The 144,179-nt window shown below is 38.4% G+C and overlaps 1 protein-coding gene across 1 annotated transcript; it reads right to left on the reverse strand.

The window, feature by feature from the left end:
- Positions 1-7,187: 7,187 nt before the first annotated feature.
- Positions 7,188-113,160, reverse strand: HIBADH (3-hydroxyisobutyrate dehydrogenase). The gene is made up of 8 exons (XM_082633037.1): positions 112,955-113,160; positions 103,198-103,358; positions 92,711-92,820; positions 90,133-90,254; positions 22,364-22,497; positions 20,484-20,560; positions 12,993-13,149; positions 7,188-8,367 (listed from the first exon to the last, which is right to left on the reverse strand). The coding sequence occupies exons 1-8, from the start codon at positions 113,043-113,045 to the stop codon at positions 8,209-8,211; spliced, it is 1,011 nt and encodes a 336-aa protein (XP_082489163.1). The 5' UTR covers positions 113,046-113,160; the 3' UTR covers positions 7,188-8,208.
- Between the last annotated feature and the right edge of the window lie 31,019 nt (positions 113,161-144,179).

The raw sequence follows: 144,179 nt of genomic DNA on the forward strand, positions 1-144,179 counted from the left end.
TCTACTCAGAGGGGCTGAGAAGCTCCATCTGGAGGTGAGTTAACCCTTTCAGGGCACAAAGCTATCTCTTCTTAGCGTCAGGAGGAGTAATCCACCTCCAAAAGGGCCAGACTGTACATTTTTATAAGGAGAACTGGCGACAATTATGCCCAATTTCCTATGATTTAAAGGGAAAATCATGAAGGATTTTTAAAATTTTCTGATTTGACGATGTCAGTGAGAAGTTTTCTACTGTAGGATAGCGTTTGGTCCTGAAACAATATTTGTTCTAACCTACAATAATCCCAACTCTCAAGCATTTTAGGCATTTATCATTTTTAATGACTATAGCAAATGCCAAATTTTGTCCTTTTGAAGATAAAATGCTACACTCAAAAAGTCACGGGATTTGCATATACAGCCAAGGCTGAGAAACACACCCCAAACCTGCCCTTTGATTTTATGAGTCTGGCTGTGAGGAAGGTTTCCATAGTCTCTCCCTCTGCCAATGTCATTATTTTACAGAGAGGCCTGCCAAAACGCAGCTCGGAGCTAAGCGTGTGTGTCAGGTTTATTCAAGTGGCTCATTCTAGATGAGCTCTCTTGCCATCTCTTTACCAGGCATGACGGACTATCATTAATAAAAATGTATTGATCTCTGAATCTATTCCCAGCTATATATATAAAAAAAAAACTCTAATACATGAAATGGCTATATGAGCAATAAATAATCCCTAACCAGACAGAGTCCAAAAACTGTCAGAAGCACATGCCTCACATTTTCCTAAACCCTTAACTAAGAGGTATAAGAATTTTAAGCTAAAACAAACCTCGGAGATCAGTGCAATGCCCTCATTTTAAACAGAAGGAAACTGACCCATGATATTAGACAGGTGAGTGCTGACCCAGGGCTAGAACGCAGATCTCCTGTCTCCCAGCCAGGGGCAACTCTAGGAACCAGGACACTTGAAGTCACTCCCTACAGGCTGCTTGCAAAGCGCCTCAGCTTTACTGTATTTTCCTATTAACATTCTGAGAGAGTCAAATTCTAGTCTGAATGAAGAAGTCTTCATCCCTTTTAGGTATTCTTGAATTATTAAATGATGAATACAATTAAATAGTAAAAGGTCATCTTCAATCTCTCTGCCACCAATGAGAGACGATTCCCCGTGCACATCGGCGCGATGGACGTGCTGGTTTATGGGCCTGACACCTTGCACGGAACGTTACAAATCCCTATGATGTCCTTAAGCTCCCTCTTCAATTGAACTGAAAGATGGCTAAAAACCCTACTCAGGCAGATGACTCCCCATTGGCTGGCCATCTGAGAATGCTCAAGGGGGCAGTTACTGCAGCTGAGGCTGGTGGTAACCTGTGTGCTTTTCCTGAGCAGCAGCAGGCTTCTGACAGTAGCCTGGGTAGGATTTATGCACCTGGATAACACCGCCCCCCATTCTCTGCCCACGTTTGCCTTTCTCTCCCACCCCACCCCCACCCCCCCATAGGAAGCAGACAGATCGCACACATTTCTGAGTGCTTAGAAAACAAGTCAAGATCAAAATCCCTGCAATGAGAAGAATGGCCAAAGAGTAGACCCAAACCATTTGGGGTTCACTTAAATACGGACCCAGCTGTGCCTGAGCATATGCTCCATCAACATGGTGTCAGATCACTAGGATAGCAAAAGAGTCTCTCAAACACCTAACTATTCACAGAACCCCTTGAATAAATCAAACTTGTGTTATTATGAAATTTACCTCATGCCTCAAGGCCTAGGCAGCACGGTATAAAAGATCCCATTCGGAACTGCTGTGCTCCTTAAAGGGGAATATGTGTGCTTTATCTGCATTCAAGTTGACGTTTAAAGTACATAAAAACATGAGAGTAAAGCTTGCTATCAAAAATGCATATTTTGACCCCATAAGTTTCTTCAGTCAAACAGCATAAGCTAACCTTTTGACTAAGAAACCTTTGTAAAAGATCCACATTCTGCAAGACTGCTGTGTGTAGCAAACTGCATCATTTATAACCCAAAGGAAAATAAACTTGATCTGCTAAGGAAGAATCTTTCAGGGAAAAGTTCATGCAGTTTGTAGTTGACCTAACACAAAGGCAATGCCGCCGCTTCCGCTCACTTGGTCATTTATTGAGCTCTTATTCAATGCCAGGTGCTGTCCTCACCAGGGGGACTCAAAGCTGAATAAGACACATTCTATGCCCTCAAAGAGCTCACAGTCTGTTGTAGAAGACAGATGAACATAATGCAAACATAATGTAAGAAGTCCTATGATGCAGGCTGTATCAACAAAGAGCTATGGAAACATAGGGGAAGTGACTCAGCCTGAGGTGGCCAAAGAAGGCCTTTCAGATGATATGGTGCCTGAGCCAGTCAGTCAGGAGTGGAGAAGGGCATTTCAGGTGAAGGAAGCAGCACGTGCAAAGGTCCTGAGGTGTGAGAAACATGGCATGCTTGGGAAATGGCAAGTGCTGTGATTCACAACCTGTTGCCCACAGGGTACCATAGAGGAAGCAAAGGGCAACAGCGTTGGTGAAGTAAAATAAGAGCCAGAGCATGAAATTGAGGGGTTCACACTGCACCCGAGACTAAACAGTTTGATGCAGGTGAATTTCAGCCTTCCACTTCCCATGCAGCGGGGTGAAAAATGAATTGTGGAAGAACCAGATTGGTGCCCAAGAAGCAGCTGCGAATCTACAGAGGCAGAAAGATTAGTGGTTGCCTGTAGCTTCGAGGTTGGGGGAGGGAGAGAATGCGAGTGACTAAATGAGACTTTTCAGGGAGGAGGTGGCAGTGATGGAAAACTGGATTGTGGTGATGACTGAAAGTCACTAAATCATACATTTAAAATGAGCAAATTTTACTGTATGTAAAATTATACCTCAGCGAAGCTCTTAGGAAAAAAAAGAGAAGCAACAACAAAGCGACAGAAGTATTCTAGACAGGAATCCATGAGGGTGTGAAGTAGGCACCAGAGATTTAGAATTCGCTTTGGAGAGTGGGTGGAGGAGAGAGCGGAGTCAGGGATGGCTCCTGGGAACCTGGATGGGACAGGGACCAGGAGGAAAAGCAGGTCTGCTGGGGAGGATGCAGAGCTTGGGTTCTGATACACTGAGTTTAAGATACTTGTAGAATATACACCTGAGCAAGGTTTCTCAAACCCCGTTATTGACATTTGGGGCAGGATTATTCTGATTGAGGGGGCCTGTCGTGTGCACTGTAGGATGTTTAGCTGCATCCCTGGCTTCTACCCACTAGATGCCAGTAGAATCCCCTCCCCCAATGTCTCCAGACATTGCTGTATGTCACCCAGGGCAAAACCTGGTTGAGAACCACTTATCAATAGAGAAGGATCTTAACTCATGACTTTTCCTTAGTTTTTCTTTTTCAAAGTTATTTCACACACCACAGAACTCACCATTTAAAGTGTACAATTCGGGCCTCCCTGGTGGCGCAGTGGTTGAGAGTCCGCCTGCCGATGCAGGGGATACGGGTTCGTGTCCCGGTCTGGGAGGATCCCATATGCCGCAGAGCGGCTGGGCCCGTGAGCCATGGCCGCTGAGCCTGCGCATCCGGAGCCTGTGCTCCGCAACGGGAGAGGCCACAACGGTGAGAGGCCCGCGTACGGAAAAAAAAAAAAAAAAAAAAAAAGTGTACAATTCCATGGTTTTCAACACATTCGCTAAGTTGTGCAACCATCACTACTAATTCCAGAACATTTTCATCACCCCAGAAACCCCATACCTAGTAGCAGTCGCTTCACATTTCCCCCTCTCCCCTAGTCCCTGGAAACCACTAATCTACTTTGTCCCTGCAGATTCACCTTTTCCCAACAGTTCATATAGAATCACAGTGTGTGGCTTTTTGTGACTGGCTTCTTTCACTTGGCATCTGTTTTCACAGTTGATCCATGTTGTAGCGTGTATCAGTACTTCAATAAATGTATTTCTTTATCTATTTATTTATTTATTTTTGGCTGCGTTGGGCCTTTGTTGCTGCATGCGGGCTTCTTCTAGTTGTGGCGAGCGGGGGCTACTCTTTGTTGCAGTGCACGGGCTTCTCATTGCGGTGGCTTCTCTTGTTGAGGAGCACGGGCTCTAGGCGCAGGCTTCAGTAGTTGTGGCACGCGGGCTCAGTAGTTGTGGCTTGTGGGCTCTAAAGCGCAGGCTCAGTAGTTGTGGTGCATGGGCTTAGCTGCTCCGCGGCATGTGGGATCTTCCCAGACCAGGGCTCAAACCTGTGTCCCCTGCACTGGCAGGCGGATTCTTAACCACTGTGCCACCAGGGAAGTCCCTTCATTCCTTTTTATGGCCTACCTTCCATTGTATGGATATACCACGGTTTGTTTATGCAATCGTCAGTTGAGGGATGTTTGGATTGGTTTCCACTTTTTGGCTATTTTGAATAATGTTGCTATGAACATTCATGTACAAGTTTTTGTGCAGATGTATATTTTCATTTTTCTTGAGCACTTTCTAGGAGCAGAACTGCTGGATCATATGGTAACTCCATGTTTAACCTTTCGACGAACTGCCAAACTATTTTCCAAAGTGGGTGCACCGTTTTACATTCCTGGCAGCAATGTTACGAGGGTTCCACTTTCTCCACATGCTTGCCAACATCTGTGATTGTCTTTGACTCATGTTTTGTTTCAAGTTTCCAAAAGAGCACTTAATATTAGGCTACACTGTTCATAACTTTATAGATGAGAAAACTAATGGTCAGGAGGGTGACTTACAGGGGTAAGGCTTAGAGGTCAGTAAAGTACTTTCCAGCACTAAAATTTATTATTCTCTGTTGAAAAACTGTATAATTAATTACAATACTACTCTATCCTTCATATAAGATGCTGGCAGCTTGACACATGGTGTCTGTGCTGGGTTTTAGTTTTTAAAGCTCCATCCATGCTTCTACCCTTCCTCTCTCAACTACTCAAAGATACCACTTAGCAAGTATCCTCTTTTGTGCATCATTACTTTTTCCCTCTATGTGATCATTCCACCTCCATCAGCATAACCCCATAACATCTCCCATCCTAAAAATATAATTAAACTTCCCTTGACCCCATGTTCCCTACCAGTATCTATCCCATTTGTCTGTTTTCTTTTTACAGCAAAACTTGAAATTTGTCTCTATTCACTTCTTCCAGTTTCTTTCCTCTCATTCCCAATCTCGTTTCTAACACTCCACCAAAGCACCTGTCAGAGTCAACTTCTATTTCACCAAATCCAAATGACTAATTCTCAGCCCTTACATTACTCAACTTATCAGTAGCTTTTGATACAAATTTGCATTCCCTCCTTAAAGCGTGTCTTCATTTGGCTTCTAGGACACTGTTCCTAGAACTGGTTTTTACCTACCTTACTGGTCACTGAGTCTCATCTGCTGGTTCTGCCTCATGTTCCCAACCATTAAAAGCTAGAGTAACACAGGGCTTGGTCCTTGGACCTGTTTTTCTCTACTCACATGTCTATTAGGCACCTCAAATAAACTCCTGATTTTTTTCTCCTACACCTCCCCCGATCCTCCCTCAATTCTTCTTCTACAATCTTGCTCTCACAGAAGATGGTCTTTCTTCCACCTTCTCCACCAACCTTGGAGTCATCCTTGACTCCTCCTTTTCTCTCTCTCCCCATCCATCAGTTAGTGGCTCTATCTTGTACGTTCAGAATCTGACGACTTCTTGCCTCCCATCTTTATCATTCTGGTCCCAGCCACCATCACGTCTCACCTAGATTATTATAACTGCCTCCTACCTGGCCTCCTTGCTTCCACCCTTGCCCCAGGCTCTATTCTCCACACCACAGCCAGAGCGATCCCTCTAAAAGTAGCTCAGAGCACATCAATCCTCTGAACAAAATCTCCCATGGGCTGGCTATGATATTACGGTGTTTGCAAAATGGCCCCCCTACTGCCCCTGTGTCCACACTCTTACGTAGTCCGTGTCCCATGCTAACTCTGGGCTTGGCTAGGTGACTTTGACCAATGGGACAATACAGCCATAAAGCAAGCAGAGGCTTAAAAAGCACTTGTTCATTTGGTCTTGTCCTATGTTGCTGCTGGGAACCTTCTGCCACCAGGTCAGCAAACTTGGGTTAGCTTCCTGAAGGATGAGTGACCATGTGGACAGAAGCCCCAACCATTCCAGCTGTCCCTGCTGAGTGAGGCCAAACTAGACCCTTCAGCTCCAAATGAGTTAGCCCAGTCAGATGAATAACAGAGCGCACCTTGAGAATCTTGAAAAATAATAAACGTTTGTTATGTTAAACCACCAAACTTGGGGGGTGGCAGTGTATCAGTTAGCTTTTGCTTTTGGTAACTGACACACTGCCTGTTTCACTCAGAATAAAAGCCAACGTCCTAACATGGCCTCCAAGGTCCTACACGATCTGGCCTCCCTCATGTTATGACACTTCACTTACAGCCTCGTTAGTCCTCCTATCTGCTGTTATCCTACCTCAGTGCCTTTGTACTTTCTGTTCCCTATGCCTACAATGATCTTTCCCCAGATACCTACATGGCTTGTTCCCTCATTTCCTTCCTATCTCTGCTCAAATGCCACCTTACAAAGATACCTTCCCTCGCCACCCAAATAAAATACCCCAGGACGCCCCATCCATCCCCCTTACCCTGCTTTATTTCTCCTTTTAGTCCTGATTATCACCTGACATACACATTAAACATTTATTTCTTGTCTGTCACACCTCCTCACATACACACATACGAGACACCAGAATTTATGGTCTACAAGGGCAAGATTTTATCTGTTTTGCTTATCGCTGCAGCCCCAGCACTTATACTAATGCCTGGAATTTTTGATCACCAGGAAAATGAGGGACATAGCAGTCCTTCTGCTAAATCTGGTACCTAGGCCTAATCGCCTGAAGTATTTCTAGGGGCTGTGGTGGGGAAAGTGGCAACTATGCTCCCTACTGGGACATATTTCATTTATTGCAGGCCAAATTACTACAGCACCCACAACCCAGAAAACACTCAAACAAATTCCTGTTAAGGATGCAGGCAGAGCAGTAGGCTGAGGGCTGTGGCCGCCGGTCAGTTCACACTCGGTTCCTCTTGACCTCCCCTCCCTTCCCTTTCTTCTCATCCTTTCCCCATTAGTCTGCAACACCAGTTTGTCAGATCATTTGACTGTGCACCAAATGGTTAGGAAGACACAAAAACTCCAAGAAAGTATTATCAGCATAGAAATTTATTTGAATTCAAAATAATATGGTTATATTTAGGATAATATAATAATTATCTAAAGCACATATCATCGTAGGCTCTGGAACAGTCCTAAAGATGTCATTCTTTTGAAGTCAAAAAATATGTAGTAAGAATGTACAAGGAAGCAAAAATATAAAAAATAAGTTTGCTGAGTATTGGGAGTTGTTACAAGAGGGGCACACCAAGGTAATGTAACAGAGTCCAAATTACGCAGCATGCAGCAAGGAGTTCTCTTGCTTTATCAAGTCCTGGAAAATAAACCGGTAACTTCAGAATGCAAAAATACCACCATTGGGTTAACAGGACAAACTTTCTGAGGGACACAGGGAGTAATTCACTATACTTCCCCTTTCTCTAACTCCTTTCCTCACACCGATTTCTTTTCTTTCCTCCAGGAGAGGTTTTATCCTGTGGAAAAAAATTTGGTTTTATTTGTAAAGTGGAGTAAATAATATCCTGATTGAAGTAGGCTAATGATGCTCAGGAATCAAACTTTTGAAAAAGGTCAATCAGCTAGCTAGCAGAGACCATCACTGGCTTGCAGGAAAAAAAAAAATCAGATAATACGTGTTTGCTAAATAGATAAAAAGAATAAGCAGGACTTCCCTGGTTGCGCAGTGGTTGAGAGTCCGCCTGCTGATGCAGGGAACACGGGTTCGTGCCCCAGTCCGGGAAGATCCCACATGCCACGGAGCGGCTGGGCCCGTGAGCCATGGCCGCTGAGCCTGTGCGTCCGGAGCCTGTGCTCCGCAACGGGAGAGGCCACAACAGTGAGAGGCCCGCGTACAGCAAAAAAAAAAAAAAAAAACTAAAAAAAGAATAAGCAGTTAAAAATGGGTGAAAAATCCCAGGGTTTACTGTGAACTAGACAAACAAAAGCAGACAGGTGACCTTTGATTAAGCCCATTTACTTGTGGAGTGAGCTATAATAAGAGGCTCCAAGACAGAGTTTGGTTCCCAACAGTGTCCACAGCCAAAGGGCAAACTCAGAACGTCTCCTCCTCTCGTAGAAACTGGAACACGGATGAGAAGTCTTTTTTGGAGTAGCCCTTCGCACACATCACCCTGTAGATCTGATGGGCCTGACTGCCCAGAAGGATTGGGCTCTTCGTGCTGGTAGCAGAGTCTTGTGCTAATCCCAGATCCTAAGTCAAACAAGGGCGGAGGGAATACATTGAGGTTGGTAGTTAAGGCTCACTTCAGAACCGTGGCTCCTAATGCTTGGGTTTCAAAGAAGAAAAAATGAAGCCTGAAAAAATAAGGTACTTACAAGCACGATGTTAAGTTATATATATATATATATATTTTATACGTCCTTTCTTATAGCTGTAAAACTGCTCCAGAGAGAAACCTTGATTTCTGAGTGGCCTCTCCACTCCTCCACCCTCCACAAAACCTATCTGTTTTGTTTTGACTTCGGCCAGGTGTTCCTTTCCAGGTGAGATCACACAGGGGAATGCTTTTTCAAATCTACAGAAGCCTGTAAGCCTAAGACAAGCCCCATTATGAAATTGAGCATGATGAAATTATCAGTGATGAAAATATCCATTCAATCTCTTAGTCAACACATATTTAACAACTGCTGTGTGCTGGGCACTGGTGATGTGCAGTCATGATAATAAAACCAAGTCACTGTTCTCAGGAACTTACTATCCAGCGTGGAAGATAGACAGTAAAACAAATACTAAACTTCCAGACAATGACAAGTGCTCTGAAGAAAAATAAAGCAGGGTAAGGGGTCAGAAAGTCATACATAGCAAGGGGTGGGGTGGAAGGAAGAGAGTTCTGATTGATGAGATGTTTAGGGAAGACCTCCCGAGGCAAAGACACTTGACCTAAGATCTGAATGTGAGGGGGCAGAGAGTTTCAGGCAGGTGGAAGAGCAAGGGAAAGGCCCCCTGGCGGTGGGGGGCATGGCTTGGATGCTCAAGAAACAGTAAGAAGGCCAATGAGGCTGAACTAGAATAAGCAAGGGGCTGGGGAGGGAAATGAGACTGGGGATGGGCAGAGGTGCAACATGGAAGCTTTATGATGTCTGGAGAGGAAGCTGGATTTTCTTTCAAGTGCAACAGACAATCAGCTTCATAACAACACTTTAACATCTCTGAGAGCTAATGTTTCATTCAGAGAGTTTTGGAAAACTTATGGTTGTTTCAAAATAGACAAAAGTTAACGTTATAAATCTTTTATAGTTAAACTGTAGTTAATGGTATCCTCTACTCTAAGAATGGAATCTTGTCCAACCTTGAAACATCTGGGGGTAGATGGAAGACAAGGAAGGCATGGTTAACTGAAACAATATTCCCCACATTTCATTTTATTTGTGATTAGATAAGTGCTGAAAACAAGTGGCAAAACCAAGACTTCCTTCTTACCATTACCATCTTCATTTCCTCCATCAATGGAAAAGCCAACAAGCAATGAAAGAGGAAGACAAGAAGCAAGATGAGGACTATTTGTATTCTTTGAGGAACACCCTTGATAACGGAGTAGTTATTGATACCATCCACTCAAAGGAGGAAATGATTCAAGGGAAAAATAAGCAAAGTTTAAAGAACGGATTAGATCTCTAGCCTCCTGGATATCTGCGATGCTACAGGTGTTCACAGTATTTTGTGCTTACTTGTATAATTGTCACATGTAAACCCACAGATTTGGAAAATCTACTAACCTTAAAGTCTTCTATAGCTTCCACTACAAAGCAAGTTTAACTATTACCCACACACTTCACAAATGTGGACAGCTACATTATTGCTTACACCCAGACAAGCAGATAAGCCTCTTTTGTCAACATCATTTTGCTGCACATCTGCAAGATGCATTTATTTTAAAATGACAGAAAATCTACATAGAAAGACTGCCTATAATTTTTAACCTAGTAGTATAACTAGAATATGAGAACTTAGAGTAAACACAACGTATCGAGGAGAAGACAACGCTATTGAGAAGAAGAGGCTATTAGAGGTGTTCAAAGGGGCAAGTAAATATCCCAAATAAGAGCTAATGAAACCAAAAAGGGGAAGCTAAAATAGCTTTGGTGGCTGCTACCTTAAAGGGTGGACATTCTAAAAAGAGAAAGGTGATTTAGTCTGTAAAATCCTAAGTGGCTTGTCAATCCTGAAATGTTAGAAAAGAAGGTATCCTTTGAAGCTTGTAACATATAATTTAAAATAAACAAACACCTCACTTCACTAATCAAATAAAAATATTTATGAATTCATGAGCTCAGTGGGTGGTTCAGGAAAAAAATATAAAACAATTGCAAAAGGTTTCAACAAGTTAATGGAGGACCAAATGGTTACGTATTACAAGGACACAGGTACACTGGGTGAGTAATAAGAGTGGTCATAATTTTCCATCATTTGTGCCTTAGTGGCCATCAGAAACAGACTTCTAAGTTGTGGGGTTTAGAAGAAAGATCTAGTTTTTGTATTGATTATGTTCTGATTATATACACACAATATATTAGCATTTTATGATGTTAAGACCTAGAAATAGGGCTTCCCTGGTGGCACAGTGGTTGGGAGTCCGCCTGCCGAAGCAGGGGACACGGGTTCGTGCCCCGGTCCGGGAGGATCCCACATGCCGCGGAGCGGCTGAGCCCGTGAGCCATGGCCGCTGAGCCTGCGCGTCTGGAGCCTGTGCTCCGCAACGGGAGAAGCCACAACAGTGAGAGGCCCACATACCGCAAAAAAAAGAAAAAAAAAAAGACCTAGAAATAAATGTACAAGCCTCTACTTCAAGGACACATTAACATCATCTCCCCCAACACAATGAGATCTAATGGCAGTTGAGCAAAATATCTCCTAGTAAGTAAAGGCCTGATCTGCCCAAGCAGGTGTGATTGCTTTAATCAATGTAGCACTGATGGGGACTTCTTTAATCTCTATCAAATTCTCTACACAAGTCTAATTAGTTATGGTGTGTTTTGCTAACAGCTATCTGAGGTGATGAAAGCATTTTTTAAGTTCCTTTCTAAATGCTTTCATTTTAAGCAAAATTCAGAAATCTTGCTCTTTATAAGGGAAATAACAACTTATAAAGAGCAAAAGAGAACAGGAATGTCCGTATGTTTTACTACTGTACTGTCTTATGCTATCTTTTATAATCAAGAAAATAATTTTAAAGGACCTCAACAGGCGCAGATTCTTCCTGGGCAGGGACACTGGAGAAAATGATGGAAGTAAAGGTGTGACGTAGAGGAGAGTCCCCAGATAAAGCCAGCACTGCTTACAGGTTACTTGTTAGCTGCTTCCTCTGTTGGAGCCATTAGCAGTATTTTAGGAACCAAATAAGCTAACAGGTCACAACCCACTTCATACATGTACATAAAGCAAACTGGGCATAAATGCGATTCTTTCACTCTTCTGTGTGCCCTAATAAACGACCCTGCAGCTTTGTGAAAACAATCCACTTAAGGAGCTACTTTCTGTTTCCAACAAGAGCAACACAGCACAACTACAAAAGCCTGCGTGGAGGATATGCAAACCTAAATACAAGGTACAGATTAGCATAAAAACAAATATTTTCTTAAATGAAACACGAGGAGAAATAAAACTACAAAATAAGAAACATAGTTTCAAACATTGCTTGATCCAATAAATATTTAAAGTGGGCCAACAATGCGCCAGGGGTCCAGCTGGAGGGGCAAGGAAGAATGAGGCAGGCTGAGGGAAGAGCAGGCGTGGAGGGCTGCCAGGGAGAGGGAACAAGAGGCCAAACGAGTTCGGTGTGGCTGAAGCAAAGGAGGAGGGTGGGAAGGCAGAAATGAGCTGGTGAGGAGAGCAAAGGCCTTTAAGACAATGTGCAGAGATGGACTTTAATCTACAAGTAACTGGAAACCACGAGAGAGACTTAACAGGAGAGATGACATAATCAGGGTTTTGCATTTTAGGAAGTCCACTCTTTACCACAGAAAATGAACTGGAGAAGAAGATGAGAATGAAAGGCAAGGAGACCAGTTAAGGGCAGATGTGGTAGAATCTAAACAAGGTTCAGCCAAGGTACTGGTAGTGGTAGAGAGGGCAAGTGGGTGAATTCAAGGCACAGCCGAGAAGTAGAATGGATGAAACATCATGGGAAATGAAGGAGAGTAAGCTGAATACGGTATACAACTGTACATATTACTACTTTTGTCAAAAAGTAAATGGCAGGGGTGTGGGGAGTGGGGTAGGGAATAAGTTCTACACAAAAATCTACAAGTCTGTTTGTCTAAAAAGTATTTTCTAATGTTGAGATCACAAATGAGAGGAGGCCAACAATTTGCATTTCAAATGACTTTATACATAAATATATATATATATATTCTTAAAGTAGGAAGATGTATTTAGAAACCTAGCATCATGCGAAAGGTCCTCTCCTTTTGTGATATGTATATCCAATATCATTATATTAATAACCGTCGGAAAATACTTATTACTGCTTCCATTCTAAGGGCTTGGTAAATTAATGTAAATTTATGATGAAGAACAACATTTTACCGGCTCACATTACAAACAAACCCAAGCACAAAAGAAAAATCTCATCTGAAAGGCCAGGATTAAAAATGAACATGATAAAAGGTTTTTATCCAAGCTAAGTTTTAAATAATTTCCAGTGGCTGGGTCACTATTTTAGTAACCTTGCCTTCTAGGATAGACGTATGCTTTGTTACGAGAGAAGTGGGGGTGGGGTGAGGTGGGGAGAGAGAGAAGGGAGGGAAGAAGAACGAGACCACTAAACATCCCCCCCCAACCCCCACTCTCTTGGGTAGTCTCTGCCTTTACCATACCTTAGCCATGAGTGTTGTTCCGAATCCACCCTGATAGTTATTAGCCGAGGGAACTCCATCCATCACCCCAGGTACAGGATTATAGGTGTCACTTGACCAACATCGTCCTGAGCTCATATTTAGGATTTTAGCCAAGAGTTTTGGGTCAAGCCCTAACCTGTCAAAGAAAAGAAGTGTTAAATGTCAAAATGTACAAGTCACGTGTGACTTATTTACGTGTGAGGATGCTCCATCTTCTCTCTCCATTTATGATATGTCTTCAAATATCTAAGCAGACTGATGAGAGTGAAGAATCCAATCTTAAATTATAGGGTATTAAAAGCTAGTGATTAAACATTTCTGAGCCAGGACATTCTGCACTGAGAGAAAACCTTCTGCACTACCCTGCTTTTAAGAAATAACATACGACTGCATAAAAGTATTGTTGGTTTATCACACACATGGGTTTTCTAGTCTTTTGGACATTATTGCATTTATGTGTCACATAAGAACCTTAAGCCAAGATGATCATCTAAATTCTACAGTCTTTACTCACAAGTGATGTATTTCAGAAAGAAATATTGACAGTTAAATTATGTATCATGGGAGTCCATGTGGATGCATTTATATGTATGTTTATTCCTTTAGCTCTTATGAGAGAATAAATGCAAGAGATGAGCCACGAGCAGTAAAATGAGCTTAAGGGAAGTTACCATTATAAAAGAAGACATTTCTTGCTGTAAACTTTTCCTTATTTATTAAATCTTCATTAGACATTCTTGCTTATGAAGCAAGTCTGCACAGAGTTGTGACATATGCTATCTATTCAGAGACATGCATTATAGTTCTGGGTCAACTGCTGATAAGGTTACTGATCCTGATAAAACAAAGCTTGCCCAAGCGGAAACATCATTTGTTCTATCACTGAGCTGATGGCATAAACGGCTGTTCAATGCGGACCCAGAAAAAAAGTAGAATTAAAATGCTCTATTACTTTATTCCAAGTATCTTAGTGCAGCCTGGGAAGCACAGTTTTGCTACGTATCTTTGAATCCAGTTTCAAATAAAACTTTCTGCCTTTTCTTAAAACCAATCCCTTCCAGAATAATAATAAAAAAAAGATTAAACAGAGACACATGTAAATATTAAACGAACTGTGCATTTTGGGGTGCTGCTTATTACTTGTGTGTTCAAAATTGTCTATTTCCAGATCAGAATAGAATGACGAGTAAAACCTTTTTCCAATGCTCGAGCAGGGTCTAGGGCCAATAGCCACAATATGTACGGACTTACCACATAATACAACTGTTATGTAATCAGGCTTTCAAGGAGCAGCTGTGGTTCAAGGAATACTATATGGCATGCCATGAAGATGAACTCACATGGTGGCCTGTGTTATAATGAGCAGTTTTTACTAAGATTATAACTGATAAAGATTCCATCTAAATCAGCTGTCATACATTCTGTTCAATTGTACACTGCTGGAAAGAAACCTGATGGTTTCATTCATTCTTTTATAAAGATCCAAGTTTGTTACATGTATAATTTGCTACTGATGCTTCCTTTCCCCTTTCAAATATAATTAGGCTATCAGGATGCTATGGTAACAGATGACTTAGGAAAAGATAAAGCCAATGCACTTAGGGAAAAACTGTGAAAAGTAAAATCACAAATGAACAACTAGTTAATTTGCTATAACTGCAAATATATTGTCTAAGCACAAATATGCAAGAATATATGTCTAATGTGCTCTATGAGCAGGGGATATTTTTAAAGACCCCAAAACACTGTCTTTACCTTCCATTTGGAATATAATTCAGGCTTCCTAATTTAGATTTTTAAAAATGGCTCATTACATTCAAAGCAGCAGAGATACTCCCCCTCCTTATAACCTACCAGGTTAGACTCAACAGTGCCTCACAACACTCTTTATTGCTAAAGAAATTCATACTCTGTCTATAATACTCACCAAAATGGGAGCAAAGCTTATTATCCTTTGTAAAACGCTACATTTCATTTTTCTTGAACGTTCAAGGAAAAATACTGGCGCTGATTTATGGAACCCTTTTTGGTGAACATATTACTATTTAGAAGCATCCTGACGGGCACACACAAAAATGAGGTGGCAGTTGTTATGTGCTCACTTTTCAAATCTGATGCTTCCCCACCATGCTGATTCTCTTTAGGAGATGGCTACTCCCTCTCCAGTCCCCCACAACCCCCCAACAGCAAAGTGTATCATTAAAAAGAGCAAGTTAGAAGTGTTTTGCATTTCATCTTTCTGAGGATTCTTTCACTGGCATATATATAACTGACAGTTAAAATTAGACATGATATTAAAATCAGTTACTGAAGTCCTCTGTCTTCCACTGTGCCCAAGGCTTGTAATGGTCTGAAACCAGCTAGAATACACAGTAATTGTCATTCAGGGAGTCTATCCTAGAACGTCATGCTTCACTGGAGAAGACTGAGTTTCATTTGAAATCAACAAATTAATCCAAGACAGGTATCTGAAAGGGCAAGTTTAATAGGAAGCAGCTACTGGGCTCTCAACCATGATAAAATGTTATTGCTGTTTCCCTGTAAATTGGCTGGGAACATATGATACTTTCTGCATAAGAGCCCCATTGCTGTTCAGGAGATATACAGCTCAAGCCGTCAAAAGGATGACAGTCTGTCAGTCCCCATAATAACTTGCCACTGGATGTGGTTCGAGAGTGTGCGCATGCATGCATGTGGCTTTACAATTGCTGGAATGTTCTCTGATATAAACAGAATGAATTCATTGCTCTGACCGCATATATAACGCAACTCAAATAAACGTCACTGTGTCAAATCTACTCACCTTTAAAACGCAAGAATTTTAAATGAACTTTTGGGAGAAGTAAAAATGATGCATAAACTATAAGAAAAATTAAAGAGAAGCCAAGTGTTTGCCTTCACTGTAACCAAGGCTTTTAAGGGCCAAAAAAGTTTGTTCACCTTATAGTCTCTCTAAGTATCTATACTGTCTGGTTTTATGTAAGAACAAAGCAAACAATGTCCCTAAACTGAGATGTTTGTATCACAGAACCAATCTGGAAATGAAACATCTAAGACTATGTCAACTTAAATCAATCATTCCGTTATTCACCAATGTTTACGCAGACCTGTCATCTAAGAAGAGGCTGTGCCTGCCCTCCAGGAGTGGGCCAGTTAAGACACCTGCCCAGTAACGTTTACCTGAGGCAGGGGAAGGGCCCCCCGACCCCCACCTCATTCGTCTGACAAATCTTCATTGAGTGCCTGTTACATGCCAGGGATGTTCTTAAGATACAGTGGTGAGGGACTTCCCTGGTGGCGCAGTGGTTAAGAATCCGCCTGCCAATGCAGGGGACATGGGTTCGAGACCTGGTCCGGGAAGATCCCACATGCCACGGAGCAACTAAGCCTATGCACCACAACTACTGAGCCTGCGCTCTAGAGCCCGCGAGCCACAACTACTGAGCCCGCGTGCCACAACTACTAAAGCCCGCACACCCAGAGCCTGTGCTCTGCAACATGAGAAGCCACCACAGTGAGAAGCCTGAACACCTCAATGAAGAGTAGCTCCCATTCTCCGCAACTAGAGAAAGCCCGCGTGCAGCAACGAAGACCCAATGCGGCCAAAAATAAATAAATAAATAAATTAATTTAAAAAAAAAAAAGATACAGTGGTGAGCAGACAAAGCTCATAGAGCCTGCATTCTAGTTGGGAAGACAGACAATAAACAAACAAATAAATATATAATGCTAGACAGTGAGAAGTGTTATGAAGAAAAAAACATTAACGTACAATTCAATTCAAATACAAACCACCACCACCATCACGTCAATAACTACCATGTATTGAGCACCTACTATGTATCGGGCACTGTTTTAAAAGATTTACATGGATGACTTAATTTACTCTTCACAACAGATACTACTGCTACTGTGGATAGATACTATTATTTTTGTCATTTTACAGATGAGAAAAGCTTAAGTCTGTGACAGAGCTGGGATGTGGTCATCAACAGACACCCACACTCACTGCCCTGAGTCTCACTGGGTCATATGGGTAGTCACTTAATCAGCCAACATGATGGCATCCTATCAGTTTAATAAGAAATTTGGCCAAACCTTTATTATAAACCTTTTGCCATATGTTATATCTATCAGGGTATACAACTAAGAGGTTTCAGTCATCACCTAAATGAAATGGCAACACCTCCTTAGGGAAGTAACCAGGAAGCTAAAATTATGCTTGTGGGAAAGTTCTCATCTTGAACGGCCTTCCAGAAGTTTGACTGTTTTAAGCTTCTTTTGGTGGAAGGAGACAATATGGCTGTTGCTAGAGGGGCCTGGGCCCTGTTGGCAATGCAAATAACTTGTTATACCACCCATATTGAAAAAAAAAAAAAGCAAACCAAACAAAAAACATAATTTCCAGCAGAATAAAAATGAAAACAAAAAAACAAAACTCACATTACCAATGTTATTCTTATGTGGTGCACGGGAATAAGACCTCTCTAACGCAAGTAAGGCCCTTTCAGTACCATAAAACTAGGTTCTGAGTCCTAAATAGATCCCAATTAGAAGGCAGAAAGCTCTAGTAAAAAAGAATTTCCAAATATGTTGTATACCAATATTTTTTATGCTTTACTTTTTTACAGCATTTAAAAATCTCACTAACATCCATAAACACTCATTGTAAAAGATCATAGGGTCAACAGGAGTTTAAAACTATAAGGTTTTTTTTTTTTTTTCTTTTTGCGGTATGCGGGCCTCTCACTGTTGTGGCCTCTCCCGTTGCGGAGCACAGGCTCCGGACGCGCAGGCCCAGCGGCCATGGCTCACGGGCCCAGCCGCTCCGCGGCATATGGGATCCTCCCAGACCGGGGCACGAACCCGTATCCCCTGCATCGGCAGGCGGACTCTCAACCACTGCGCCACCAGGGAGGCCCTAAAACTATAAGGTTTTATTCTTCTATTTAAAAAAGGGAAACGTCAGTGTTCAAGAAAAGACACTGACTTATGAGAATGAAATTAATCAGAAACGATCACTTCATAGGAATAGGTAACTCAATTTGTAAATGTTGACATTAATTCTCTAAAAAAATTTTTACTTCAGAGTGAACAGAATATAAATGTGGCTGAACCACTTTGATGCTATACTACTTTGTGGGAATTTACTACTTGGGAATTTATGCTTGCTGATGCCAATTTTCTCTTTCACCTTGCAATGCTCAATAAATCGTGGCCGCTCTCTATACTCTATTAGAGAACATTCCTGTCATTTTAAACCATGTCTGTAAACCATGGAGAAAAGACAATAGCAGAAGCAATCATTTTTAGGACTTTCAAACCACTGAGAATCTCTGTAAGATAAACCGATAAAATCCTAATGTCATGAAAATAAGCAATTCATTAGTACAATGTAGTGCACCATAAACTTACAAATTATTGTAACAGTTAAGTAAAAACAATGAGTTCCTGCTTTGTGTTCAGACATATGTGTGTGTGTGTGTGTGTGTGTAAATATTTCATTTACACACATATACATCAGTAACAGTAATAGAGTTTTGGAAAAATTAAACATTGAAAGTTTCATATTTCTAAATATTGTTTTTGTAATAGTGGATCAAGGCCAACAATAAGGGAAAATCTATTTATTGCTTCTGCTCTTAATATTGCTGTTTGGAATTTTATCACTTTCTTTTCTCTTTGATAATAAACTTGCTCTAGTAGCCAGTGTATACATTTCATTGTATACATTTTATTCATTTGATTCAACTGATTTTCATACTATTCTTTATTAGCTGGCTTTTGGAGTTAGACTTCCATAAGCACTTATTGTACAAAAACTTCATTTTAGAATGATCATCTAATAAGACTTTTGCTAGGAAAATTATTTGAGGAATGCTAGAGGATGCCTAAGGAACATTCTAGATCCAGTGACGTTTAAAGTAAGAAGCAGAATATAAAATAAACTGGCAAAAAGAGAGGGAAATTTCAGTATAGTATAACCTAGGCTTTTACTTTTTTTATTATATACTCATTTATATCCAGAAAAAAATGAAAATAAAATTCTAAAGATGCAAATGCATACTAATGCTCTAATCCTACTGTCAACACCAATTAATTTTGTATGCAATTTTGGTTCCAGAAATTTACATTTTCCTCCTCCATAAAATTAATCTAGAGGATGAACATAAAAACAAGTTACTAGTAACTTGTTTTTCAATTATGATAAGTGACCCATAGCCTAAACTGGCTACAATACAGACATAACACTCTGAACAGCTTCTTATATACCACCAGTTTTATTAAGGCTTTGTACAAATATGCCTTACCATCTTACAGACATTCAATTTTAAAATGTAAATGGTACAGGATATTGATAAACCAATTAGCGCTGATGCAAAGCAAATTCCTCTTTTGTCTCAATTACAACATGACAACTTAATAGGTCAAGACAGTTTAACATCTGAGACAAGGGCAATTCAATAAAACAACAGCATCTTGATATGGTAATTAAGAGGAAATGTGAATCCATTACTGTGTTTTAAAAAATATCTCAAACACTTTGGCTCTTTTTATTGCTTTCATCAAAAGCTATGGTATGAAACACTACTCTGATTTGTGATATATTTGGCAAGCAGTTTGGGGACGTGTGAAGAAAACACCTCAGTAAAAGCATCTTTCTCATTAAGCATTTTCTAAAGTAAGAAATGTATATTTATTATATTCATGAAATGCAAAACACCCAAAAAATTAATTAGGTGATTAATCATATGTAGCATTCCTAACCCAAAAGATTAAAGGCTAAAATTAAGACATTAACCTTAAGCATTCTAAAGGATGATCACCATTGTAGGAAAAACTGAATTCCTGAATCACTTTCAGCAAAGTATGAATGCCATTTTATTTCAATGAAAAGATATGTACTTAATGTAAAGTAACAAAACCCTAGGGAAGTTAAAATGAAAAGAGTTATGATGCATACGAGTTGCAGCTTCATGAATGCCATCCAGTTTATCCTGAGAATAAACAACCAAGAACCCTTTTAGTGTAGATTTTGGGGACTATATTTAAAATAGATACATAAAACCAGTCACATGGTAGCATAACACCTGAATTCACTATACATTAAAACTGTATTTTATACAAATTTGTCCTACACTACCAGAGATTGTTTAAATTTTATAGTAAAAGTGTCTCTTGCATTTCAACATAATAGAAGAAATGGAGCTCCCATATAAAAAGGATAATGTAACTTCAAATATAAAGCACAATACATTTTATGGCTTACGGCAGAGAGCATTCATGCTCTCCAGGGTCCTATTGGTCGTCCAATAAGCAAAGTCTATTAAAGTTCAATAATGAAATACTTTCAAAATGTTCCTGGATCAACGGATTTACCTCTCATGAACATTTGTTTTCAACATCAGAAAATCAAAACGGAAAGCTCATAAAAACTGTTAGTATATGAAAATGTACTATTCAACAAACCTGATTCCCAGATTCATAGCTTCAGCAGTTCCAATCATACTAATAGCTAACAGCAAGTTGTTGCAGATCTTCGCAGCCTGAAAATAAATTGAGTACATATTAAATATCTTTATTTTCAAGCTATAACTCACAGGAAGATTTCTTCACCCTATTCCACATTTCTAAAAGTAAGAGCATTCAACTGTTGATTCTTTCAAAGGAGGAAAGGCACTTGGTGCTGCAAGCCTCCCTCTGAGCCTAACACTAGATCCCAGAGCAGACTGGGAGGGGGTCCTCTTCCCCTAGGGAAGAGCTCTGCAGTGTGGCGACTGAGCTACTCCTATGGGCGCAAGCACAACAGGGAATACTGATTGATGTGGCACAACTGCTCCTTCAGGAATGAGGCTGACATTCTAACTGGGGAAACAGGAGTAACACACCAAATGAAAAGGCAATGAACAAGGAAACACAACTAAGTGGTAAACTGTATGGTAGAAACTGTAAGACAGACAGAGTGGGAGTTCAGAGAAACCAGATCACTGAGGGCAGGTGCAGAGAGGAAGCAGAACCTGAAACCATCTCTCAGAAGGCCAGGCAGGATTTAAATAGGCAAGAGAGGGAAAGAAGGAGAGCAGGGAAAAAAATAAATACACGGGCCTCCCTGGTGGCGCAGTGGTTGAGAGTCCGCCTGCCGATGCGGGGGATACGGGTTCGTGCCCCGGTCTGGGAGGATCCCATATGCCGCGGAGCGGCTGGGCCCGTGAGCCATGGCCGCTGAGCCTGTGCATCCGGAGCCTGTGCTCCGCAACGGGAGAGGCCACAACAGTGAGAGGCCCGCGTACAGCAAAAAAATAAAAAAAATAAAAATAAATAAATAAATAAATACACAAGGGCATGAGATATTCCTGAGAACAGTAAGAAAATGGACTCATGTGCAGTGGTTTTAAGGAATGAGGAGAACTTGGATAGTTAAGACTGGGTCAAGAGCTACGGAAGCTAGTGTCCAAACTTGACGTGGTACGAAATAGGGATCTATGCAAAGTGTCAGAACTGGGAAACCTATGATGATACAAGCATCTTGATGGAGTTGGTTTTGGTTACAATGTTGGCAAAGTGGTAAACCTGGTATCCAGAGATCTACTAGGCCCTGTGAGCAGGAAACAAGGTGTGAGATAATGAAAGATTGAACCAGGTAATGTGTGGAATGAACAAGATAGCCAACAATGAGAGCCACTGAAGCAAAAATCAACAGAACCTGGAGACTGACTGGACAAGGGAATGGAGACAACAGATATATCTAAGATCATACCGAAGTCCTGAATAAGATAAAGCTGGTACCACTGACCAGGACAAAGCATGAAGAGGAGCCAGTGATAGTGTGTGTGTTGGGTGGGAGGGGGACAACCAGTCTGATTTCAGAGTTCATTGTAGTCATTCACCTCTACCTGATTAGAGAATCGATATAACACATTTCTTAATGAAAATGGTCTGGTTTTTTAAGAAAAAGATTAAAGTGCATAGGTTGCTTCTACCCGACAGTACTACAGAGCTGTGGCGAGCAATTACAAAATTAGAGGGAAGATAACAGCAAATCAGATAACACGAGCACTTCATACAGAAGCCGTTTTAAGGATAATTTCTGTGGTCACTGGGATAAATATGTCAAAGTCTGAAAGGATGGAACTTTTGATGTCTTTTTAAATTATTGGTTTATCTCTGCTTACTTCCAACAGGAATGATGGAAAACTAACTCATTCCAAATTAATTTAAGAAAATCTGAGCAAACAAAGAATCCACAGATTGAACAGAGTAAGGAGGAATCAAATTGTGGTCAGGAAAGAAAAATGAACATTAGCTGATTCTACATCATCAAGTCAGTGTCACTGCTGTGCAAACGTTACCTGCCCAGTCCCGACGGCTCCACAATGCACCACATTGGAGCCCATGCACCCCAGAAGCTCTTGGGCAGCAGCAAATTCTTCTTCGACTCCGCCCACCATAAACGTGAGGTTCCCAGACCGAGCAGCTCCCACACCTGAATAGTTTGGGGGGTAAAGGGATAGAAGAAGAGGGATACATTTCTTCAAGTGTTTAAGTATAGTATAAAATTAGAGAAAATCCTCAAACCAAATGAAAACACCTTGCCTCCAAGTTATATTTACGTCAGGCATAAGCCTCTCTTGGAATATTTTAATTGTCAAGTAACATGCAGGTTACTTATAAGCCAAAGGGGACATACAGATTCAGTCAAACTCTGCATTCATCTCAAATATTTTGGCACGATCATGGAGTACCATGGGGATTTAAAATGTGAATTTTATTATTCCCGTGCATCTCTTAGTCTCCTGAGAAACCTATTCAGTAATAGAAAGTATATAAAAAAGATGACCTGTGCCCTGACCAGCATGGGAGCAGCCAGAGGGGTCAGCTGCCTGAGTCTGGATCTGGGGTCTCTGGCTCACTCACTCGCTCTCCGTACACTATGTACAGATGAGATCTACAAAGAGAGGGACTTGTCTCTTTCTCCCATAAACAAGTAGGCATTTCAGATGGAAAGACTCTTTGTAGGTAAAGAAAGATTCTTTGCAGGTAAAGATTCTTTAAGGTAGGGCTTCTCTGGTGGTGCAGTGGTTGAGAGTCCGCCTGCCGAGGCAGGGGACACGGGTTCGTGCCCCAGTCTGGGAAGATCCCACATGCTGCGGAGCAGCTAGGCCCGTGAGCCATGGCTGCTGAGCCTGCGCGTCCGGAGCCTGTGCTCCGCAACGGGAGAGGCCACAACAGTGAGAGGCCCATGTACCGCAAAAAAAAAAAAAATTCTTTAAGGTAAAGAAAACAGTTGCTTAGCTAGACTGATTATTCTGATGTGCACTTTCTAATACTATTTGATTTTTCTTTTCCCTCCTGCTATACAGGCACGCATAGCTTGAAGATTTTGTGGGGTCAGTTCCAGACCACCCCTATAAGGTGAATATTGCAATAAGGTGAGAGTCACATGAATACTGTAGTCTATTACATGGGCAATAGCATTATGTCTATAAAAACAATGTACACACCTTAATTTAAAAATTCTTTACTGCTAAAAATGCTAAGCATCATCTGACACCTCAAGGTTACCACAATATTTGTCTTTTTAAAATAAATTATTGAAGTATAGTTGATTTACAATGTCATGTTAATTTCCGCTGTATAGCAAAGTGATTCAGTTATACATATATACATTCCTTTAAAAATTCTTTTCCATTATGGTTTATCACAGGATATTGAATATAGTTCCCTGTGCTATACAGTAGGACCTTGCTGTTTATCCATTCTATATACAGTATAATGGAAAAACCCAATATTTGTGAAGAGCAATAAAATGAGGTATGCCTGTACACCTTTTGGGCAATTCATTCTTAGTGATATGTCAGGAAGAAGAAATAAATTTTAACATTGGTTTGGCCACTCCAAGGTTTGATGTATGTTCACTAATGGAAATGATTGGAGAAGCAACTTCTACTTCAGCACAGAAAATATGGCTGAGACTTGTCTTAAAAAGGAAGTGGGGGGGGGAACTTCACTCATCTAAGTTTTTATTAACTATAAAATAAAACCGAGAGCATTATTACTACTTTTAGCATTAGAGAAATCTTCATTCATAATTTTCAAGTTAGATTTTGTTGTTCACAACCAGGAAAGTGTGTGGAAGAGCTATATTAGTACAATTTTTGCCTTTACAACTTATTTATAGTACAGCTAGGAATAAAGAAACCATAATTGGGGCTTCCCTGGTGGCGCAGTGATTGAGAATCTGCCTGCCAATGCAAGGGACACGGGTTCGAGGCCTGGTCTGGGAAGATCCCACATGCCGCGGAGCAACTGGGCCCGTGAGCCACAACTACTGAGCCTGCACGTCTGGAGCCTGTGCTCCGCAACAAGAGAGGCTGCGATAGTGAGAGGCCCGCGCACCGCGATGAAGAGCGGCCCCCGCTTGCTGCAACTAGGGAAAGCCCTCACGCAGAAACGAAGACCCAACACAGCCAAAAATAAATAAATAAATTTATATATAAACAAAAGAAACCATAATTGTACTATGTATCAAACCTGGCCATTCGAATATAGACAGCTGCAAGTAATGGCCTACTTTTGAATTTAACTTATTCAATGAAATACACAGTTTTTAATACATAAAAAGCCAAATGAGGAGATCCTTATTTCATTCAAATTGTGAATATTTTGCTACTGCCAAACCAAGTAGCCTTTCTATTTTACAGTTCATGCTATTTTTAACTAATTATTGAGAGGAAAAGAAGTCAGCATTATGTTAGCCAGACAGTGTTGGCAGAGGAAGTGTTCACATGTTATGAAAGCCTGAGATGCTTATATATGGTTAAATTACATTATTTCACAATATTTTCAGACACTGTGGAACTGATTATGTACAAAAACCCAATTATAAGAAATGCTTTTAATTAACTCATCTGTGTCATTTGAACATTCTGATAATGTTGAAGTTTAAGTGACTGTCATTTCATTAGTTTCTAATTTACTTCACCAAGATGGTGGGATCATTAATGTTTTACAATTATTTTTGCTCAATTTCTATGCCCATTTTAATTCGAACCACATAACCAACCTTATTCTAAATCCTGTTGCTCTGACCTGGAGAAATTATGTAGACGATATAAGTCAAAGCTTACAAACAAATCCAGCACTATCCATCATAGGTCAATAGCTTTGTATCTAGATTACAGGCTGCTAAATAGCTTCAGAGAGTCATTTATTAAAGGAAAATTAATGCTGACAATGGTTCTCAGCTGGTTAATCTTTTGACAGGTGTACTTTCTCACGTGTTCAAACATGTACTTCAAAAAGAAGAAATAAGTTACTTAAGAGAAGACCACAAAAGAAAGAATAATTCATCTTTTAATTTACAAGTCTGTGGTATTTCCACTCCTTCCTCCTCTCATTATGGTGGGGTTATTATTTCCAACTTTATCATAATCTACATTCAAATGTAAGTGTCTGACTAAACTGGGTAATTCTGAAGTTTTGGCATTCCCTGGGACCAAATTCTAACTTTCCATGCATATTCAACCACATGACACTATCAAGGCTAGTCCCATTGCAAAGGCAAAATTAAGAACTAAGTTATCCCAAAATAAATGCAACCATTTTGAGCTTTGAAATAACATATAGAAAGCTAGAACTCTAAAGCTGTGTAAGACATCTCATGGATTTCAGAAGACATTGTATATAAATATTTTGATGTCTATGAATAAGAAACCATAAATTACATTGCTGCGCCATTTTAATTCAGGTCCACTCCCCAAAATAGGAAAATATAGAATATATAATTAGGCAGCTGAAAGAATATTGGGAGAAGTATTTATTTTACCTTATATTTTAGTAATTGTACATACAAAACCAAAATATGCCCTGTGCTTAATTTTATTACAGCATTTATACACCTTATTAAATTAAAATCTTTGACTTTCTTACCCAATTCCTCTGTGACACCATAAAGCACTCACAAGGTGAACACTGGGTCATGTTTATGTCAGCATTCCCTTATCTGTCACAGTGCGTGATACATTCAATAAATAGTTGTTCAGTAAATTAATTTATGAGCATGGAACAAACAGTAAATGATCTAGAGATGAAATATCTGGTTTGGGGATGTGCTGGCTATGTTATTTGTTATTATAAACAAATTATATTATAAACAAATTACATAAGTTCTCTAAGTTTCAGTGTATAAAATAGGAAAAGCATTAATAACTTCTTCATAGAGTAGCTGTGAATATATGATGCTATAAAATATAAAATGCTATTTAAATGTAAGGCATTACTACTTTATAATCTGAATCTGCAAAGTGGGAGTTTTATCCTCACCTATATAATGCCTTGAGTCCTTTCCTATTTGGTTACCTAAGCCACTGTCTTTTCCAGGAAAATTTTAGCCTCTCTGGCTAAACATTGGCTGGCTTGAGCCAATCCTATAAATAATGGAAGCAGGTTGGTCCAGATTAAGAAATACGGGACTGGGCTTCCCTGGTGGCGCAGTGGTTGAGAGTCCGCCTGCCGATGCAGGGGACACGGGTTCGTGCCCCAGTCCGGGAAGATCCCACATGCCGCGGAGCGGCTGGGCCCGTGAGCCATGGCCGCTGAGCCTGTGCGTCCGGAGCCTGTGCTCCGCAACGGGAGAGGCCACAACAGTGAGAGGCCCGCGTACCGCAAAAAAAAAAAAAAAAAAAAAAAAAGCAATACGGGACTTCCCTGGTGGCGCAGTGGTTAAGAATCCACCTGCCAATGAAGGGGACATGGGTTCTAGCCCTGGTCTGGAAGGATCCCACATGCCGCGGAGCAACTAAGCCCATGCACCACAACTACTGAGCCTGTGCTCTAGAGCCCGCGAGCCACACCTACTGAGCTTGCATGCCATAACTACTGAAGCTCGCGTGCCTAGAGTCCATGCTCCGAAACAAGAGAAGCCACTGTAATGAGAAGCCCGTGCACCGCAACAAAGAGTAGCCCCCATCAACACAACTAGAGGAAGCCTGAGCGCAGCAGTGAAGACCCAATGCAGCCAAAAATAAATAAATAAATCTTAAAAAAAAGAGAAATACTAAAGTGGTCCATAGCCAGTGGTATTAAGATTACAGTGAAGACCTCTTGTAAAACCTCTCAAAAGCATCATAGCGTGGGAAAATGACAAGAATGCTGCATTTGTTTGGTTTTATTCATTCAGCAAAATTAATCTACTAAGAATCAAGCCCATGGTAAGCCCTAGGGTTATAGATGAATAACATATGTCCCTGATCCTTAAGTTACACATTTGTGATCCAGCCTCTTCTCTCCTTAGCCATCACTACCACCTGGGCTGAGCCATCACCATCTCTCACCTGAATTACTGCAATAGCCTCCTACCTGATCTCCCTTTAGCTCTTGCCTCCAAAGTCTGTTCTCCATACAGCAGCCAGAGGGATCCTTTTAAAATACAGCTGACCCTTGAACAATGCAGGGGTGAGGGGCACTGACCCCCCACACAGGTGAAAATCTGAGTCTATTTATGGTCAGCCCTCTGCAGCTGCAGATTCAACCAACCATGGATCGTGTAGTACAGTAATATTTACTACTGAAAAAAATCTGCATATAAGTACATCTCCTGCTGTTCAAGGGGTCAACTGTATAAATCTAGTTCATGTTCCTTCCCCACTCTCCAGACTCCAAAGTGTCCCATCGCTCTCATATAAAATCCAAAAGTCCTACAAAGCGGTACATGATGTGGCCCTTGGCTACCTCTCCTATCTCATTTCATACCATTCTCTTCATTGCTCTCTGCTTTCCAGCCATCCTGGCCTCCTTGCTGTTCCTGAAACAGGTCAAGTAACTTCCCATCTCAAAGCCTTGCACTTGCTATTCCTTCTGCCTGGAATGTTCTTTTCCTAGATATTTATGACTTGTTTCCTTTATTTCATTCAGGTTTCTTCTCAAAATTCACCTCTTTAGAGAGGCCGTCCCTGACCCCTCAACCTAACAATCTAAAATGGCATCCTGCCACTCTCTATCCCCTTTCCCGGATTTAATTTTATTCACAGCATTGATTACCACCTGTTTATATTAACACCTCTATTTGTTTCTGATCTGTATTCCCTACATGAAAATTAGCTCCATGAGAGCAGCGACTCTGGCTTATTCACCCCATATTCCCAGTGTCCGGTACATAAGAGATGCTCAGTAAATGCAGTATGCATTCCAAGAGAGAAGAGGAAGCAATGGTGAAGGGAAGAGCAAGGTAATGAGTGACTGCAGTACGTGCGAGAGCTGCTCTCCTAGAGACACGAACAAAGCATTTGTCGTTCTAGCAAGTTTTTTCACCTATAAAGTGAGATGATCAGACAAGATTATCACTGAGTTCATTTTAAGCTTTTGAAATTCTGTAATTTGGGATTCTCAAGTTCACATACATACACTTTCCCACATCATATTAATACACAAAACTGCAGCATGTTTCATTTTATACAAATAATATATTAAATGTTCCAGATTAGAGAAAAGAGATAGAAAATGAATTTTCTCATGTAACGACGGTAATTAAATCTGACAAGCCTAAAGACTTGTGGTTGCCTTTAATGCTTTATCTAACACTTTCCTGTGATGATGTCTTCCGTGTTTCTCTCCCAAGACCCTAGAATCAGAAAAACTGAACTCATTTGTACAGACAGATGAAAAGGAAAATGCCCAAACCATTCAAAATGGGTGGCAGACTACCCTGCTTTTCAAGTGACAGACATCTATCACTTCTCTTGGTAGCAGTTTGATTTCAGTCAACCTTACAGTAGAGAAGCACTTTAAATCTAATCCAAGTCTCTAAGTCTCTCCTCCCCTTTCTAGAAAAGGTATCACAGGGAGCCTCCATTATCTAAACTACCTTCCTTCTTTCTTTCCTGCCACTCCTACTAATAGTTGACATAAAAAATGTGACCACTCGAAATCCATTCCTCAGTGGTTCTCAACCCTGAGAATGACAAAGAAACAGCCCTTGCCCTCAAGGAGCTCGACAACTAGTGTTTGTGGTGGTGGCAGTGTGTGGGTGTGTGGGTATGGAGATGGGAAAAGAGATAAGGAAAACACACAAATATGATGCACAATAAAAGACTGTTGGGCTTCCCTGGTGGCGCAGTGGTTGGGAGTCTGCCTGCCGATATGTGGGACACGGGTTCGTGCCCCGGTCCGGGAGGATCCCATATGCCGCGGAGCGGCTGTGCCCGTGAGCCATGGCCGCTGGGCCTGCGCGTCCGGAGCCTGTGCTCCGCAACGGGAGAGGCCACAACAGTGAGAGGCCCGCGTACCGCAAATAAATAAATAAATAAATAAAGGTATTATGAATCCACTTGTAAATTGTGTTCAGAGCAGTTTCAAATAACATGAACTGAGCAAATAATTTTGGCTGTTTATACAGACACTGAGTTCTGCCTGTTATCTAAATGTACATAATACCCTACCCCTCTTTACAACAGATTTCAGTTTGCTTACTAGAACAAAACAATCAGAAAACTGAAAATCAGAATTAAGAACAAATACCAAAATGAAACCATAAGATTTCACAATGAATTTCGAATACAGATCTCAGTTTTTTGGCAAACCCTATTTGGGAGAGAAATAAAGCAGTCTCAAGGAAAACGTAACTTATCCTTGAACTAAATTACATGCTTAAAATATTATTTGGAACTTTATGCAGGCGACAGTAAATGAAGTAATGGACAATGTTCTTCATATTTTTACATCAAAAGCAGTGATAATTTTTTCAAGTTAAACTGAGCTAAAACTCAGTTCCCACTTTACATCATTTTCTGGCTAATCTTAGCCTTGTACCTGTAATATAAGTCAATATTAATAACCTCATTCTAATATTTATGTTTATCCTAATCTTTGGCATTTTTATTTGACAGAAGAACCAAAACAAGCTTAAGTCTTAAGTTATGCATTAACATGAATGTAACCAGCGGCTGAAGACATTATTCATTATTCTTCACCATTTCTATATAGTCTCACAGTTTCTATTTTTTCCATTAAGTAAAAGTTATTTTTTCTGAACTACTTAAATGTTTATGTTTCGGCAAAAAAGAGAACTACGTAACTCACTGTATCTTCCCCCCTCTTCTTGAGTTGCAGGAAGCAATAACTTTCTCTTCTTTCTCCTTAAATGGTTTCTGATAATTTCATTTTTAATATTCTTCTCAATGAACTCCAACCACTACTCTGGTTTCCTCATCTACCCCCTGCAACAAAACCCACTAGGCAATGCATACTGGAAACCATTTACAGTGGCTGTCATGTGCAATGACTTTTCATGCATCCATGCCTTTCCTGGGCTGTTCCCTCGCAAGAAATTCCCTTCCCTTTCTTCTTTGCCTAACTCCTGCTTATCTTTCAAGACTCAACTCAGGTCAACTCTGAGAAGCAGTGCATGACCATGACCCCCTTCTTCTATTATAACATTCCTAGTGATACCTCTAATAAAGCACTGATACTAATCAATGATTTTTCTGGTGTCTTGATAAGATCCTTATAGGCATGAGCTGTTTGAATCTTAGCATCCAGCATGTGTCTGATAAACATTCATTGTCTTTTTAGGAGGTAGGCAGAGAAGAAATCAATGATCAATAAAATGACCAAGAATAGTAAGACAATGTTTTCTAGCTTATCAAAAAAGCTCAACTTTGGAGCAGCATGATTCTCCACATGTGATAATGGCATTTTCACTCATTGCTGAATAAACATGCATGAGCATAAGTGCACATGTATGGAGACATTATCATGAAGACTTAAAAAATGAACTTGTGATCTGAGTTAAGTGACCTGGAGTGAAGGTCACACCACTTGGACCAGTTACAACATCTCTCAATCTTGGTTGCTCCATCTGAAAATGGTGATATAAAAACACTTGCCATCCTTAATTTGAAGCTCAAATGAAAGAATACATTGGAAAGACATTTTACACCGTTATTACCCTGGTGTTATAAAAAACTTAAATATAACAAAAAGTAGATCTACTCAGCTTGAACACGTCGAAGACTTTAGCCTAGCAGTAGCAAAGAACTGAAATATGGAATTTAGCCTTACTGAGAAGCTGAACCAAGGGTTTTGATAGAAAAACTATGATGCAAGTGCAGGTAACTTAGAATAACCATTTATAAGTCACAAATAAGGAGATCATTTTCGATCCTATGACTCTTGAAAGAAGTCTTCAAATCCAGAGAAGGAAGAGATGGAAATCTAAAAAGTACAGTCGAGTTAGATTTGTCTTTAATACTGTAAAAATCCTGCCACCAAAGCACTCTCATTGATATATAGCAAAACGTAGTACATCACTTAATTTACTCAAAAGAACGTAAACGTTTTAACCAGCCTGCCATCAAAAGAGATCAAGAAGAGGGCCAATGGGACTTGGGCTGCAGCGTGAGCATCTTTAAAATGCAGTTGTTCTAATCAGTTTCTACAGATGCAGCCTCACAAGGGGCTGCTGTCACAGGGACCATTTACGACTTGTTATGGTGTCTCTATTGTTTACCAGCGACATTCGCTGAAAAAGGCGACAGCTGGGACAGAAAGCTGCTACTCAACGAACAATATAATCTCGTGAAAGTAATCAACAAATTTAAGGGTGTTAATTAACTTTACACTTTATCATGTTCAATTAGTCGTCCTTTCTAGAAAAGATTGCCGTGCACAATCAGTTTAGAGCGTGCCATGTTTGATTTGTAAGTGATCACTGTTTCTGTTTCAGAGTCCATGTCAGATGTTCTCTTGGGTTTTGGTGACACAGATGAATGGCTCTGCACATGTTAGGGGGTGATCTGGTTTAACATAAGCCAGCATAACATAACCCCTTGTTAACACTATTTCTGGCATTATCCAAGCTGGAAACGGAAAAGCAAAAACGTTCACTGCACTGTTCTGGAGCCAGATAAACAAAGTTTAGTTAGTTTTTTCCTGAAATAAACATAGACACAAATACATGGAGAAATAATCAATTTTTCATCATTATTTTTCAAAATAAGACTTTTCTTTTGGGGGCATGTTTGGGATCATTTCCTCCCAGCAAGATCTCAAAGCTCTGCTGCATCATGCACAAAGCACCACTGTATCCTCAGCCTTTACAAAGGCAGATAGCCTTTTCCATGGCAGGTGAACAAATGCTAGGGATGTGTTGTTAAGTACTAGCTGGTGTTAAATTCTAGAATGTGACTTTTAAATCCAGACGCTCTATTTTATAAGTGTGGGAAATCCGCAAGGGAGTATATTAATCTATGAATGCAATGTGTTTTTCTCTTACCTTTAATGCACCTGTTCCTACTTGCTAATAGCATAAGGAAAAGTTCATGACGCAGTGACAATATATTCAGTACTGCATTTTAATGAAAGTCACTGCAGTTCCTCTGAACTGATAAATAAAGCTTTGTATCAAAATATTTCATAAGTCATTGATGCAGTGAACAAAACCCAAATCTGAGGTTTGGCAAAAGGTGTCCATCTATAAGAAAACAGAAGCAACGGACATGCATCTATCTCTTTAAAAACAAAACAAAACAAACAAAACACCCATCTACATAGGATTTTGAAACATCTTCATAAAGCTGCAACTTGCTCTTTCAGGCTAGCTGTTTCCCACATAATACAAATTAAATGCATGCAAATAAACTACAGCTGGTCAGCTAGTTGTAGCACACACAAGGACAAAGCTGAACTTCTTCAAAATAGAAAAGTTGTTAACTCTGAAAGCTAATAATGTCCTAAGTTAAATATTAAAGAAGGAAATTATAGGCTCTATCTGAAACAGCTGAAACCACAATACACAGCAGCAGAAAACATTAGTTTTCTCCAGAAGATCTGCAGGGAGAAGGGAAGTGGTCGATAGATCCTTAAATTGGAAGCAATAGCCATTCTTCTATCCCAAGTTGGCAGCTGCTACATTTGCAGACCTGGTTCATTATTTACCCATAATGACCATCAAGCTGCAGTCAAAGTCAGATCACAACAACTGTCAGCAGCTCTTTTAATTAGCCTTGTTTGAATTCACATAAATATCACAATAGACCTGCTTATGCTGAAAGAGCAACAGAATGTTCCGCATGGAGCTGGGCTGGTTTGAGAAGGACCGACGCAGAAAAGAAGCCATCAGAGTGGGGTTTTTTAAGGGTGGGGTAAATCAGAGAATGAAATGGTTTGCTTTTATTTTGAAAATCACTTTAAAAACCAATTCTCTGACATCCACCCCAGATCAAGATGGTACATAACATTGGATTTGCTATGAAACTCTAGCCTCCTAAAAGCTACATAACTGGAGCCCAAGGAGGAAGTTAACGATGTCTTGGGAGAATGTAATTTTTAAAACTCCATCTTGCAGATAATGTATCTTTCAGCTTTAAAAAAAATCATTTTAAAAAGCCAAATAAGAAATCTGGTATTAAACAGCTTGCAGCCTTTATGTCCTTCTATTTTACTTTCTTTACAAGTTGCATAATTTGCAACATTTTTCTGTGATAGGAGTCAGATACTTCCCTGTACATTTTCTATACATTCCTTGCATTCAGCATTAACAATCACAAAGTATAGCAAAGGCTAATAAACCAAATTGAGTAATCCAATCACTGCCATATTCCACAAACCTCTGGGGTTCCCCTCGATCTCCAGTTTGCTTGAGAAGAAACACAAGCATAATGATCATCCGCCCTCTATTTTATAGAGAACTGATTGTTCACATGAGTTCTGTTATAACTTTGGGGGAAGGTAAAAGAAGTGGTGGCTGACAAAGAAGGGAGGGTAGACAATAAGGAGGAATAAGCAAAAGGCCAGGTGATAACCTGGTAGCAAATCAGAGTAAACTCAGGATAGCAAGAAACTAAAGATTATGAAGGCTGTGCTAACAAGCTACACTCAGCTAACTGGGAATTATCGTCTCCAGAACCCACTGGGGAATCCCTTGAGAATCTGGACTCTGGAATTGTGGGGCAGGCATAGTTGAAGAGGTGGCACTTCCAAAGGCAAGCCAGACTTAGTCCACTCTGCCATTCTTTCCAGCCCCTTAGTTATTCAGTACCCTTTTGCCACCATTTCTATGTTGCATGATATCATATTAAGAAAGGGTAATTATCAGATCTGCATGAGGATCAAGGACACATTACTGTTTATACAGAGTTTAGAGCTCACTTACTATTTCCTTATTGAATAGAGAAACAATCCTATAGGAAGTAATAAAAAATCATTATATTTGTGGTCAACTTCAAGTACTAAAACCTACAGAACAAAACTTTTACTGAATGCTGTGAGACCAAATATGTGGTAAAGGCAACTACTGAATGTTGACGATGTAAGTGGTATGAGAACTCTTCACCTGGTTTCATGAGAATGAATCATGGCAGAAAGGAATGTTTCTTGCCCTACGTTTTTTTCCCCTGAAAGTAAAGAATAAGCCATATACATCGTCCTATCACAGATGACAGCCTTCTCCCTCCTCACCTCTTAATACAAACTACCTCCTGACGACACTCACAGCCAGCAGCTTCATTTTGTTCAGGATGCTGAGTACAAAGTCAACTTGTCAGTTCCAAGTCTGGCTCAGGGTACTTGAACCAGGATCTATTCTGTAAGAATACCAAAGAAAACCTCGTATCTGTTAGGATGGCAACTCTAAAACAAAACAGAAATATAACAAGCAATGGCGAGAATGTGAGAAATTAGAACCCCTATGCGTTGTTGGTGGGAATGTAAAACGGTGCAGAAGTACAATGGAGTATTACTCAGCCTTAAAAAGGAAAGAAATTCTAACACGTGCTACAACATGGATGAAACTTGAGGACATTGTGCTAAGTGAAATAGGCCAGTCCCCAAAGGACAAATGCTGTATGAGGCACCCAGAGTAGTCAAATTCATACGGACAGAAAGTAGATGGGCTTTCCGGGGGAAAGGAGAAGAGGGAAATAGGGAGCTACTGTTTAATGGGTACAGAGTTCCAGTTTTGCAAGATGAAAAGAGTTCTGGAGATCGCTGATGGTTTAGTATTTGCAACCACTGTACGTTTAAATTAAATAAGTAAATTAATTAGAATACCAAAGAAAAATTTTTAATTGGTGGCATTCTGATTCTCACATACTCCAAAAGATCAGAGTATTTCAATGAGATGCTATTAACTTCAATATAATGAATTTTACAAATCATTAATGCAGTTACGTAGAGAAAATTGAAGACTAGAGTCTTATAACCTCCATTTAAAAAATACATAACAGTTAACGGGAAATAAGTAAGTGTACACAGTTGAGCCAAATGGCTCAAAACTAGGATCCTCTAATTTTCAATATTACGCTCATTCCACTAGGCCAAGTTGCCCCCCCAAAGAAAAATGCACAAATTCTGATGAGAGGTCAGCTAGGAGTTAAGGTGAAAAAGGAGACTGATCAAAGCACAAGGTCTAGGATCAAGAACTGGTTAAACTAAAAGCACAGGCTAAAGAAAGAAGCAAATGATTTTAAGTCCATGCAGATTGGTACTTAAATTTAAACCACAAACATGGGAGCAGGGGAAAATATCCCAATATGTTATACATGCCATATATACACATGCCATCATACATAAAAATAACACCTAGTGGCTTGACTTAGTTGGGGGGAAGGGCAGGCATGTGGAACATGAGAAAATATAAAACAAAGTGAAATGGCTTCAAGATTCAAGAGAAGGCAATAATCCCAAGATAATACGACTTGGAAGCAGAGTGACGGTTGTCTGATTTGCCTAATTATGAAGCCAGATTTAGGCCAATGGGTTAGGGTTATTTAATCTTCTTCTAACCCAAAGGCATGAGACATGATGGTGCCTTTGTGTGAACTGTAAAAAGGTACCCTTCAGGGCAGATGACCCAGAAAAAGGCAGCTCCTTTGGGTGACCAAATCAGAAAAAGGCTTTACCTTAAACAGACAGAAGAAGGTGAGAACACCAAGTTTGGCATGTGGAGAGTAAACTGAATTTCACCCCCAATTCAGGTCTCCTCAGCGGGGCACAACCTGCAGAGTGTAACACCTTGAGAAGGCACACCAGACCTATGTTCCAGCTCCAGTTCCGACAGGACAGTGTTATTTTGGGTAAATCAATTGCTTTGAGCCTTAGAGCCCTCTCCTATAAAATGAATCTCATCTCCAACTGTTCCAATCTGTGAAAATGACAAGTTAATCACAGGTAATCCACATACCCATTCAGCATTACTGAACTCCTACTACAATCCACAGCATTAGGCTAGGCAACTTCAAGACAGGGTTGAAGTCCCTTGGCCCCCAAATCTTCCAATCCAAAACTGTCCAATCTAACGAGCTCAGCATGTTTTGTCCCCCCAGCCCTCCTCTCACACAGACCCCAACCTGGTTCTTCCTTCTGCACGTCCTTTCTCAGTTAAGATATTACTACTATTCACGTACACTAGAAACCCCACGGCAACATTTCTCAAGGCCAGTTCCTCAGAACACTACTTCTACAGGATGTTTTTGGATGTTTACAGTGATGTGGTGGCTATGTTGTTTGTTTCTGGCCAGTAAGGTTTCCCATTCTCCTTCTGTTAACAAATCCTGCCTCTCTGGCCAAAGGGTTGCTCTCATAGACAATAAGGTACCTCATCCTCAAGAAAACAGTACCTAGTCCATGGGGCCAAGGAAATCCACCAAACCAAGAGTTCTGTCCTGAGTTGCTAAGCTAAGGTTACTGAAGGCCCAGGTGAACAGTGTCTGCAGTAAAAGATAATGAGGTTGAAAAGCAAAAGCACAGCAGAAACTAGCAGATAATAAAGACCAAAAAAAGTGTTTTAGCAGCATCAGGTGCTCAATTCTAGTCACTAACACCCTGGTTCTTGAAGCTCTTCTTTCAATTTGAGAGCTACCCAGTAATTTCCTACCCTCCTGACCCCAGTCTGTCAGACTGATTAAAGGTTCTGTGGTCAAATACATACTGGGTTAAACAAAGTTAAACAGATATCTAAGAATTTAAGGGCTTACTTTAATATGCAAATATGCACTTTGAATAGTTCCAAAAGGGGGACAAAGAATGCATCATTTCTCAAATTTATTTGAATACAAAAAAAGAGACCTCCTCAGAATTAGTTTTCTCAGGAGCGATGTCTCAGGAAATGCTACTTCAGTCATCTGACTTCTTTTTAACTGTCTATATATCCAGCTACTGATTTCTGTCGATTCTGATCTGAAATTTCTACTTTAATATTTTCTCAGTGTGCTTTCTCTCCCCTTATGTTTAATCTTTTTGTATAGCTTTTTTTCCCTTACTTTCTTTCCTTTTTTTTTTTTTTGGCCACGCAGCTCAGCTTACAGGATCTTAGTTCCCCGACGAGGGACTGAACCTGGGCCCTTGGCAGTGAGGGCACGGATTCCTAACCACTGGATGCCAGGGAATTACCTCTTTTCTTTTTTTAAAATATGTTTGGTACATGACTCTTTTTGAATTATGGTTTTCTCAGGGTATATGCCCAGTAGTGGGATTGCTGGGTCATATGGCAGTTCTATTTTCAGTTTTGTAAAGAACCTCCATACTGTTCTCCATAGTGGCTGTATCAATTTACATTCCCACCAACAGTGCAAGAGGGTTCCTTTTCTCCACACCCTCTCCAGCATTTACTGTTTGTATATTTTTTGATGATGGCCATTCTGACTGGTGTGAGATGATATCTTATTGTAGTTTTGATTTGCATTTCTCTAATGATTAATGATGTTGAGCATTCTTTCATGTGTTTGTTAGCAATCTGTATATCTTCTTTGGAGAAATGTCTATTTAGGTCTTCTGCCCATTTTTGGATTGGGTTGTTTGTTTTTTTGATATTGAGCTGCATGAGCTGCTTGTAAATTTTGGAGATTAATCCTTTGTCAATTGCTTCATTTGCAAAATGTTCATTGCAGCTCTATTTACAATAGCAAGGACATGGAAGCAACCTAAGTGTCCATCAACAGATGAATGGATAAAGAAGATGTGGCACATACATACAATGGAATATTACTCAGCCATAAAAAGAAACGAAATTGAGTTATTTGTAGTGAGGTGGATGGACCTAGAGTCTGTCATACAGAGTGAAGTAAGTCAGAAAGAGAAAAACAAATACCATATGCTAACACATATATATGGAATCTAAAAACAAAAAAAACCCCAAAAAACTGGTCATGAAGAACCTAGGGGCAAGACGGGAATAAAGACACAGACCTACTAGAGAATGGACTTGAAGATACGGGGCGGGGGAAGGGTAAGGTGGGACAAAGTGAGAGAGTGGCATGGACATATATACACTATCAAACATAAAATAGATAGCTAGTGGGAAGCAGCCACATAGCACAGGGAGATCAGCTCGCTGCTCTGTGACCACCTAGAGGGGTGGGATAGGGAGGGTGGGAGGGAGGGAGATGCAAGAGGGAAGAGATATGGGGACATATGTATATGTATAACTGATTCACTTTGTTATAAAGCAGAAACTAACACACCATTGTAAAGCAATTATACTCCAATAAAGATGTTAAAAGAAGAAAAAAAAGATGTTTCGGTATGTCTCTTATAGGGGGTAGATAGCTGAATTCTTAAATTACAATCTCATGAGAAATGAATTTAATTTGCTTATATTTATTGTAATTAGATTTATTTCTAACACATTTTTTTGTATTCACTTTCATTTTTCCTTACATTTTTTTTTCCTCTTCTCTCCCCTTCTGTTGGATTGGAAAAAGTTTTCTAAGATCCTTTTCTTCCCCCCTGTGGGCTCTGGAAGCTATGAATCACTTTTCTATTCTTCTGATGATAGTCCTCACAAATTTTACAGATACAAAATTAACTATAAAGTTTTCTAATAATATCTGAAGGTTTTCAGTGTTTCTATTCGCTTCTCGATTGTGAACCTCAGCCTGCTTTAAGCCAGGGGACACCACTCTACTCCCCCACCACACTCACACCTCAAATCTTAGTGTGGTCCAGTGTTAGTTTTATCTTTTTTTAACACACAAAAACAGGTTTTTTAAACAGTCAGTACTTAAAGTTTGTGATTTGATTTTTAAAATCATTTCATGTTCATGGTTGTTTCTTTTTTTAAAATTAATTTTTATTGGACTATAGTTGCTTTACAATGTTGTGTTAGTTTCTGCTGCACAGCAAAGTGAATCAGCTATACGTATACATACATCCTTATATCCCCTTTTTTTGGATTTCCTTCCCATTTAGGTCACCAGAGAGCACTGAGTAGAGTTCCCTGTATACAGCAGGTTCTTGTTAGTTATCTATTTTATAGATAGTGGTGTATACGTGTCAATCCCAATCTCCCAATTCATCCCACCCCCAACCCTTCCATCACTGGTATCCATACGTCCATTCTCTATGTCTGTGTCTCTGTTCCTTCTTTGTAAATAAGTTCATCTGTATCATTTTTCTAGATTCCACATATAAGCGATATTATACGATATTTGTTTTTCTCTTTCTGATGTACTTCATTCTGTATGACAGTCTCTAGGTCCAATACACGTCTCTGCAAATTGCAGTTTCATTCCTTTTTATGGCTGAGGGTTGTTTCTTATATTTTATGCCTTTCTCCTTAGATTCATTTTTAATTCTTACTGAAGAATATTTAAAAATAATTTCTTAGGTAAGGTTATTATTATTATTATTTTCTTTCTTTACATGTGTAGAATTCCAGTTTGCAGGCTCACAAGAATGAGAGCTTTTTGTTTAATCCCTACTCCCCACCCTCCCACCTCTCCCTCTGGCCATCTGTGCTCACTTCTCCCTGTATATTTTATAGTTGACTCTTTTGGCCTCCCAGGCCCCCAGTTTAAGACCAGTTCTTACACTGGTGGGGGTTGGAGCTCCTGCTCTGTGGGATATTAGGGACATTCCAGAACCAGGCATGGAGTCAGCAGGCAGCTTGGTTCAGTGCCTCGACTTACCATTGTAATTGTGTCTTCCCATGTCCTAGGTTCAGGACTTGCTTCTGGACTCAGAGCTTAGCTGGCTGATGGCTGGAGTGCCACTCAATGCACTATATTTCCACTCTATTTTTGGTCCATGGAGACATGTATCTTATCTTAAAGCACAACTATGTCTTACTGACTTTCTCATATATTTGATTACAATATTCTATTATTTTCATGCACTTGGAACTAGTACATCAAAACATGAAGTTATTCTACCATCTTAACAAAATACATTTTATTTTTCTCTAATTGCTCTTTTCTTTCCATTATCATCTACTATGCTGGCTATGACTCTGTTCATCTCTCACCTAGAATATCGCAAAACTTAGCTGGTCTTCCTCGGTCTGCAAACACTCCCTTGAACCCAATTCTCACCAATTCCATGAGAACCATTCATCTTATTTGTCTCCTTGAAATCTTTCAATCTCTCTAATTTACCTCAAAATTGGAGTTTTCTTAGCATGGCATGCTAGGTCCTTCAAGGTCTGGTCTCGCTCACCTTTCTAGATTAATTTCTCAGCCTCTGAACCCAACACCTGACACTCTAACCAAACCAGATGACTCTTTCTTTTCTCCACTAGAAAAGATGAACATCTTTCTTGCCTCCCACACTCATGCTGTCTCCTCTTCCTGGTATGTTGTATCCACATGCACTCCCTACTCCAGCACCCATCTCAGGTTCTGCTTAGCCAGCAAAACTCTACTTACTCCTCAAAGTTCAGCTCAAGGGCTATATCCAACCACCATCCCCTCAAGTACTCAGTAAGCCTGTCTATGCATCCTCCTCAAGTGCTTTATTCATCCCTCTGTTCTCAATCACATCACTCTGTTATACTTGTTTACCTGTTTGCTTGCCCTAGACCATGAGCTCTTTACATAATGGCCGTTTAACAAACTGACAGAAATTTTCAGCAAAGAGAGGTAGAGGAGGTCTTATAATGTAGAAAATAATGACTAAGAGAAATAATGAATAGCATTTTATTAAAAATTTTTTTTCTTGATTTGTCAATGAAAACAGAAGGTGAGGAAAGCCATGGAAATCTGTATGATACAATGTATAAAATACTATTGAGTTCTGGTCACCGTAATATCAGAAAGAAAGTCATTACATTACTTAAAAAGAATAAAAAAAGAGGGTTTGCGCTAGCACTGTTGGTGAGAATGTAAATTGATACAGCCACTATGGAGAACAGTATGGAGGTTCCTTAAAAAACTAAAAATAGAATTACCATACGACCCAGCAATCCCACTACTGGGCATATGCCCTGAGAAAACCATAATTCAAAAAAATCATGTACCACAATGTTCACTGCAGCTCTGTTTACAGTAGCCAGGACATGGAAGCAACCTAAGTGTCCATCTTTGGATGAATGGATAAAGAAGATGTGGCACATATATACAATGGACTATTACTCAGACATAAAAAGAAACGAAATTGAGTTATTCGTAGTGAGGTGGATGGACCTAGAGTCTGTCATACAGAGTGAAGTAAGTCAGAAAGAGAAAAACAAATACCGTATGCTAACATATATATATGGAATATTAAAAAAATGGTTATGAAGAACCTAGGGGCAGGACAGGAATAAAGAGAAGACGTAGAGAATGGACTTGGGGACACAGGGATGGGGAAGGGTAAACTGGGATAAAGTGAGAGAGTGGCATGGACTTATATATACTACCAAGTGTAAAACAGGTAGCTAGTGGGAAGCAGCCACACAGCACAGGGAGATCAGCTCTGTGCTTTGTGTCCACCTAGAGGGGTGGGATAGGGAGGGTGGGAAGGAGACGCAAGAGGGAGGAGATATGGGGATATATGTATATGTATAGCTGATCCACTTTGTTATAAAGCAGAAACTAACACACCATTCATTGTAAAGCAATTATACTCCAATAAAGATGTTTAAAAAAAAAAAAGGGTTTGGTGTTAAAAAACCAACAAACAAACAGAATTTAACTGAATAAATTTTAAAGAACTTATTGGATTTATCCAATGCTTCATCAATCAGACAGCAACCAATCTAAAAGACAGAAAAAGGAGTTCTAAGGAGCTATACAAAATGAAAGATTTTACAGGAGGAAGGGAGTGGGAACAAGGAACTTATACTAGACAGAACAGCACATTAGTTTTTGGAAGGTCATTTTCCTTTAGGTGATTATCAGGGGTATACTGGGCAGATTACCTAACTAGTGCTGATCAGGCAATTCCTGATGGACTGGTTTAAGATTACATTTCTGGGAGAGCTGAAACTGTAATTAAGGTAAGTCTCAGTTTGGAGATGTGGGGCTTCGCATAAGTGACTCCATTTTGGGCCTGTTGTCTTGTTTTTAACAATTGCTAATCGTAGGATTAAAAAAAATAAAGAAAAAAAATTTTACCCACTAAATTAAAAAATACACACACACACAAACACACATATATAAATATATACAACAAGAATTAAGTACACTGTTCAGGAAAATATTTTTTACCAAAGAAAAATGATAAAGAAGCCATATATCATAAAATAATCAATTGCATGATTCCCCATCAAGCTTCCAAAAACAAAAACAAACAAACAAACAAACAAAACACTGGATCATCAACTGAAAGGCAATTCAATAACTATTATATACCAGGAAGTATCCACTATGCCCAAACCTAGAGACTAGATTTAAGCAGTATTCACCAAAATAAAACAAAAATACATCCTTGCAAAACTCATGTTTATCTTCTCAAGTCAAATACATGTGTGTATGTGTTTGTATGTCTTGAAAGCTTGACTAGAGGGTGAAACCAAGAGTCACATGATCAAAGGTGTAAACTGCATTTCTTTCCTTGCCCTCTTCAGGGACTATACTAAATTAACACCAAAAATGTATTCTGAAAATAAAATTTATATTAAAGATAACCATAAATTAGAGAATATATAGTTTCAATTTAATGGAGAAAACAGTCCACTCTCCTTCCATAAGCTGCAGTATTGGAAGAAATGTCCATCAGTAAGTTAGTTCACTAATCCTAAGACTCAGTTTTCTCTTTTCTTTTTTTTTTTAATTGGAGTATAGTTGGTGTACAATGCTTTTACTTTCTGCTGTACAGCAAAGTGAATCAGTTATATATATATACATATATCCACTTTTTTACATTCTTTTCGCATACAGGTTATTACAGAGTATTAAGTAGGGTTCCCTGTGCTATACAGTAGGTTCTTATTAGTTATCTATTTTATATATAGTAGTGTGTATATGTCAACCCCAATCTCCCACTAACACTTGTCATCTTGTTTTGTTTTTTCCATAGTAGCCATTATAATGAGTGTGAAGTGGTATCTCATTGTGATTTTAATTTGCATTTCCCTAATGATTAGTGATGTTGAGCATCTTTTCATGTGCTTATAGGCCATTTGTATACCTTCTTTGGAGAAGTCCACTCAAGTCCTTTGCCCAATTTTAAATTGGGTTGTTTTCTATTATTGTTGTTGACTTAATTTTATTTTTCAAAATGTGTTTTATTTTTGTTTTGAAAATTAAAAAAGAATTTAGGAGCTCTTTCCTATACTCAGCTTGCTTCCCTATAATATACTTTCAAAATCTATTCAAAATTTGCATTTGCATTCTCCCAGAAGTCTTACTTTAGCTGCATCGCATTTGAATATATATTTTTTCCATTATTGTTGAGTACTACTCTTTTTCTCTCATATGACTTCTTTGAGTAAAGAATATGAACTCTTTAGAAATGTGCTTTTAAATTTCAAATGTATAGAAGCTTTTAATTGTAATTAAATTGCACTGTTAGACAATGCAGTCTATAAGATATAGATTCTTTGGAGTTAGAGACTTGCTTTATAGCCAACTTTATGGTCGCTTTTTAGTACTTTTTCCATATGTCTTGAGAAATACATTTCTTCTTCAATTTCCGGGTATGAGGTTCTATATACATCCTCCAGATCAAGCTTGTTAATTGTGTTACTCAAATCTATTGCATTTTTAAAAAATTGATCATCAATTGCTTAAGAGAGGTACACTGAAATCCACTATTATGGTGGACCTTTACCAATTTCTCCTTGTGGTTCTATTCTTTTTTGCTTCATAAATTTTGGACGTTATTTTATTACGTGCAGTACATAATGTTTTTAAAGTAGGTCTGCTGGAGATAAATTCTCTTAGTTTTCCTTTAGCTGAGAATGTCTCTATTTCAACTTCATTCATGAAGGATATTTTGCCATATATAGAATTCTGGTTTCAGCACTCTAAAAATGTTGTTCTACTGCCTTCTGGGCTTCATGGTTTCTCTGAAGTCATTCAAATCATTGTTCCTCTGTAATGCATCATTTTTCTCTGGCTCCTTTCAAGATAATTTTCTTTTTCTCTGATTTTCGGCAGTTTGTTTGTGATATATCTGGGCATGAATCTCTTTGAGTTTATTCTGTTTCAGGCTCACTGAGCTTACTGGATTTATAAGTTTGTCTTTTGTCAAATTGGGGGAACTTTCAGTCACTTTCTCAGTCATTTTTTTCTTCAAATATTTTTTTCTTCACCACACTCTCTCATCTCCTTTTGGAACACCAATGGCACAAACATTAGACCTTTTGATGTTATTTCACAGGATCCTGAGGCTCTGTTCATTGTTTTAAAGTCTTTTTTCTCTCTGTTGTTCAGAACAAATAATTTGTATTCGTGTCATTTCTATCTTTGATTTCACTGACTCTTACCTTTGTCATATCCACTCTGCTTTTGAACACTTAGTGATTTTTTTCAAATTTCTAGTTACTGTTTTTTTCAGTTATAAAATTTCAATTTGGTTCTTTTTTATAGCTTCTATTTCTTTACTTCTTGGAACATGGTTATGATAGCTATTTTAAAGTCACTGCTTGATACGAAATATCTGGGTAATCTCAGAGTTGGCATTTTGATTGTCTTTTCACTTGAGAATTTATCAGATTTTCCTGGTTCTTTCCATGTCAAGTAATTTTTCATCATATCACAGACATTTGGAATATTATATGCTAGGGGACTTTGGGTCCTGCTCAAATTCTATGAAGAATACTGTGTTTTGGTTTTTGACTGTCTGTTTGCTTTACCAGACAATTGGCCAGGTTAGGGTCAAGCTGCACACTGCAAACCTTTTGTGGGTTGTGGTTTCAATGTCAGTTCAGCTTTCAAAGTCTCAGTGGTGCTATTTGAACTGTACTACATATGCATTAGCAGGAGCCAGTCTGATACTTAGGAGATTGTCTACCCCATAGTTAAGTTCTTAAAGCTTCTGGTATGCTGTTTAGGGTGAGATCCATGCTGTATGGCTCTGGGATAGACCCAACAGAACAGAAAGGTAGAGATTCTTGGCAGAGAAATATAGACTATTAAAAAGGACTAAAAGGGGGGCTTCCCTGGTGGCACAGTGGTTGAGAATCCGCCTGCCAATGCGGGGGACACAGGTTCGAGCTCTGGTTGGGGAAGATCCCACATGCTGCGGAGCAACTAAGCCCATGCACCACATCTACTGAGCCTGTGCTCTAGAGCCTGCGAGCTACAACTACTGAGCCCACATGCCACAACTACTGAACCTCATGCACCTAGAGCCCGTGCTCCACAACAAGAGAAGCCACCGCAATGAGAAGCCCATGCACCGCAATGAAGAGTAGCTTCTGCTCACCGCGACTAGAGAAAGCCCGTGCACAGCAACGAAGACCCAACGCAGCAAGAAAAAAAATAAATTCCACATATAAGTGAGATCATATGGCATTTGTCTTTCTGTCTGACTTATTTCACTTATCATACTGCCCTCAAGGTCCATCCAAGTTGTCACAATGGCAAGATTTCCTTCTTTTCTTCAGCTGAATAGTATTCCACTGTATGTATGTATGTGTGTATATTTAGATAGATAGATGATAGAGAGAGAGGAGAGAGAGAGAGAGAGAGAGATCTCCACATCTACTTAATCCATTCATCCATCAATGGACACTTAGGTTATTTCCATATCTTGGTTATTGAAAATACTGTTGAAATGAACACAGGGGTACATGTATCTTTTTGAATTCGTGTTTTCATTTTCTCTGAATAAATACCCAGGAGTGGAATTGCTAAATCACACAGGAGTTCTATTTTAACATTCTGAAGAACCTCCGTACTGCTCTCCATAGTGGCTGAACCAACTCACATTCCCACCAGCAGTGCACGAGGGTCCCCTTTCTCCACACCCTCCCCAACGCTTGTTATTTCTTGTCTTTTTTACATTAGCCATACTAACAGGCATGAAGTGATGTTCTTGTGGTTTTGATTTCCATTTCCCTAATGATTAGTGATGTTCAGCATCTTTTTATTTGCCTGTTGGCCATCTGTATGTCTTCTTTGGGAAAATGTCTATTCAGATCCTCTGCCTACTTTTTAATAGGACTGTTTGGTTTTTTTGCTACTGAGGTGTGTGAGTTCTTTATATATATTGCATATTAGCCCCTTATTAGATATATAATTTATAAATATTTTCTCCCATTCAGTAGGCTGCCTTTTCATTTTGTTGATGACTTCCTTTGCTGTGCAGAAACTTTTTAGTTTGATGTAGTCCCACTTATTTATTTTTACTTTTATTGCCTTTGCTTTTGGAGTCAGATCCAAAAAATCACCAAGACCAATGTCAAGGACCTTACTGCTTGTGTTTTCTTCTAGGAATTTTATGGTTTCAGATCTTATATTCAAGTCTTTGATCCATGTTGAGTTGATTTTTGTGTATGGTGTAAGACAGTAGTCTAGTTTCATTCTTATGCATGTGGCTGTACAGTTTTCTCAACACCATTTATTGAAGAGACTGTCCTTTCCCCATTGTATATTCTTGCCTCCTTTGTCATATATTAATTGACCATGGGTTTATTTCTGGGCTCTCTATTCTGTTCCATAGATCTAAGTGTCTGTTTTTATGCCAATACCATACTGTTTCGATTACTATGGCTTTGTAATAGTTTGAAATCAGGGAGTGTGATGCCTCCAGCTTTGTTCTTCTCAAGATTGCTGTCGCTATTTGGGGTCTTCTGTGGTTCCATACAAGTTTTAAGATTATTTGTTCTACTTCTGTGGAAAATGCCGTTGGAATTTTGACTGGAATTGAACTTAATCTATAGATTGCTTTGGGTAATATGGATATTTTAACAGTATTAATTCTTGCAATCCATGAACATGGAATATTGTTCCATTTATTTGTATCTTCTTCAATTTCTTTCATTAAAGTATTATAGTTTTCAGTGTACAGGTCTTTCACCTCCTTGATTAAATTTATTCATAGGTATTTTATTCTTTTCAAAACAATTTTAAATGTGATTGTTTTCTTAATGTGCTTTAGGTGTAAAATGAACACCAGATTTTAAAGACTTAGTGTGGAAAAAAAGGATGTAAAACACTTCCATAATTTTTATATTGATTACATGTTAAAGTGATAATATTTTAGGTACACTGGGTTAAATGAAATATTATTAAATTATGTTCCCATGTTTTTAATGTGACTACTAGAAAAATTTTAATTACCTATATGGCTTGCATTATATTTCTATTGGACAGTGCTGTTCTCAGAGTTTAAACCTAAAAGTTAAAAAATTTGAAACTGTAGCACACTATAAATAGAGAATCAAGAGGAAGAACTTGTTTTATAGAAAAGATGAGCTTGACTGAGAAAATGAGTTTAATTTAAGGAGTCCAACAGATTAAAATGCAGGTCTAGAAAGTAAAAAATCTGTGATGGAAATACAGAATTAGGAAAACACTTCAGAGATGACCTACTTAAATTTTGGAAGAGTAAATAAATGCTCATAGGAAAATTTAGAGCCCACAGCTTAGGAAGAGGAGGAAGAAGCAGAAGGTAGATTTTCTCAAAGAACAGGAAGGGCTGGCATCCTGGCTGGCATTCCAAGCTGGATCTCTGAAATCACTTCCCACAGAAACATGATACTAATCGTAACTTAGGAATATTCTGTGTTGACTACATTTTAGGTAGAAAATAGGGACCTAAATATATTAGAAAATGTTTCCAAGGAAAAGTATATTCCAAATTCAAACAGGTAACACTTTACCTTTTTATAAACCCTCTGTAAGTTAGTGTCTATCATAATAAAGTACATACTTTATTCCTCTAATAATATGGAATTTACATATGTATTCAGTCACTGGAAATAATAATTGAAAAGAGCTGGAGAATACAGTTCAAGTTCAAAATGCACATATCCTCCAACTTTTTAAAATTTTGATAAAAACACAAGAAATTTGTAGCTGTTATAAGCAAAAGGTTATCTTTAACTAAACTCTCAATCTCTTTATAAATAGAGCTATGCAAATATGAGAAACATCATTTCAAAGAATAAAATACATTTTCCTCTCCCCTAGATGATTTAATAAAGAACTATTTGTACTTAATAAGAACTGTTTGTATTTTAGTACTTTTAATTTATTTGCCAAGAATCCTTGGACTCAATGGATCTGCAATGTAGTTGAGGAGAGAACACAGGTACACAAGCCATTACAATGCAAGGTGGGATAGTAAGTGTCCTATATGTTACGGTGGTTCACAGGAAGGGTGACCTCTACCTAAGGAGAGTATCACAGGAGGTGGCATCTATGTTGGGCTTAGAATTTGACAGATAGGAAACGAGGAAGAGATTAAAATCCCAGTAAAAGAAAAGTATAAACAAGAACTGGAGACTTGAGTAAATGAAATATACATTTAAGAAATAGTGAAGGGTCCAGTTTGGCTAGAAGTCAAGGCATGTAAAGAGAAGTAGTAAGAAACAAGAGTAGAAGAGTTAGCTGGCTCCAGACTCTGGAGGACCTTGAATGGCAGGCTGAGAAGACTGGGCTGGCCTGGGTGAACAATGTATCAGGTGCAGACAGAAGCAACCCTGACAACACTGAGTGGATACAGGTGGCACCTCCTACCTGTGAATGCGGAAACTCGGGTACCAAGGACCGACTGTTCTATGCCTTTTATATAAGAGACTTGGGCACAGGTGGATTTTGGTAACCTCAGGGGGTCCTGGGACCAATCCCCTGTGGATACTGAGGGCTGACTGTATAAGCACTCAGCAGTTGCCTAGGAGCAGGGATAGTAAAGGCAACAAGAAGCAGAGGAAGTCTGAGCAGCAAAGCGCTGAGGTACCTGCTTTCTGAGCAGAATGCCCAGAATTGTTTTCAAGAAAAGGAAACACGTGTGCACGTGTTCCGTTTTCTTCCCTGTGATTAGGAGGCCTCCTCTTGGGCAACCAGCCTAGTCTTTAAGGAAGAAAACAAATTTTTACCACATGAGCAGGGAAATCTGCCTTTTCCTTAATGGATTCCGAGCTGGACAGGCTGAGGAGAGACATCTGCTTGGAGCAGCGGTGGCGGTGGCGGCGGCGGCAGCAGCAACACAGCACACTTGCTCACACGCGTACAGTCTTCCCGTTGGTGGCTGGCTCAGTCCAAGTCGCCCACCCTGGGATGCCTTTAACATATGCAGTAAGAGTCACATTCTACTACTCACTGAATCAAGGCTGGAAAGCTTGAGGAGAAACAGTCACTGAGTAAATAAACCAGCTGATTCACATTAAAGTAGAAAAGAAGCCCAAAGGAGGGAAGAAAGAAACCAGGTGAGACAAAACAGAGAGCAGAGATGGGATCAAGAGAAACCAAGAATGAAGCATGAAGATTTGAGACAGGGGAAAGAGGGTGGAATGGATCAGAACCATTACATCTATGATCACATAAATGGATCTTTCATTTACAGTGGAACTTTAAGTTCAAAAGAACTTTTGGTCCATGAAAGGGGTGAAGGTGATAACAAAGTTAATTACATCTCATAATTAGTAATTAAGACTAGATAACAAAGCCTTTGGCAATACTACTCTAATGATGGAGGACCAGCATCTCAGAAATAGTATATTAGCATAAGCACATATGCAAAATACATAGAATCACTGCCACAGTTAACCTGTCATTGAATGATTAAATATGAATTCATAATTAGAAAAACCCACACTGTAATTTACTGGCTTTTCTGACTGTTCTGGTTCATTAAACGTTGATTACTAAACAGTGACCTCTAGTGGCCTGTAATTTTCTAACGCTATGTTTCTCTTTGAGTCAGCATAGATTCCAAGAACGTGTTTATTCTAAATAAGGCTGTTACTCTAAAGATGTTAATATTCCTTTTTCTTATAAAGGGAAATATTTCTTTTACCGTCCCTCCTTAAAATACATTCTGTGTGACAAATACAAAGTGCTAAGTAAGTTTTTCTGCTTCTGCCCAAGTGTCACATATTCATTAACAAATTGTTACTGAGCACCCATCTATATATGACCCTGAGCTGGGTGTTTGGGGTATTTTATTACTACTTTATTACTACTTGACTTCATTCATTCTATACTGTCCAATCAGAAACTAAATCAACGTTAATACAATAGTAATGCTACTATTCATTGCCTATACACACATGGGACATGCTGAAAACACATTTTAATTTAAAACTCAAAGAGACTAGTAACTTCAGATTCACTGCATTACTGAACTACTGAAGTTTATCTTAAAAGGTAGTTGATTAGCAGCTGTTCTTTAAAAATCTAGCCCAATTCTTAAAATTTTTCTTTAAAAAGAGGTTTTTCTAACAATGACACTTCTCAAGAAATCTACTTCCATAGTACATAAGTGAACTTTCCAAGTATCATCTCTCCCTTAAAATGAATACATCTTTTTAAAATATCCATATGCCTAAAATTTAATATTAAACCCAACTTACAAGACTGTAAACATACTTGCATTTATTAGTTGCTACCCAGGTATACTCATTCTTCAGACAAGTTTTCAGAAGGGTTCACAGTATGAAGAGAAGACTTTGGGTATGTTATTAAAAGAATTCTACAACCCTCTGTCCCCTAAGATCAGTCAAGTATTGATCCCAGTTCTCTAAAGTAGTGGCAGTGTTGCAGCTTCTTTAGAGAACATGATTAAGCCTCCAATAAATTTAAGATGTATCAATAAACAAAAGAAATACATACTTCCTCATCTACTATTTCTACAGAACACACTGGTGTGGGATACCAGTTGTTTTCCATGATGATTTAATATAGTAGCTGGATAATGAGTTGTACCTTCTGCAACAACCGAATCACCATTTAATGCTATTATCAACAGTTCATGACCCACCAGCAAGAAATGTCAACCTGATTAATCTAAACACTGCTGACCTCAATAAAAAAAAAAAAAGGAAAAATACTTACTCCCCACCGTTATTAACATCTACTGTTCCTCGGTATGAAAATACAGAAAACAAATCTTTAGACAAAAAAAGTATTTTTAGAGAATGTGGTATTTTTTTTTAAAGTTTTGCTAAGTGAAAGTTAATACGAGTTCTGAAAAGGTAGAGCTGAAAACAATAAATATAAACATTTGTTACAACGAAGGGAACTATTTTTTTGGAGATACCTGTTTTTATAAGTTCAATTTATTATTTAAAGTATTTGCTTTATTTTCTTAAACAGAGAACATCCTAAACCAGGGTTAGAGTAAGATGTCATTTTGGTTTTAAAGTTCACTGTTAAACTCTTCTTATACACAAGTTTCAAAATTAACCAGAGATAAGCTCAGAATAATCTAAAAATACAGATTTGGGAATGCCATTTGCAACCATGAGCATAAGGTATAAGAGTGCTGGTATGAAATACTCATTTTCTTGGTATTACTGTAGTATATCCGCTTGCATTTCAGCCTGTTTCTGTTTTACACAATGGGTATTTTTGATGGGATGTAAACCTGAATGACTTGCATTTCAGAAGAATTTATTTAATCCTGCTGTTTTAAGATTTCTATGAGGTAACAGAAAAGCACACACCCTACCATCAGGTTTCAGAAAGGCTCATTAGATCACAAATTGGACAGATGATTTTTGCTTAAAAAAAAAACTTTCTTCTTTACAATATGCCAGGTTTTCAGCATCTACAAAAAAACAAATTCAACTGCTGCTTCCTTGTACCTGACTGAGACTCTAAGGAAAGCATCTGAAAATAGGCAGAACAAGTCAAGATTCTCTACAATTGAATGACAACTTTTTTTTTTCAAATCAAGCCCTGTATGGTAACTAAAAAGGTTTAACCTGAAACCAATAATAAGGAAATAATCAGACAAATCCAGAATGAGAAAAATTTCCATAAGATGACTTATCTGGATTCCAAAAATGTCATCATGAAAGTTTTTTTAAAGGAAGAATATGGGAACTGTTCTAGATTAAAGAAGGCTGATGAAACATGACAATCAAATGTAATACATGAACTTTTATTAGAAAGTGGATCACAGAAAAGGAAAAGCCCAGTTATTTGGGGGAGTAATTGAGAAAATTTGAATATGGGCTATATATTAGATGACACTGAATCAATGTTAAATTTCTCGGATGTGATAGTAGTCTTGGATTTATACAGGAGAATGTCCTCGTTCTCAGGAGATTTATGCTAACGGTTTTTAGATGGGAGTGAATGCTTCAGACAAAAAGAACAAAGTATGGAGGCAAGAGTCTACAAATTGAAACGAAAAAGAGAACAAACACAACGTCATAAATCAACTATACTCCAATAAAATAAAAAAACTGAACAAATAAATAGCACTGATCCACATGTAAATGGCACCTCTGTATACTTATTATTTAGGAATGTTTCACAAATTCTACTTTTACTGTTTTTTTTTAAAAAGTCAGGAGGTGAAGGAGGAAAAATTCTGACAGAAAGACCAATGGAGGTAAATACTTGCATCTTGATTTACAAAAGATACTTTCCTAAAACATCTGAGTCAAATTTCTATAAATGGAGTAATTCTTCATTAATTTACATTATTTTATTATATTGCTGAGTTACTCGGTATCTCCATTTTTTTTTTTTCTTTTTTTGCGGTACGCGGGCCTCTCACTGTTGTGGCCTCTCCCTTTGCGGAGCACAGGCTCCGGACGCGCAGGCTCAGCGGCCATGACTCACGGGCCCAGCCGCTCCACGGCATGTGGGATCTTCCCAGACCGGGGCACGAACCCGTTTCCCCTGCATCGGCAGGTGGACTCTCAACCAATGCGCCACCAGGGAAGCCCTGTATCTCCATTTTTACAATCAGGTTTACATATGTGCTTTCTGTCCCTAGTAGCTCTGAGTCTGCCCTGGCAATAGCTTTCCAAGTAAATGACTAACCACACTAATGGTATTTGTTCTAGGCTATCTACCATGGCATACATATAGAAATTACCTGAGTTCCATTTTATGTTTGTTTTACAAATAAAAATTCAACTGCCAAAAAACAAGCTAGTATCTTTATCCTAATATTATTGGACTGACATCAGTAAGTAAACAGGGCTCAGGAACTATTTCTGTAACATAGTGCCATGCTGTTGAGTTACAGTCCATGAAAATCCATAATGCTTCTGTACTAAACCACACGCATGTACATTGCACATGTACATTTTCAAAATACACAGAAGTCCGAATAGCCACATTTCTATAAATTCGGATTTAGGGAAAAGAGATATAGAACAAATTGAAATATGTATGGCTGTTTTTCCTATGACTTTTCATGAAACAGAGGTGTCAGGAAAATAAACACTCTTCTTCTGATTTTAATCAAAGAAATTCAATCAGTTAGATTACGGCCACAATAGAATCTGCCTCCTTAACAGGAGAGAAAAAGGATGGAGCAGGCATTTGAACCCAGGCCTTCTGAGCAGCAGATTTATACAGATCTACTCATTTGTGAAACTGCCACCAATGAAATCCATTAGAAAAAGCTTGAGCACTTAGATATCAGAAAAACCTCAGCTCTCAATAACCAAAAAATATCCAAATAACTAGAATTATCTGCAAAAAAATTCTAGGAAAAAATTTCAGATAAGCATATTCGTAGGAACTCAGTAGAAAACTCTTTAAAACAATTATTTTTTGGTGAACAGATCTAAACTTCTAATTATAAAACATAGGGATTTATTAGGTATGTATGTTTTGTCCTTTTCAGAGCTTATAATTTATATCTTTTTTCTTTCTAGAAAGATCCATTCATTCACTAATTTATCCATTCAACACAAGTCTGGGTGCATAACTATTATGTGTTATGTACTGTTATAAGCACTGAACAGAACAGAACAAATCTCTGCTCTCAAGGAGCTTATATTCTAATAGAGTAGTTCTTAACTGGAACTGCAAAGAACAACTGCTAGAGATTCTGATTTAATTGGGGAGAAAGCAAGAGGGGTAGAAATCAGAGCAGAAGTACAGAGGTAAACTTTAGATAGAGCCCTCCAGGTTCATCCACTGCGACAGGAGGGAAGGCAGAATATACGCATAATACGCATGTAGGTTAGTAGATGTGGTGCTGGGATCACGTGGAAGTTCTTTCAGGACTGTCTATTTCCTCAGTGAAAGTTAAGAAGGAAGCTCACGAGCTGACGTTGGGGAAGGGTCCCAGAAGTCTGAAGAGAGAAGAGAAGGTATGAAAGAATTGTTTAGGTAATGGAAAGGGTGGATGAACTAAGGAAATGAAGAACCGCCAAGCAGCCTTAAGGGCCCACTTGAGATTAGTGATAATTACTCAATAATTTAGAAGTGAAACCAGGCCAACATGAGCATCCATTTACTCCAACCATGTTCAGCTCCTCAAGGGCAAGTGAATGGCAGAACAGTTGGATTTGGCCTGGGATGGGGTAAATTCAACAGAGGGAAAGAGGAGCAAAGGCGCTGATCGTGTAAAATCATGTATCATGGCACATAAAGTGAGTAGGAAAAGAAGTGAGACTTGAGGAGGACAGGGATAAAGAATAGGCTGTTTTACTATTCTGCTTCAGTTCTTGGTTCCACCAGGCACAGCCAGTAACTATATTGCTTGTCTTCTCAACATCTGAAACTCCCTTCTTTTAAAATTACTCAATTCTTTTTCTTTTACAAGAGGTAAATTTCTTGAATACTACTGTTCAGGAATAACCAAACATAGCCTATAATCTTAGTCTTTTTTACAGGTCAGGAGAATTTAGTATTTGCAGGTCTTTCAGTATTTAAAGACCAAGACACAGAATATCATTTTTCCATTCTCACCAAAAAAAGAGAGGGAGACATTTTTTTAAGGGAGACATTCTTTTAATCATCTCAGTGTGGAAAAGGTCTTTCCAACTATGACACAAAACCCAGAAGCCACAAAAATTTATTTTACTACAAGAAAAAATCTGCGTAGCAAAGTTAAAATGATAAACCAAAGAAAATACTTACAATTTACATCTTGAAAGCCTACTTTTCCTTATATGTGAGTCAGGTACCAAAAATGAAATGGGCAAAGACAAGGACAGTTCACAAAAAAGAAGACAAAGAGCTCTTAAACGTATGAAACAATGCTTGAGCTCTTTTGAAAGAAAAAGAAATACAAATTAAGCCTTCACCAAGACACCATTTTCTGCTTAGCAGTTTGGCAAACATAAAACAATCTGGTACCTCACTGATTGGTGAGTGTTCTGGAGAACAGCCTTCACATGCCCTGAGGGAGGTTGGGGGGAAGGGCAGTACAGGCATAGCCCCAACAGAGGGACATTTGTCAAAGTTCCTCAAGATGACAATTTTGACTTGACCTTTGGCTGAACAACTCTTCTAGGAATTCACTCTGCAGGTATCTTTTCACATTTGAATAATGCTGTTCTTACAAAGTCTTAGTGACTCTCTGTTAGCACTGTTTGGAATAGCAGAAGTGTGGAAACAAATGCCAATCAATAAGAAAAAAGATACATTATAGTACATCCATACAGAGAAATACTACACAGCTGTCAAAAGGAATGTGCAGACAAGGAACCATGGGGGGAGAGGGGGAGGGGGAAGGGGAGGGGAGGGGGAGGGGAGGGGGGAGGGGGAGAGAGGGAGAGAGGGAGGGAGGGAGGGAGGGAGGGAGGGAGAGGGTGAGGGGGAGAGAGAGAGAGAGAGAGAGAGATTCTATTATAAGAAATCTGGAAAGAAGAGACCAGTCCAAATGGGTTTGGTTTCTTGTGGTTTTTTGATAAAGGCAGATCCTCTAGATGAAATACTGTACTTGAAGCATATTTATATGAGAGAAGATAAAAGAAGTGGTGTTTGTTTTCTTCTCTTTGGATACAACTAGTATCTGAGATTAGGGGCAAAAAAGACTTACTGCTTCTGACTTAAGATGCAGGGTCTCTTTTGAACAGAACAACCACTTGACTGTTCCTCAGTTGGTAAGGAAATCTATGCTTCTTTATTCTCCTTGAAACATTATTTTGCATGCTTTGAGTCCACAATCCCATCCCTACAACTCTGTTCTACAAAACCTCTAAAAGCAAAAGGTTTTTTCTTCACTCATTTGACAGCAAAACTTTACCTGAACTGACGTGAGGTTATTTATATATTTATAGTCTTTATTTATCTCTATATATTAATGGCACATATTATGCTTAGTGTGAATATTCATATATTTCACTGCAGAAATAATTAATGTGTTTGATTACAGAGGGTGGCCCTGCCCTGCTAGGGATGTTATGTAATATATGGTTAAGTATAGAGTATTATCTTCCTAAAAACTTTAAAACAAAACTCACGGTTCCAAGAGTTTCAAGTAAAGGATTATGAACTTAAAGTGGTATTTTTTTCTTTTCCTATTTTATGACCAGGAACCCAAATTCTGGCTTGGCCATGGAGTTATATCAATAATAATTCACTTCCATTTACTGAATGATTATGATGTACCAGGCACTGTGTTTTATATGTTATTTTAATTTAATTGAACACTGGGGAATAAGTCTTTAAGACCCAGAGATCTTGAAGTCTATGAACCTTAATCCAGGTTTTCCCCGCCTCAGAATCTCCCAGAGTGAGGAGCTAGGCTAGCTGTTGCTTGTGTTCATCCGGTGGTTTTCATTTCTCTTTTATCAGAGGCAGCATATTATAGGGTTCAAAGCACAAACCTTATAGGTCTGAATTTACTCCACCTCCACAAACGACTGAAGACATGTTCTGTAACTTCTTTGTTCGACCATTTCTACATCAGTAAAATGGGGGTAACAACAGTCCTGACTTCACAGAGTTGTTGTGAGGATTAAATGTGATAATGTCTGTAAAGCATCCGGCTATTTTACAAAAAAGTACCTGGCTGAGGACTTATGTAACTGCAGCTCATTAAATACTAGTTTCCCTTACCTATTTTTACCAAAAGGCATGTGTATGATGCTATTTACTTTCTGTATTATAGCTATTAGTCCACAGGTTTTTTTTTTCCACAAAAAATAAGATGACAGTCACCTGATATGCTCTTCTTGTTTTCAAAGGACCCTTATTTTGACTTCAAAGGAAGATTTACTAGCCACTGAATGTCACCGATATGCTGCTGGCATACAGAATTTTAGAGCTGAGAGAAATGTTAGAGGGAAGTAAATACATGGGACAACTATCATATACCAGGCATTATTACCTCACTTAATTCTTTCAACAAACTTGAGAGGTAGCTATTATTGTCCTGATTCTTAAAATAAGAGGAAAAAATTTCAAGTTAGGTAACTTGGTCAGTAAAGAACAAGATGTTTTCATCAAAAGCCAGGAGGAAACAGTATCTCATGATGCAGCCTAACATTCTTACAACTTTTTTAGACTTTTTCTACCTTCTTTCAACTGCTTAATACGTGAGTGTTACAGAATACATTTGAAATAAACATTATTTATAATAATTTTTAAATGGAATATTGTATACATTGTTTTATAGCCTGCTTTTCTTACCTAACAAAATACTGTAACATTTTTTCATGTCAAACATTTAACATTTTGATTCATATTATGTAATCTCATCAATTCTCCCCTACTGGACATCTGGGTTATTTCCAAGTAATCATTATTTTAAACCAGTGATTCTTAAACTTTCTGGCCTTAAATATTATTGAGGACCCCAAAGCTTTTGCTTACGTGGATTATATCTATCAGTATTTACTACATTAGAAATTAAAATTGAGAAAATTTAAAAATATTTATTCCTTAATTCACTTAAAAATAACAATAAAGCCATTACATGTTAACTATTTTTATGAGAAATAACAAGACTTTCTAAAGCAAACGGTGAGAAGAGTAGCACCATTTTACAATTTTACAAATTTCTTTAAATCTGCCTTATTAGAAAGCAGCTGGATTTTCATACCAGATTGAATGCAGAGGCAGATATATGTTGTTTTGGTTGATGCATATAAAGAAAAGTGGGCTTCATATGGGTATGAAGTTAAAAAAGGGAGGAGTGGGCTTCCCTGGTGGCGCAGTGGTTGGGAGTCCGCCTGCCGATGCAGGGGACACGGGTTCGTGCCCCGGTCCGGGAGGATCCCACATGCTGCGGAGCGGCTGGGCCCGTGGGCCATGGCCGCTGAGCCTGCGCGTCCGGAGCCTGTGCTCCGCAACGGGAGAGGCCACAGACAGTGAGAGGCCCGCATACCGCAAAAAAAATAAAAATAAAAAAAAATAAAAAAGGGAGGAGTATCTTAAGAACCTTTTCAGATAATTGTGGACATTTTTCTTTGATAGTAAACCACAACTTTGAAAAATCATCGGCAACAAATACTTGAAGTAACAGGCTCACTTTGTTCTTTTTCTGTAAAATGTCTTATCGGTCATTCTTTTAAATAAAAATGATATTCCATGGAAAAACAGACAATTCAGCTGGCAACTCAATCACAAAAGTACTTTTCCTTAAGACAATCACAGTACCTGTCATAGCAGAAGTGTTTTATGTATGCTTTCCATTTTATCACATGGAATATTTTAAAAAAACACATGTATTCAAAGATCAAGATTTAACAAAATTAATAATTTGTATTGCTTCATCAAGGCCATTCTTATGTGAAATTGCATGCAGGTGGCAGCGAAGAACCTGATGCCGGTGCCTCGATTCATGCTGAGGGCCAGTACTTCTACCCACCATTCCTTTGGCACTGTAATATTAGTATTACCACGAAAATAATTTTGACCTCGTGGTCCCCCTTGGGGTCCACGGATGGCACAATGGGAACCAGTGTTCTGAACAACACTAAACGTGCATTCTCACAGCTAAATCTTTACATACATTCTGAATTCAGGGGGATACATTCTTAAAAGCAGAATAACTAGATAAATTACTTTACATAATTTTTTAAGCTTTTGATGCATCTAGCCAAACTGTTCTCCGAATTGGTTGAAATAATTTACATCCCCAATAGCAGTCAGTGAGGCTACATATTTCCCGTCTTAGCTAAGAACAGACTTTTCTATCTTTGCTAATTTGAAGGTTAAAATGGTAACCTTCTGGACTGCTTTTACTGCCATAAAGTCCAAGTTGCTCCAGTATGAACTGTGTTGTTTCACTAGAATTCGGTTGTACTGAAGGGAAATGAACTTGGGGCTAGTAACAGCAAATTTCTCATTTTACTGAAAAATGCTTCTAAGTAGAGTTTTCCTGCCCTTAAAAAATATTGTACTGTCTAGTTACATGATTTTTTAGAGCAGAAGTGTTATAAGATGGCAAAATTCTCAACTTAAGAACACAGATGTAAACTTCATTAATAGCAAGCACAGAGCTGGACTTCCTGCATGTTTGTTCTAATCTGAGAAGATGGGTGGTTATATAATTCTTCCACATAAATGCAGTCCACCTGGACATAGGACTGGGGTGGGGGTGGGGGTGGGGTGGCCTGAACAAACTAACTTCATACCAGTTCACTCACTTTCTCTGCAGCTTGTTCTTGAAGCATATGGTTTTTTCCTATGAGCAATAAATCCAAGATAAATCATTAAAGTATCACCAATTTCCCCCCAAACAAATATGCCCTTGTTGCCAGTATGCAAAGACAGAGGGAAAACATAAAAAGTAATATTCTCTTCCATCTCGACTGACAGTCAACACGTGCTCCCAGGAAGGTGGCCACCTTGGTTTCAAAGTTTTAAGAATACAACATAGGGCTTCCCTGGTGGCGCAGTGGTTGAGAGTCCGCCTGCCGATGCAGGGGACGCAGGTTCGTGCCCCGGTCCGGGAAGATCCCACATGCCGCGGAGCGGCTGGGCCCGTGAGCCATGGACTGAGCCTGCGCGTCCAGAGCCTGTGCTCCGCAACGGGAGAGGCCACAACAGTGAGAGGCCCTCGTACCGCAAAAAAAAAAAAAAAAAAGAATACAACATAATCCAGAATGACTGCAGTCTAGAGCAAATGTGTTTTTAAAAAAAAGCCTGTCCTCTTTGAAAAGGAGGGGAATCGCCCTGGGAGGCGTTAGCTTTGCGGCTGCGACGGTGACCACCTCTACTTCCCTGGGACAGATTTCTTCAGCTTAACAACCCTCACTGGTGACTTGTGACATTCTCCTGCCAGTCCCTGCAGGTCCCGTACCCTGACAGGCCATTATGAAAAGGCTCTCTAACAGGGCCACTGGCTGTCAGAAGCCACCAGCTGGCCTGCCACAGCCCTGCAGTCGCCAGGGTCCAGCTGCCAGTCTGGGCAGTGCTGTCCATGCTGAGCAACGTGCCGCCCAGCTGCTGCGTGGTCACGTCCATCTGGAGCTCGCTAGCTAGACAAATCTCTATGCCTGTCAGATCTCCTCAGCAAGCCTTATTATGCAAATTCAATTACTCAAGTGTGCCCTATTACTGCTGGCTAACTGCTCCTAGAACCAAGCTCACACTGACAGTCAGTTCACATTTTTTGCTCACCAGAAAGTACCTCATTTATTCTTGCTTTGCTATTCCCTTGTATCATTAAAGCTGAACAGCCAAAGTCCACAGTATTCTAACCTCTCTGCAGTGGGCTACGGTTCTCCACAAAAAGCTCAGAGGAAAATTAATTACAAAAGGAAACCTTCTAATCAGACATGAAGTGGTGTTAAAGCTATAGCCTCCCTACACTTGACGGGGATGATTTTACTACTAGAAATGTGAAATTTAAATCTTAATGACCAAAAGAAAAATCTAGTATAACAAGTTATACTGGGCCAAAAAAAAAAAAAGAATTATTAGGAGAAAAATGCTGTAGTAGTACTTTTACTAATATCCACTTTTAAATAAAAAGGAAAGAAGTGACAAGAAATTTCATCAGGTACAGTTCATGTTGATGGCTCACTGCCTTGTCTACATTCCTCCCTCCCCAGCCAGGCACCCCCCAGACATGCACACCCTCCCTCCTTTGCCTGCACCCTCACCTCCCCTTTCAATTAGGTTTCTTTCTCTTTTAACACCTCTTTTTAACCAACCAATAATTTGAAGATTATTTGGGATATAAGTATTCAAGGGCATTTAACTATTTCTAACCCTTTCAAAAAGCACCTGAGAAAATATTCCACCAGGCTAAAGCTATAGTTCAAAGAGTCTCACCCAAGTAATGTCATTATAAAATTAGACATTTTAAAGAAGTGAGAAGGTAAGAGAAAAAGATGAGTGTATCAAGTAGTTGTACTTCCAAACTAGTGGTTTCTATGTTCTGAGTAGAGCAGTTTAGGAGGCAGAGTAAATGTTTATGAATCATTCAGTGGTACAAATACCAACAGAAACGTAGCTAAAACAGATATTGCAGAGTGACAGAATGATATTTGGACCTCAGTCCCCAAGGAATGTTTCTGGTACAGGAAAGTTTAGGGTCTTTACTCTGAAAATAACAATTTACTGTTGACTGCAAAACTGAAAGAATGAAGACACTGCTGGCCATGCACAAGCCACATTTAAAACGTATTTCAGGTTTAAAGCCTAAAGACAAGGGAGGGAGGGTTACTACTGGGTTTTTTTTTTTATTTTGGGTGAGGTTTTTGCTTCATTTTCTAGCTAAGTAAGGAAATAAGGAAAGACAGTCCAAGATAAATGCAAGGCAATATTTTGGTAACTACTGATACAGATACAGTATTTTTTTTTCTTTTTTTAAAATTTTTATTGAAGTATGGTTGATTTACAATGTTGTGGTAGTTTCAGGTGTACAGCAGAATGATTCATATATATTTACAAATATATATATATATTATTTTTTAGATTCTTTTCCATCATAGGTTATTACAAGATATTGAGTTTATTTCCCTGTGCTTTACACTAGGTCCTTGTTGGTTATCTATTTTACATATAGTAGTGTGTATATTTTAATCCCAAACTCCTAATTTATCCCTCACCCACTTTACACATTTCTCTCCAGCTTGATTAAATCTTTTGTATTTTTGTAGACTACAGATACAGTATTTTTAATATCAGTTATACAGTATTTTTACATCGGTATATACACTATTTTCAATATATATAATAAAATATATAGTACTTTAAAATATATCTCAAAACTATCTTGTTATCTGATAAGATTATTTAATTCATAATTCTCTAGTTTTGCTTCTAGAAATTACTACCATTTCCTTAATTATATCTGAAGAATAAACACTCTAAAAGCATGTAATAGGGAATTCCCTGGTGGTCCAGTGGTTAGGACTCCTCGTTTTCACTGCCAAGGGCCTGGTTCAATCCCTGCTCAGGAAACTAATTCTGCAAACCATGTGGCATGGCCAAAAAATAAAATTTTAAATTAAAAAATAAAAGCCTATTATATTCTCTAATTATTTTTACTGCTTTACCTGTTCTTGATCAAATGGGGAAAGCACAGTGCCTACGATATGCTTGGCCTTAAACCCCTAAAAATGTATTGCTTAAGAATCACTTCTCAAATGCTTCATCATGATTTTAAAAATCAAGTATCTTTTATCTTTTGAGAGACAAATTTCAAGAGAAATTTACACAAGTTAAAATTGAAATGGAAAACAAATGATTTCACTGAAGTATATAAAAGTATAAATATATTATGTATGCAAATTAAAAATCATTTGTATTTCTAAGAACAAATAGCTATCCCATAGTCATGACGTTAAAAATAAACACTGTAATGGCAATGTTAGGAAATAAAGGTAATACTGAAAATGTGTATTTTTATCTAATGAAATGTTTTTATCAACATGCTATATTTCTACTTATAAATTCAAATTAATAAAAAAGGGTAAGTATATTTCTGTTACATTTAGAAATCATTAAAATGTATATACTTTGATTAGGAGAAACCTAAGATTTATTTTAGTTGTTTTAATTTTTATGGTGGTGATGGGATTCAGAACACACTATCCCAAAATAGTGTGATATTGATACACTGAATATTTTAAACTGGAGGAATATGAGAACAGCAGGTATAGGAAGGACTCTCTGACCTTCCCTTTTCCCTAAAACAGATTGTAAGACCCTCACGTGAGAGGTGCCCTCCCTATATCCAGAGGAAAGGAGCATCCTTATCTCCAAAGACAAAGAGACACAGAGGAAACGGAATGAACAGGCTTTGCTACATTTACCCCAGTTTACTATCCTTAACTCACACCCTTTTGTCCTATCATGTTTCTCTACGATTTTCCACTCTTCATCAAACTTAGTATAAAAACAATCAGGTTTAGGGCTTCCCTGGTGGCGCAGTGGTTGAGAGTCCGCCTGCCGATGCAGGGGACACGGGTTCGTGCCCCGGTCCGGGAAGATCCCACATGCCGCGGAGCGGCTGGGCCCGTGAGCCATGGCCGCTGAGCCTGCGCGTCCGGAGCCTGTGCTCCACAAGGGGAGAGGCCACAACAGTGAGAGGCCCACGTACCGCAAAAAAAAAAAAAAAAAAAAAAATCAGGTTTAAACACTTCTTCAGGTCTTCATTTCCTCATGAAGGTTCTCTATTTCACAAAACTGATATTAAAGAAATGTTTGGGACTTCCCTGGTGGTCCTGTGGTTAAGAATCCGCCTTCCAATGCAGGGGACATGGGTTCGATCCCTGACTGGGGAACCAAGATCCCACATGCCACGGGGCAACTAAGCCCGTGTGCCACAACTAGAGAGAAGCCCGCGCACTGCAACAAAGAGCCCACACACCTCAACGAAAGATCCCATGTGCCACAACTAAGACCCGACACAGCCAAAATAAATAAATAAATAAATATTTAAAAAAACAAATAAAGAAAGAAATGCTTATGTTTTTCTCTTGTTAATCTGTCTTCTGTCAGTCTCATTTACAGGGCCCCAGCCAGAAAACCTAGGAGGGTAAAAGACATTTTTTTCCTCCTCTATAAAACCATTTCCCCCAAATCTTTGTATACAAAGTAGAAAATCAGTAACTTGGATTCACCCTTAAACTACTCTGCTCAAATTCGTATTAACTAAATGAGAACTTCACCTTTTTCTCCTTAATACAGAAAGTTCCCGGCTTAGTAATGGTTCGACTTAATATTTTTCAACTTTACGATGGTGTGAAAGCAATACGCAATCAGTAGAAACCGTACTTCAAATTTTGAATTTCTATCTTCTCCCTGGCTAGCGATATGCAGTATAACACTCTCTTGTGGTGCTGGGCAGGGCCGCAAGCCACAGCTCCCAGTGAGCCACTTGATCACGAAGGTACACTAACAACCCTTCTGTACCCAAATCACAACTGTTTTTTACTTTCGGTATAGTATTCAATAAATGACATGAGATATCCAACACCTTATTATAAAATAGATGATTTTGCCAACTGTAGGCTAATGTAAGTGTTCTGGGGACATTTAAGGTAGGCAAGGCTAAGCCACGATGTTGGGTAGGTTAGTTGTATTAAATGCATTTCAACTTATAGTTTCAACTTAAAATGGTTTAACGGGATGTAAATCCATGTAGGAAAGATCTGTGAAAGATCTATAATTCCAATGTGATTTTAATGATAATAGGAGTAACTAACACTATTGAGCGCAACTATGGACCAGGCACCTTTCTCTAGAAGCAACCCTATGTGGTAGGTATTATTTATAACATCCATTTTATACATGAAGAAACCGAGGCACAGAGGTATTAAATAACTTGCTCAAGGTCATATGGCTAGTACGCAGCAGAGAAACTGACCCTAAACTTCACTACCTCCAATTTATTGTAGAAACTAAGAGAAAAATAGAAATCAACCACTTGGTGTAAGACAATCCTAAAAACATGATCTGGGGAAATACTCCTCAGCACATAAATTAAATTGAAAACAGTTATGTTCTCTGAGCCGTTTTCTCTATGGCAGAGATTCTATGGTTCACTTCTGGAAATGTGTGAACTTGAAGACCAGACATCTAGTAAGCAACCTGAACTTGAATCCTGAATCCAAATCCTATGAAATTTCCATCGCACCATGCTCCCTCTTCTCAAAGCTCTAGAAGTCCTGTTTTGTGAATCGGAGTCAGATATCTGATTTGGGATACAACATACCCAAATAAATAGTAATGTGTATCTTTCCTTCCACTCTGATTACATTAGAACATTCTGGTAAACTTGACCCTGAAGTTGGAGTTTTGGTGAGGGAAAAAAAAGGAAAGACAGAAATCTCATTATTTTATTTTCACAAGAACCACAGACCTTAAAAATGGCATTACAGAAAGGAATATGCTCACTCTGGAAATTCAATGGTTTTATTTTTATGGACCAATAAGAGTTTTCATCTCATACAATATTTCACTTAAGCCTCACAATAAATAACTTATATAGACTCAGTATTAATACTCTCACCACTTTTATATATACCCAGAAAAGCCGAGGCTCAGAGAAGTCAAGTTATTTTCCCAAAGCTACACTACAGGTGGTGGAAACAATGGAACTTAAACCTGTCTTCAGATTCCTCCTAATGTAAGTGTTCTTTTCACTACACCCAACTCGCTTTCATACAGTAATTAAATACTCTGCTGCCCCACTATAGTAAATCAGAATTTCCTTTCTATGCAAATCTGTCTGCTTTACAAAGCAAAAATACTGGTCTGCAATCATCTGAATAGTTTCTTCTTGATTCTTTCATAAGCATGAAGGTTTCCCACAGAATCAAGTCAGCAAAAAACAAGCACCATTCTTCAAAGACCTCTGGTTTGAAGATTTTAAAAGGAACATCTGCTATTACTTAACTACCACCCATCTGGTCCCTTTAGAGCTTTACCTCTATCTATACCTCAGTTGTAGAGCATTCTGAAAGTATCTGTTAATTCCTTCAGAGTCCTAGATAAGGATCTCACTTAATTCTGTAAACTAGCAATATCACTTTCCTCAAAGTCTGGACATAATACTAGCACCTGGAATTAGAAAAGTATTTTCTTCTCACATTTAGAAGGTACCACCGGAAACAGTTAAGTGAAATTATATTTCCAGCCTTTCAGTGAAGCACTCTGCTCGCATCACTGCTTGGAGAGCTCTTTCAAGGAACAGAGAAATGGTTAACAGGAGAGAACAGCTCAGGAGAAGTGCTAATACTGCAAGAGAACTGCCTTAGTTTTCCTTTTCATAAGCGACTTAAATGATAACACCAGCATATTTTGGTATCAAATGGTCTCGTCTAAGGTGAAATTTTGTTTATAAGCTTAGCTTTCATCTTTTCTGAATAGAGGCATTATCCAATTCGATTAACTGAGTAGAGTCAAAGTTATCATTTAAAAGACTCTCCACAAACCTCAAGTCTCTCCAGGCCCTGAGCCCTCTCAGCTCACTCATCCCTGAGCCCATTGCAAGTTATGACTGCGTCCAGTCAATGACGCAGGCACTCTCATTATTTAGTTTTATTACCTGCAAGCATTTATAGTTAACACAGCATAAGGCATTTACAAAGATGATATTTTCTACAAAATACAACGAAATGTGCCTTCTTGAAACTCAGTTTAACAACTTACTTGTTAACTAGGCAAAAAGACATTTTTAAAAATGAAATCATGGGGTTTCCCTGGTGGCGCAGTGGTTGAGGGTCCGCCTGCTGATGCAGGGGACACGGGTTCGTGCCCCGGTCCGGGAGGATCCCACATGCCGCGGAGTGGCTAGGCCTGTGAGCCATGGCCGCTGAGCCTGCGCTCCGCAACGGGAGAGGCCACAACAGTGAGAGGCCCACGTACCGCAAAAAAAAAAAAAAAAAAATGAAATCATGAGCTTCTAAAAACAAAATATTTTGTTATGTTAATTTCTCAGCTAGCCTTTTCTACTCCCCAGTCAACACAAATGCTTTTCTGAATGCAGTGATTCTGGAAGAACCTTCACGGTAAATGTCTTGCCAATCTGGCCCATTTCATCTCTTGCCAATTCCCCCTCCATTTACAACCAGAAATGCCCAAATCCAGAAATATCAAACTGCCATATTTCAGTAAAAACACTGTGCTATTTCAAGTTTCTGTGTCCTTGCACATGCTATATTCCCTTTGCCTGTTCTCCCCTGGCAAATTTCTATTTCGCTTTTAAAATGTAATTTAGACCTCACCTATTCCAAAAAGCCAACCATGAGATCCTCCCCGCCGAAAAGGATCAATAACTTCATTTTGCATGTTTTATGTTACATTTAGTAAAATGTGTTGTTTTATGCATATGCATCTGCCTCATCTAATACATTATGATGACTCTGAGGGCCCACTCATCTCTATTCCCAGCACCCAGCAGAGAACACAGCACATGAGGTCTCAATAAATGTTTGCCGGATGAAGAATGCTGAAGAATAAAGGAGAGAAATCTGATGAAAAGAGACTGGATTTTTAAGTCAGGAAACAAAAGAGTAAAGATGAGAAGCAATAGAAGACAAGGATAGAAACAAAACAAACCACTGGGATGAACATGGATATTTTTTATTCAAAAGCTGCACCTCCGCCTGGCTTCCCCCATCCTGAGTTATCTTGGTGAATTTCATACACTGACTTCTTGTAATGTCTAAATCTAAGATACTTTTAGGAACACAACCAAATAAACAATCAATTAGGTTACCATTTTCTCTAACTCCACAACCACAACTCTAGCTCAAACTGCAATCCCCCTGTGCCTGGCCTATTGCAATAGCCTCCCAATTAGTCTCCCGGCTTTTACCCTCACCCTGCCTCTAAAATATTTTCCACACTGTAGCTATTGTGATCCTTTAGAAATCCAAATCCGATCGTGCTGCCTCCCCGCTTAAAACTTTCAATGGCTTCCCATTCTCCTTAGCATAGAGAACAAAATAAGTAGCATGACTGAAAAGGTCTTGATAGTCCAACCTAACTCCTCTCTTCAGCAATGTCCAACACCATGCTTCCCTGCAAATGTGCCACCCTCTGCTTGGAATGTTCTTCCCCTGTGCCTAGTTAATTCATTCCCTTATCGAAGATCACAAATCAGTGGCTACTTTCTCCAACAAGAAAATCTCCCTCTGTATATACTCCTATAGCCCAATGTATCCCCACTGCACCACAGGAGTAAAAATACTGTACAGCTTTTTTTTTTTCTTTTTTTTTTTTTGTGGTACACGGGCCTCTCACTGTTGTGGCCTCTCCCGTTGCGGAGCACAGGCTCCAGATGCGCAGGCTCAGCGGCCATGGCTCACGGGCCCAGCCGCTCCGTGGCATATGGGATCCTCCCGGACCGGGGCACGAACCCATGTCTCCTGAATCGGCAGGCGGACTCTCAACCACTGCGCCACCAGGGAAGCCCCACTGTACAGCTTTTTGTGATCATATGACTAACATCTGACTCCCCTCAACTAGATGATAAATTTCGTGAGGGCAGGGACTGTGCCTATTCTGACTGTTTACTTTGCAGTACCAACGTAGTGTCTGACCCACACTAGAAACATAATAAATATCTGTTGAGGAAATGAATAACGAAAGCACACATTAAAATAAGAATAATGGGGCCTCCCTGGTGGCGCAGTGGTTGAGAGTCCGCCTGCCGATGCAGGGGATACGGGTTCGTTCCCCGGTCTGGGAGGATCCCATATGCCGCGGAGCGGCTGGGCCCGTGAGCCATGGCCGCTGGGCCTGCGCATCCGGAGCCTGTGCTCCGCAACGGGAGAGGCCACAACAGTGAGAGGCCCGCGTACCACAAAAAAAAAAAATAAATAAAATAAAATAAGAATGGAATACTTCCCTCACATAAGTTTTTCAATCTCCCTCAAACCAAAAGCTACCATTGTATTTACGATCAAATCCATAAAAGCATTCTCATTAACGTCAGAAACAGTGGCACCTGTTACCACTACTGTTATTCAAAACTGTTCTGGAAGTATTAACCACTGTAATTAGTTAAGAAAGAAATAAGAGATCTGAAATTTGGAAAAGAAACAAAATTATTATTTTAGAATTGGAAAATCCAAAAGAACCAACTGAAAAACCACTAGAAACAGTAAGAGAATTCAAAAGGGAAGTGGAATTCAAATTAATATATAGAAATCAATACTTCTTATATTTATAAACAAGTTAGAATTATACAAAAAGAAAGGGCTCCATGTTTGCCAACAACAATAACAAAGATAAAAAGACTTTGGAGGGACTTCCCTGGTGGTGCAGTGGTTAAGAATCCGCCTGCCGATGCAGGGGACACAGGTTTGATTCCCGGTCCGGGAAGATCCCACAGGCCGTGGAGCAATTAAGCCCGTGCGCCACAACTACTGAGCCTTCTCTCTGGAGCCCGTGCTCCGCAAAAAGAGAAGCCACCGCAATGAGAAGAGTAGCCCCCGCTCACCACAACTAGAGAAAGCCCGTGCACAGTGACAAAGACACAACGCAGTGAGAAAAATTTAAAAAGACTTTGGAATAAACTGCACGAGAAACATTTGGTGCACAAATAGAAAACTTTAAAATCCTAATAAGAGACATAAAAGAAGAAATCAATAATGTGTAAATCTTACTCTTCAATCGTTTTGTAACTATATCAATTTTTCATAAATTCATCCATAAACTCAGCACAATCCCAATCAAAATATTAACAGAATGTTTTGGGAGGAACATGATAAAATGCCTCTCATGTCTATTTGGAACAATAAACAGGCAAAAGTAGTCTGGAAAATTCTGAGAGGGGAAAAAAAAGACTAATGAAAGAAGACTAACCTCCTAGACAGGAAAATAAAGCAACAGAAAGTTAAAATGTCCTACCTAGGAAAGAATCAACAATAAGGTATCAACAGAAGAGTACAGAGAGCTCGGAATAGACTCAAATACATATGGGAATTTAGTGTATGAAATTAAGAGTATTTGAAATTAATAGGGAAAGATGGATTTTTCATTAAGTGAGTTAAAAAAAGTAATTTGGATCTCTACCCTCATTCCCTCCACCATAATAAATTCTAAATGAATCAAAGATTTAAATTTTTTAAAAATGAAATCATAAAATAACTAAAAGAAAAATGTGAAATTAAAAAAAATTTTTTATAATCTTGGAGAGGGTAAGGCTTTTTTAAATAGGACATAGGGAATTCCCTGGCGGTCCAGTGGTTAGGACTCCACGCTTTCACTGCCAAGGGCCCTGGTCAGGGAACTAAGATCCCACAAGCCGCGCAGTGCAGCCAAGAGAAAAGACAAAAGAAAAAGAAAAAGAACTAGGACATAAAACTCAGAAGGCATAAAAGGTAAGACTGACAAATTCAACTACATATAAATTCAAAACTTCCATATTTCAAAAAGTACTATAAACAAAATGAATAAAGAAAGGACAAACTGGCAGAAGATATTTGCAGAATATGTATCTCCCTATACATATTCACACTCATTAAAAATATAACCTAAGAGCATGTGTGTGTACACACGCATGTGTGTGTTTTCTCATTTATGTATTCCCAGGCCTGAACTAGTACTTAATATATGGTAGATGGTCAATAAATATTTGCTGAATAAATGAATGAGCATCTGACATTCATACGTATCAATTAGAAAAGATCAATGCCTAGAACAGTGCCCTGCACCCTCTAAGTACTCAACAAATAGCTGCTGAAGGAATGAATCCAATAAAAACATGCCTAAAGGACAGGAAGAAGCAATTACTGGAAAAAAGAAAAACAAATAAATGGTCAATAAACATTCTTAAAATGCTCAAACGAACTCATAATTTAAAAAAAAGAAGAAAGAAAGAAAATCAAGGCCACACTATGACATTTTTAAACAGATTAAAAAAGAAATGTAAAGATAGTGTTGACAAGAGTGTGAATAAATACTTTCCTATATTGTTGGTGGAAGTACAAACTTTGGTGGAAAAACTGGCAATGTCTAGCAAAACTGAAAAGACACATACTCTTTGACCTAGCTATTCCATTTCTTAGAATTTCTCTGATAAATTTGCATATACAGGAAAAGACCTACGTTCAAGAATATTCAGAGTAGCTTTTTTGTAATAGCAGAAGTCTGTCCACGTAATAGAGTACTTTGTAGTAATTAAAGTGTAAAATAAATCCATTACATATTAAAAGATATTAAATTACATTAAAAAAATAAGTTGCAATAAAAGAATCCCATTTTTGTTTTTTTAACAAGTGTGCATGTGCATATACATGCACTAAAATATTTTTAAAATATTAAGATGCAGTCTTCAGTTACAATATACAGAAGCTTCAAGAAGAAACGGGAGAGAGCCTTCACTTTGTTTTAAAAAACTGAGGGGTAGGGGATTAGGAGGTACAAACTATTATGTATAAAATAAACTATACGGATAAATTGTACAACACAGGAAATACAGCCAATATTTCATAATAACTGTAAATGGAGTATAACCTTCAAAAATTGTGAGTCACTGCATTGTATACCTGTAACCTATATAATACTGTACATCAACTATATAACTCAGTTAAAAAAAGAATAAGAAAAATAAACATTTTTACTTTACCTTTAAAAAATAAATAAATAACTGAAGAACAAAATAGCAAAAACTAGAAAAGAAGGCAGGAATAAAAGTACACAGAGGAAGATTTTAAAAAGAGAGTGAGAGAAGTGATAAGAGAACCTTATGGCCTTGAGTCCATCTTTATGACTCATATCCTTACTTCCAAAAAAGATTTTGAGATAGTTGATAAAATGACACAAACACATAGATCATAAGCATTAAGAGTAGGGAAAGCAGGTCTCTCACGTTCACCATTGTATTCCCAGTGCCCAGCAGCACACAGTTCAGACTAAATAAATAAATATGTGTTAAGCTAAAGCTACAAGTGAGAATGGAAACCATATGGAAGAAGGGAACATTGGGGGAAATAATGATTACTACTGGGTACCTTAGCTCTGAGTCTCCTAGCAACCTCAGTAAAAGGAAGAATGTGATGCTGCGAGTCAATCATCTTCCAACAGGTACATCACGGTGGGAAGTCCTGCCAGGATCCCCCAAACCAGACTCTTTTGCATCCTGTAACTCAGATGCAGTAACCATAGTCAAAGACCTGTGTGCACTCCAGACACCACTGAGACCACCTAGTATTCTTATTCTTTCCCCCAATACCAGCAAAAAGAGGGGCTTAAGACTGTGGACACCCTTACTATTATGCTTTGATATGTTACTCTGGACTATTGAAGCTATGAATACGTTAAGAGGTAGAACATAAAAGATAAAGGAGCTGGAGGAGGGAGTTTCAGATCAAAAACTACAATCTATTTTTAACTTCCTATATTAATGTAAGGAAGGAAGTATTAATGCAAATAACTGAAATGTGAAGATAATAAAAATTTGCAAATTGCTGCCACAGACTCAGTTCAGGCTCCAACTTTACTCCCAGATGTATCACAGCCAATCTAGAGTAAGAATCACCCAAGAAAGAAATAAACTGTCTTCATTTTTTTTGGCCGGGCCACACAGCTTGCGGGATCTTAGCTCCTGACCAGGGATCTAACTTGTGCCCTTGGCAGTGAAACTGTATTCAAATGCCAGGTAATTTGGTTAGAATCTCTTTTGTGTTTTTAGCTACAAGTTTATTTGTAAGGAGGATTCAATCAATCAAAATTTACTTCAATACAGTAGCTAGGTGGTGGACAATATCTTTCAACTCCAGTGTAGATAAACCACAGATTTGCATAAAAGCTAGAACTACACAATTATCTAAAAATACTACTAGTCTAATTAACCAGAATTAAACTAAAAAAGCTGTGGCCAAAGAGGGAAATAAATTCCTCTTAGAATATTAGAAACAAGCACCAGGAAGTCTTTTTAGCCATAAAACTAAGGATAGCTATGCTATAAAGACTTCAACACTGTGTCCCATGAATAATCTTTCTATGAACACAGAGAACTGCATAACTGCTTTGCATTCATTCTTCTTTTATAAAACAGGAACAATCCTTCATTACAGCCATCTCTCCCTGTAGGCGCTGAGAAAAAAGGTTTGACTATTTTTACCACTTATTTTACTTCAGACAAAACTGATCATCATGTCTAGCTTTTATTCCTAAACCTTCTTTTTTAAAGGCGGGGGAAAAGTCACAAGCATCAATGAGAAGTACACATTATTACTGTTGATCTGCTGATGGGCTTGTTTGCTCAAGAGTTTGAACACTCTTGATTCCATTTTCTTCAGGAAACTGAAAGAAATAGTAATCTTTCCAGATCAAACTTCCACCAAGCAGTTTTAGTACAACATTTATCATACCTAGCAAAACCACCAGAGGACAACTCCATCTGCTACAACAAAACAGAGGAAGATAAAGGTCTCCCAACACTTAATAGCACTTTCCAAAAAAAGGGCCATAAACCTAACACCACTGAAAGAGAAATGCAATCTGCACTTTGCAGACCTAGACAGGAATTGCTTCAATACTATCTTTTTCCCTCTTCCTCGCCATAAAAACTACCCACCCCTAGTTGTGATGTACAAATCTACATCCCAAGGCTCTTAGGAGATTAGGAACCCGCAAGCACCAACAAAGACAGGAAACAAGGACTTCTTTCCCACACAAGCTTTATCACCATTTCATTTCAATAATTACGTAGAGTGAACATTGAAAAGAAAAGCAAAAACTATGCCCACTTAGAAGCATAGCCAAGACAAAGTGGGTACAACTCAAACTGGACATACAACATAATCACCCCTGTCAAACAAAGGTTAGATGCAGAACACCTTAAGAGAATATGAGGTTGATCCCATCCATTTTAGATCATTACTGAGAAGGAATCATTAAGGAGCCCTTCAGAATCCAAACACCGTATCAAAGATGTGTGTTCAGATATGAGTATATATACACCAATAAGTCAACCTTTGGGGTCCAGAGGAAAAAAGTTAATGAAATGCCTTCCTTGGGTTTAATTTAAAGCACGGTTAAAAGGAAGGAAGTTTAAGAAATTTCAGTAGAAAACATAGAAAAAAACAGATGCAATTAGATATATTTTTCATCCTAAACTTTATTTTGAATCCTTTACATTTACACTTTTAATTCGTTTTTTAAAATTATGATTAAAATTAAGCAGGAGAAAGGATAATAATGCAAATAAAATTAAATAGCAACGACTCAAAAGATCAGGTTTTGTTTTTTTTTAGGGAAGGTTTTAGAAAAGTTTTTCCTCAAAAAAGGTTTGCACGAAAAAATCATACATTAAAAAAAAAATCATACATAGATGCTTGTTCCTTTCTTTGTAATTGTGTACACTGTGTACACATTGTGTACATACAAAAAAATTCAAGAACATTTAAAATTCAGACATAAGTAAAAGGAAGGTATATCACCTTCATTTTTGTTGCCAAGGGAAAAAAATTCAGAGTTTAAGTTACTAAAAGATGTGGAGGACATAACAGAGAAAAATAACCTCTTATTTCTTGGACATTAGGAAATAATGTCTTAATTGTCTTTATTTGGCCAGATAGGGGAGAAGAACCAGATGAAGATGCACATCCACAAAGATGCACATCTATCATTCTCAATGGAAAGTAAGCGGGAAATAGTAAATGGTTAGGGCGTGAAACCACAAACAGCTCATTTTCACAGTACCTTTTCCCAAAACTAATTCCCTAGTTGTGACTCTCATGTCCACATGACACATACTACAAATTAAAATAAAAGTCAACAACTCCTTATTTCGGAATTTATTTGAAGTTTATTCTGGTGTTCAACTGTACTACAAATATACTTAATAAGGGGTAGACATCAAAGTTACCATTACAAAGCTGTTTTTCTCCTATTGTTAACTTTACATATCTACATATAATTGATAATATATACAAATTCCCTAGTTCTCTCCCTTCAACAACAAAACAGAACAGGTATTGTTCTTTTAGGTTCCATATTATTCTTCACCTCATTACTACAGTTTTCCCATATCACCTCCCCTTCATGAAAACACTGTCATATGTTCACATTAGCATACTTCCTGAAATATCACAGTTCACTCTCTTAAAGTCACAACCTCCATGTTCAAAAAACACATCACCACTTAGAACTGATGCACAGATAAAAAACAAGAATTCCTCATTTTTTTTCCATGAAGAATCTCATTATCACAGGCCACTTTGGTTAGAAAAGATAACATCACTGAAGTCAGGCAAAGCTAATCTTGACCTTACCATAATCAGATGATCCACTAAAGGTCCCTTCCAATACAACCAACAACAGGAAAAGAGCAAAACCACACAAAACTTACATTTGACTAACTTCCAGTTTTCATCACTATCCAGTTGGACAATTTTCTGACCAGCAATAATCTTTATTCCCTTGGAACTTCAGCCCAGTGAAGAGCAGAGTCAAAATATCCTTAAGAAAAAATTTTTTCCAGAAATTTCTTGCCAGTATTCTCTACTCTGACTTTTCTATCCTTGCTTTTCACAGCAATCCATCTAGTATGCATTTCTGGAGACAACTGGGTAATCCTTAGAATAAGAACAAACTGAAATGAAAGAAGCTTCACATATGGCTTCCAAAATAACCTGGGAACTGGTACAAGGCTCTTCTTTAGTGTTCTGAGCTATAGTAACAAGAATGGACGTTTGTTTTTTCCCCGTTTAACTCACCAATATAAGGGGAAGAAGGGCCTACTCATCACTCTTCTTTCCAAACTACTGCCAATCATGCTTGAAGCTAGAAATCTATGAGGATGAAACCAAACATATCACACTTGAAATTCTCACTCTTAGCATATGCAAAGTAAGAGGTTTAGGCGAGGTTCAGTTTGTTTTCCAAATATATACTAGCATTTCGCACTTCAGCACACTTGATCTTTACAAAATTCAGAGAAAAACTGGCAAAGCAAAATGTCATAAACATAGTATTTTCTTATAGCTTTCAATGAAACCTATGTTTTATACTTAAGCTATGAGGAGTACGGGTTTGTTCATTTTTTTTTAAACTAATCTGAATTAGGTATAGAGTTAACTTTGGAATAAAACTATCAAAAGACACAGACAAACACACACCCGACACTACTCCTAAAGGCCTTCTATAAAAGCTGTTGGGACAGATTTCTTTTAATAATATGACTGAAGAATTGTGCATATTGAGAGGGGTTAAAAATATGACAAAATAAAAACCATTAACTCCCGATACATTATAATTCTTTCAGTAAAACACATAATGATAGTCATAATGTCAAATCAGACTAAATACTGTACTTTATTATTATCGAGCAATAAACTTTGATACACTGTTAGTCGTAAGTCTTAATGTTGAATAATATAAACATACTAAAAAAAGTATACATGAACACTGAAACTCATTATTTTTGTAAAGGCCAATTTTGGGTATTTAACAAGTTGTAAAAGTGCATTTAAATAATTTATTTTTGAAAATAAAAATTTTAAAACACAAGTTAAAAGAGTAAACATATGTGAAACTGTCCTGTGTACTCAATACATCAACTACATAGCTAAAAAGATACCCTCTGGCTCCTTTTAATCTTCCAAGGAAGTTATTTTAGAGGGTTTAAAACTTCTGGTTTTGCATTTTCTTGTCCCTTTTATTCTTGTAGTTGACTAGATTCAAGCATACAAGACCAAAATCAAAATTGGTTTAAATTACCTAAGTTGACTTTCAGTTGGTTAATGACTCCTCCTATATTTGGGGACGTGGTGGTGGGGGTGCCACTGAATGGTGATAGCAATGGACCATGAAGAAGTATTTCTGTTGATTTTGTTTTTAAATTACAAAAAAAAAAAATCAAAACATTCGTTATTCTAGCAACCAAAGAAATTCCAAACTTGAAGGTACTGCTCCTTTCATAATTTCTTAAAGTCCTCTACCTAAAATGTTTTCCTTTTTTGCTATGAATCAGGCTAATTCTTATAATAATTCCATGTTGTCATATCGTCCCTTCCTAAATGAGCCTTAACTTGCACACTAAAAAAATGAGGGCAATCTGCATTTCATGAAGTTACTATAAGGATTAAATGGTTTAAAATACACAATCACCTAGCATGACAGCCTGACACACCAAAGGTACTTAATAAATATTAGTTGCCTTCTTCTAAAAATTTCTGTATTATGAATTTTAAGGTGATTAAAGATATTCTGAATCTACTTATCGATAAGGCTATGTGCACTTTTATGTCTTCCACTCCATTAAGATTGTCAGGTTTTTTCTAAGGAAGGGGGGGAAGGGAAGCAGCAGACAAAAACTGAAACAGAGAAACAACACAGATGCTGTTGCCCTTACTTTCATTCTCCTTTTTTTTTAATAAACTTGACTTTTTATCCCTCTTGTCTATTTTTTCAAGCAATAAAATTTTTCTTTGTCTTTTTGTTAAGAAATCAAGTCTACAACTAAGCTGACATTCTGTGTCAAAAGTACACCTAAAAGTGAGCATGGTATATCTTGGTGGCTGAACATTTTATACTGTAAAGGGCCTCATGCAGTCTCTTAAAAAAAAAATCACACTGAAGATTACTGAAGACTAAGCATTCTCTCTCAGTTATGAATTATTTCACACCACTTGAAGGTTTCACTTGATTAATTTTATATGAAACATACTTTCTCCTTCTTTACTCTCATTCCCGTTGTTTTTTAAGCCACAGAATCCACTGATGACTAAACTCTTTGCATTCCAGTTCATTTCTCAACAGCCCAACACCCACCCACCCCAGGAGATGCCAGCATTGTTTGTGAGCAGTTGGAAACAATACACTTCCACTGCTGGTTAATTTACATCAGATTCAGCCAGGCCTGGGGAGCAGTGTGCGGTCTTTTCCCCCTCTTCCTCCTCCCGTTCCCCCCTCCCTTTTTTTAAATTTAAATTACTCTTTTTAATTTAAAAACTTCCGGATGTTTTATTACCTTGGCAGCTTTACTTTTTCTCTGGATAGACTAAAAAGGTAAAGCTTAAACAGTTTTTGTCAGGTTAATGTCTTTTCTTTTTTTTACACATGTATCTGACATCCAGAATCCATAGTGTATAAAACTGCGATAATGATGTTGCATTTTCCACACTAACTCATGTTTGGCACAATTTCATTGGTTTTTATGACATAAATAACAGCAGCCTCTTTTTCAGCAGCTACACATGTGCTCCTAAGCGATATAAAAGGATTTGATGCTTGCTTTTTGCTATTTTCATTCTTTATTTTAGAAAACCATAAAATATTATACATGCAAATACAGTAAGTCATTGTTTCCTTGACCAATATTTATAGAAAAGTACAAACTTCTTTAATTTTAAAAATCTAATATTAAAAATACTATGAAGTCTAAAAGCCAGCTTTTCTTTGAAAGCCACATTAACTGTCTCCTTGTCAGCAAAGTTATGGTTTAAAAAATTTTTTTTTCAGATATCTGGAAAAAAATTATGTTAAACTCTTTAATAAAATTTATAATTAAAGCCATCTCAGAGACTGAAATCCTAACTTTCCAACCAAAAAATTTCACTGAGTTAAATATTTTATCTAAAATCAAGTAAGTTAAACATGTTCCATCAACACACTTTAAAAATAAGGTATGCAAAGACTCCCCAACATATGCAAATGATACAAATAATTAAGAATCACATTTCATCCATTTAAATTTTAAAATACTTCCACCTATGAGACTCCAAAAGTATGAGTACATGATGTCAACTTTTAATATTTACTTTCTGTACTACTTTCTCTTCCCTTCTTATCCTAGCTCCCCCTAAACCCCCAGCACATACAGAAAATAGACCATTTAGGCCAGTGGTATCTGAGTACATTGCCCCTCCTCCTCTACTTAGACAGTCTTGCCTTTTATATCTATGTGGAGGTTCCCATGGCAACACTCACTTACACCAGTAGTATTTCCAACTGAAATGAGAGAAGCCCAAATCTTAATGCTTCATTACTAAATTACACACACCCTAACTAGCAAGGATTTTTTTCCTATTATTTTTAACAAAAAAGTAGATTTCTAGAGTTTCAGCAAAAAAAGTCATTTAATATTTTAGAAATAAGTAGAAAAATAGTCACTGTAGGCAATTATAAATATATATGCATATTATTACATGAGATTTGCATGTGCTTATTCTTATTACATAAAAGCTGACTCAATTATAATTATAAATGGTAAGTATAATTTTTACTAATCCAGCCTACTGTATCAAATTCTTTTTTTTTTTCCCCTTAATGTTGGCTACATAGCTCACAAAAACCCTGGTGAGAAATTCTAACAAAAAAAGCCAAGACGCAATTCATGGACAGCAGGAGGCAATTCCAGAACACAGGCACAATCTTTAAAGAAAAACCACTACAGCTTTTTGATGTTAAATAAGTAGAAATATCAGCATACAACAAAGCTAAGAAGCAGACTGTTGTATCAAGTTTAAAAGTAAAATATTCAGTGTCAAATGTCACGAGCACCTTTGTCTAGACTACTTTCAAATGTAAAATTTTCCTAATTTTTAAAACAAAGTTTTCTTTGTAGTACCAAAGGTTCGAATGTGTTTAGTTTTAGTACAACACACATTACAATCGAGTTATTCAAAATATAGGGAAGGGGAGGGTTGTGTGTGTGTGTGTGTACAAAAGCGGGAACAACAAGGTGGGAGGTCAAACATTTACTTTGAAAACATATACATTTCTTAATCAGGTTGTACACACTAAGAAGCCTCAGAGGAAGAGGTGAGTGTATAAAATGAGCAACATTTCATAAAGCTTTTTGATAAATAATCAAAGCTAATCAAAGCTAAGCATTAAACATCTCTCTGTACAGTGAACACATTTTTTAAAAGGATAAAAGTCAATAGAATGTACACTGAACCTTATTTATTCTGACAAATACTGTGGCACCTGAATACTTGTATTAAACAATGTTTTCTGTACAGTTTATTAACTTATATATGAGTTCATAAAATAGAACATTAATATGTATTTTAATGAAAAATTTTTTATTAAAATTTATAATGAGCCTTTTTTTCCTGCTTTTACATTATCACTTTCTTAAAATGAGCTGATTCAAAAGACTATAAAGACTTCCTCAAAACCAGTACAGGAAACTCCAAGAATTTACTTTCCCAAAAACAGCTTTTAAGACATGAACATGAACTGCCTAATGAATCTCATAGTTAGGCTTGTGAAAAGGACCAACTTGCACCTTTCAGAGCTCTTTCCCTCTTTTTAAAAATTCCCATACAGTGAAACCTGCTGACACTTTTTTTTTATAAGGGCTGGGGCGGGTGTCGAGGGGAGTAGGGCAGTGATTTGCTGCACTGGGGGGTTTCTGCAACATTTGTGAGGGTTTTATAGGCAGGATCCTCTCTCGAGTGCTTAGACAAGTAAAACAAAACCAAAAAAATAGCCAACTGTTAAATGCTCATATTATTTTTTTTTTAAAAAGGCAATCCTCTGCAAATGTTTCAACATTTTAATTTACTTTCATTTCAGTATTAACCACGTAAAAGCAAACACTTGCAGAGTTCAGAAATCTTTTTCAGTTCTTTGGAGAGAGACATTTAATCAACCTTGATATTAGATGTATTTTAAAGCTAACTTCAAAAGCAAAATCTAGAAAAAGTATTATGACCTCTCCTGAACAAAAAAGAATGTATTTTAAAATCCTCCCTTTATCACAAGCAGGTTTGGATGCAATGCCACCTGGTGGCACAGAAAAAAATTTTTTTAACAAGGCTTAGGTTTTTAGAAACTGAGCTGTTCTATGAAACACCAACCACCCCTTTTGACTACTCTGCCTTCCTCCTAAACAAGTTATTCATCCCGTAGTTGAACAATAACAGCTAATTTTTATTTTAAAACTTTAAAAAATTTTAAGCAATTAACTGCATGCGACAATTTCCTTAGTGTTTAAATATCATAAGGGAAGCAAAACATTTTTTTCAAAAACCTAAATTGTACGAAAGCTTTAATTTTTAAAAGGTGAAATTCTTAAGAACTGGGGGTATAGGGACGGAGTAACCAAACTGCTTTGTAAAATTACACTGTATAATTAATTCCATGGTAAGAACGTTTTTATGGTGTGTTTTGGTGACCTTTTATTACCATCAAGTTCACAATGCTGGTGGGCTGCCTTTTAATCCCTCCGCAGACAAAGGCCCTAAATAAACACAGATCCCTTCCTGGGAAAAAGTCCACTCTGGTTAAATGGTAAGGAAATGAGTAAATCATTAGTAATCTTTAAAGCCAAAGCTATAAACTCAAGTTACCTTAAGTTGAAATGAAAGTGTCCTGCAAGGGTTTCAAAGTTCTGTCACAGATAGAAATCTCCAGCTCTTGACTCCAGACTAGGCGCCAGCTGATAAACAAACAATTTAAGTCAAGAGCTGGAGAATTCCCAGCTTTTTCATTTAATGGCTTTGGCCCAGAGTATTTACTGCCTCCAGTTTTATTCTCACTTAGCTCTAAGAGGAAATTTAAACTCATCATTATCTTAAAGCCCCATATGGGTAGCAGTCAGCTCACCTGATAGAGCTCCGCTTACTCAGTAGAAGTTTGAGTCTCAACTAGAAGTGATGTCATAATGTAAACTAATTAACTAGAGTTTTAGATTGACTTTTTAACAGGCTAAATAAATTTTGTTCAATATAGTTTATATTCCCACTTGGGGTAGTAACAATTCCAAAAAATTTAATTCTGCAGTTTTAATCCAAACTACCAGCTACAATGGAGGACAGCGTAATGGCTCTCTCACTCCCCAACAGGCGCCCACCCTGCCTCCCCCTCTACCGCCATTCTCACCCTTGTCCACTAGCCCTTGAATATTATATAAAGCAACTTTTCTGCATAAAATATAGACTATTCCTATTAACTTCAAAATACCCAGTGTTGCTGGGTGTGTTTCCTAACAGAGCAGTGTGTAAGATTTAAGATGTAAATGCTCAATCATGAAAAGCTGTTGATTTTATATGAGTACTAATAAGAATATAAAAGTACAGCCCAATTAAAGCCCATGAGATACCATCAAATATTTCTAAATGCTGTTTTTAAAAGTTTGCTACTAAAGATTATAGATCTCAAAGTCAGAACTATACTGTTGCTCCTATTCCTTTCTCAAAATTATCATTTACTTTTAGAGAAAAATCTCATCTCTACTCAGGATTTTATGTCAAAGTAATTCTTTCAGCTATCTGAGTGTTTGCAGATATTTGACAATTACAATAAATCAACTATCCTTCCGCTAGCTGCTTATCTAATGAAAAATTGCTGCAAGAAAATTTTTATAGCCTAAGATAAAGGGTTAATGTGGCATTAATGCAAAGAAAAATTCTTTCCCACTTCTTAATTTTCATAAAGTTTTATAAACCTATCTTGGCTGGAAAAGCAAATTAACTATTTCAGTGTCTTCCAAGAATATTTTTCTACTCTTTAATATATGTACATAGTACATTAACAGTGTTGGCTACTTGAGAACAAGTATTACCCTTACACATAAGACTTAGTGGAAATGAAATATAATTAATGATAAAATCACTTGTATGCCTGGCCTCATATTATATTTCACTTTAAAAAAACTCCTTACGAACAATGCTATCTTAGAGACTGCAGTGGATAAACATTCTGATGACCACAACTAATAGTCAATAACTCAATGAAAAAAGATGTCAGATACAAACCTTAAAATTCTTAATACTCTTCTAAAAGAGTCCACATTTCTCCATCGCTGGAGATAATCTGAGCTAAATACAAAACAATAACAAAACCCCTCTACCTTCAGGTCAAGTTAAATTACTTATGGCAGAAGGGAGATGGCGAGTCGGCTATCATACCTTCATTGGCCATGTGGGGAGGATGGCTACTATGAAGTGTGCACATATACTTAAATTTTTCACAATTAAAACACCCCAAGTAAAACAGAACTGTATGGCAAATATATACAGAGAAGGACCTAACCTCAACTTAACATACTTTTCAACTGCTAACATTAGCAAACTTTCTTTAAGAAAACCAGACATCTAAAACACTGCAAGTAAGTCTGATAATGGTTTGATTGTGATGACAAGGCCCTTGTCAAATTCTTAATTCCACTGCATCCTCCCACTTCACCCCTAAGAGCTATCCAGGGATCACAAACAGAACACAATAAAGACATAAGGGATACTGGAACTAATTTCACACTGCTTAGGAATCAATAGATGTTAATGAAAAATAAATTATATACAATTAATAGCTTTAGAAGGTTTATTTACTAAATCTACTTCACCTTTATATAAATACTGCTAGGCAGTCCTGAACTATGTGACCAGACCCAGTTGTGTCTGGTCTGACTTACATCCTGAATGGCAATTAAAGGACATTAAAAATACCCTGGGATTACTTGAGGTAGGATGCCTGCCTTATCCACGTACTTTCCAACAGACCCATGTGAGGAGAACCCTCCACCACAGGACACAGCCTGGCAAGAGCAACTCTGGTAATGGTTACTTGACTGGAAATTGCAATGCAGTTAAAATCTGGCCTGCAGATTTGGAGATGAGGGAATCGCAAACTGCAAGAGAGTAAATTCTTAGAAATAAACTAGGTTCTTGTTAGCAATAATCATTATTACTAACAATAATTGATAGCAATAATACAAACACTGAGTGAAGTGATCACTTTGCCTTCTCTAGCCCACTCTTCTACTATTTTCTGAGGAGACAAATTATTAAAGCTGCCTCAACCATGTTATCTTGGGCAGTGAGTCAGCAGTCTTCTCTAAACATGCTAAGAACTCATTAACACCTTATATAGGGACTCTTGTCCCCGACAACTGTTGTAAGGGAGTCTCAGGCACGCCAAAGAATGTAAAAAGAGGTTTTTATGGGCACCTCTTCTTTGGGACTAATTTCAAAGAAATCCTTGGAATTTATTTACCAAACATTTCTGAACCACTTTGTGCAAACTGGAGAAAATCCCAGGCAAAATGTGTTCTCCAGAGACAGAAAGGATACTTAATGGATCAGGGTGATAAGTAAAATTATGGTTAAGTGTAAGTGGATATCATAATTAACCCATTTCTGGGTGTACTGGTACTGATGAATCTTATGTCATTTCTGAGGAAACGGATTTGTCCATTAAATCAAGTTAAAGAAAATTTTAATTACTTGAGCTACTAACGCTTTAAATACCACAAATCAGACCAAGCAGAAGCTCACTTTAATATTTTTCAAGATAGAATAATCCAAGTCTCTGAGACAGAAGTCAATGTCACAAAGTACTTTTAAATTTTATAATAAATAATAGAATTGATCATTTTAAAAGAACTAAAAAGCATCATAGTAGTACAATTCTTTAAAGGGAAGAACCCATGAAAATGAATTATCTTAATCATGTTAAATCAACTTATTCAAAACATTTAAAAAAATAAAATGTTACTGACATAAGACTAAAATCTAAGAATAAACACTGCACACAATACTACTGTGTAATCAAACAGCTTGTGAGAGCATCAAAGACCTACTGTGATAGTCCTTTCCCCTCCACACATTCTAAACTATGGAAAATTCAGCTATATGAAATTTGATAAAAGAATCTACTTTTGGACAGAAATAGCAATGTTTCAGCCCAAAGCCAAGTAAAACTGCCAAGTTATAAACCTCTCTAAGAAAATGTTTTAATGGAAATGCCAATAGACCTTTAACCATAATGGTGTTAGGTGCCAAAATATAAATAATTTTTGTTTTTGTGCTCCCTTTACCATAAATTAGGTACAGGTCAAGTGGAAAAACAGTAGGTATCCAGTTCAGTGAGCAGTAAAGGCCAAGACTTGCACACTGGATTTTAAAAACAATAATGGAGTCTATATGAGACTTTCATTGAAGAATTTAGCAAGCAAGTCTAGCTCTCTAAGAGAAAGTCCTTAATAGGTTTCATGCTTACTATTCCATATTCTAAGAATATCTCAAACAAATTACTAAAACTTAACCCAGCCAAGTAAGTAGAGTATTAAATCTGGTTTCCTGGTAGGGAACTGTTATACAAACACATACACCCAAGTTCAATTATTTAATTTTGACATTAATCCCTAACCGGAGCAATATTTTAGCAAATCTATGAGGCTTGCCAGCACAGAAAGCCTTGGGCTAACTACAAGGGCCACTTCAGAGTCTCTTCAACTCAAGGTTTCTATGCAAACCTACAGACATACTAGGCAATCAGTGAGCTTATTCTTCAATTATTCAAACACAGTTAAGTGCTGTAGTTATGCCCTTGGAGCAGACTGAACAGCATTTAGTCATTAGTCGCAAACAATAGTTTTTAATTTGCTTTATGTCTAGCATTCATTATACAAGAGAGCTAATCAAATTGGAACTAACACTGTGGTAGCAGACCCATTCCATACTAAAAAAAATGTATGCGTCCAAATTGGTGTGACTAAACAACATTTCACATTAAAGGATTACAACTTTCATAAAGATGTGATTTACACAAGACAGATAAACAGATTAGGGCATCATACTTATGAGGCCAGTGTCATGGGCTACTGGAGAGCCTGGTTAGCTTTAGTTTGATAACCACAGACAGTTAAACAAAGGCACGGTATTAGACATATGGGGAGTCAGTGTAAAGATCATTCAGTTTAACTAACTCCGAGTGAAACTATCTGCTAAATCCTAGGGATACAAAGATAAATGTTCCACAAACATACCAAGCTTGTTCATGCCTCAGAGCCCTCACAGAGCACCTCCCTCTACTGAGAACACTCTTTCCCTTGACCTGCACATTCAGATCTCTGCTTAAATGTCATCTCCCCGGAGAAGGCATCCTGTCCACTCTATGTAAAAGGGCCCTCCCCTTAGTCTCTGTCTCCTTAACTGTTTACTCTGTGTTTTTTTTTCCTTCATAGTACTTATCATTGAAGTTATTCTTGTTTACTTGTTTATTCTCTCTATTCCTACCAAATCATAAGCTCCATGAGGCAAAAGATGTTGACTATCTTTAAAGCTCTAACTCTAGTACCTAGAACATACCTAGTATATAAGTACTCAATAAATGTTTATTATATGAAATCAGCAATCAAGGTGCTGTCAGCATAATAGGATTAGAATGTATAATCAGAAAACAGTATATAATCTTGTAAGAATTATATAAATACAATTTAAGTATAAGACATTTCATTAAAGAAAAAATGAAGACCTTCATTTTTAGAGTTACTTTTAAAGTTCCAGGCTCTCCCTAATATCCAAGTAAACTTCTTTTAACTTATTAACAGAAGTACAGCAGAAAATGAAACTAAAGGTGGTAGGAGAATTATAGGAACTAACCAATTTCCTTTCTTCCTTGCTTAAAGAATATTTACTAAAGAACCATCAAATCTAATTCCAAATTCCACTGGTTCCCCCTAGGATATAATCAGGAATCATCTATAAGATTTCTAGTTGATCTTCAACGTAAATTTTCCATTTCTAGAACTAAAAATCCTCTCTAGCCCTAGCATCAGCTGTATAAATCAGATCTGGTGTTACTCTCTCTCTTTAAATATCCATAGAGGTGAATATAAGATAAAAGTCAAATTAAGTATTAATAGAGTAGAAGAAACACACAAGGTAACAGTAAGGCCCTATTTCTTAAACTGAGAGGAGAGTACACATGGGCCTGATGTATACTTATACTTGGTACCCTCATAATTTTATAAATATTTTGTATATAAATTCAATATTTAACAAAAATTGAAAAAAAAAGTGTTACTCCCTGCACTCAAAAAGCTTAAATTCTGGGCCTCCCTGGTGGCGCAGTGGTTGAGAGTCCGCCTGCCGATGCAGGGGATACGGGTTCGTGCCCCGGTCTGGGAGGATCCCATATGCCGCGGAGCGGCTGGGCCCGTGAGCCATGGCCGCTGGGCCTGCGCATCCGGAGCCTGTGCTCCGCAACGGGAGAGGCCACAACAGTGAGAGGCCCGCATACAGCAAAAAGAAAAAAAAAAAAAAAAAAAAAAAAAAAGCTTAAATTCTACAGGAGGAAGTGAATCAATGCCTATAAATATAATGTAATGTGGTCTTTGATAAAAGCATGTACAGTTAGTTTGACAGCTTCAAAACGAAGCACCAAATCAGTTGAGGCATGCCAAAGTACTTTATAAAGTAATATCTATGCTACAAAGTGTTAACTGTACAAGTATAAAAGTTACTCACATTGGTTTCAGGATGATAATTATAGCAGTTTAAGCATCACTTGCTTTTGATTTTTTAAAAAAGTCACATGGAACTTAAATAAAATTATATTATTTGTAGTAAGGATGATGTATAAAAAGCTGCAATAATGAAACCTGAGGAAAACCTTCAATATATTACTCCATGGGCTAGTGAAATGATACAGTAAAGATTCTTTTCATTGCATTCCCCAGAATAAAAGTTAGTAGAAAGCAGAGGAAGGGGCTGGACTAAAGAAATGAATCACTATCTCAAAAATCTATACAACTTCAAATTCATCTAGGTTAAAAAAAAGCTTCTCCTTAAAATGCTAACCACAGAATAAGGAGTATAAAATGTTCCTATTTTAATTTTTAGAATACTACTGTATTTGTAGGTAACAGCTCTATATAAATACACAAAAATGCATTTTTTTAAGTCTAAGATAAGGAACAAACGAGGGGTGAGGGAAAAGGGACAAACATGGGGGAAATTTTTTAAGGTTTTATTCAAATTACCTCAAATAATCCATGTTTAAGACTGACAAATATAGAACCTCTATAAAATTGTGGTCCGATCTTGGATATCTAACTTGGGTATCTATGCTTTTTCCAGGTCCCTTTTCCTTAATTTTATTTAGGTAAAATATAATGATTTTTAAACCAGCCAACTGTAACTTACAGAAAGTTTCCTCTATTTTATTTTAACTGAGAAAGTGGAGACATTTTTAATCCATCATATTAAAAATATAAAAACTATGAGAAGACAAACATAAGCTTCCATTGTATACTGGCTAATCTCATAATGATCGTGTCAACCAATAAATTATTACAAACCACCTCTACACAAAGCTTCCAGTCTATAATATAGCACAGATTCAAGTGTATTCACTATTACAAATTAACATTTTAGCATTCTAAAACTACAAAAGTAGGTTTAAAAACAGCTTGATAAGAACAAGGAGTAATTTCAAAGTTTTATCCCAAAGAAGACCATATTATTTTTAAAACTTAAAATAACACTTAAAAAATCAAGTTGGTATTCTTCATTATCAAATGATAATTTCAGGCTATACTCTTGAAGCAAAAGAAGATCAACCAACAGCAAGATCATATGTACCATGTATCAATTTTTTAATTAAATCACAGAACCACTCAAAGAAGAAAGAATTGTTCAGTTTATTAAATCCATTCTACAAAAAAAATACCAACACCAAGCTTAAAACTGCTTATTAGTATTTTATGATCAAAGATCCATACCACATTATAAATCTTTACACCCCAAATTCTACTTAACCAAGTCAATATAACAATTATAGGGGCTAAAAATTATTTATACCTGCACCTATACTCAAACGTGGTTTGGGATATAAGATACCTTTACAAGACCATTAGGTTCTTTATGAAAAAAAGAAACTGATTTAAATTATTATACATGTGTGTGTATATATATATGTTGTTGTTGTTGTTGCGGTACGCGGGCCTCTCACTGCTGTGGCCTCTCCCGTTGCGGAGCACAGGCTCCGGACGCGCAGGCTCAGCGGCCATGGCTCACGGGCCCAGCCGCTCCGCGGCATGTGGGATCTTCCCGGACCAGGGCACGAACCCGTGTCCCCTGCATCGTCAGGCGGACTCTCAACCACTGCACCACCAGGGAAGCCCTATTTTACTATTTTTTAATCCCAAAGCCAACAATCGAGTTTAACATAATAGGAATAAAATTGCTACTCCATTACCTACTGCTATATTGCTATAATTACATATGTATATATGTGTATATGTATGCAAATACATGTGTGTATGTGCATATATATTATATTCGATTACACAGTAATGTTGGAAAATTTGGAAATTATGGAAAGTCATAATACCCATAATCCTGCCATTCCAAAATACCCAGATACCTGCTACTAGTATTTTATATACTATTAAGCTTTCAGAATTTTATTAGTGGGTCTCCTCATCCTCTGATTGAGATGATGATGATTTCTAAGTATGTCAATGTGGTGAAATTTATTTATTTATAGACCTTCTAATATTAAGCCATTTGTACATACATGAGATAAACCAAACTTGGTTGTAGTGTTTGATCTCTTTCATATGTGGTTGGATTTAGTTTGTTAATATACTCTATAAAGTTTTTACTTCTATATTCATGACTGACGTAGACCTACAGTTTTTCTCTCTCATAATGTTTCCATCTGGTTTAATTATCAGAGTTATACACATCTTACAGAATGAGTTGGGGAAGCATTTCCTCTTTTTGTATTGTCTGGAAAAGTTTGTATAAAATTGAGATGGGGTACGAGCCCTGGTCCGGGGAGATCCCACGTGCCGCGGAGCAACTAAGCCCATGCGCCACATCTACTGAGCCTGCGCTCTAGAGCCCGTGAGCCACAACTACTGATCCTGCATGCCACAACTACTGAAGCCCACGTGCCTAGAGCCAGTGCTCCGCAACAAGAGAAGCCACTGCAATGAGAAGTCCACGCACTGCAATGAAGAGTAGCCCGCCACAACTAGAGAAAGCCCGCGCGCAGCAACGAAGACCTCACACAGCCAAAAATAAATAAATTAAATAAATTAATAAAAAAAAAAATTTGATACGATCTGGTCCTTGAAATTCTGGTAACACTCACCTGTAAAATCACCTGGATCTAATGTTTCCCTTATGAAATTATTTTTTCTTTTTTTGCCACTTCTTCAGTTTCTTTAATAGTTACAAGATTATTCAGGCTAATTATTTCTTGAATCTGTTCTGAAAAGTTAAAATTTTCTAGGAATCGATCTATTCCTACCCACAGTAATTTGAACCAAAAATTCATAGCTCTTCAAAGTTGTAACATCCTATTATCTGAATTTAGAAAAAAGCATTGTGTATTGAGAGTACTAAATAACATAAGTCAGTTTTGCTTTGTTTTTATTTTTAATGAGGAAATTGAGAATCTGCAATAGCTCTAAAAATAACTAGATATATCTTGGGTAGCACAAAATCATAACTGTTACTTATGACAAACAGAATAGATGTGCATATAATTTAGCTACCACTTACCACCAGAAACAGGGGCATCCATGAAAACTGCTCCCATTTTCTCAACTTCTTTGGCCAATTCTTTCGAAACCATAGGATCAATAGTACTGGAATCTATTAATAGTGAGCCTTTCTTCACTTTTCTAAGTAAATGAACAGAAATACTGTTTTAAAAAACTATAGTTTTATAATTTAAAAAATATAGTTTACAACTCTGAATAAGCATTTCATGCAACTACCTATATCAGAATCTGCTAAAATTCACCAGATATCAAGGAGGTCTTTGGTTTAATATTAAAAACATTATTGGAACTGGTTCAAAATCTCAAATTCATTTTCAGATCAATTATAGTTCAAAGTAAACTTGAACTATTTCAAAGAAACCAAAATAATCTAATAATCTATATGGTATAAATTCTGGTTTCAGGTGAAATACACACTAACCATAATATAGGTAAGCTAAGATGTAAGCAATTTAAAACACCTATTAACTTTAAAAGGGCTACTTAGTAGGATTTAAATTTTTGTTTGTAAAGTAGCTGGGTCTCTTTAAAAAGTAATTTATTTGTCTTTAACAAGCCATATTGCAAATTTCACATATCCATTTCTTTTCCACTAGGTAGAATAAACATAAGCAGTTAAAATTTAGCCATTTGCTTTAGGATGGCATATTCTTTAATAACTGCAACTTTGTAAAGACAAAATAAAACATCAAACAGGCAGAAAGGAAAATACAGGAATGGACCTATAAAATCTCACAGAGACTTTTTGTTCTTTACAGTAAATTTATATACAAACATTGGTAAAAGGGGGAAGCAGTCTTCTCATATATCATATTTTACATCAATATTTAAATGGCATTCTTAAAGTAAAACAGTTCTATATATACCTATATAGTTCCCTTACAGTCTATAATCTATGCCTATCTTCACTGGCTTGGAAACCGACCTAAATTACAATTTATTTAAAGGGCTATGGCTAACCTTGAATTCAAACGTTCCAAAATTCTTACTACAGATAAACTAACCCAGAGGACATTTAATCATAACCATGATTGGAAAGTTAGAACTGAATTAATAAAAATATTGAAGGGGAAATAGAAAATCATTGCTAAAAACTATAAAAAAGAAATTTTTTTCTACAGAAAAAAAATAGCACGCAAAATGCTTTAAACAACAATTTTAGACATATGAATTGATCTGGTCCAAATGCAATGGCTGGGTATGTTCCATAGAAAAGAAATAGCACACTCTGTTATAGATCACCTCAGTATGTGGAATTCCACTTTACATACCCTAAAAATATAAGAATTAAGTTTACCAGTCTTCTGTGATATTAATATTTTTAAGATCTTAAAGCTTTAAGCAAATGGGAAATGGTCTCAAAAATTATACATGCACAGGGTGTGGGGAAATGATCCTGACCCAGAAGAAAATAAAGACCTACCCATGAGAAGCAAATTACAGTTCAATGTAAAGCCACAATCTTTCAAAGCACTCCCTAGACAAAATTGCCCTGGTTGCTGGCCACCATATTCCTAGTAAAGGATATTAATAAACATAGGATTTTGTCTCCACAAAGTTTTTAGTAACTTTTTCTTCAGACGTAAAACAGGGCCATAATTGGAAAAGACTAGGTAATGAGACAGCTAGGTCACCTCAGGACCACTCACACACTGTGGGCCTGAGGGCTCCATCCAAAATGAGAGTCTTTCAACTTTCCCTGAAATCTAAACATTTATCTTATCAGTTTTCTGCCTAATATTCAAGTGTCTGTTGCTTCTAAGTTTGCTAGTTTTCCAAAGCAATTCAATTTCCCAAAACCTCAAATTTCATGTATTACAGCTTCATGAAATTAAACCCTTTCCTTGAGCCCTTCATGTGTCTACAAAGCCTACCAGTTTGCTCTAGCTCTCTGCTGAACTTCAACAACAAAACAAGTTAGGAACTGGAATCAGTAAGACCAGAAAACTAAACTCAACCGCTGTCATCCTAATATAACCACAAGGGTTTGGCAATAGGTAGCAATTAACCAAAAGGTTCTCAAAGCCAGGGAAGCTAGTTACTGAGTAGGAAACTCTGACCTAAATTATATATTATTTAAAGAGCTACTGCTAATCTTTAATTCTACCTTCTCAAAGTTCTTACTACAGATGAACTAACCCAAAGGACATACAATAACTTTTTATTTTATAATAAATTTTTAATAATGGTGTTCTTTCCAATGCTTCATTTTATTTTTCATAGAAATCTTTTCCTGAATTTCTATAAACCGTAAGAAAATTATGCTTGTAACATTTGTACAGTTTAAAATGCAAGCTTTAAAAATCTCTTAAACAGGTTACCAATGTAAGTTTAACGCAAGATTAAAAGGAAGAAACAGAAAGCAAAAAAAATTTATTCCCAAAAGTCACATACTTGACTTCAGTGAAAAAATAAACCCTTTACAATGAGAGAAACCACACCATTCACTTTTAAGACATAAGAAAACAGTAAAAGAAAGTTTAACAAACATAATTGTTATTTCACAGTAGTTCTAACAAATGTGAAATTCATAAACTCTCATAACAAGAACATATCTACAGTTGAGAAATACATACTTTAGAATTCCATTTGCTCCAGAATAAGCTTCTATTGCATTGATGCTGGTGGGCAACATTGTAATAATTCTGTCAGCTTTTTCAGCTACATCTGCTGGGGAAGACACTACCTTTAAAAAAAAAAATTGCAACGGCACATTATTTAAATTAAATGCAAGCAGCTTCTACAGTACAAGTAGGATCCACTTTTTATGCATGCCCATAATAGTGACAGTGAATAAAAACTAATCCTTGTTTTCAAAAGACAAAAACAAAAAAAGGGCAAAAAAAACCCTTACTGCCTAAAATAGAGTCCATTCCTTCACACATACAGATGCAATTTCTATGGAATCACATCCATTGTTTACTTTAAAAAGTGCAAAGTGAGTTGAGGGGGAAAAGGGCAAAACCCAACAGTCCTGGGAACAGACACACTTCTCATGGATTCCTCTAAGTTGGATTCTTAAACAGCATACTTTTTGGTAGATGCTCTAAGAAAAACATTCTAGTATATCAGACTTGGTAGCTGAACTACAGGATACACCAATTATTTCATGGGCAGCAAAATCCACAAGTAAATTCTCAAGCCCCCATTAGCACTATCTTCCAGCCTCTATTTTCAAGAAAAAAAAAATTTAAGCCTGTTTTATAAAAAGTCAGGACAAGGACATAAGCATGTACTGCACTGAATGTGAGTACCATCATGAAGCCCGAGAGCATGAGCTGTCAGGTCTCCTGTGGAAACCATATATACAACAACGACATACGAACAGGCATCAAGGTTCGCTCTCTCTCTCAGAAGTCAGAATTCTGACTTCTGCTTTAATGATGACCGTGAACATACTGTACAGGAAAGCTGCTCTGCCCATCCTCTGTACATATGTTTACAAGTATGGGTGTACATACGCTCACTCACATTTCCACCACCCCCTGCTCTCTCGAATATATACACCATGATACACCTGGCCAGCTGATCAGCAACCAAAGAGGCCAGAAGAGACCAGGAGATCACTTCTTGACTGAAACTCTCCATTAACAGAAAGAATCTATCACCCCAATTATCACGAAAGCTCCTTTCCAAAGCCTTTTCTCTCTTTAAAGAAAAGACAAAGAACTATCAGAAGGATAATCAAAAATTTCTCCATAGGAATATTTACATATGCATTAGAAACTGACGTCTTTTCTACTAGGAAATGTGAACTGGCACATAAGCATCTTAGGAATGGGAATGCCTCTGCTTTTCATGTGGTGGAAGTAAATGAAACATTTTCTTTCTGTCTTTGATGTACAGCTGATGAAAGAATGAGAAACCAAACACAGTGTGCAATCTAAATATTATGAGCTAGAAGCAATTACATTTCATTCTTCCATAAGAGACTATCAGCTTCTAAATCAAATTCTACAGAAATGCAGTTTTAACATAATTTCATAAGTTGTATTCTAAAATTTCAGATAATCAAGTATCCTGGCACTTTGTGTACTAAATGATAATATTAAACACCTCAGAGTCTAAAGCCAAAAACAAACAAAAAAAAAGACAGTCTCTCTCATCTAAAGGCGATACAGCATTTTAGAGTCTACAAAGTGGCATATTCAACAATATGTATATTTTGATATATAGTGGGGATTGGCCACAAATAATTATGGAAAAAAATTTTTTTCCATCAAATTACAAAGTAATACTTAAGTTAGGTGAAAACCTTTCCTACACTCAAACAAATACTGAGATTTGAAAAGAGGCAACTATTTCCTGGCAAACAATTCAAGTTTCCTCAAGAAAAAAAACAGCTCAGTAAGATGAGAAGAAAAGGAAAAGCTGTAGGAGTCATAATTCTCTACTCTTGGACTGTGTCAAGAATATGGGTTACACAGAGAGCCCCATCTGTTCATCCTATTTAAATGAAGTAATAAAGGCGTGCATAATGGTGGCATACCTTTCAGTTGCCTTTCCTTCTATCTCAGCTCCATCTCTCTTGATCTTTCAGGGACTGTAGTAAGCCAGCCCTGAGGTCTAAGAGTCAACTTCAGACTTTCTCTTAGGAATTGAGAGTCTCTTCCACTGAAGGAAATTCAATTCCATCTAGATAACTCCTTGAGACATGCCCTCAGGGGCACCAACAATTAGCTCACAGACCTAGGAATACTTCACACCTCCAAGCTTCTTGTGCTCATGAATTGGCAGTGCCAATTCATGCAACTGCCAAGTGCATGGGGTGGCCAATCAGCCCCCTGCATCCCCAGCATCTGCTTCTTGGGATGCCTGGGTTGCCAGAGTACTGCTAACCCCTCAAATATATAGGAAAGTAGTGTCAAAGCTCACAGGTCCGGAAAAAAACACACAATGACAGTGATAGCTGGAATGTCACCACTGTACTGGCCACAACTGCTCCATATGTAACAACTATATACATTTGGTACGTTATAATAACCGTCTCTAATTTGCACTACAGAAGGCATGTTTATTAGACAGACAGACACGTGTGTCCAGTTATTCAAATCATCTTGCCTTCCAAGTGATGACTTCAAGACTTTGAAATAACTGACTAGCAAAATTTGGCCATGACTCAAAAGCTGGCAGGAAAAAAACAAACCTTATTGCCAGTCTGACACTCACCACAAAAGCCTTTAGGAGCCAATCTAATTAGAGTCCCTTCAGTTACATTTGCTAATTGAATGGATAAGCAAAGACAGCATGGATGAGGGAAAGGAACACTAATTTGGGAAGCCAGAGACTGGGTTTAGTTATAGCTCAGCCACTAGATCATCTGTGCTTTTGTGCAAATCACTTAACCTCTCTGGCTTCAGTTTACGAGTCTACAAAATAAGAATAGTGATTTGGATTATCTTTAAGCGTTTCTATCTCCAAAGTAGAAAGGAAACTTAGGCAAGGGAAGTTTTCACATTTAGTAACCTTAAATTCTAGGAAGGTACGGACTCTGTGAAAAAGGGCTGATGGTATAGGAAGCATCTTCAATGACTCAGTACAAATGTAAAGCATTAGCAGGACTCTTCGACACCTCCACGTGTGTGGACGGTCGCTGATCTGGCTGACTCTGGAACATGGCTCTGCTCCGACTGTCATGGCCATCCCAGAAGAATCTCTTGATAATTCCAACTGCCTCGTTCTTACACCACTGTGAATTAAGGTGACCCTACTTTTCCATTATTTTAATTTTGATGACAGGAGATTGGTTCCCTTCACAATATCTACAGTCTTTAAGAATTTCTGCAACTAGATTCATCTCTATGCTAGTAAGCACCAATGGCAGGTGTACAATATAAAGATTAGACAACTGGACAGATTAAAGACAAAATCTGCTTTGCTGGGTGGGTGACGGGAGGAATGATGGGGGCATCAGGGCCCAGAGTAATCTGAAGTAACTGCACTTCCTTTTTACAGATCCAATGGAAGGAGACAACAGTTAACCTAGTTGTTTTACATAAAGAGAAAAATCTCGCCGTCTCTGTTAGACAAAACAGTCACATAAGCGAAGCTCAGCATTGCTTCCACATAAACCAAATGGGTAAGAGAAACTTGCAAAGAAACAAGATGAACATGACCTCGGTTAAACTTGCCACTCAGCGTATTTTAATCTTTCCAAGTAGAAAAGCATACTGTTGCTTCAAAATTGCACTACCCTTAAAACGCTGACCAGAACGGTTTTTGCCTACATCTTGAAACATGTGGTCAACAATGATGAAGCCCACTCAGCAAGAGACTTCTAAAGTTCTCATCTAACAAAACCTGAGTGGATGCCAGATTAGATCTCAATAGAATTACTTAACCAAACATGTTCAGCCTTATAACCCAGGAACAACAAGATGGTTCCCAAGTTTTTAGAGAGAAAACAAGAGAATCCAATTAAGCCTAGTTCAACCAGAAAACTCAAACAGAAATGGTGCATAAGTCCCAAGACTTCTGGCACCAATCAGAGGCATCTCCAAGGAAATTCCCAGACAATGAAAATGAAAACAAAGCACAAGTCACATGCCCTTAATGCTACCACTTAAAAAGAGAAATTGGTATCTTCTGTAAAATAAAAGGACACAGGGGACTCTGCAGAATATATTCTTAAGCAGGGATGCAGTCAAATCACTTTATCTCCTAATTTGGTTTTAATTTTTATCATCACTCCTTCATTTAAAAATATGTCTACAATTCTATTCCCAACGACTCTGGACTCAGCGACTCAGCCAACACAGTGGTGTATTTATATGTGTGGTGTTGGGGAATGAAGATTTGGGAGAAATATGGTATAGATACTAAAGCAACAACCATTAACAGTAGTAACAGTACTTTCTATGTGCCAGGTTCCCCAGGGCTAAGAGTAAGGTACTATACTACTGCCAATTCATAAGATGAGAAAATTTAAGTACAAAGAAGTTAAATAATCTGTCTACAAGTCACACAGCCAGCACATGACAGAGCTGAGATCTGAGCTCAGGCAGCCAGGTTCCTTCTGGGTTTATGCTTTCAAACCACTACATTCACAATTTATTGATTCACGATTTCTAATACCCAAACGCCTGATAATTATCATGGGTTACATTCTTAGAACAGATGCTAGAAGTTGAAATGATGCATTGTATGTTAAACCCGAGTTTCCAACAGAAATAAAGATATAATAAAGGGATACGGAGAGAGGAAACCGTAAATTTTTTATGGGAATGACCACAAGTAACATATTAAACCAATTATAAGTGCCCTAATAGAATTGGTTAACATGTAAAGGTATAAATAAGTTCATTAAATACAGTCAGGCACGTGAAGCATTTTAACATGTCCAAGTTTTTATTTCCTTCATAACCCACGTAGTATTTTTTACTACTAGGTACAGCTGGAAGGAAAACCGCCAGGGTGGTAACACCCTAAAGCACTTCACCTGGAACTGCAGGTGGACCTTGCACCTTGAGGGGAGGGAGGAGCCGGCCCGTGGAAAGCAGAGCCAAGAAGCAGACAGAAACGGATCTAATTACATCTGTGCCCAAAATTCGGCTGTGCCTGGGTTCAGGCCACTCCCCAACTCTTCACTTACATGAAACAATAAATCCCCAGTTTTTGCTTTTAAAAAAACGAAAAAGCACTTCTTCATGGAGATGTCCAAAGATCTTTAGAACTAGTTGATTGCTTTTTGATCCAGATATGTCTAGCTTGGTACTTTCTCTCCCTGCAAATTTCCCACTGAAAGCACAGTTGACATTTGAAATCAACTAGCCATGTTTTCTGCAAACTTTGAGGGAAAAAATTTCTGTTTTCTTTGGCTGCCATTTCATCGACTTCACTTGAGATAGTAACATCAGGGAAAGAAAGGGACACCTGTCCTTTAAATGTAAGAGTCAACTCAAATATACTCTGAATTTTTGAACTCTTAATCCATTCACTGCACTATTGTGCACAATGGCAAGAAGTTTTCACCTATATTTTTCCATCTCATCCCGTCTTCTCTTTGTCTTTTAGTAGTAAAATGAAACTCACTTTTTCCTTTATCAAACATTTTAAAACAATATAGCTATGAATTAGTACTACTGACATTTTAACACATCAGAAGTCACACATCCAAATTAACATTACCTTTTAATGTAGGGGTCTTAGGAAATTACATTTGCTCAAATGACACTGCTGCTGTTCAAAACGGTTTTTAAGCTGCCGGCATAAAAATCATTTATCAACAAATGTTTTCATTTTATTATGACAGAATATTTCCCCTCAGGCCCAAAGCTTTTTTACCCTTTACCCTTCTCCTGTCATTTATCTCAATTTCACGTTCTCCTGCCCTCCACTGCTGTTGTAATCAATACTCAGAGGACCTCTTAGAGTCAAGACTCTTGAGAGGAAGCAGAGCGGTGAGGGAGATGGGACGTGGGAAAAGAGGGTTCTGCCTTCCAGGCTTTGCCGCCCCAGTGTGAACCGCCCACGCAACTTTCCCACCGTGTGCTGGGAGTGGGGCAGGGCTGGGAGCTGTGGGCAGAAGCTAAGAGAGTCTCACGCTTCACTAATCTGGGACGGGCAGCCACCCAGAACCCATCCTCCTTCCTTCCCCACACCCACTTATGTATCTCAAGGAAGAAGGAAAATCTAATGACTAAGTCTGTGTCCTAGAACCCTCTGATTTCTATCCAGGAATCCAAGAGATCTCGTCTCCATGACTTTCATTTCAGGCTACAGCATTTCTGTTTGTAGGTGAGCGAAGATTAAGCACAATATTTATGCAGCTCTCTATCAGAAATGAAATGACTCTTAAGAGTTACTTATTATTTTTCCCCTCAAAACCTGCTTCAGCACATTACTGTCAAAATACAATTTTAATAAAAACTCCCTTCTATTATTTAGTCTTGCCACCTGAGACACATCTAATACATTGCCACATCCAACTCAACCTGTTTTATTCTCCACAGCACTAGGCGGACTGCTAGACACATGGGAAGTACTCAACCTGTATCGGTCGACCTAAAGTAGAAATCTCTAGAAACCTGGAGAGAGAGGCTTCCACTTTTAAAGAAAATTGCTCCTTTGTCCCCATTCTTCACCTGAATAAATCCTGCTTATTCTTGTGCTATCTACCTAAATGTCTAGTCTTCAGACGTCCCTGACTGCCCTCACAGCCAACGTAATGCGGATTTTACTGAAAACTGAGGAGACTCTTCTTTCCACATCACAATTTGGAATCACATATTTGTGTGGTTTGATAATCTAACACCTCCTGTTGGTCCCCAAAGGCAAAGACTGTAACTGTTTTGTTCTGGGCTATATTCCCAGTACCTAGCACATAGAAAGTACTCAAGAAACATCAGTCAAATTAGTAAATTAATGAAGGTCCTATCCTGTTTTGCTAAGAGATTCTAAGGTAGCCTTAACCCATAGTGATCAAAGCAATAAAAAGTAACTTTTCTTCACAAAGAAGTGAGAGACTCTGACATTGTCATGTGAATAGAAAGCATTAGAAACGGAATAATAGCTCGGTAGAGCAGAGGTGAAACCAAGACTTATGGGAACTTAGAGCTAACACACACACTGTTTACTGTGCCATACACAATTTTAAGCTCGTTACATATATGAATTCATTTAATCCTCGTAACAACTCCCTGAGAAAGGTTATTATTATTATCCTTATTATTTCACACATGAGGAAACAGATATAGAGACACTAAATAACTTGCCTGAGATTGCAGATACTAAGTGGAAAGGGCAGGTTCTAAACCCATTTTGTAGATTCTAGCTGTACTGGTTTCCAGTGGCTGCCACAATGTTACCCCAAGCACGGTGGCTTAAAACAGAAATGTATTCTCACAGCTCTGGAGGCCACAAGTATGAAAGCAAGGTGTAGGCAGCACCACGCTGCCTCCAAAGGAAGATCCTCCTTTGCCTCTACTAGCTTCTGGCTGCCCCTGGTGTTCCTTGGCTTGCTACAGTATAACTCTGAAGTCTGCCTACGACTTCCCACGGCTTTCCCCTCGTGGTTCTCTGTAAGGACACTCATCACTGCCTTTAGGGCCCACCTGAAATCCAGGATGACCTCATCTCAAGATCTTAAACCTAATTACATCTGCCAAGACCCTGTTTCCAAATAAGGTCACTTTCACAAGTACTGGGGGTTAGAACTTGGACATTTATCTTTTTTTTAAATCGCTTTATTGAGATATAATTCACATAACATATAATTTGCCCACCTAAAGTATATAATTTGATGGTTTTTAGTGTATTCACAGATATGTGCAACCATCACAATTTTAGAACTTTTCATGACTTCAAGAAAAAAATCCCACATCCATTAGCTATCTCTCCCCTCTGCCTGCCTCCCTCTTTCCCCTCCTCTCCCAGCCAGCAGTAAACAGCCACTAATCTACTTTCTGTCTCTACAGATTTCTCTCTTCTGGACTTTCATGTGTCAGTGCTTCATCCCTTTTTATGGCTGAATAATATATCATTGTATGGATATACCACATTTTGCTTACCACTGATGGGACGTTTAGGTTGTTTCTATCTTTTGGCTATAATGAATAATGCTGCCATTTATATACGAGTTTCTGTGTGGGTATGTGTTTTCATTTCTCTTTCATATATACCTAGGAGTAGAATTACAATCTCATCAGCAGTGTGTGACAGTTCAATTTCTCCATACTTCTTGTTATCTGCCTTTGTAATTCTAGCCAACCCAGTGGGTGTGGAAATCTCATTGTGGTTTTGGTTGCATTTATCTGATGACTAATGATATTGGCATCTTTTCATGTGTTTATCGGTCATTTGTACCTTCTTTGGAGAAATGTCTATTCAGATCCTTTGTCCATTTAATTTAATTGAGTCACTTGTCTTTCTGTTTGAATTGTATGACTTCTTTATACATGCTAGATACAAGTCCTTATCAGATATATGATTTGCAAATATCTTATCCCATTCTGTGGGTTACCTTTTCACTTTCTTGCTGGTGTTCTTTGGAGCACAAAAGTTTTCAATTTTGATGAAGTCTTATTTTTAATTTTGTTGCTCATGATCTTGGGTGTCATATTTAAGAATCCTTTGCCAAATTCAAGGTCATGAAGATTTACCCCTGTGTTTTCTTCTAAGAATTTTGTAGGACATCTTTTGGGGGGCCACTATTCAACCCACTGTATACCCACTCACTATACAATCCATCATAATAGAGAACTATTATTTAATTCCAACAAATTTCATTGGTGCAAAACAACATATTAAATAAGGGTGTGGTATATAATCATTACTGGCCTGACATTAACTGATCCAAAAGAAACCCAGGCACTTTATTTTCTAGTAGTCTAGTTTATAAATAGGTAACAGGTAGCTACATTTCAGAATCATCAAGGAAGACGCCACACATACACTTAAAAATGTCTCATACATAAATATCATTAATTAGTGACTACACATCATGTAATTAAAAGAGCTAAAGCTCCAAAGTCAAAGACAGACCTTTGTTCAGATCCTGGCTCTTGCCATTCACTCACTGTGCAACCTTGGGGATGTTATTTAACTTCTCCAAGCATCAGTTTCCTGAAAATACTTCTGTTACAAAGATAAAATTAGATAATATGTACAAAATATTTAGTAAAAGACCTGACACGTAGTAGGTACTCATTAAATATTAGTTTCTTTTCTCTCTCTTTTAAAATGTAAATGTCTCCTTCACTCAAGTGTAAGTCTTATTCTTAAGGTAGCCTTCCTTCACACCTACCTAAAATTAGCAACACTAAAAATATAAGAATTTTGTTGGGAAATGGAGGTACAAGGATAACTTCAGAATATGAGGCAATTCAGGCAGAGCATCAGAAGCTCCGGAAATCTGGCAAGCAGCAGAAAAGAGATTCACAAAGGGATGATGACCATTTCAGTTCTGCATAGGCAAGTTGTTAAGTGTTACAGGAATAGAGGGCAGAGTAATGGCACTGGTCACAATTTGAAAGGCCCTAAGCTTCTGCTTTCCCAGTCCAGGGTAAATCAGTTTCCATTCAATTTCCACCTCTGTATTACTAGAAGGGGTAGAAAGAGGAAGAGAAATTCATGTGATCTTTCATAAACACACACACACATGAAAACTTTGGGAATATTATTCTGCAAAACGCCGGAAGAATATGCTGTTATTACTTTGATTAAATCCTGTATTTAATTGAAGATATTTCCTCTGTTTAGAGACCAAGTACCGTTGTTACTCTTACAAATAAATATAGAAACCACTGTAAAGTGCCAACATCAAACAGATGTGTTATCCCAAAAAGTAATATCCATCTCCTCCAAAAAACAATCCATCCCAGACTGAATATCAACTTGGAACTCCTTACCATCCTTGAAGATGGTAAAGCCACCTTTCCCAGAACAAAGAACTGATCAAACCTCTCCAACAAGTCTAAGTCCCTAAGCTACTTAAGGTCATCAGTAAACCTGCTGCACTGGTGGTACAGTGTCAATATTCAGAGACTATATGGGCATAAGCAGCCACAACCCTACCCTGAAAAGTTCCAAGATGATACTCACACATCCTCAAACAACACTGCTGCCACCCCCAGATGGCACACAAACCATGATGGAGAAGGAGATGGAGGATATCCAGATCTGCAAGTAGCCTCTAAGTTGCTTAAACCTGTTCTTTAGGTACACATTGCATTTTCTCAGTATTTATTTCAAGTCTATTACCTAGAAGTTGACTATTTATTTGTTCTCTAGACTTTTTCTATATTTCTCAGGAATTTTTTAGTACTCACCCAGTTCTGGGATTACATTCAGCCCTCAATTACCACTCTACAAGAAGAATTTCCTTCATATCTTGAAAAAAACTCTAAATTCAGTTACTAGTACACGGTCTCGTGTGGGTGTGTGTGTACACATATTTTACATATCATATAATATTACATATAGAGAAATAAAACTAACAAGTTAACTTTACAAATCCATTGTGTATACGTCTAAGAAGATGTCACTTATTTGAATGTGGAATGTCAAAATCTAAAAAACATTTTTAAACATCAAAATCTAAAAACATCTTAAGAAAAGGTCTTACCTGTTCACCTGCATCTAGAAACTCTTTGCATGCATCAGGGAACACATCATATATAATGAGTGGATAGCCATGTTTCATGAGATTTTTTGCCATTGGATTCCCCATGTTGCCTACTCCAATGAATCCAACTGGAGTCTTAGAAGCCATTGACCTAGAACACACTGATTTCAATACATTAGTTTTAACAGGAGCAGATAACATGTTTTATTGTAAATATTCACTCAATATTAAGAAGTCAATTGTTATTTTGATATTTTCTATTTAAAAAAAAACCTTTGTAAAGATTAGTTTTAAACTAATGATCATTTAAAGATATCAACAATGTATAGGCAGACTAACTTCTGAGTGTATAGTTCTCCAGGAAACAATCATAAAATTTTAAGCATTCTCTCTTCTGCTTTCTATCTCTATAACATCCCTTTACTATTTTTAACAATAAACTTAATGTTATCATTTATTAAATACCTATTATATACTTTACCTGTTAAGTGAAGTATCCTAGATTCTCTTATCTATATTACCTTCTCTAATAATGTGTATTAAAAACTGGAAGTATTCAATAAAACCTGTATCTTGGACAAGGTCCAAGAATGGGAAAACGTTTTACCTTCCCACTTCCACATTTATAGAAACCATCCCCTCCAATGGTATAAAAAACAATCTTAATAAAAATGTTAAACCCAGAAGAATGTATTTCAACCAAAAGTCACCAGTTTATAAATGGGGTCCTAGGAGAGAGCAGGGGGACACTTCCATGGGCTTTCCATGGCCAGGGTAACAGTCTCAGGACCCTGAGATAACAACTCCGTGCACTTTCAGAGAAGAGGCATCTCCATTTACAGAAAAAGAAAATCATTCTTAAAAAGCTGTATGCAGGGCTTCCCTGGTGGCACAGTGGTTAAGAATCCGCCTGCCAATGCAGGGGACATGGGCTCAAGCCCCGGTCCGGGAAGATCCCACATGCCTGCCTCAGAGCAACTAAGCCCATGAGCCACAACTACTGAGCCTGCGCTCTAGAGCCCGCAAGCCACAACTACTGAAGCCCGCATGCCTAGAGCCCGTGCTCCGCAACAAGAGAAGCCACCACAATGAGAAGCCCGCGCACCGCAACGAAGAGTAGCCCCCGCTTGCCGCAACTAGAGAAAGCCCGCGCACAGCAACGCAGCCAAAAATAAATAAATAAATTCACACACACACACACACACACACACACACACACACAAAAGCTGTATGCAGGTTTTGTTTGATTTGATTTTCTTCCTTTTTACAAAAGGCTTTTTGAAATCACACTGGGGCATACAATTCAAGGTAATGCTTTTTGCAAGAGAGCAGACAGGCTTCGCATCACCATGAAAATAATATTAGACACGATTTCTCTATTTCTAGATTTAGAACTCCACTCAAGTATTTACTGCATGAAGTACTATGACACAAGCAAGATGTGGTCCTTGCCCTCCGAAAGTTCACGGTCTAGTGAGAGAACAAAGAGAAATAACTCCACTTGCCCATTTCCGTATCATTTCCCGGCTTTATTTTTCCTTTTTCTTTCAAGGACTCCAGTTTTAAAACTGTGTAGTGCACCAACTAATCACAGTCACCCTTTTTCAGATCCTCCCAACTAATGGATCCCTGCTCTTCCTTCAACTTAATCTCAATGTAGTGAGATTTCCTAAAAGCAAATTATGTGAAGCCCTAATGCTTAAGAAATAGAGGTCTTCTTGGGTCAGAAGCACATATCATTCCTATGAACTCCATGACCGTCTCTAACATTTCTGTTAAAGATGGGTGTCATTCCTGTGCATCATCGCCTTACCAGTGCTGAGTTTAACATGCTGGGTATGATAGGAGTCCTGTGCCTAACTTTCTGGTTCACAAGGGGTTTAATGACAGAGAAATGACACCTCACTGAATTTTTATTTTGATATGAAGCAGAATGAGAAGTATACTTTGTAAGAGAACTCTAATACTAACAACTAGCATGCCTGACTACTGTGTTAAGCTTGAAAAGGTATAATTTAACTAAGAACATCAGAAACTAGGAATATTATTATTTAAATGCAGTTAATTTTAACAGGCAACTCACTCTAAGTCAAACACTTAACTATGGCAAGGTAGAACCATAATTCATTCACACATTCAACAAATATGAAGCAACTATCATATGTACCATGGCAGATGCCATCAAAGACACAAATGACATACAGTCCTTGCTTTCAACCAGCTTAAAACACAAGAGGACAACTATGTACACAGACACTAAAACATGAAAGTGAAGGATAAAGTATGAAAAATAATGCTGATACTAAAGAACTCATCTGGTTTGGGAACTTGAAAAAACTAGCATTTGACCTCAGTATTCTAGGATGGGTAGGCTTTCAAATGGAATCAGAGTAGGAAAAAAGGGAGCTCCATACAGAAAAGGAATAGGTATGCACATGAGTATATGCAAGGAAATAGTAAAGCCAAGAAAAAATGAATAATAGTAAAAGTTAACATTTGTGGCAATTTTACTACATGCCAAACACTATACTCAGTACTTTATAAATAGCACTGTCATCCCAGCCCATCATTAAGCCTATCTTCCAGCTCAGGTCCCTGACACTTGGTTAGTTTAAATAAAATGCCCAAGACTTTATAAGATTGTAATGCCAAGATTCATATTCAGCCAATCTGACTCTAGGTTCTTCATTTTTAAGTGCCCTCCACTCTTCCTACAGGACGCACCAAGAAACAAAACAAGAAGATTAAGATTGAAAGAAAAAATGCAACCATAATGTGGAAGGCTGGGAAGTATGCTCTAAACAATTTGAGTGTAGTTTGTAAGCAAGTGGTGGTACCACAGACTGAATGTTCGGTCCTCCCAAAATTTCTACATTGAAAAAATAATTCCCAGTGTGAGGGTATTTGGTGGTGGGGCCTTTGGGCAGTGATTAGATCATGAGGGGAGAACCCTCACGAACGGGACTAATGCCTTTACAAAACAGGCCGCAGAGAGCTCCCTCATCCCCTTCCACCATGTGAGGGCACAGGGAAAAGATGGCTGTCTTTGAACCAAGAAGTGGGCCCTCACCTGACATTAAATATGGCAGCACCTTTATTTTGGAATTCCCAGCCTCCAGAACTGTGAGAAATAGTTCTCTGCTGTTTATAAGCCACCCAGTCTATGGTATTTTGTTACAGCAGCCCAAACAGACTAAGACAGGTAGTTACTGAAAGGTTTGGGCAAGAGAAGTGACCTGACCAAACCCGTGCTTTAGGACAGAAATGAGGCAGCAGTGTACAACGGCTGAACTAAAGGAAGAGCCTGGAGGCAAAAAGACCCACACAAAAGTGACTGTCTAGGCCGGTCTTAGTCCATTCCAGCTGCTGTAACAAATATACCACAGTATAGTTGTTATGATGACTTAAACAACAAGCATTTATTTCTTACAGTTCCGGAGGCTGGGAAGACCAAGATCAAGTAGGCAACAGATCCAGTATCTGGTGAGGGCTCTCACTTCCTGGCTTGTAGATGACCATTTTCTTGTATCTCTGGAGCGCAGAGAGAGAGGACAAGCTCTCCTTCCTGTTTTTAGGACACTAATCCCATTCATGAGGGCTTCACCCTCATAACTCAATTACTTCCCAAAGGCCCCACCTCCTAATACTACCACAGTGGGAATTAGGATTCAACACATGAATTTTGGAGGGTTACATTCAGTCCACAGTAAGGGCAGAGTTAATAAAGACTGGTGGCTATAGAAAAGACAGATATGAAATATTTCAAATACAGTAGTAAAAGGACACAGCAATAGGTTGGATTATAATATAATTACAGAAGAAAAGGATAGTGACCTTAAAAACAAAGCAACAGAAACTATCCAAAACAAAACACAGAAAAAAGAATTTAGAAAATAAAAAGAACATTAGTAAGCAGTGAGACAGCTTCAACCAGCCAAATACATAGTGAAACTGGAGTCCTCAAATGAGAGGAGAGCAAAGTGGGGACAAGAAAAATATGTGAAGAACTAATGGGAAAAATTTCCAAATTTGATGAAAACCATAAACCCTATGCATCCAAGCTCAGTGAACCCCAACACAAGAAACATGAAGAAAACTATACCAAGACACATCATAATCAAAATGCTCAAAAGCAACTGGCAGAAAAAAGACATTATGTACAAAGGAACAAAGACAAGAATGAAGGCAGATTTCCTGTCAGAAACAAAGCCAGTGAGAAAACAGGAGGGCATCATCTTTAAAGAACTGAAACAAAAAACGACTGTCAAGATACGAATCTATCTAGCCAGTGAAACTGTACAATTATAGATGTTTGAGTATGTAGAGAGGCATGAGGAAACTGATGGGGGAGGGGTGAATGGATACATTCACTGTCTTGATTGTGAAGATGGTTTGATGGTTTCACAGGTATAAACACGTCAAAACTCATCAAACTGTAAATGTTAAACAGGTGCAGTTTATTGTTAAGTCAACGACATTGCAATAGAGCTGTTTTTTAAAGAGTCAACATGTTTACAGAAAAAACAAACAAGAGAAGATATTTCTCAATCTAAAGATACTAAAGTGATATATCAACCAAATGCAATTTGTGAAGTTTGAATGGATCTGGATTTGGGGGGGAAAAGTCTTATGACATTCTAAGGAAAATTATGAAATTTTAAATATGAGCTGTATATTAGGATGATACCAGGGAAGTGCTAATTGTCTTAGGTAATGGTAATTTGGTTATGTAGGAGACAGTCTTTCTTAGGAGATTCACACTGAATCATTTAGGGTTGAAAGTGTCATAGTGTCTGCATTTTAATTTCAAATGATACAGGTGGGATATGAATATACTTGGAAAGAAATAAAGCAAATATGGCAAAAGGTTGGTTAACAACCGTTGACACTGAGCAAAGAGTACACAGATGTTCATAGCATTATTCTTTCAACACTTTGCTTGAAACTGTTCATAATAAAACAAGGGGGAAAAACTTAGCACATCTCAAAAAAAAATCACAAACATGACAAAATACAAATAACTAGGAAGAACACTTGCAACACACGATAGAAATAGGGCTACTTTACTATATATGCAAATAACTTTAAAATCTGGAAAAAAATGTAAATAATCCATTGTTTTAAAGTATGCCAAAATCACAAAATGACAGTTAACAGAAAATATTTTTTAAAAAACTTTGAAAAAATGTTCAACTTGTCATAACTAGAGTAATGCAAAACAAAGCAATGTAATACCATTTTCACCTATCAGCTGGACAAATGTGTTTCTTGGATAAACTCACACTTGGTTAGAAGGGACTGCTAAAACATATACTCTCATACACTGTAGAATTGTATTTTATGTCATCCTTTTAGACAGCAATTTGAAAAAAGGATCTACATTTGAATTTTATTATAAAATTTAAATTTAAAATGTACATACTCTTTGACCCAGTAATTCCATTTCCAGGAATTTATACTATACATAAGGGGTCAGCACACTTTTTCTTAAAGGGTGAGGGGGTAAACAATTTCAGTTTGGGGCCATGAGGCCTCTGTCACAACTATTCAACTCATCTACTATAGTTTTAAAACAGCCATACACAATATAAAAACAAGTGGCTGTGCTTGTTTTCCAATATAATTTGATTTACAAAAACAGGGACCCAGCTATTGGGCCACAGTTTGCTGACCTCTACTATATATAAACTCTGAACAACACAAAAATATAGTTTACTATAGGAATGTTTGTAACAACAGAAACATTATAAATAACTAAATACACATTAACAGGGCACTTTTTATAATAACTAAATATACATTAACAAGGTACTTGATATTTCATAGAAAATCAATACAATGAAATTGTAATGTTCAAAAGAATGTGATATATCTATCTAAAAGTATAAGGAAAAAAATCTCCAGGACATGTTATATTAAGTGAAAAAAAGCAAGATGCAGAGCATTATATATATAGTAACACACAGTATATGAGAAAAAAGAATACATATGCATTAAACGTTTTCAAATTTCTGTAAGATGCTTAAGAAACGGCAGTTACAACTAGAAAGTTGGACTGATGGGTCAGAGTTAGAGAAAGGACTCTTTTACTTTTCATTTTATAACCTTTTGAGTTTTTACCATGTGCATATAACTTTTATAACTACTTTTATAATAAATGAAATAAATAAATTGGCATACAGTGAGTGTTTAATAATGTTATATGAATCAATTACTAACTAGAGAGAGTTTTCATCAAATGAAGATAAAAGTCAGTGCTGAAGCAAGAGTAAAGATAGTGATAAAGTGGATCCAGCAAAGGTAATTTGTACTGCAGCAACCATTAAGCAAACGCTGCAGGCTGACTCTCCAATATCCTTTCCTCCCAGACCTATGGTCAAGTTCCAAACTACCTAAACCAATTATGGTACCTCCATCTCTCTGCAAATGACTGTTCACAGATTGGCAGCCCTAAGTAAAAGATTTAGAAATGCTGTGAAAAATCAGAGTATGTAATAGGAAATGAACTAGAGATTAAAGAACAGATTGTATCTAATCAGCAAACTCTTGTGACTCTCAGTACCACTACTTAAGCGGCAGCCAGGAGGAAGAAGAAACTAGCCAGAAAAGTTGGCAAAGTTAGTTTCTAAATTTATAGATGTAAATTTACAGATTATGACCTTTTTCTCCAATGGGACATGGACAAAGTTATCCATATCTTGGTAACATGAAGTGCCACCAAAAACCGGGCGACTCTAAGTTTCAAAATGCAAAAATTGGTAATAGGTTAATTATTTTACATTTCTAAAGGTTTTTTTTCTCTCATCAAAGTAATTCATTGTAGAAAACTGAAAAATACGAAAAAGTATAAAGTCATAAGGGAAAAAGTTAATCTCACTACACAAAAATAATCAGTTAGCATTTTGTATAGCCCTTCCAGTCTTCTGAATGCATTTTTTCATTATGAGACTCTATACTGTATATACAACTTTGTGTCCTACTTTATTACATATTATGTCATAAGCATTCTTTTTGCTTTAATGCTAAGAGTTACTAAACTAAGGATAGTGACTTACTCTATAAAGGCCTTTATTATTTGGGTCAAGTTATTTTAGAAATACAGTTGACCCTTGAACAATGAGTGGGGTTGGGGCACTGACGCTCCTCACAAAATCCAAATATAATTTACAGTTGGCCCTCCACAGCCTGCTCCAAATCTTCAGGTTAAACCAATTGTAGTACAAATTTATTGAAAAAAATCCATGCATAAGCTGACCCATGCAGTTCAAACCCATTTTGTTCAAGGGTCAACTGTATTCTCCTTATGCAATTTCACAAGTTTAAGGTCAACTTTTGGTCCCCAGAGTCATGTGCAGCTTTTCAGAGTTTCATGTGCAACCCTAGAAGCTAATGTAAAGAGGAGAAAAATGGCATATATTTTATTTACACAACGAGTTATGCTGTTTTGAAGGCAGATTTCGTACACACACAAAGAGCCAATAATAAAAAAGAACTGTATTCCCATTTCTGTCTATAATGCTGGCTAATTTTCCCATTCCACTTTTGGTCAGGTGGTCGCTTTAAGATGATCTGTTACAAATTATTTTTCCTTGTACTTGTTAGTGAATCAAATGACAGTAGAGGGTCAACATCTGTCATTTTTTTGTCTGTACGAAGAAGTCTGAAACTAAATTTAATTATCTTTTAAGATAAAACATAAAACTTACTTTTATTAAATGGTGATGAAATAGTAATGTATAAAAAAATAGTAATGTATGTCTAGTTTAATAGTTCTCATTTTTCTATTTCCTTTTCGATGCTTTAAATATTTTAAAAGTATGACATGCTATTACTAGCAACTTTTAGATCTCATTTTTTTCAAGCTGTAAATAACTGTATAGATCTTTATAATATTACCCTCCATATGATATAAACATCTTAAACATATCATGGAGACAAACATCCCACAGAATTCAGAACACTAAATAATGTTACTATTTGAACACAGTTCTTTTTCTTAATGTCCCTAGACTCCAAACTGGCACATAATTTTTCTTTTAAGACTCTAACATCAAAAAAGTTAACACTTTTGTAGTAAATTAAAATTAACAAAAATGTTTAAAACAATTCCACAGAGTAAAAACAATTACTGAAGCATTTTAAACAATCATCACACACAAAAAAATTTTTTTAATTTGTCATAAATCTATATTCTTACAATGTGTTTGGGTCAAAGAACAAGATTATATGCCAAAGTAGTCTACCAGCATTTCAAGGTAGGCCTTTCCAGTCTACAGAAGCATTTATTATAGTCACAGGCCTCAGACTCTTCCATGCATTTTAAGAACTTTCCTGTAACTCTAAAAGGTACTTCAAGGGTTCATTAAAATAGCGTTAGAACACCTTGTAAAACCACTAAACAGCACGTATGTCTTCCTTGACTAATCAAAAGTGAAAGAATTGTGCATTCATGTGAAAACTGGTGCTACATTTACTACCGCAGAAGAGTGATTTTTTTTTTTAAGTATCTCCAATGTAGGAGGCATTTTTTGTAGTTCAATACATGTAGCTCAAACAGTAGTTACACTCAAGTTTGGCAATTTCTGTGAGTTTGTATCTCATTACTGTGATTCTGTATCATACATCTGTTCTCTCCCATCGTATAGAGCTTTCCCTTATCAAGCCAGAGAGGAAATTCACTCTTCTGCTTAGATTTTTACTGAGGGGGAGGAAGGGAGGCTGTTAAGAACTCAATTCCCAGCCTCTTTTTTTAAAGTACAGATCAGAAAAAATTAATACCAAGGCTTTTTCAATCTCCCAAGTATGAGAGTGCTAAATAGTGCATTTTCAAAACTAAAAATTTTACAGGAAGACAATGGCAGTTTCCCCAAAAATCAACCAATTTTCCAATTAAAGAGGAATCCTGCTGTAGAAGAAAAGTGCAGGAATCATAAAGAATCAAGGACTACTTTCTAGATCCTGCTGTAATATCCTAATTCACTTATCCAAGGGGCTTTAGGTTCTTCCATCTGAAAAATTAAAGATTAGTTCTCTGTGGGTCTAAAAACTACCTCTTCCTAAATCGATGGTTAGCTTCCATAACTTATAATGTTATGAGGGGTGGGAGGGGACGGAAGCAGGATAGGTTCAGGCCACAATTTTGAGAACGTTGTAAGTATTCTGGTTAATAATTTGACAGAAGTGCCATCTTCAGGTAGCACAGTTACAGAGAAGCGGTGGAAGCCCGCCTGGCCGATCAAAGGTGACTTAAAACTTTGCTGGAAAGACTGATCACCTGATTTGTAAGACTTCACGTGTGTAAAAACATCAGAAACAATTAAGGTGATTAAAACAAAAATCAGGGCTGCGGCCGGAGAGCGCGCCCACCCGCGGCGCTGCAAGGCCAGCCAGCGCTGCAAGGCCAGGGGTCGCTGGGGTGGGTAGGGGGTGGGCCCTCCAATTGTCCTCATAAGCCCTAACTCCAAAGAAGCACGACTCGGACCCAAATACTCCTCTCTCTACCCCAAGATCTTCCCATTCCTTCCTAAGTCCCGAAAGGACGCCGAACGCCATTCATCTAGATCTGGGTGGGGAGAATGGGGGCAAGCACTAGTGGCGCGAGCCGCAGAAGGGGCCAGGCCTTGGAACCAGTCAAAATGTTGGGTTTTAAGCCCCGATCCAACCGCAGTGCCTCCGGTGAAAAGACCTCTTCAGCCGTCAGGGCGCGCGAAGCGGGCGGCCGGAGGAGGGACTGGGGAAGAAGGCGCGAGGTCCTTACCCGCTGCAAGGCTGGCCACTGCCGGTTGCTGCCGGCGGCTCCAGTACCGGAGGCCGGAGGCAGCTCCACGGAGCCGTAAGGAGGCTGCCATGCTGCCCCCGCCCCGCCTCCCCACGGTGACCTCCGCGACTCCCAGCCCAGCTCACCCACTGACTGCTAGGGTGCGTGGTGCGGCGGGCGGGATCGGCTGCGGCGTGGGGCCGCATGCGCACGCGCTCTGCCGCTCGGGGCGGGCACCTACCGCGAGGGGAGGAGCGCGGCGCCGAGGCGCGGCCCGGCGGGACATGGGACGTCAATCCCCTTACGGACAGGGAAGCAGACCAATCAGAATTCCGCTATCCTCCGCCCTTTGCGAACCACGAATAGGAGGCCTTCTCGGAGTAGCACATCCGGAGCCCTGGCCCCGCCCCCAAGCTCCTCCCTCATGTACAGACTGCGGGCTGGAGTCTCCTTGTTTATCAAAACGCAAAGGGTGTGTGGGAGGCGGCGGCTGTCACTCACAACCGCCTCCTTGGAGCGTCTGACCCTCAGAACCGCCCCCTTGGAGTGTTGTAACTGCATGTGTTGCTTCCTTGCAGTCAAGGGCATAACTTTGACTCGCGGCAGCTGCTGCAATAGTTAAGCAAGAGCAAAAATTCCCAGTCTTCCCAAGTACAGGGATCCACTTTTAACCTCAATAAAACGTGGGTCTTTTGATGTTAGCATTTGTATTTTTAGTGTCTGTTCGTTGAGAAACATTCATGAAATTCAGAAATCTACCATGAATGCAATAACTTTAAAATTATTTGATTTTATTTTACCCAAAAGTTTCTCCATGAACTTGAAAAATTGTAGGAAAACAACTTAATATTGTTTTCTTTGAAGGATAGAATTGCTGGAAACTTGCACTCTCTATTCCAGTATATATTTCTCTAATGTTTGAAAATCCTGCATCCATTTCATAAGTAAAAACTAAAGGTAAATGAAAATGCAGAAGGTATTGTATATGTATGTGTGTCAGAGAGAAGGAGACATTCATTTCTTGTATCTGTGCTTGGTGTACATATTTGAATCTTTGAACCCTCGGGCGATACTTAGCGGGGTTCTCATCCTCTCTGAGCCCATGAAAGGGTTGGGAGCCGTGGGCACACCAAAGAAAGACTTGCGTTTTTTACAGAATGGTAGTACAGGAGGAAAGAGTGAGGAGTGGCTAGGGCAATAGGAACCACTCCCCGAATTCATTTTATTTATTCACGTGCCTAGGTTGTTCTTAACCTTTTAATCGGAGTAGCAGAATCAACAGAGTTGACTTTAACCTTTTTTAACCTTTGACTTTAACCTTTTTTAACCTCTGCCCAGTCACTCACAAGTGTAACCTTTTTTAACCTCTGCCCAGTCACTCACAGGTGTTGAAAGTACCTTAAGGAATTGGATAATTTCCAAGGAGGCTCTCTCAGTGTTTTTGACGTGCTAGCAATGTTTCCAAAAACTAGTTCAGAGTGCAAGATCCGCGTTTGTAACTGATAGAGAAACAGTTCCCTTCTTTGCCTTTCTCTCCACCCTAACCCTCTACTCCACACAAACCAAAACCCGAGGAAAGGAGGAAGACAAGGAAGAAAAAATTATTTCAGATATTGGGGACAGTCTCCTAGATTTGGGTCTCCGCCCAAATCTATTTATTGCTTTCTGGAGCATTTCCTACCTGATCCTCTTCCTGGTTTATTGAGTTTTAGCTGGAATAGACCTCCTGCAACCAATAAATGTAGCCCTACAGGTTTCTATAATTAACTGCTGAAATGCTGTCTGCCTTTCAACTATGTGAACCTACATCGCAGAGCTATTCACAACACAGGCCGACATATCAATTGATCTCCCAGCTCCTGAGGTTTATATCCCTATACTCTTGAGATTTTATATCCAATCAGATGGTTTTTGTCATTTTTATTGTGAGCTACTGTTTTTGTTTCTCTAGGTTGTTTATAGGGCTCTCCTCTCGAAAATGAATATTTCTTTACAAAAGTCTGCCTCTTACGAACAACATTCTCCTAGGACTGGAAGGGGAGAGAAGAAGGAACTCAGAAAGAAGAAGAAACAGAGATAAAGCTGCACATGAGGCCTTTTTAATTTGCTTTTCTTCAAAACAAAACAAAACAAAACAGATGTGCTGGCTTTGAAAAGGGAGTGAGCAGCATTGAAAGTTTGATGATTTTGGCTCAACTAGGGCCAGGGGATAAGTTACAATTTCTCCATATTCCTACATCATGTGTTTTAAATATCTCCTAGTGGTAGGCCTATATTGATTCATAAATTAAGGCTCTAAGATTTTCATAAAAGTTTTCTCATAAGTATTATGATTTTTTTAAGTAACTGTTACTATTTGAAGATGCTTACAGATCTTATTGGATCTGAAAAGGCAGTTACTCCTTATGGCTGGCTTTATTTGATTGCCTTCCTGATGTCTTTGTTGGAAAGGCCCCGTAACTTCTCCCTAAGTCATTGCCAAGTAGTTTTGCTTGAAATTGTGTTTCAAGGCATTATAGGCTCTTTACTTCTGCTTCTGGGAAGATGTAGTAGATATATTTTTCTCTGTTCCTCCCACTAAGTACAACAAAACTCTGGACATTATATCTAAAATAAACATAATGAAACTGAGTCCCTCTAAAACCAAATTCCCTTAGTAAGTCTATGATTAATCTCTCTACGCAAACCTTTATTCCCTTTCTTGTCCCACCCCTGTACCCCTCAAGATTGAGGAGTATCAAAGAAAAAGGGGGGTTTGAACCTGATCAGGACCCTGAGGGGCCTTCCCAGGTACAAAAGCCCCTCTATATCTTCCACTTCTTGTTTGTAGGGAAAAAAGGCTTTAGTCTCCTAGGCCTTTCCTGTGTTCCAAAGAGCAGGCGCAAGCAGTTAATGATTAGGACTGTAGAATCACAGGACTCCCTCCTAAAGGGATAAAGAGAACAATCTGATGCATATCTTTAAGTTGCTCTACAGACACTAAGACCTTCACCCAGGTGGAGGATGGTGACTACACCCTGACGGCAAGCAGGTAGACCCCAGACTGGTTGGGATCACAAAGTTGAGATTCCCAAAACATCATCTTGTTACTTCACCACCAACTGATCAGAAGCTGATCATGCATTCTACAGCCCTCTACCCTAACTGTCTTTAAAAACCCTTGCCTGAAAGCCATCGAGAAGCTCAAGTCTTTCTGAGCATGAGCTGCCCATTCTACTTGCTTGGCACCCTGCAAATAAATCCTTACTTTTGCTGCAAACACCCACCCAAGTCAGAGTTTGGCTTTCCACGCTGTGGGCACACAAGCCCTTGCTCTGTAACAATAAGAAGATTCTGAAAGGTGGAGAAAAGAAGGCATACCAGCTAGAGACCACAGGGTCCAAAGAGGAACACAGAGGTAAGTTCTTGGGTTTTCATTTCGCCTTTTATATCACATACTAGGTACTGGAGAACCCAGAAACCGTAAACCCGAAATTGCTAAGAGGCACAAACCAAAATGCCCCAGTAAAAGGCTACTCTCTTTAGCCAAAGGACCAAAAAGGGGCAGCCTAGCAAGACAGATAACCTTTAGAAAATAATCACACTACTGTAGACAAACACTGCATAATAAAAACCTATGGCCCCACTCCCACCAATGCCGGCAAAGGCCAGGTGAGGAGCCCGCTTCCACACGCTAAAGGCCATAATGAGACACCTCACAATCCTAACACCTCAGTCCCCCTACACCTCAGTCCCACTGGTGTGGTATCAGAGAAGGCCACGTAAAGAGCCAGGACTTTTCCCATTTCTGGATGGTAACAAGTACCTATCCACACATACTCCCCCCACCCCTGTCCCCAAGGTGTCACAGGAGGCCACATGGGGAGCCTGGACTTCCACCCCCAACTGACAGTAATGAGGTACCCCTCCCTCTCCTGGCTAGGGTGGAGTCAGAGTGGCCTAGAGGAGAGGCTGGACTTCCTCCACTACCCTCCCCACCATGGTGTCAGTGGAGGCCACATGGGGAATGCTCCTACCCCTCTTAGCTAGGGATGCGTCAGTGGAAGCCCAGTGGGGAGTTGAAACTGCCACTCCCACCTGCCAGTAATGAGGAGGCCCACCCCCACCCCATAGGTGTCAACAGAGGCAAAATAGGGAGCCTAGACCTCTATCCCCACCTGGCAGTAACAAAGACAATGCCCTGGGACTTCCCTGGTGGTCCAGCGGGTAAGACTCCACTCTGCCAATGCAGGGGGCCCAGGTTGATCCCTGGTCAGGGAACTAGATGCCTCATGCATGCCGCAACAAAGAGTCTGCAGGCTGCAACTAAGAAGTCTGCAGGCAGCAACTAAGAAGCCCGCATGCCGCAGCTAAAGATCCCACATGCCGCAACTAAGACCCAGTGCAGCCTAAATAAATAAATATATAAAGACAATGCCCTCCTCCATGCCCTTGCCAGAGCAGTGTCAGAAAAAGCCAGCTAAAAGGGGGGATTAAAATAAGATCCAGAGTGCCATAATATCTAAAACATCCAGGTTTCAATCAAAATCATTCATCATACCAAGAACCAGGAATTGTGTAAACTAATGAAAAGGAAGATGTCAATACAAAGGTGACAGAAAAGTTAAAATTATCTGACAAATATTTTAAAGCAGCCATCAGAAAAATATTGTGATGAGCGGTTAGAACACACTTAAAACAAATGGAAAAAAATAGTCTCAGCAAAGAAATAGAGGATATAACAAAGAAATAAATGGAAATTTTAGAAATGAAGAATGTAATAACTGAAAAAAAAAAAAAAGTGAACAGGAAGCTAGAACAATAGAAATTACCCAATCTCAACAACAGAGAGAAAATAGACTAAAAAAAACAAAAACCAACCAAAAGAAAAAAACATGGCCTCAGGGGTGAACGTGACAATAAAAGATCTAACATTCATATCCTCAGAATCTGGGAAAGAGAGGAAAAAAGACTTTCCCAACAAGGCCCATGTGATATAATCATTTTTATATCTGTCCCCAAGCTATTATTCTTTTCACTCACCTCCACGATAAAATGATACTATCTCCCTTGCCAGATTGCTCTGAACTCCCAGGTTCTCTCTCTCTCTCTCTCTTTCTCTCCCTTTCTTTTCCACCACAAGTTCTGATATCCATTCTCTACCCCCTACTCTTTAGGACTCAGTTCTAAATGACCTTCCTCATACAAACTCCCAGTTATAAAATATTTCACAGGTATGAAATATGCAGTGTGGGGAATATAGTCAATAACAGACCTTATGGTGACAGATGGTAACTAGATTTATCATGGTGATCATTTTGAAATGTATAGAAATATAGGATCACTATACTGTGCACCAGAAACTAACATAGTGTTGTAGGTCAATTATGCTTCTAAAACAAAGTCATAGAAAAAGAGATCAGATTCATGGTTACCAGAGGCAGGGGGTGGGGGGTCAGGGGAATTGGATGAAGGTAGTCAAAGGCACAAACTTCCAGTTATAAAATAAATAAGTACTAGGGATGTAATGCACATCTTGATAAATATAATTAACCCTGCTATATGATATATATGAAAGTTATTGAGAGTTAATCCTGAGTCCTCCTCACAAGGAAAAGAAAATATTTTTCTTTTTCTTTTATTTTGTATCTATATTAGATGATGGATGTTCGCTAAACTTACTGTGGTCATCATTTCATGATTTATATAAGTCAAATCATTATGCTGTACACCTTAACCTTATACAGTGCTGTACGTCAATTATATCTCAATAAAACTAGAAGGAAAAAAATAAATAAATGACCTTCCTCAAGAAATTTTTTTTTGGAGGGTTGGGGAACAGACAATAAACAAGCAGTCAAGAAAATGATCGAGGGACTTCCCTGGTGGTCCAGTGGTTAAGAATCCACCTTGCAATGCAGGGGACGCCGGTCGGGGAACTACGATACCACGTGCCACGGGGCAACTAAGCCGTCGGGACACAACTACTGAGCTCCTGCGCCACAACTAGAGAGAAGCCCACGCACCACAAGGAAGAGCCCACATGCTGCAACAAAAAAATCCCGTGTGCCGCAACTAAGACCCGATGCAGGCAAAAAATAAAATAAACATTTTTTTTTTAAAAAGAAGAAAATGATAAAGTTTGGTTAAGAAACTATATCTAAAGGTACTTTCAAAAATTGTACCGGTTAGCATCAGGTTTATCTGAATGAAACAGAACGGCAAAATGATAGCAGTCTAGTTTATCGTCACATAAAAGAAGTCTACATGTAGACAAACCAGGGTCATTATGGCAGCTCTGAGTTATGAAAAACCCAGGCTCCTCTTTTTGTTTTACTATCTAGCACTGGTTTCTAGCTTCATGATTACTTCACCATCCAAGGTGGCTGCTGGTGATCACAGATAACAGAAAAGGAGGAGAAAAGGTAAAGGAAAGGGATATGCAGTGGACTGTCCTCATTTTCAGAATTCTTCCTTGTAAGTTCCACCCAACAATTTCCCTTCCTCACTGGCCAGAACTTAGTCACTTAGCCATTCTTAGCTGCAAAGAAAGGTTAGAAATGTAGTCTTTTAGCTGAGTGGGGCAGGGCAGGGGGTCAGGGGTGGAGGGAGGTGGAAGGAGAATGGATTTGGAAAGACAATGACCAATCTTTGCCACAGGCAGTTTCAAAAATATTTTGGAATATAAAACATTGATAAAATAATCGAATTGTGTCCCAAATTGAGAGCATATCTAAGTACATACTGTTACATTTGTTTAAATGGATTAGAGGGGCTTCCCTGGTGGCTCAATGGTTAAGAATCCTCCTGCCAATGCAGGGGACATGGGTTCCATCCCTGGTCTGGGAAGATCCCACATGCCATGGAGCAACTAAGCCCGTGCACCACAACTACTGAGCCTGCGCTCTAGAGCCCGGGAGCCACAACTACTGAAGCCGGCATGCCTAGAGCCCATGCTCTGCAACAAGAGAAGCCACCACAATGAGGGGCCCGCACACTGCAACAAAGAGTAACCCCCGCTTACCACAACTAGAGAAAGCCTGTGTGCGGCAGTAAAGACCCAATGCAGCCAAAAATAAATAAATTTATAAAAAATAAATAAGTAAATAAATGGATTAGAGTTTGTTACATATATACATATTTATCAATATGTATATGTATACACAGGTTAGTATATACATATACAACTCCTTGTTCTGGCATCTGAGAGGGCCTAGAAACAATGATATTCCAGTAGCAAAGAGCATACCTAGTATTTTGTGTTTTCCAGCTACATGTCTACCTTTGACTGTGGTGGTCAATAACTATCAAACCTTATAAATATGGACTACACAAGGTTATTGAATAAATTTAATTATAAAGGTAGGTACTATTTTTTTTTTAACCCAAAGAAGGATGAAAAGCTACAGAGTAACAACAATGGCTGTCAACCTCAGACAGTGACTGAGCAAATTAATATATGAACACAACTCTAGACAAGTTACTAAACTGGAGCTCCAAGAAAAGTATGGTCCCTAAAATGTACTACAGTGCTTTTTTTTTAAATTTAGTTTTTAAATGAAGTATAGTTGATTTACAATGTTGTGTTACTTTCTGCTGTACAGCATAGTGACTCAGTTATACACATATATACATTCTTTTTTATATTCTTTTCCATTATGGTTTACCCCAAGATATTGAATATAGTTCCCTGTGCTATACAGTAGGACCTTGTTGTTTACCCATTCCATGTGTAATAGTTTGCATCTACTAACCCCAAACTCCCAGTCCATTCCTCCCCCACACCCCTCCCCCTTGGCAACCACAAGTCTGTTCTCTATGTCTGTGAGTCTGATTCTGTACAGTGCTTTTAAAAACTGGTGTCAGAATGCCTTTGAACAAGTCATGCATTCACCAATATTCACATCATATGCTTATATAACCTATTGGCCCTTTTGTGATTGAGGATGCAGCACATCACCTTTGTTCTATATCCAATATATCAATTATAACAAAAATAACAGAGGTTTTTGGTTTTACTTTTGTTTATTTAGTTTTGCTTAAGGCTATAATTACCAGAGACCCGTGACATAATTTTGGTAGCCTTCGGTCACTCTGTTTCCTAGTCAGATTATTTCCGTATGGTCCAATTCATCTACGAAGATCATAAAGCCACGGTTTGGAGTCCCAAATGCATGTTAGAACTTTTCCAAAATACCAAAGCCCAGGCCTCATCGCAAAGCAATTTCTGGGGTGAGTCATTGGGCAGCTGGATTTAGTTTTTAATTTTCTCAAGTAATTCTGCTGCAGAATGAGTAGTGAGAGTGGCTGCCATATAAGGTAAAACTATCTTAAGACATGAGAGATGCTCAGGAACTAGTCATGCTGGCAATGACAGTGGGCATACGGAGAAAGAGACAGGTAGGAGAGATATCTGGGAGGCAAAATTGATAGTACCAGTTACTTCCGGAAGTTGAAGGAGACTTGAAAGAGAAGAAATAATCGATGTAGACTCCTAGGTTTTGGGCTTGGGTGACTGGGTAGATGAAAGTGCCATTTCCCAAAACAGAGAACTGGGTTATGTTGGGTTTGAAGTGGACATGTCCGGGGCAGTTGGCCAGATGGAGAGTTGAAGTTAGGCGTATATATTTGGAAGTCATGGGCTAATAGATGATAATGAAAGTCATGGGTGTAGATGGGGTCCTTCCGAACATTTCTACAGTGGATAAAACTCCAGAGAACACTCTAGGGTATGGGTGGAAGAATTAGAGCATATAAAGACCAAGAGGGGGAGTCTAGAGAAGGAGGGAAATGAGGACAGGATGATGTCAGAGAAGTTAAAGCAGGAGAACAGTTCAAAGAAGGAATATTTCCAGTGCCAGTTCTTATCAAGTGAGGGATATGATAAGCACAGAAAAGTCTTTGAAGGCTTTTGCAACTAAGAATTACTGTTGCCTTTAGTAAAGGAGAGAAGTTGCAGTGAAATGGTGGGACCAGATCACAATAGATCGAGGAGAGAATGACAAATGGCAAAATGGACAAACAGAGACAATGAATATTGTCTTCCCCCCCACCCCCAGGAAACATGGCCTGTGAAGGAAAGGAGAAATTAGCAGGAAGTAAATTCAAGGGAGTTTTTCATTTGTTTTCATTTTTTTTCTTTTATTGAAGTATAGTTGCAGTACAATATTATATAAGTTTCAGGTATACAACATAGTGATTTACAATTTTTACAGGTTATACTCCATTTATAGTTATTATAAAATATTGGCTATATTCCCTGTGATATATGATATATCCTTGTAGCTTATTTTAGACCTAGTAGTTTGTATTTTGTGATTCTCTAACCCCTAAAATGGCCCTCCCCCCTTCCCTCACCCCACTGGTAACCACTAGTTTGTTCTCTATATCTGTGAGTCTGCTTTTTTGTTATATTCACTAGTGTGTTGCATTTTTTAGATGCCACATATCAGTGATATCATAATGTTTTGTCTTTCTCTGCCTGACCTATTTCACTTAGCATAATGCCCTCCAAAGCCATCCATGTTGCTGCAGATGGCAAACTTCCGTTCTTTTATATGGCCGTGTTTTCTTTCATTTCAAAGAGAAAAGAGATTTAAGTATATTTAAATGCTAAGGAGGAAGTCAATAGTGAGGCTGAGTTGAAGGAGGGGAGCTGATGCAAGACAGCTTTGGGGTTTATTACTGAACAATCCCCAGGATCCTTCCTCCTTAATTCATTTAACTTAAAGAAAAATACTTCCCCATTTAGTTTGTAATGTAATACCTATAGTCAGAGAGAAAGCACATAGAGAGCCTTAGTTAATAAGGCTGTGGGTTTTCTTTCCAGCAACCACACAAATTTGGAATGATACCAAAATATAAGCATAGTTACATATAATAATTTTTTAAGTACAGATCAAGGCAGAAACACACAAACATCCAAGATGACTATTTGGCAGAAAGAATTTTAGGGAAAGAAAGTTGCTGTAACCTTTTCTCTTATTACTGAGTCAGACTTCCTCTGTATACGATAACAGTTCACTTACAGTTCGAATCAGAGGGAGAAACTAGTTAATAGGTCTTGTTATCTCATGATTCCCCTTTTCTAGTACCAGATGATATGGAAATAACCAGTAAGTTCATTGAAGCCCTGGATTAATTAATGACCTTCTGCTCCAAGTACTCTTCCCTTAGAGAAATGAATCTTGACATGCAGTAGCATTCTGTGTGCTCTTAAGCATGTTTCTTCTTCAGATCTCTGTATAACTTTGATCAAAGCACATATTGAGAATATGTTTATCCATTGCTCCAATGTTCTTGAAAAGCACTTTGAAAAACTTTTTTAAAAACCACACCCTTTGACCCAAAGGATACAACCCTAAAAATCAATCAAAAAGAAATAATGGTAGGGCCTCCCTGGTGGCGCAGTGGTTGAGAGTCCGCCTGCCGATGCAGGGGATACGGGTTCGTGCCCCGGTCTGGGAGGATCCCATATGCCGTGGAGCGGCTGGGCCCGTGAGCCATGGCCGCTGAGCCTGTGCGTCCGGAGCCTGTGCTCCGCAACGGGAGAGGCCACAACAGTGAGAGGCCCGCGTACAGCAAAAAAAAAAAAAAAAAAAAAGAAATAATGGTAGATATAGAGAGAGGTGTTCACAGAAGTGCTATGCATAAAAGAGGAGAACAATTCCAATGTACAAAAGGAAGGAATAGATTAATGCATTCTGTTACATGTACACTGCAGAACACTGGCGCCCAATGTCTGTTCTTCCCTTCTTCCAGAATAATAGAATTTCTAGCTAAAAATATGGTTAGTCAGCATAAAAACTAAATTGCCCAGCTTCTTTTGCAGTTAAGTGTGGCAATACAACTAAGTTCTGGACATTGGGACATAAGCAGAATAGAAGCCACCTTTAGTAGGCACTTGGTATACACTTTGTCCCTTCTTCCTTCATCCTGCTAATTGAAACTTTGATGTGACAGCTGGCATGCTATCCTAGACTATGAGCACAGGCCTATGACAAGGACTGGCAGAGCAAAGAGATAAAATGAGTGCCCAAGTATACCCAAGTACTGCATGGAGAAGAGCTGTCATACCAGCCTGAGTTGCCCATGTCCAGATTTATACAGGAGAGAGAAATGAACTACTATCTTTTTTTAAATAGAACTATAGTTGATTTATAATATTCTGTTAGTTTCGGGTGTACAGCATAGTGATTCAATTTTTTTCAGATTATATTCCATTATAGGTTATTACAAGATATTGAAAATACTTCCCTGTGCTATACAGTATATCCTTGTTGCTTATCTTTTTTATCTATAGTAGTTTGTATCTGTTAATCCCACACTCCTAATGTGTCCCTCTTCCCCTCCCTCTCCCCTTTGGTAACCATAAGTTTGTTTTCTACATCTGTGAGTCTGTTTCCATTTTGTATATAGAATCATTTGTATTATTTTTTAGTTTCCACATATAAGTGATATCACAAAGCGTTTGTCTTTGACTAGCTTCACTAAGCATAATATTCTCTAGGTCCACCCATGTTGCTGCAACTTCTGTCCTTTTCAAAGTCACTGTTATTTTGAGATTTGGGTCACTCACAGATAAACCTAATTCTAACTAGAATACCATCTAGTGATAACTAAAATACATCTATGAATGTTTATCAAAACATCTAAAATATTGTTTCCTAAGAATTTTTAGTAGTATAGTATAAGAAAAGTCTCATAATATAATGTTAAGTGAAAAAATCAGGACACAAAACTGTTATTGCAATATTTTATAATTTTGTATTTTATTAAATGCATACATATATGCATAAGGGAAAAAAGTAGGATTATAGATATTTTTCCTTCTCTCTGCTTTTCTTCACCTTCTCTACCTCATTGTACACAAAACTCAATTCCAGACAAACCAAAGGCTTATATATGGAAGGCAAAACTTTAAAGTTATTGGAAGAAAATATGAGGGAGTTCCCTGGCTGTCTAGTGGTTAAGACTCTGCACTTTCAGCACGGCCATAAAGAAAAAAAAGGAAAATATGGAAGGATATCTTTATGACTTTGGGATAAGGAAGAATTTTTAAACAAGTCACAAAAGCACAAACAATAAAGAAAAGTATTAATATACTCAACAGCATTATAATTAAGAACATCTGTTCATCAAAAGATACCAAAAAGAAAATGAAAAAGCAAGCCACTGGGAAAAGATATTTGCAACATGTAAAACCATCAAAGTACATTTTTAGAAATTCCACAAGGCAACATGAAACATAAGCAACCAATAGAACAGAAAAAGGTGAAAATTACAAACAGCCATTTTATTAATAATCATGGAATGCATATTAAATCATAATGAAGAGATGGAACAACAGGAACTTTCTTACACAGCTAGAAGGAGTGTAAATTAGTCAATGACATTGGAAAATTATTTGCTATTACTTAGTAAAGTTGCACAAACTCGGTACTTCCACTCTTAAGTATTTAGTTTAGAGAAAAGCATTTATATGTTCATTAGGAGCCCTCCTAAGACCACAGCACCATTGTTCCAAATGGCAAAAAACTAGAAACAACCCAACAGAACAGGTAAATATAGTGTGGTCTGGGCATAAAATGGAAAGCCATTACAGAGGTGAGAATGAATGGAAGATAGCTGTTCTTGTCAACATGCATGACCCTCAAAAGCAATGTTGAGAGAGTCACAAAAGAATAAATAACTTTATATAGAGCTCAAAACAGGCAGAACAGAAAGTGTTTCTTTTTATGAATATATACACAGGTAGTAAAACTATATGAAAGCAAAAGAATGATTAACACAGATTTCAGGGTAGAGGTTACCCATGATTGGGAGGAAGGGGAGGCAGAGGTGACTGGGAGGTACACAGGGACTGGCCAAACTATTAGCAAAGTGCTATTTATTAAGATTCATGATAGATACCAGTATTCATTTTATTATTATTCTTTAAACAATAATAAGGTTATTGTTACGTTGTTATATATATATCGTACACTCTTTTGTAGGTATATTTTGTAATTTAAAAGAGTTTTAAAAAGGAACAACTTGAAGCTAATTTTAAAAAACTAAGCCACAAGCCCATAGCGTGTCCCAGCAATGTAAATTTTTAACAAATTAACAGGTAGGGCACATTTCACAGGGATCATTTACAGATTCTGACAAATTATTCAAAGAAATCAAGTGTTTTGTATGTTTTTGGTCACAGGGCATAAAACTGAGCAGAACATTCTCAGTCCCGTTTGCAGCCAGTTATGGCTGTGTAACTAAACTGGGGTCAACAGGATACGAGTGGAAGTGACATGTGCATTTCTAGGGGCTTTCCTTAAAGTTGCAGTCCCTTGCCCTGGACGTTTTCTTTCTCATTTCCTCTGGGGGGGCCCCAGACATGGAGGAGGCTGGTTTCCACCGTGCGGATAAAGACAAACTGCCAAGGGGATGGTGAAACAAGATGGAATGAACCTGGGTCTCTCCATGAAACCTGGGCCTCTGCTCTTGTGCAGCAGGACCACGAGGCCGGCCCTGGACTTCTTACCCTAGACTATTGAAGTGACTATAGTCTGGAATGTCTTTATTGCAGCAGCTTAGTTTGTACCTTGACTCATAAATCCACTGTCATTCTTTATGTGTTCCTTGTAAACATCAGTAGAGAGACATGACTCTGAAAATGGAACAGTAATACATGGTATTATCTACAAGAAAACCAGGTGCCTCCACAGCCTAGAAATTTCCTTTTCTCAGTGTCTAGCAGTGATCAGGCCCTGAGACACTGGGACAAGTCTAAAATGCACAAGAGACCAAAGTAGACGCCTGAATGCAAATTTATTAATTTACTGGGAGAAATAAAACAGCAATAGCCCTGTAAGCATAATTAACACATTCTCTCCCCTGTGATGAAACTACGTAGAAATCCAACTTATCAAAAGCCATTTCAGTGACTTATCAGAAATGTTTAAAGTTCATGGAATCAACTCATTCTCTCTCTGTAGGCAGACCTATATGGAACTTAGAAGGTTGCTTCATGAGCATGAAATCAAAACAAGGAGAAACCAACGAATCAAAGGTCTAGTGAATGTCCTTGCAACTTTATGACCATAGTGACAGGAAGTACTCAAAATCAGATGCCTAAGTCTCCTATATTTACCTTCGCATTAGAAATGTTGTTGCGGACTTCCTTGGTGGCGCAGTGGTTAAGAATCCGCCTGCCAATGCAGGGGACACGGGTTCGAGCCCTGGTCTGGGAAGATCCCACATGCCGCGGAGCAACTAAGCCCGTGCGCCACAACTACTGAGCCTGCGCTCTAGAGCCCGTGAGCCACAACTACTGAAGCCCGCGCACCTGGAGCCCGTGCTCCGCAACAAGAGAAGCCACCACAATGAGAAGCCCACACGCCACAACGAACGGTAGGCCCCGCTCGCTACAACTAGAAAAAGTCCGCACACAGCAACAAAGAACCAATGCGGCCAAAAATAAATAAATAAACAAATAAAGTTATTTAAAAGAAAAAGAAATGGTGTTGCAACTGGGACAAGGAAAAGGTCAAAGACTGACAGTAAGGCTTCCTTTTCCCTGGAGAACAGGCACTCTACCAATGTTTCCCTCTGTGATCCTTCTTTTCTTATCCCAAGGGCTGGTCCAAGAGGGTGTTGCTTGTCTTTAATGAGATTTTCACCTGTTTTGGAAGAAAAGAAAAAAATATCTCCCTGGATTAGTGGACTTTCTGGGAAGAATTGTGTTTGTTCTGAGAATATGGTATTTATTAATTTTGGGTGGTAAACTTCTTTTCTTTTATGCCATGATGGTGGCAGCAGACTGGTGGATCTTTTTCATGACTGTCTTTGGTAAATTGAAAAGTTGGCAGCACTTCATCAGATCCTCCTTTTTTTTTTTAACTGAGTCATAAAACCTAAAGGTCTGGAACTACTGTTCTATCCTCCCACAGATGAACAAACACTTTTTTTGACTGACACATTCTTAAGATATGGTAATGACTTCAAACTGGTTATACTGAAATTTTCTGAGCCTTCAAGCTATCCTTCGGGTGATTCATTTTTTATTCATTTTATGGCTCTAAATTCTTAGAGGTTTTATTTTATCTCATTTACAAGTTAGCAGGGCATATCTTTATAGCCCTCAAGTATTTAGAACATCCTATAAACTCACTTTCTAAGAGCACAAGAAGTATGTCGTATTGCAGTAATAACACCTACCATTTCTTGAGCATATACTATATGCCAGGCCCTGTGAATTCTTTTCTTTTTATGGATTAATTTAAGTAGCCCTTTCACAACACTATGAAGTAATTATAATTATTACTTGCATTTTAAGATGAGATGATTAGGGTGTAAAGAGTTAATTAATCTGTCCAAGATCACATAGCTAGCAGCGAGACCTAGAACTAAAAACAGGCTTCTGATTCCAAAGTCCATTTTCATATTATGTCTCTCAAAAAATCAGGGTCTGCCTTCTCATTAGGAAATTAAACCTTGGTTTCCTGTGAGATAGTAAAACTAATGAGGCCTAGTATATTTTTGAATATTTGATAATTTAAAAATATTCAGTGCTGGGCTTCCCTGGTGGCGCAGTGGTTGAGAGTCCGCCTGTCGATGCAGGGGACGCGGGTTCGTGCCCCGGTCCGGGAGGATCCCGCATGCTGCGGAGCGGCTGGGCCTGTGAGCCATGGCTGCTGGGCCTGCGCGTCCGGAGCCTGTGCTCCGCAACGGGAGAGGCCACAACGAGAGGTCCGCGCACTGCAAACAAAAAAAAAAAAAAAAAAAATTCAGTGCTAAACCTAATTCACCCTATCCATAGAAATACATAAACAACTTGCATTTTCTAGGGAAAAAAATGAAAATACTTCTCAATAACTCCCTCTATCCTTTTTTAATCTTCTATTTGTGAACATTTTGTCCCTAAAATAACTTCTGACTGCAGCTTTATCAAGAACAGTATTTCTTTTTTCTTTTTTATAAATTTATTTATTTATTTATTTTTGGCTGCATTTGGGTCTTCGTTGCTGCGCATGGGCTACTCTTTGTTGCAGTGTGCGGACTTCTTATTGCAGTGGCTTCTCTTGTTGTGGAGCATGGGCTCTAGGCACGTGGGCTTCAGTAGTTGTGACACACTGGCTCAGTAGCTGTGGCTCACAGGCTCTAGAGCGCAGGCTCAGTAGTTGTGATGCACGGGCTCAGTTCCTCCACAGCATGTGAGATCTTCCCAGATGAGGGCTCGAACCCGTGTCCCCTGTATTGGCAGGCGGATTCTTAACCACTGCGCCACCAGGGAAGTCCCAAGAACAGTATTTCTTAAGAAAGAAGTTTTTCCTTGTGCTGATACTAGTTTTTTGTTTTGTTTTGTTTCAACAGAATTCCTGGTTTTAACCTACTCTGTCATTGTGACTGGGACAAGACCAGTCCTTGTCCCTCTATTTGCTTTTCTAGGACATGGCCTTGGATTCTGTTCAAGGAGAGTCCTGCCTCTGATTTGTGTGTCTTTCTGCCATGCTGAATCCTCCAAAACTTCCTTGGCCTTCCTCCACTGACCTCTCTTGAGTGTACCTTTCCTAGCAGGTGTCTTTTGAGAAGTTTACATCATCTGCCAATTTTCCATATACTGTTAGTCTCAGCTTTAGTGCTTTGGGTCTCCCAACCACATTCTGAAATGTTAGGTGTATCAGAGGGTTCCAACTTCTAACTCTTTTTTCTTTTTAATAATCTTCTTTTTCTTTTTTTGAATTTAATTTAATTTATTTTTTATACAGTAGGTTCTTATTAGTTATCTATTTTGTACATATTAGTGTATATATGTCAATCCCAATCTCCCAGTTCATCACACCACCACCCTCCCTCCCTGCCACTTTCCCCCCTTGGTGTCCATATGTTTGTATTCTACATCTGTGTCTCTACCAACTTCTAACTCTTTAAGAGAGAAAATCAAACCAAAAATCATTTACATTCAAGTCTTCCTCTAGTGGGTTCAGTATATTACCTCATGTGTCAACGGATCTCCAAGACCACCTCTAGGTTTAGGGATTCGCTAGAAGGACAGGACTCAGCATACAGTCATACCCATGGCTATGATTCATTTCCACAAAAAAGATACAAAGCAAAATAGCAAGAGTAAAAGGCACATGGGGCAAAGTCCAGAGGAAACCAAGAACAAGATTCTAAGAATCCTCTGCTGGTAGAGTCGCATAGGCCATGCTTAATTCCCCAGCATTTAACACATGTAGAATGTTATCTACCAGGGACGCTCATTAGAGACTCTGTGCCCAGAGTTTTCACTGGCAGCTGGTCACAAAGGTGCTCTCTGCCTAACACAAAATTCCAGACTCTAGAAGGTGTTCAACATAAACCACATTGTTGGGCTTCCCTGGTGGCGCAGTGGCTAAGAATCTGCCTGCCAATGCAGAGGACACGGGTTCAAGCCCTGGTCCCAGAAGATCCCACATGCCATGGAGCAACTAAGTGTGTGCCACAACTACTGTCCTCACGTGCCACAACTACTGAAGCCCACGTGCCTAAAGCCCGTGCTCCACAACAAATAAGCCACCACAATGAGAAGCCCGCGCACCGGAACAAAGAGTAGCCCCCGCTCGCCGCAGCTAGAGAAAGCCTGCGCATAGCAACGAAGACCCAATGCTGCCCAAAATAAATAAATAAATAGATAAATAAATTTTAAAAAATAAATAAATAACTGATAACATACAAATAAAGAAGATTTGGTAGAACAGGTCTAAGGCAAAGTCCTTGAGGGAGAGCCAAGAGCCTGAAGCTGGAGCTTCCAGACATAACTGTCAAGTCCAAAGGTCTATGCTGGACAGTGAATGAGAAAGAAAACCAGAAATGGGAAAACAAGCAGGAAGCTGATTGAAGTAAAGTTCACCGAGGGTTTTGATCCGAGGTGATTGATCCCAAATGCTGCTGGTGCCCAAGGGTACCCGTCCTGGTCCATAGCTGAATTAAATGCTTGAAGATACAGAGCCAAGGCTGGCACGTGCTCTCCAGATGCCCCCACAGCATGGCAAGGATATTTCAGGGAAGAAAGGCTGAGACTGGTCATTGAGGTGTGTGCTTGTCTTGGAAAGCCAGTGCCATGACAATTTTCTGGGTCTCACTTTATCCATTACCCCAGCTTCTTTGGTGCCAGCCAAAGTCTAATGTCTCCTAAGTGACTGACACAGACCCAAGCAACCTTTCAGAAGTGCATCTGTGGCTGAAGCTGGCTTCTGTGGATAGTGTTCCCATGACACACAGCCAGCTGTTCTTGAAGAAGGGCCCCCTCCTCAATTCAAATCAGACTGCCGGTGTCCCATGATCCTTGTGAAGAATGAGACCGTATTTCAGGAATTCTGTGACTGCACACGGTGACCATAGGATACCTTTATCCACTAACCTCCTTCTCAGCCAGTATTAATGGGCCCCGAAAGGCTCATCAGAGAGTTGGGTCTCCAAGGAGGATAGAGCCTTGGGCATGTCTCTCATGCCCAAATAAAAACATTTTTCCAAACCCAATTGAAGCTGTTTGAGTACTGGTTACAAATATTACTACTGTTTTCTTGCATTAATTAAGAATATGTTTATGACTCTCTAGATTAATAAACTTCTTTGCTCCCTGGATCTTGCCTCACATGAGCTGAGGTGCTGAAAGTCCTGGAATGAAATGGAGGCAGAATATTCATCTCTGGGCCAGTCCTGAGAAATTTGCTTGTAGATGCCTGAATACCGAGTGAACCTCCTCAGACATGAGAAAGAGTCATAGATTTCAGATTTTCTAGGCTCTGGACACACTTTCAATAGTCTAACCATGTCCCTGACTTTCCTCAAGAACAGTACCGTGCAAAAGAAATATGATGTGAGCCACATGTCATTGTAAATTTTCCAGTAGCCACATTTTAAAAGAGTAAAAGAAACAAGTGAAATTAATTTTAATAGTAAATATTATATAACCAATATTAAAAATCATTTCCTCATAGAATCAATATGAAAAATTATTAATGAGATATTTCCATTCTTTTTTCATACAAAATCTTTGAAATTTGGGGTCTATTTTATACTTACAGCACATCTCAATTTGGATCAGTCTCATTTCAAGTGCTCAATAACCACATGTGACAAGGACCTACTGGATAGCACAGGGATCTATACTCAATATCTTGTAATAACCTATAATAGCAAAGAATCTAAAAAAAAAAAAGAATCACTTTACTGCCACTTGAAACTAACACAACATTGTAAATCAATGATATTTCAATAAAAACTTTTTTAAAAATAGCCACGTGTGGCCAGTGGCTACTGTATTGGACAGTGCAACTCAAGAGAAAGGCCAAGAGGCCACTCAGAATCTAGCTACTGCCAGAACAGTCAGGAGGGTGGAGATGCTGTAATGTACTCTACCCCTTGGTAGGGGTAATAGAGACTGATGCTTCCAATGCAGTTGTCCCAGGAAAATGCCTGGGCAGGTGCCCTGATATACGTTCAGTACTTTCACACAGTCTAATACCACGTGAACTTAATTACTAGGATAGAAAAGTAGCTCCTCACGATGAAGTTCACCTTTAACCCTTAAAGACATACTTCATGTTAGTATGTTAGAATGACATACTTAGTAAGTTCAGAATGAAACCCTGAACAGCTATTGCCCTTAGAAATTAAGGGCAAGGCTTAATTCTTCCAATGGTGAACTTTAGGTTTCAATGTGCTTTGAGACTAAGAAGTCAGAAAGCTATCCCATCCCAGATCAGTCGTTCAAAACCCTCTGTAGTCCTGAGAACTCAAAAGGATTGGCAAAACTCATCCAGTGCCACCAAAAGAAAATCCCTACATCTGTCCATGCTCGGCAGAACTCTGGGAACACCCTGACAGTTAGCACTGTGAACTGGGGATAAGGAAGGCCTCCTGTGCGACTACAGCCAGTTACATTTACATGTGCCGGCAGACAAGCTTGGATCCGGGCCTTTCTGCTGTGCCAGGATGCAAACTGATAGGGCCACTGGGGACTTTTCAAGAGAACTAATTTGACTCATTAGGGACTCTAATAGTCGCATATGCAACATAATTCTTTCATTAATCAGACAAATGCAAAGGATACTGTCAGCCAAAAGATAAGTCAGTGATCCCCAAGGAGCTATTTTGTTCCTTTTCCTGCCCCCTAAGACTGCTGGTCATGCAATTTAATCATAGACCTTCCTTCTTCTCTGTGTCCATCTCAGGGTGATGGGGCTACTGGTGAAGAGAGTTTATATATCACCTGTGTCTGTTCACCCAGCACTGGACACTCAACCATGTGCCTGCAAGATACCCCTGCATCACATACCCGCAAAATGTGGTGGAACAGTATAGACTACCAAATACACTCTTTTTCTACAGAACCCTTGGGGGGCACCAGACTTGTAACCCCTCCATAGGCATTTCAAATACAGGTCCAAGTCTACTTCTCATCACCTCTAAACTCACGGTCAAGAATCCATGAACCAAATACCAGACTATATCGGATTTAGGCCATCTTATTAATAGGGCAGTTATCCCTAATAGAGCAGCCTTCACGCTATGAAATTTTTCTATGACTCTGTTCAACCAGTATTTAAATATCCACTACAGTTATGGGTTTCACTCATTATTCACTTTGATTACCTCTCCAGCAACCTACCTATAAGAATTCCATGCAGTTCTGGAGAAACTTCAGGCTTTTTGAGACCTACACGATTGGACTCTGAAGTCTGAAATATGGCGAAACAATAACTGTTTTGTAGATGGTGCCCATGAAATTTTCAGCTTTACTTGCACTCTGCAGTCATTCAGGAATATCATCTTTTGCTAGGCATACTATGAGAAACAGATAAGCCAGAATGTTCAGGATTGCTGTGCCTTCCCTTGAGAATACCAATATTTACTCTAAATTGGTTTAGATCTGGAAGAAAGAGAATGTCCATAGTATTTTAACTTGATTCTATTATTAGCAAGGAAATATTCTGTTGCTTATTTGTCAGGCCTTTTGTGGGTTTCTTACTGTAACTTTTACATTGTTACTTTTCAGCCAATCATTAGTGAGGAAAAGTTAAGTCTAATGAATTCCACTTTGGAGTTTATAATTATTGTACATACATCATGATGAGCATTATTCTATATTCTCTCCAAGCCTGACATTCTTGAAGGATATAGTCCTATTCCCCTGAGGATTGTATTCTAAGTAATAGGATAATCTAACAAATGACCTATTCTATATCAAATGGGAGAGCTTCCTATAAATTACATCTTTTTTTTTTGGCCATGCAGCATGTGGAACTTCCCCAACCAGGGATTGAACCCGTGCCCGCTGCTTGGAAGCATGGAGTCTTAACCACTGGACCACCAGGGAAGTCCTAAATTATATCTTTTCAAAGGATATATCATGATCATTATGGCCAGGCTTTACTGCATTGCTGCAGAAGACTAATTTATTTTCCTTGACAATAGTTTTATGAGTTAGAATAATTTTGGGAAGGCAACAGTAAAAAGGCTTTTGTAATAGCACTGAGGAAGATTAGGGTGGGAGTAATGGTCATTGTTGTTTTCCTGCAAGACACCCATTTCCATTTCCTTCTCTCCCCTTCCTAACAGCATCCTAATTTGGGTACCAGTACAACTCTTTTTCATGTACGTCAGGGGAAACCGTCACACCCAACTCCAGAGAAAAACTGTTTTGAATTAAGGATAATACTATGTCCCTTGTTATAGTTACTGGTGCTGGAACCCAGGCCTAAGCTGATCTGCACATGGCATACCTCTGGCCCCAGGGACTGGTTCAGGAAGAACATAGTAAACCTGTTTGGGCTGATAAGAAATGAGAAGAGACATGCAGAAACTTCTGAGAAAGAGTTTTCCTTGTTCTTGCAAGAGAATCACAGGAAAAAATACTCTTTCTTTGGACATTGAGGAGAGCATATGTGAAGGCAGCACTTTGCCATAAGAAAGCCTGTGTGAAGATGAATCTGACAAACAGTCCTAACAGGCTGAACTAGGCTGAACATGAAGCTCACCCTTCTCCAGACTTCCATTATGTGAACCAATGAATTCCCAGTTACATGAGCCAGTAAAAACTAAGTGGAGTCTGGTTTTCTGTTACTTTTGGGCAAAAGTATCCTAAGTGAAAAGGTGAGTCAGTTTTAATTTTGTTTCACTTTCCAAATGTTTTAAAGCTTAAAAACAATTTTTACAAGCAAGTATATGGTAAAATTCAAGCAGTGTAAAAAGACAAAGAAAATGTCCATCTCATTTCAGACATCATTCAACCTCTCCAGAGTCAACCACAGAATAAGTTTCACAGGTGTACATGTGTGTATTCTTGTTTCTACTCAAGGAGAAGCACAATGTACACATTTTTCTAACATCTTGTTTTTTGTACTTTCTATATCTTGGAGATTATTTCAAATCATACCTATAGATTTACCTCATTCTTTGTAAAGCTTGTGTGGTATTCTATTGTATAGATGTACCACAATTTCTTTAACCAATTCTAATTTTTTGCCACTATAAATAATGATGAAATGAACATCCATAAATTTAACTATTTGAACAAAGATATGAATATAAATCTGAGGATAAATTCCTAGAGTGGAATACCTGGGTCAAAAAGTGTATACATTTTGGGCTTCCCTGGTGGCGCAGTTGTTGAGAGTCCACCTGCCGATGCAGGGGACACGGGTTTGTGCCCCGGTCCGGGAAGATCCCACATGCCGCGGAGCGGCTGGGCCCGTGAGCCATGGCCGCTGAGCCTGCACGTCCAGAGCCTGTGCTCCGCAACAGGAGAGGCCACAACAGTGAGAGGCCCACGTACCGAGAAAAAAAAAAAAAAAAAAGTGTATACATTTTATATCTTAATAGTTATTGCCAAAACTGATAGAACCTCTTTAGAAGGGATTTTGGTAATAGCTATTAAAATATAAAATGCATACACATTTGTATAGTCAAATACATTTTTTTCCTTGTACTCTACCAATTGCTCAAAATTATAGTGCATTTTAGATTGATTACTATTTGGACCACAACTATTTGTTTTCTCTATTTTTCTGGAGTTTTTAATTGCCTTTTTTTTCTCTTGGGAAAAGGAACATGCCTTCTTCACCATATCCAAATAACTTCCAACACCTTATTTATTCTATCTATAGCATGGAATTTATTCTTTTCGTATTACAGACATTCTTTTCAGTCCCCACTGAGTTCTTGTTCTAATTTGGAAAGACATTTCTAGGCCTTCAGTGCTAGCAGTCATTTGGGATTTCTGTTCATTGAACCCTGGGTTAGGTCCATGTTTTCTGTACTCCAGGTCATTTTCTTTCTAATTTCCCTTGCTCCTGTTTTTTCTCAAGTACATCAAGTAACTTCCTAAGAAAAGGAGTTTCTGAGTCCTTCAATTTCTTTGCAGTGGGCCCTCCCTGCCCGTGGTTTTGGCATCCACCATTATGGGGGGTCAACTGTAAGGGACTTGAGCATCTGTGGATTTGGTATCCACTGGGGTCCTGGAATGAATTCTCTGAAAACCGAGGGATGACTGTATCTTGTTCTATTGCTTACTTGACAGTTTGACTCTAAGTTTCCAACCTCAGAAAATCTCTGAGGTTTTACTGGACAAATTCACTCCTACTGCCACTGCAGCCCCTCCTGATTGTATCTGGGTTGTGGCTTCTTTCTCTCTGTTTAATCCATCACATGATTCCATCTCTTTTCTGACTTCCATAAAATTTTTAAAATCTTTCATCTCCTGGTGATTCTCTTCCTATTCTCTTCATTCATGTAATTTTATTTCCTTTTCTGATTTTTGTTCCTTTACTATCATTTTAATTGCATCCAGACCAAATATATGTGTACAGTTTGCCATTCAAGTGGGAAGCCTCTCCCTAGTCCTTCTTATTTTTCAGAGTCTCAAACTAATTTTTTCGGTTGTCATCATACATAAGAATTTGCCTGTCTACTTTTTCCATGAAAAAGGAAAAAGTAGCTCATGATGAGATCTAACCTCTTATATAATTGTATAAATTTGAACTTCCAGAAATATTAGTCACTTAGCACTTCAGGATGGTTTTAAAGTAGCACCATAGATGTCATAGGAATTCACTTGTCTCTTTACCAACAAAGTACTTAAGGAAACTGAATGGGTATTCCTATTAAGTATTGGTAACAGCCTGAACTTTTTTGTAGCATTGATGGAGTATGACTCAGGATGGAATCGTATTGCTCTGGAACTAAGTGGGTATGAGTGGAATGACGTGATGCATTATTTATATTTTGTAATTATTAGCAATTCATTATAAACACATAACCTATAAGCAGTAGTGTGCTAGTAAATAATAGTCAACTCTTCAGGGAAAAAGAGTGTGCATATATATATATGTTTATTGTAAATTTTTATAAAATAAAGAATGTGTAGCATAAATTTACAAATAATAATAAAATATACAATATACTTTTATTGTAACTGCCACATAGCCAATGGATTCTTACACACTGCTCTTGCCAAACTTTTGTATCTGTGGCCAAAATATGGTTGCAATTGAATTATGATTTGACAAATGGAGTTGCATCCCAGTCTGCTAACTCTTTTCCTGATAAATCTATTGTCATTAAATCTGACATATGTAGTCAATTTTTCACGACATTTTTGCTTAACAACGAGCTTGCAAAATTCCTAAGAATTTAATAATCAGCTCTGGCAAACTGGCACAAACGAACACCAGGACATCTATAAACTCCGCTTTGGGGGATCAAAATGAGGACCCACCTATTTTTGTTATCCAAACAATACTTCTCTGATATCATGAAAACATCCTTCTTCTCAGTAATCCCCACTCTCTAACCATTCCTCATCTCTCACCATATGAAATCCATACACCTCAGTGACTGAGAGGTTAGCCCCACTTAGGTCACCTACGGAAGAGAAAACTAGAAATTCAGCTGTTCAACCAAGGTGGCATATTAGGCCGGGGCTAAGCTGTTGCTGGTGTCACAACCACATGGTGGCACTATTGAAACACAGGTATTGCAACTGCCTCAGTACCCCTCCACACACCACCCTCACCTCAGCTTGCTCCCAGTTATGCAAAGCTTTACAGCGCACCAGCCTACACCTCCTCTGAAAACCTAGCATCCCTCTCCCCTTTCACACACAGCTCCTTTCATGCAGGAAATTCCGTCAATGCAAACAAGCTGATGCACATTCTGCTTGTTAAATGTTATATAACAGGACCTTCTGGTGGCGTCTGTCCCAGCAAGTTCTACTTGTTGACCTCTGGTTTTTAGACCCTGTCATCCATATGTCACTGGGAGCCGCCCTGTCTCAGATTTACCCGTGATGCAGGTAAATCTTTGACTACCAGTTCAGGGCCTGGGGAAGCTCAAGCCCTTTTTATAATGTATCTGTCCTTAACTTATTTGCATCTTTCTGTCTTTTGCTGTCCACTGTATCTACATGGTCTGCTAGGTTTCATTTCACATTAAACTCCAATGGAAAAGCTCCATTATTTATCATCTTCCATAAGAAATTCAACAAAACTCAGCATTTTTGTGTTTGGGTGAATTGCCCCCAATTTCATGTAAATATCCCAGGGAGGGACTCTAATTGGTCCAGCTTGGGTCATGTGCCTACCACTGGGCCAGTGTATGGTCAGGAGGTTGGGATAGTATGACCAACCAGACCTGTATCACATGCCAGATTCTATGATGGGGGCAGTATAAGTGGCAGCCCAGAACTGCTTGGAGTGAGGAAAGGAGAACACTCCAAAGGAAATGGAGAAATCTTACCTGAAGATGAAAGACAGAAATGCTGAAAGAACAAAAGCACCAAGCATCCACTCCTGGTAGAGATTCGACCCTTCTTCGTGGCTAGTTTTTCCTTTTTGGGGTGTTTTAACAATTCCTAGAGAACAACAGGGAAAGGTATTCTTTGTAGGAAACAACTGTAAAATGAAAACATATTTAACACAAAGCAATGCTGAAGGATGTCCTTTGAAGCATTCCTTTGAAATACTAGCTTCTCTATTATGAAGTTTAGATTTTTATATTATTGGTGTTCTCACAGTGGGGCACAAGTTTGCATGCTTTCCAACTCTCTGATGTGTGGAATTACTTTAAATTTTCACTTAATGTGACACAGTAATTTAGAACCTTCAGTGGTAACATGAAGTCAGAAGATGCCTTATGCTACTTAGAGGCAAAAAAGGTAAATAATCTCACTGCTATTTATTCACCACGATTCTAGCTTTATGATTTTGTATCTTATAGGATTTTTCATCTCTTAAGTGTTCTGTATTAAAATATGATTGTATTCTGTATCAAAATATGATTGGAATGTGAGCTGTTCTGATGATAGGAAGCATTAACAAAGTAGTTCCCTTTGTCCTACTGAGTTTCTGGTATGCCTGTTGCCGTCTGAGTGTCTCACCATTGGAAGGCTATCTTGTATCTTGAATCTTTGTACCACATGTACTCTTCCAAATAGGGTTTAGAGACGCCAACTTCAAACTGGGTACTCATGCTCCTAGGGTACGAGAAGACTTTCCCAAAACACATCGTGATTGGATAGTTTTAATGCAACCAATTTCCAGTTCTCAATTTCCACAGGTCCCTTTCCTGAGAGCCCCCTCCCTAGGCTTGCCAATGTCTCCTTTTACACATTCACCCTTCTCCCCCCTCAGAGAAGATGGACACATCTCTCTCCCTACCTGAATCTTACCTTGGTGCATTGCTCCAGGCTATAAAAATTTCGAAGGCAACTCAAAAGGGGAAAATTAGACATGCACTGCACTTGAGGGGGCATCCTCCCATTCCCTACCTTCCCCCCCCAAAAAAGCAAAGAAAGCCTCAGTAAAAAGTACTAAAGTCTTATTTTATCTAGGTAACAACTCTTGGCAAGTCTCCATGCCTTCTCTATCTCCTGTCTCTGTTACATGGAATTAGGCTTCAGAAGGATATCATCTCAATTGTTTAAATTTTAAAATGATAGACAGTAAGTCTGATTTAACTGATTGATTTGACAATGAAGACTGGCTTCAAAAGTGTTATATTCATATATTGGACTTATTCTATAAACTGAATGAGCTAAACCTACAGCTCCAAGGATTTGATGAAAACAAAGTTAAAATATATGTTCAAATTACAATACACCTGAGAGTACTTTGCAATGACTTAAACTTAAGATGTTATAAAACTTAAGATGTTATAAAACATTTTTAGATGTCAATGTAAAATGTTCAAGGGGCCTTATGTTTTTCAAAATTCTTTCAGGATTACATATGCAAAGAATTTTGAAGATCCCCATGTAAGAACCGACAAACCACCTAAAGCAAATTAAACTCTTCATTAGGGAAACACAACTATACATACAACTTACAGCTATAATTAACTATGAAAAACATCCCATTTAAAAGAAGGTTGTAAAAGAACATAACATCTTAGTAAAAATTCATACTTAACTGAGCTAACATTTTTCTTCTGTTGATTTAATTACTCTTGAGTCTAATCAACTGTGGGTTTCTCCCTGTTAAATATAGAATTTGACCTGAGGACATACTAAAGCTTTCCATTCGGGTCTCTCAGCCTGTTTGTTTATGCTGTAGGTGGGAAGCGGTTTGTGTTTAAACTCCATTTTCCCCATATTTAAGCCAATGAAGTCTATATTTGCATCCCCACAAGACCAAAACTTTCTGATTACAGTTCTTCTGGTGGTGGTTTTTCCCTCCTCCACTAAATATCAAAGAAGAAAGTAGCCATTTTTCCAGACTCTGGTGGATCCCATGACTGTTTCAACTCTATGAAAAACAAAATTACAAAAGCACTACTAACTCTTACCTTCCACCTCTGCTGCTTAGATATCTTTAGGGTCTTTTACCACGATAAGATGCAAAATTCATTACTAAGGTTTGATTCTATTAAACTGCCAGACAGGTTTACTGGCCCAGAGCCAAACTGGTTTTTCTGCTACCAAAATTTTCCTCCCTGTTTCTAATAACTGAAAAATGTTGAAACATATAAAGAAGTTGTAAATACTTAGAAGCACAGTTTTCTCCACAAATGTACCCTCTTACTGATTAATCAGCTGCCAATTCAGAGCAAAATTTAGCCAGGGACAGGGAGACCTCTGAGAGCAAGAGGGAAAGAGAAGAGGTGGCCACCAAGGGCAAAGGGAGCTGTTTGGAGAGTGTACCAGGGACAAACTTCCTATTGCACAAGTTTGCCTCTGGCCAGCCCAGTCCTTGAGGACAAGGCCCTCTTTAGTCACCACATTTAGCATGGCATAACCTTGGCTTGGAGAGAAATAGTAATTTCTTGATATGCATTTGGAATAGAGGGTTCATTTTAATTTCATTTTTCTTTGCTGAATTTTAATTTTCTATCTGCATTGTGGGCACAGCCCTTAAAATAACAAAGTGGCCCAACTATATCTTTGGGTAAAAAAAAAAAAAAAAAAATCTAGCTTTCTAAAAATACTATAGCTATAGATTTTGAGGGATTTCTCTTACTTTCTCTTGTTTTCACAATATTTTCAATGTTATGGTTGTTTCATCTACATTTTGCATTTATATCCTGTAAAGATTTTTTCTATCCAATGTTTGGGGAGTAAAAACTCCACCAATTTTATTTTTCAGAAAATAATCCCCAAAGGGTAATTATGTGTTCCCTGTGGTGATAGGAACATTTTCTAGTCTCATCAGCAGACACTGCAGAGCAAGTCAGAGAACAGTGAATAATTGTTAATGATGAGAAAGCCATAAATAAGCAAAATCAAGGTGTGAATTCATTATCAATAGATGATTGCAGTTGTGAACTTGTTACCGAGAAGAAAAGACTTAATTATTTATGTAATATATTAAAAAATTTTTAACAAACCATTGGTTTATAGAGTAACTCTTGGCCAGTTCAGATTAAATGAAGATTTAAGTGCAGGTAAGCACATGCACATGCACTTGAGGACAGGCAGAATCTTCTTTGAACTCATACTAATAAACACACTGAGGTCACTGAGAATTCACCAAGACTTTGTCTACCCAAATTCCCAAATTAGTCAGTTTTGAGACAAGCCTTACAAGTCTGTTTTGTAGGAATGACCTTAAATTTTAATAACAACATGATCTATTTTTTAATTCTTTCACAGCCCTAAAAAAACTCCCTGAATTCCTCAGCGGGTACAGCTAGATTGAAAACTTCTGGTTTGCCTAGGCTTCTAAGGTTAAACTAATAAATATTAAATTATAAATTGTCTTACTTCTTCAAGGCACAAAATCTAGTTTCCCTCTAAAGAGTAAGAAGAGGATGCACCAAAAAGCAAATTGCAAACCAGGGGACTGACTGAACATTGCAGTATGATACAAGATGAAATATGGAATGTGAAAGTAGAGGCGAGGAGATAACATATCGAAATACGATAGTATAACTTAATACGATAACATATCAGATTTCGATAACATATTGAAATACGATAATATAACGTATTTCGTTCGGAAACACAAATTTATTTCATGAACTTCTGATCAAGACTGGCAGAGGGAATTCACTCAGAAGCAATATCCCACCCACCAAAACTACCTCCTGCCTCCACAGCATTATAGACAGAATGTTGAAGAAATTACATTTAAAAGACATCTCCATGCTCCAAAATGAAATGGGTAAAATGTGTCTCCATGTATGCATGGTGAAATAAGAAAAATGATAAAGTTAAATTTATATCTTTTGACTTGTAGAGAAGTTTATGACACAGTAAATGAAAATAGTAAGTTGTGGAGTAATGTGTATAATAGGATTCTATTTCACGGAAAACAAGTAAACCCCAAAATTAATCACACTCTCTCTCTCTCTCTCTTTTTTTTTTCTGTCTATGTGTGTGTGTCTGTGTGATGAACAAATCACATAGGCTTGATTCCACTATATAATTTGTGAAAAGATACATGTCAATCTTTTAACATGTTTACCTTAGATAGATGGCAGGGATAGAATGGAGAGATGAAATCAGTTTTTCTTTATGTAACTTTGTTTTGTTTCAGTTGTTACAACCAGTCTGGATCACTTTTATAATCTGAAAAGTCCCAAATTAAGGAAACTGTAAAAAACTACATGAGGCTGAGTTTTACATAGTTTCTAGATTTAATGGTAAATTTTATACTGGTTCAGGATTCATTAGTAAATTTTCTAAATTTTATCTACCTGTAAAATAATCAATATTTATTTTAGGAAGATTGAAAAATGCAGAAAACCACACACACAATAAGAGAATAAATATCACCAACAATCGCAATTCTTAAAGAGAAACACTATGAACATTTCAGTGTAATTATTTTTGGTCTTTTATTTCTATGTGTGTTTATGTGTTTGTGCTTTTTTTTTTAAGTTGCATACTGTGCATATCCCATTTTTAAAAACCTATCAAAGTTGTTTTCCCAATAATCAAATATCCTTCTTTAGCAGTAAGTTAGTGGCTACCCTGTATACTATAAGTGTCATTTAGGATTAGATTTAGCTATAAAAAAATAACAGTGATTTAAACACAAAAGTAGGCAGATCACAGATGGTATGTTGGCTCCAAGAAGTCAAGGCTGGCTACATAATTGTGGAGTCCAGTGCAAAATGAGAATGTGGGTCTTCTTGTTTAAAAAGTAGAGAGTTCTGGGCTTCCCTGGTGGCGCTGTGGTTGAGAGTCCACCTGCCGATGCAGGGTACACGGGTTCGTGCCCTGGTCCAGGAAGATCCCACATGCCGCGGAGCGGCTGGACCCGTGAGCCATGGCCGCTGAGCCTGTGCGTCCTGAGCCTGTGCGTCCTGAGCCTGTGCTCCGCAACGGCAGAGGCCACAACAGTGAGAGGCTCGCGTACCGCAAAAAAAAAAAAAAAAAAAAAGAAGTAGAGAGTTCTGAAACCATGCCCCACAGGGTTAACAGAAACTGGTGACTAACAGAAATTCTTGAGCTTGTCCTACAGAACAACAGGTAAGGGAACAGCTTGTTAAAAATCCCTCTGCTTGTAACCTGCTTCTCTGAACTGTTTTAATTATTTTTGACTCCTTAACTACCCTATAGATAACACCTTGCTATTGTAACGGGGGGCTTAATTTGTTTTTCAGAAACTTGGACAGCTCTTGTCCAGTTCAAGCCAGCTAAGACTGGTTGGCACCATCGACCCTAAAACTGGACCTGCTCAGGTGTCTGATGAATGACCTTTTGATGTCAGAGGGCCCAAAACCCCACCTTCAAATCATGCTAAATACCTCCATTTTCAAACATGTATCCCATGAAGAAGCA

Source organism: Mesoplodon mirus (genome assembly GCF_964341445.2).
Source record: "Mesoplodon mirus genome assembly, chromosome: 9".
NCBI classification, from domain to species: domain Eukaryota; kingdom Metazoa; phylum Chordata; class Mammalia; order Artiodactyla; family Ziphiidae; genus Mesoplodon; species Mesoplodon mirus.

Bases quoted from the DNA above. Each gene is read 5' to 3' on its own strand.
- HIBADH (XM_082633037.1), bottom strand. From the start codon at position 113,045: ATGGCAGCCTCCTTACGGCTCCGTGGAGCTGCCTCCGGCCTCCGGTAC. The intron at 90,255-92,710 runs GTATGTATTTCT...TCATTTACTTAG, and splicing joins GGAGCAAATGGAATTCTAAA to AAAAGTGAAGAAAGGCTCAC. The intron at 8,368-12,992 runs GTATGGTAAAGG...TGTTTGACTTAG, and splicing joins GAACAACACTCATGGCTAAG to GATCTGGGATTAGCACAAGA.